The sequence below is a fragment of the Notamacropus eugenii genome, chromosome 1 (genome assembly GCF_028372415.1).
Source record: "Notamacropus eugenii isolate mMacEug1 chromosome 1, mMacEug1.pri_v2, whole genome shotgun sequence".
NCBI lineage: Eukaryota > Metazoa > Chordata > Mammalia > Diprotodontia > Macropodidae > Notamacropus > Notamacropus eugenii.
In genome coordinates, this window is record NC_092872.1 from 518,041,403 (window position 1) to 518,185,581 (window position 144,179).

Consider the following 144,179-nt stretch of genomic DNA (forward strand, 5'->3'; position numbering starts at 1 on the left):
GGTTACTGCTGGGTTGACTATTCATTTATAACCTGGCTTCTGTGGAGCTATCTACTTCCTACACAAAGTAATTTTGCCTAATATTGTGTTTTTAAGGAATAAACTAAAGGCAATGGAAGTATGTGGCTAATATGACGAAAAATTCATATGGTTCACATTTGATGAAACAATGGCACACTAAAAACACACACAAAGGTGTCTCCATGCAAAAGGGGCAGCCATTATGAGGACCAGAATGCACATGGGTAGAGATGCTTGGTTTTTCCAGCTATACTAAGCATAAACAAATACCAACAGAAACTACTGACATATATATATAACAATCTACAGCACCAGGGAATGAGTCTTTGTATTGAGTTGGGTGTTGCTAGATAAAGAAGCAATGACTTCAAACAGAAATAAGTTAGAGGCTACATTTAAAAAATATTTGAATCATGATAAAATATACCTATTTATTCCTTTCTACTGAATTCAACTTTCTTATATGCATTTAGTAACTTAAAGGCCCCAAATTCCTATTATTTCTTTGGTAATAAAATTAAACTCTCTTAGGGGATAGGGAGAAAAAACTCGATATAGAATTCTGCTGGCCAAAACCTGCTAGTCAAAGGTGTGAGAAAAAAAAAAAAAGCATTAGTGAGAACTTTTATTAACAAAAGCACCAGGAATCTTACTCAAAAAAGAAGCCTAAATCCATTGGATCTACAAACTGGTTTCCCAAGATATCAATCACTAAGGCCCCAGAAATTTATATTAATTAAAACTCAACTAAAAGGATTAGAGGGCACAATTAGAAACAAATGTTTTAATAATTGTGAATAATACTTTTTATAATCCTTAGTGCTGCTAGATGCAGCTCATGAAAGGGCTCAGATTGCACAAAGTAAGGATTTTATTTTCCTTGCCTATAACACATTAAGCTTGAGACCTTCCCATGATGCAGTATACAGATTATGGGCTTTTGACCATATTTTTGCAAACAGAAGACAGCTTTCATACCATTGTATCTAGAGCTCAGGTATACTGTAGTTAGGTTATTGCACTGTCAGCAGTGTGATGAGAATGCTAGAGCCTATTTCAAAGTGTGCCGCCAGAAGTGATTAACTACTGTGCTTGACCCTGTCTGTTTTCTGGCTGTCCTAACATTTTGACATGTGCTCACTTCAGTTTAAGCACACTGACTGGACAATAGAAATCATAGTGTGATGCCTGAGGCCTCTCTCCCCCAAATTCACTACTAACAGGTCCTGCAAAGCTGTGACATTAACAATGGGGCACACTCTCAGTTCTGTAATAAAAATAAAAATGCCCTGATATTTATTGTTCAAATATAAATTAACTCTGGCTAAATAGACATCTTCACTATTACTTAATATACTATATTTAAGAGGGAATAGATTGGACAACAAATTTTGGAAATGTTTTTTAACTTTCCATATACATTCTTACTTCAGTTTGAGCAATTTCCCTCAGATGTTTGCCTTCTTTGATGGCTTAGCTCTAAGGTATTTAATACTTAGGGAGGTAGGAGGTATTCACTACAGTCACTGTTACTGCCCAATCTTAACTGTAGCACATTTAAACTTTTGATAAAAGCTGTCTATAAAATACTTTAAAAAACTCTCAGACAGCAAGAGGTAAACCTCCTTTCCCCCTACTTTCTACAGACTGAATTAACAATAGCTGATCTGAAATTAACACATACCCAACCTGATCTAGCTTAATGTACACTCAAAGAACAACAAAAAAAATCCAGCCTAGCTTTTAGGTGGCAGTGAGCCATTACAGTATATTTTATTAACATACTCTCTAAACAGCACAAACCTATACAACTCTATTCAGTATTTTCAAAGATAGAAATTCTCTCGGTAAATCATTTACAACCAATTATGTGAATCAGACAGAAAACGACAGCATCTTTCAATGACAGATTTGACAGACCTGAATCAGCAAACAGGAACAGAATGACAGAGGTGAAACAGACTTCAATTTGACTATTAGCTCAGTATGCAACAATTTAAATCAAATATTACCAACCCTTAGTTAAGCTACTTTTATGAGATGCTCTTTGTTGGCCAGAGGAGGATGGACACTTTTCCAAACCACAGTTTGAAATGCAAAATGCTGCTTCCTTGGTTTTCGCAGTAAAGCACCAATGAGCATTTCTCCCTTTGTGAACGGAGGGTCAACAATGACCCATCTTGCTTGGAACTACCAGCCTGGCAGCTGTGTCCCTGTTAGCTGTAATGGCTCTTTTGGAATCCATATTTTGTACACGGCACCTATACGGAGGAAAAACTTCCGCAGAACAGCTCGAAGCTCAGGGATCAGGTCAAACTGCATAATTTCACACAGATAGGGGTAATACATGGAAGCATGTGCTTTAAACTGGAAAGAGAATAAAACACTTGTGAATCATATAAAATTAGATGAGAAGCTTATCATTTACAGAATTATAGATGCAGATTTGTCTTTTTCTAGAGTTCATTGATAATTTTCTGTAAATATTCAATAACATAATCGTTCACTAGAACCTGCATTCAGCTTTAGAACCAACTGCTCATAAATATGTCAGAAATCTTTATCTTCACTGGGAAATTGCATTATTGGTATTTTTTTACCTGCCATGTTAATTGGTAATAAAAAAACGTAAAGGTATTCAAACATTTCCTGGACTATAATACTCAGGACCTCAATATCTTGAGTCTTGGACTCTGGTGTCCTTTCATGGCAGAGTGTAATAAATTTTTTAAATTCCAAACCAATTTCATAGCTTATATTCTTTCTAAGCCAAGATGTGTTATTCAAGTTGTAATTAAAACTCAACTCTTAACTTAAAATATTCAGAGATGCAGTGAGTAAAGTAAAACATAATGCTTACACTTAACAACAAAATACAATAAATTACAATATTTACCTTTTCATCACTTATTTTGAGCGTTTTGGTTAGAAGTAATAGTAATAGGTTTGTCCAGGCCTCTCGATGGCTTTCTGAATTTACAGTAATAAAATAACCGAGAGCTTCACTACAAACACTAGTGGAGGAAAATCAGAGAGGAAGATACTTACATAGATTCATTCATTCAATATTCACTAACCAAATATTTACCATGAGAAAACTACTATTTTCCCAAATACACCCCCTACTTTCCTACCTGGCTTGTACATTATTCCCTATGCTTAGAATACCTTCTTCCTCTGTTCCCACCTGCTGACCTATTTCTTTCAAGACCCAATTCAAATATCCCTTTTTCTATAAAGCCTTTCCAGATATTCCTAGAAAAGAGCATTCTATATTGCACCTGTCTCTTAGAACTTTATACCCCTCTTACACACCTGTCAGATGTGATTTGGATTATAGATACTGATATACAGGTATTATTTTCTCCTATTGGAAAGAGAAATTCCTTGAGTGTAGGAACTATATACTATTTTTCTCTAATCTTTAAAAGACCCACGATAGTATGTAATACTGATATTCTGTAGGTGATTAATAAAAATCTACTGAAGGAATGATAGAATCTTTGGAAATATAATGATAAATACAATGCATAGGGTTAATTACTAAATTGCAGAGTTGACACTGATTTCAGACCCAACTTTTTTTTTTCAGCACATGATGCTGTGTTTCTACTTGACAATCATTACTATCTCTAGTTTACTGATAAGTAAATAGACTGAAATAAAAGTTTAGGGACCTAGGCAAGGTCAAATAGCAAGCTAGTAATAGACCCATATTGATTCTAGAAAGATTAGGGCAATTCCCATTGTATTAGATTCCCTTCCAACTTTAATTCCATTTTGTATTATACAATTAACATTTTATGTTTTATACACACACACACACACACACACACACACATAAATATCCTTTTCAGTAAACACTCTTTCTTCTTCCTATCCTCATTAAATAAGGGATTTCTACCCCATCTCCACCCCTCCCCTTTTTTCGAAAAACAAAAAACAAGGTACCATACGTTAAAAGTCGATGCTGTATCTCCTCCCAGGAATCTTTGCGGTTTTCATCAATATACATTCGGAAGAGGATTCTTAAACAACATGCCAGACTGCTGGTCTCTTGTTTTAAAAGATTGGGTTTAGATTTGCCTTTAAATCCTAAAAGTCATTAATGCAAATTAAATACTTTTGGAATAATTCTTAAAAAGGCCTATACATTTTTATACATTCATGTTCATGGCACATGAGATAATTCTACCTGGTAACAAAATAAATCAGAATGTCTCATGGCATCAGAGTAATCACATTTATTTTCTCCTTAAATACAACAGCTCTTTATGATACAACTACAGATTTCTATTTCAAGGGGTTTTCTGGTTTCTATCTGTGATTTCACTGGTGTTGGGAACTTTCTCTACTAATGCAGATTCAGTAATTCTCAGTCTTGCAGAGCTGTCCACAGGATCCTCAGAGAAGTGACTTGCCCAGGGTCATACAGCCAGTATGTGTCAGAAGTAGGGCTTGAGTCCAGGTCATCCTGACACTCTGGCTACTCTACTGTAATGCCCTTCACTCAGTCTTATGTTATAAAGTTAATTTAATAAAGCAATCAAAATGTGCAAGAGTATGGGAAATTTCACAACAAACCAAACAGATTAACCAAGTCTAATGTGTATATATATATATATATATATATATATATATATATATATATATATATATATATATATATATATATATATATATTTCACCTTCATTGATGTTTTACTATATATGATGAGAAGATAAAATTTCGGGGAATTTTTAAAAAATGGGGTAGGGCGTTTTGGGACAAAGTGGAAATATGGGAGAAAAATAAAATGTATGATACTTTTTAAAGGCATATTTTACAGAAATGAAGTCACTCTATTAGTCTGACAAAGAGGATTGAGAAAAAGCAGAAAATTCAGGTATTTACACAAACATACTCACACACACATTCACACTCACTCTCTTTCTCTCTCTCTCTCTCTCTCTCTCATAATTTGGGAGGAGAAAACTCAAAAACTTTCCACTTTTCCTTGGCCCTTTGTATATCACAGCACAATTTTAAAGTGAGATTAATTATTTGAATTTGACTTTCATCCTCTAAAGCATTTCCCCCTTAAACAACTCAAGGAAAATATTATTTTCTGGTTATGGAACAAAATGTACAACACTTTCTCTTTAATGCCTTAGGTTAGTGCTCAGATTAGTAAAATTCAATTTTTACTTACCTGCTCTCCACAGGACTGTTCGTTGTTCATAATTTGAGTTAAAGGCCTTTGAGAATGAATGAGACTCTTGCAAACAGTCTAGTAATTTAAAAAGATGCTGTGAAGACATGTATTTATACATTCCTTGATCCTCTGTGTCTATGTGAATATCAGCATCCAGAGTGTCTCTCTAGGAAGTGACAGTAGGCACATTTAAGGGATATCATAGGATTTACAATAGGAAGCTAATTTAGATGAAGTAGTTTTTACATATTAGCAAGTGAAAAGGCTAAGATTTCAAATTAGATGGAATACATCTGGCAGTAAGGACAGCGATGTCTTTTGGTGGGGAGGAGACCGGATCCCTCCTGACATATTTGTAACCAACTGCTTCTAGTTTAAGCACAGTAAATAATAATGCAGTCACCCCTTTCACATCACGGGGGAAAGAAGTGTAGGAAAATCACGAGAGAATCCATGTCAAATTTCTGGCCCTCCCTTTGTACTAGAGGAGAAGCCTGAATTGATTCTTTTTCTTTGATGGGATGTTACTGTATTGTGAGTATTGTAAAATATGGGCAAAGTATTTGGTCACAGGCTCTGTGCCATCTCCTGGGCTCTGGGTGTCATCTACAGCTTCCACAAAACCCCCCAAAGTTCCCATGTACACTGACTCATGATATACCAACAGAACTGTAACGGAGAAAGCTGTGATATGGAAAGGGTAACTAACTATAGTTGGTACTGCACTTAATGGTTTACAGAGTGCTTCAAAAGACACCATTTTGATTTTTCACAGGTACGGGAGTTATCTATTGCATGAATTACCCCTATTTTCTATGTGAAAAAATTTTTATTCAAAAAAGCAAAGTATTTTACTCAATAAAACACACAGAGTCAGAACCTGAATCCAGGTTTTCTGACAATGTTCTGCCATTATACTGGCTGGTCTCTCTTTCCCACTTGCTGAACATTTCCCCTATTTCAAGGCTTCCAGATGGGGGTGTTGCTTTGTGATTTCCTCATAGAGGTCATTCTTCCTTTCCATCCTTATTTTGTATTAATCTTCTCCAAGTGTACTGCAATCTCATGCCTTTCTCTGGTATTCTTCAGAATCTCTGAGTCTCCCTTTATTTGCATGCACAATACCTATCTATCTCCTTCCCAAGTCCAATTCAGATGCCACCTCCTCTAGGAAGAATTTCTATTTACCTCAAAGTGGTAATGACTTTCCCTTTCAGACCTTATGTAGTCTTCTGTACTGCTTTAATAAACTGAGGTAACATAATAGGGTGTAAACTAACAACTTGTGTTGGACTCTTATTCTCTTATTTGAATGAGTTCCCTGAAAGAAGGGTTAATTTCTTATATAAACCTTGTTATCATCTGCAATGATGAGTGACTGACATCTGCACCTGATAGGTACCCACCAAATGTTATACCACCAACAAAAATAAAAGGGAGTTTGGATGGACAAGATGTAATGCCCCAAACATAAGACCTTACCTGAGCTGCCACCATGTGTTCTGCATCCTCCTTTTTGCTGGTTGCTGGATAGAACACTATGTTGTCAATGGTCTGTATCAATTCCAGTTGAACCACACACTTGATCAGAAGGCCAGCAAACAGCTTCTGGTCTATCGGGACAAGGCAAATTAAAAGCCCAAAATAAACTCTGGCGGTTACAGAAGTAATTAGGACCATGAAAGTTTAACTGAATTTGGATATATCGTGTAACTAGAAATACACAATGAAACTACAGGTTCAGTTTGGGCTGAAGATGTGTCAATTTCAAAAGTTGACTTAAAAATGATTCCTCTCCAGATGGTAGCTAGTCAGCAAGGAATCAAGTAGTTTACTTGTGAAAAATTAGAAGCCAAGAAAATTGGTAGAAAGCAGATACCAATCACGGTTTCAATCATCTAATTGCACTACATTCAAGGACTACAAGATTGTCATGAAGTACTCCAACTACAAGCTAACTGCCTGTCACCCTGCTTACATTCATTCTAAAAGCTCTGTGAAGAGCCACCTACTCAGGAGCCATCTCATCTACTAAAGACTTCTGATCTCTTCCCCAGTGATAAGTGATTTCTCTATCCTTAGTCTCTTATCCCTCTCTATTTAATTTATTCTCTGTACCTGTCACAGTTTAATGTGTAGTAAACTACCTGTGTAGATCTCATTCCTGAAATGGACTATAAGCTACTTAAAAGGTAGGGGCTGGGTCCTGTGTAACTTCTGATTTTCTATCATTTATCACAGGGATCTGCACATGTGTGATTTCAAAAGCTAGTGAGAAATTCCTAAAGAGAAAATTCTGAATTTACTTTAAAAATAAAGATTCTGTCTTGTGCTTTCAGAGATATTAAAAGCATCTATCAAACAGGAAAAAACCCTATCTCCCTAACAAATCCTACATCATAGCTTTACTTAAAACAGAAATACTCTCCTTCCAGGTCTCTCCCATTGTCCCACTCCTCAAGTTCAAAGGTGAAGTTGTCTGCTGTGAAGTCTTTCCGGAAACTGATTCTGTCTTCATCTGATCTCCTAATATCTGTCTTCCTCCTATGCAACTGTCACATTCTTGTTTATCTTATATTTGTCTCATTTCTCTGCTCCCAGAATCTTATCACTGTATCTTCTTTCCCAGTATTTAGCAAAGTGCTATGCATGCAGTATGCACTTACGTATTTTAAAATTAATGAATAATAGGGACATCAACCCTAAAAGATTTGAGAATAATTTTTTGATGATGATGATAACAATGATAATTTAAAAAAAAAATCTATTCTTACTTGTATATGGTCTACCTTTCCAGCTGTCATCGGTTGGGTTGGAAATCTGGCTCTGACCTCTCTCAGAGGGATTTTTATCTATGCTGCTTAAAGACTGGCGGTCCAGATCCAGATCCTACAAGTTTATCAGAAAAGAGTATTTACTAAGCATTTTCTTTTTTTTAAATTAAATTATTTTATTTGTTTTCAGTATTCAACTCACTTCCATATATCTTAGATTTTTTTCCCCTCCCTTCTCCATCCTCCTCTCCCTCCCCAAAACACATTACAATTTTATATAGGTTCTATGCATACTTTCCTATTAAATACTAAGCATTTTATTTTTCAAGCAAGATTCCATTTCTATAATATATTAAGGTTATTTTATACCATTAACTTCTTTAGCACTGCTTGCATTTTATTTAACTTTCCCAATTGTCTCAAAATAAAATCAACCCTGACTGCTCACTGTAGTGCCCTTAAAAGGTATTATGTTTAAGAGATGAAGAGTTTGAATTATTTTTCCTTCTATGAAGATATCAAAACAACGGATATTTTATTTTAATCTTAAATACTAAACACCCATTCTTTGGGAATAAAAAACATATATTCAGTTGATGCCTTAAAAAATTTTTTTTACACTAGTCATTTTGTAACATACTCCCCATCCCCAACGCTAAATCCCTTGTAACAAATAAGAACAGTTAAAGCTAATCTACAGAGGTCTGCCAATACATGCAATACATCACAACTCACCCCTGAGAGGAAAGAGAGAGATACTTTTTATTATGTATTCCATAGGACCAAAACTGGTTACTAAGAGCTCAGCTTTCTTTTAACACTCTTTTCATTTATGTTACTGTGATCCTTGTCTACATTATGTTCGTTGAGCTTACTTCAACATTCGTTAGCTCCCACAAGTCTTTCCATGTTTCTATCCAGACCTCTGATTTGCCATTTCTTACTGCATGACTTTACTCAATAAAATCCATATGCCACAATCTATTTAGCCATTCTGTCAATCTGTGAGCAGGCACTGCCTGAGGGGATCTCCTGCTGATTCATTCATCTATGAAGATGGAATCTGAAACTAAGTCGTCTGTACCTAAATCCTGTCATTTATTCACCACATCATTCTTCCCTTCTCTTACAATTTTTTGAACTAGCAGTTCTGCAGCTTATGACCTACTTGTGTCTCACAGATTACAGAACTATGAACCCTTTGGGCAGATTTTTTAAAAAGATGTAGGACCAAAAGAAAAAAAAAAGAAAGCAAAAACTAAACAACTCTACCAAATGTTTTTCGGATGCATCGTCCTCCATTCCAGCAGGCCTCCATGTCAGCAAACTAAAGCAAGGGAAGTGGAAATGAGAAAGAAAAATTTTGATGAAAAAAGTAGGACTGAATGCAGGGTAAACTGTACATCAACCACTGCATTAAAACTTACATGTGTGGAATGGTTGTTTTGAAAATGTCCAGCATACAATTACAAGTTTCATCCCAAACATCAGGGCTGAATTTCTCACCATTTGATATTACCAAGTTTTCTAAACAATTCGTTCCAGATCGGGCCAGCTGTTCATTATCTATAAAATAAGATAACATCTATCAACAAACTTTTGCTTCCTTTTCTCTGCCAGCTGTGTCGTCCTCATGCCACAAAGTGGGAGTGAGAACATGGCAATTGGTGGTTGTGCTTTTCGAAAACCTTCAGTAAAAGCAGTGGGGCCACACAGGTACTCTAAGTGAAGAGATAAGAGTGAGTTACCTGCATCACTGCAACTTTGCCAACTCTATACTCTCTACATCCTCCATGGTCCAAATCCCCTCCATGAAGCTTTCCCTGATCTAGTTAGATGAAAATAATGTTTTCTCATAGGATTTCAAACTCTTTTTCTGCACTTACTGTTCTAATTTATATAATACTAACAGTAGGACAAACCCAACACTTTATCCTTATTCACCACTGCGGATAGTTACTTTGATATCCAAGGAATATTAAAATGGACATGGAAGACAGATATTGGGGGAAATTCAGGCAATGTTTTACTATTACACGAAATTATTACAATTACATTTAAGTCATTTAAAATACTTGAGATACAAAGGGTGGAATTTGTATTATTATCCAAGTCCAAATATAATAATTAAATTAAATATTTCCTGCTTCCTATATTTTTATCATGATAGCTCTCTGAAAAAGTTTTGGTTATCAATGAGTACTCAATGCAATTATCAAGACACATGTGATATTACAGTGTAATAGGGAGCCGAGTACAAGGAACATATCAACACTTTTCAGATAACATTCTGGGACTGGGATGAAAAGGGTAAGTACCAGTGCTTTCCAACAATGGTGTCAAAGGTTCTAATACGGAAATTTGTTTCGTGTGACTGCACATGTATAACCTTTATCAAGTTGCTTGCCTTCTCAATGAGAGGGTAGAGAAGGGAGGTTAAAATTTGGAACTCAAATTTGTTAAAAAACAAAACAAAACAACAAAACAAAAACTGGTTAAAATTGTTTGTACATGGGAAAAACCAATTATTAAAATAAAAACACCTTAATATATATTTTCTAGGAACTCAGAGCTGCCTAGTGAGAAGCTGATAGTAGATATCAGAGAGAAGTCAAGGTCATACATAAGATATAGCTCACATAGACATAAATTTAGGATGATTTTCCACAGTGACCCCACACTGTTCAAGCAAAGGGTCATTTACGTGGACCTGAAAAGGCTAGAAGCATAAAGGCACAGCACCTATGAACAGGATTGGAAGGGACTTCATGTATCACCTACGACCTCTACCATCTGGACTGTGAATCCTCTCTTTATAATGCCTCCAAGGAGTGGTCAGCCAGTCCTGACTGAAATACTTTCAATGACTAAGAAATATCCTTCTAAGGGGATCTGTTTCACTGTTAGTGAGCCCTAATTGCAAGAAAGCATCCCCCTTTTAGGACCCAGAAGAATAAGCTTAACCCCTCTTCTACATGACTTTCCTTCAGCAGTGACTGTCTTGATACAGTTATAAATCCTTGTAACAAAAGAAAAATAAATACATTTTTTGGGAGAAGGATTCTATTTTTCAGGTCCATACAATTAAATTACATACTGTGCTGGTCATTAGAGTCTTAAAAAAAAATTATACTGAGGTATTCTTAGCATCTACTTAACCAATGAACATACACAGAAAAACAGTGCATATAAATTTGAAGAGTACCTTGTTTTACACACCAGTGTAACTGTGCAAATACATCAGAAAGCAGAACTTCATTTAAAGCTTCATAGAACTGTGTGAACACATCACAAATAGCATAAAGTGCATGATTACAAGTTGTGGTCATCCATTCTGATTTCTGGAAGAAACAAAGAAATATTAAAAGGCTTCCTAATCACTTCCATTTAAAAAATCTTCAGCAACAAAGCAATCAAGGCCCACTAAACATACAACAGACATACAACAAATTCCCTTTTAAAACACTGCTTAAAATGTAATAGATAAAGCTATTTAATCTTGGGGATAGTATACAAAAACATTTTTAGATGCCAGCTCAGTAACAAACACAGAAACTAGCAGAGTACATCAACAAATATTGCAAAAGAGGCAATATGGTGTAGTAGAAAGCATAAGATTTAATATCAGGAAACCTAAGTTCAAGTCCTGAAACTACCTCTTACTACACACTCATATGAACATGGGCATAATAGTATCTTCTTCTCTATAAGAGTAGAATACCTGTACTGTACTTTTAACAGAGATGACACCAAGATCAAAAAAGATAATTTAAGCAGAATGGTTTGTAAACCATGAAGCGCTATTAGATTATATGTTCCATATAGTGGATGTGGAATGGGATTATGGTCTAACTAAATCCTCTCTCTTCCTAAGAACAGTAGTGTTGAACTGAATGTCAGCTATCATCTAGTTATCTCTCTTGTAAACATACTAGAACACAATGGTCATAATGACCAGCACCTTTTCCGAAATTAACTGTATTTTTGATGAGAATGCAATGAGCAAGGTGATTTTAATTTTCCCTCCAATATGAAAAAATAGGGAGATCCTCTAGGACCTGCCTAGCTTATGCTAGGTAGAAGATTGACAGAAACATTTTAAACCTTAAAGTGCTACACAAATATGAATTATTAAAGAGCACTTCCTATCATCTCGAGGAATTATTACAATAGCTCTCAAGTCTATTCTACCTAAATTAAATTACTTATTCAGCACCATACCAACCAAATTACCAAAAAATTACTTTACAGAGCTAGAAAAAACAATAACAAAACATCCAGAATATCAAGAGAATTAATGAAAAGAAAGGCAAGGGAAGGTGACCTTGTTGTACCAGATCTTAAATTGTATTATAAAGCAGCAATCATCAAAACTAAGAAACAGAGTGGTGGATCAGTGGAATATGTTAGGTACACAAGACACAACAGTCAATGACTGTAGCAATCTACTATAAGATAAATCCAAAGATTTCAGCTTCTAGGATAAGAACTCACTCTTTAACAAAAACTACTGGAAAATAATACGGCAGAAACTAGGTATAGATCAACATCTTATACCCTATATACCAAGGTAAAGTCAAAATGGGTACATGATTTAGATATAAAGACTGATACTATAAGCAAACTAGGAGAGCAAGGAATAGTTTACCAGTCAGATCTACAGAGAAGGGAAGAATTTATGACCAAACAAGAATTTAAGACTGAAAAACATTATGAAATGCAAAATGGATGATTTTGATTACATTAAATTGAAAAGTTTTTGCACAAAGTCAATGCAACCAAAATTTGAAGGGAAACAGAAACGTGGAAACAAATTTTTTCTCTGACAAAGCCCTCATTTCTAAACTATACAAAGAACTGAGTCGAATTTATAAGAATACAAATCATTCCTCAATTGATAAATGGCTAAAGGATATGAACAGGCAGTTTTCAGAGGAAAATTAAAGCAATCTACAGTCATATGAAAAAGTGCTCTAAATCACTATTGATTAGAGAAATGCAAATCAAAGCAACTCTGAGGTAGCACACTACACCTCTAAGACTGGCTAATATGACAAAACAGGAAAATCATAAATATTGGAGAAGATGTGGGAAAATTAAAACATTAATGCATTACTGGGAGAGTCATGAACTGACCCAACCATTCTGGAGAGCAATCTAGAACTATGCTCCAAAGGCTATAAAAGTACATATCCTCTGACCCAGTAATACCACTTCTATGTCTGTATCCCAAAGAGATCATAAAAATGGGAAAAAGACCCACATGTACAAAAATATTTATAGCAGCTCTTTTTGTGGTGGCAAAGAATTAGTAATTGAGAGAATGCCCATCAGCTGGGGAATGGCTGAACAAGTTGTGGTATATGAATGTAATGGAATACTACTGTGCTATAAGAAATGATGAGCAGGATGGTTTCAGAAAAATCTGGAAAGACTTATATGAACTTGTAAGATGCTGATGACAGACTTCTATGATGTTGAGTGAAATGAGCAGAACCAGGAGACCATTGTACACAATTAACAGTCACTTTGTGTGATGACCAACTTTGGTAGACTTAGCTCTTCTCATCAAAGCAAGGATCTAAGACAACTCCAAAAGACTCAAGACGGAAAATGCTATCCCCATCCAGAGAAAAAGCTTTGGAGTCTGAATACAGATGGTCTATTTGCTCTCCTTTTATTTTGTTATTTTGTTTCTTCTTTCTCGTGGTTCCTCCCATTAGCTCTAATTCTTCTTAATGTCATCAGTAATGTGAAAATATGTTTAATATGAATGTAAAAGTAGAGTCTATATCAGAGTGCATGCCATCTTGGGGAGGGAGGAGGAGAGAGAAAATTTAAAACTCAAAATCTTATGGAAGAGAATGTAAAAAACTAAAAATAAATACATTATTTAAAAAAATAGCTCAAGTCTTAATATAGGAGATGAATATCAAGATAAAATTCAAAGAAAAAGTTTTTTTTAAGTATTTAACTTACCTCTGACTGCTGCTCAGGGAGTTTCATATTGTCAAAAATTCTAAACACAATTCTGAATAGATCCTGCCACCAATGCTTTTCAAAAGTGTGACCATAGCTCTTCATTATCTCAAACATCACTGTAAGTCCTCTACAGAGAGAAATGGTAAAAAGTAGAATGCAGTATGAAAAAGGGAAAATCTGTCAGCTTCAGCAACCGACAAACAATATCATTTCAATTAACAGAATGCAGCAATGGAATGCACCTTTCATATAATTACCTTGTCCGAACATCTAACTTGCACCTATTAATAATGCAAGAGAGTTCAAACAGGATAGGGAACCAGCCTCGAACCCAGACTCTGTCTCCAGGAGCTACATTCATATCATCACTTGTGTATTCTTGAAGCACCTATAATAAAAATCAAACCTAAGACATTAAGACCTACTATATAACAAAATGCAGGTTGAAAAAGAGGTAGTACCTCTCTTTTGTATTTCTCTCTTTAAACACCTAGTAATTCAGTCTATCTTCTTCTGGCACAGGGTCCTCTTTCCACATCTAACAAATATATGGACCACAATGCCCACCCACCATTTGGAGCTGTGAATGTCAAACCAGTCAATTTCTATGGACTGATTTTTAAAATGCTGTGGGAAACTTGGGAACGGAACAGATTGTGAAAGCCCTTGAGGGGTCAAAGTTGGAAAATCAGAAATTCTCATATATTTACAAACACTGTTGGAGGTCAAAGCATCATGAAATACTTGACTGGACTGTTCAAATGCTCATGCTTTTCAAGAATGCAGCTCATCAAACTTGAAATAACAAGAGCCGTCTTTCTCCTGTCTGTCTCTTTAGTTACAGGCAGCTATGGCCATCCTCACAACTTACTATTGTACTACTTCTAAGAACCTTGACTGATAAATCCTAATCTCCCACCTTAACTTATCCACTCATCCTCTGCTCTCACTCAATTAACCCTATTCTTTGCTCTCATCTTGATCACTGATCCCTCAACCCCTTCTCCAGTTCATCTCCCTCACTCAGGTATCATTTTACCTCTTCTCTATCTGTGCCTCACAACAAACCTCCTAGTCTTGTCTAGAAGTCAATCTCTCTCCTCTCTGTAGTAGGAAATCCAATTTCTCCACCACTACCATCTTTTTCCTGTCTGATTAAAATAAGACCAAGTTTCCTTAACACTAAACAACTCTTCACTAATCTACTGCTTCTACTACTTTGTTACTTCCATCTCTCTTTCTTCCCCTTTAAGGACTAACTTAAAAAAAGTAAAGTCTGACGGCTATTTCCTCCTCACCCAGTCTTTCCCCAAGCCCTTGCAATCTAATTTTCATTCTCATCACCTTACTGAAATTCTCTTAAAACTCCTTGCTGACCCCCTAATAAATTCATTAGTCTTTCTTCATCCTTTACCTCTTCTTGATACTCTGCAGTATTTGACAGTATTGGGTATTCTCTGCTTGTGACTATTCATTCTCTCTCCCCTTGGCATGAGATACACCAGTCTAATCCAACAAGTAATTTATTAAGTGCCAATTAAGTGAGAGGAGTGGTGCTAGGGACGAGGACATAACAACAAAATGAAAAATAGCATAAACTCTAGCAGCTTACATTAAACTGGGGAGGGAGAAGGGGAATGCAACATATAAATGCCTGAGCATATACAAAATAATTTGAGGCAGAAGGAGAAAACCTTAATAACCAAGAAAATCAGGAAAGGCTTCCTGAAGGAAAGGGCTCTATGAGCTTAACTTTAACAAAAATGCGTGATTCTTTTCTTTTACTTTTAACCAATCTTTTTCTTCACTGGCTCATCTTACGTCTAAAGGTGAGTGTTCTTCAATGTTTCATCATCAGCCCTCTTTTCCTTCTACCCCTTGGATATTGCATTCATTGCCATGAGGAAGTATGGCGTAATGGAGAGGGCACTGTACTTAAAGTCAGAAAGATCTGAGTTCTAATTCTGCCTCAAACATTTATTAGTTGTGTGACTACAAGTATATTAATCTTTCTTGGCTTTATTTCCTTATCGCTAAAATGAGGAAGTTGGATCTAATAATCTCTAAGGTGCTTTCCAGCTCTAAATCTATGTACGATTCTTTGACTAAATCTATCACACTACAAAAATAACCTCTAAATTAAAAAAAAAAATTGGTAATAATGGCATCACTGATTTGTTCCTATTTAAGATTATAGATTCCTCACTCTTTTGCAGAAGTATGTGGGAGGGTGTTTCATGGGTATATAATATCATTTTTTTTGATGTATTGATTATTTTAACTGAATTTTTTCCTCTTAAAATTCTTTTTTATAAGAGAAGCTCTTTGGAGGATGCAGGGAGCAAAAAGGAAGTATACATGGGGAAATTTAAGTGATGTAAAAACAAATGATATTATTTTTTAATTTTTTAATTTTTTTTTAAAATCTTGTTTTTAAAAAAAGATAAACTAAAATGCTATCAGATTCATATATTGTTAGAGCTTGGAAGGATCTACAAAAATAATCTACAAAAAAAAATGCTTCTTTTTATAGATGAGGAAACTGAAACCCACAGAAATTAAGTGACTTGCTCCCAAATCAACCTCTGCTCCATGCTCCATGCTCCATGCTCCATATCTCCAAATGCCCTACCTACTGACATCCTTCCCTATCTTCAAGGCTCAATTCAGGTGGCCCTTGTCTCCATGAAGTAGACTATGTTTCCCTAGTTCTGAAAGTAATCTCTTCCTTAAAATTTTTTTAGCACTTCATTTGGATTGTTCCCTTGTACCTTATCACATTTAGTCTTTTATTAAAGTTATTGGCTTACATGTCTTAATACCCATTATTAGCATTATTAGCAGCATTACAGCAAGGATACTGAAATTTTCCTTTTTTTTATCCCCAGTGTCTATGCTAGTAGAGCTTACTACATATTTTTAACTGAATCTGCACATTATTGTATAAAATGAGTAAGGTTTTCTCCCTCTCTGACGTAAGATGATCATGTGCCCCTGTACAAGTCACACTTCCCTCTGCCTTAGGCAACTCTCAAGACTCTAAGCTTCAGGAGGAGACATTGATCTGTGGAGGGAGCATTTACAATTTATAATTTGCAACCTAATTAATTAGAGAAGAAATTTTTAATATTAATAAAAAGTAGGCATTTTTAGAGTTATTAATGCTATGATTTAACCCAGTCTTCTATCACATTTAGTGCTATGTTACTTTCTAAAAGGATGGCTTATTTCTAAATGCAGTGAAATAGTCTAATACCTACTTGCAGTATTTATTTCAAAACAAACACCTAGTTCAAAGTAAAAGGAGATTCAAAATATAACATGGACAGCAACTGACAATAATCATTTTTCCTTTCCAATTTCTAGTTAACTAAGGGGAAAGTGAACCTACCCTTGGCCTTTCAGAAACATATTTCCCACAGTAGCGGATCAGTCGAATTGCTTCCATGCTGGTGTCAGGAAAAGAAGCATTACAAGCAAACTCAGACAAGCATTTCACAGCATCTTGAAAGGAATCTATTGCAGCAGGGAAATGGTGCTGAAAGATAGTTGCTGGGGAAACATAAATTGTGTCATTTAAAAATGTTTGTCAGGTAGATAACACAGTAAAAGTATGACTTAAATCTAAGAGAAATGGGTCAATAATTTTCTCTACGACAAAAGTTTTCATTAAAAAGTTATTCCTGAATAATATAATAAATATACCTCAGTCTAAATTGGTTTAAATAAATTCAGAGAATACCATAAAGGCACAAATAGTTGAGGATAACAATACCAATTTGAACATTAAGTTAAGCCAGTTTAGAATATAGGAAGTTGATGAACTATATAACTAGAGAACTGAGTATCTAAATGATATTATTTCACAGTGTAATTAAGTGGAAAGTAATCATGACCTTCTATTTAGAACTGAGTTGAGAGTCCTTGGTCTGTTACTAATGCCATTTAGAATCTAATCCTCTTCACCTTACAGAAATAGAAACTGGGGCCTAGGGAAAGGAACTGGTATTAAGTGACAGAGTTGGGATTCACACCCAGGTCTTTTGATTCCAAATCCAGTGCCCTTGCCACTATACCACAGCATACTACTAGCACATCTATACATCTATATATGAGCATGGGGTAAGACTGTCAACTTTGCACAGTTAGCTTGTTGAAAGCTCATTTGTAAAATGGGGATAATACCTATAAAACCTACCTCACAGTCTTGTTATGAGGTTCAAATGAGGCACCGTATTTAAGTGTTTTGCAAACTTTAAAATTTTATATAAATATCAGTTACTACAATTCTGAATCATTTGCTTTCTCTTGAGTCTCAGTTTTCTTATCTGTAAGAATAGACATAACATGCCTAACTACCTACCTTCACTTTGGAGGACTGTAAAATGACAAATAGGTAGGAGATTGCTTCATGAACTGTAAAACCTTCCCTAGACTGATCAATCAACTAAAGCTTTAAGCACCCACTACAGAGTAATAAGCACTTTGCTAGGCAGCTGGGATACAAATACAAAAGTGAGACAATCCTTGCCCTCAAAAAGCTTACATTCTTACTAGGGAGATACAACATGTTCAACGATAACTAAATCCAGGACATACACAAAATAAATACAAGGTGATTTGCCAAGGCACCAAAAAGTGGGCAGATCATGGGACTTTTGCAAGGCTGTGACACCAACTGAACTCTGAAGACAGCTGGTGAGAAGGAAGAGCATTCTGGGCTTTGGAACAGCTTGTGCAAGGGCAGAGAGTTGGAAGATGAAACAGACTGGAGCCATGAATGGGGAACAACAACAAGTAGGAGACTTGCGGAATTAGCTGGAAAGACAGGCGGTGGCCAGACTGTAAAGAACTTTTAAATGAAAGAGTTTGTATTTTTTCTACAGAAAATGAGGCAAAATATGAGCTCTCATAAATCTAGTCCTACTGTTTTACCTGGTTTCAACTCCACAGAACAAGTTACTCCCTGGTGTCCCTGTTCCTTCCCCCTACCCCCGCTTTCCTGCCTCCTTTTGTGTATTGTCTCCCCTGTCAGACTGTAAGCTCCTGGGGGCAAGGACTAGCTTTCTTTTTATTCATTGTACTCCCAGCATTCAGCACCTGACACACCATAGGTATGTAATAAATGTTCATTATATTGGACTGAAAGTAAACGATGTCTTTTTGGTAAGTAAATGATGTAAAAATGCCTGTTTTTCCCATCTATAGAGTAGAGACAAGAGTCCCAAATTTGCTATATCAAAGGAGGATAAGGAAGTGCCTTGTTTTTCAAATCTTCCAAATAGCACATTATAAGAGAAATCTTTTAAAGTTAAGATGGTTGACACTTTCACAAGATCAGACACCATTTTGGGCCATCTAGTGACTCAGGCAAGAAGTTTAAATGCAATAAGAGTTGTAAATGATAGAATAAAAATCTCCTTACTAATGACAAGAAACTAAAAGAATTCAATTTCTAGTTAAATAGGATACAAAACACCAGTCCCCTCTGCCTCCACAATCATCACTTTAACAAGCTGTGCCAGATTTTAAAAGCATTCCTCCTCTTCTTCATTCTACTCCCCCCACTCCCTTACCCCCAACACCCGTAAAACTCTCGAACATCTGATTCTCCCTCAAGTCCTATTTGAAATACTTTGGGTAGAGAACAACTCAAATAGCCTCTCCACCCCCTTAAAGAACCAGCTCAGTATGTGTGTCTTGGAGCCACCAGTCAATATGGTAGGCTCTGGGTGGGGCTGCTGAAGAATGGAAGGGAGACAAAGGAGCAAGAGAGAAAGTGAAAAGAGAAGAGGGGGAAGGGCATGGACATGATTGTGCTCTCAGTGGCACCAGAGCACAGCAAACTGGCCTGTGTCCAAACTGGCCCTCAGAGTCCTAATTTCTTGCTGGCACAAACGATGGCTCTTAACATTTTATTGTGTGGGAAAAGTGCCTGAATAGGAGTCAGGTAATTGACTATGTGACTTTGAGTAGATCACCTGCTCTTTGGCCTCATTTTTTCATACATAAAACTTAGCCCAAGGTAATATACCAAATAAATACTCTTTAAAATCCAGCAATAGAAGTCTGGAATGTTGAGTAGAAGGCCAACTTCTACTTTTACATATCTCAAAAAATTACGTTTTTATAGAGCTTTTGGGTTTACAAAATATTTTCCTCACAACTATTCCATAAGGTATCATTAAGGTGGACTAAGTATTATTTACCCCCCTTTACAGATGAAGAAATTGAGAAACAAAGAGGTTAAACAACAATGTCACACAAGATAATAAATGTGAGAGTCAGGATTTGAAAACAGGTCTTCTCATTTCTCCTATGTTGTTTTTTTACTTTTCCTTGAAACAAATACAAAAAAACCAGTCACAACTTTTGAGTTAAAATCATCATTCTAAAGGAATAAGCAGACCTTAAGAACTGAAGAGAAATCATCCTCTGTAATTTTACGCTAACTTCCTCAGACTGAGTTCTATAGGCAGAAATATATAGCGAGTGAGTTTGGCAAAAATGTTACATAAAATGTAAGATATCTCTGTGAAGTTTAATTACTACTTACTGACTATATGGCCTGTTGTTTGGAACGCCAGTTCCACAATATTCCCATCATGATCAGAAGCTGCCTGGTGGAATACGGCAAAGATATTCTTCCAACCTGAGCGAATGTTAGCAGCTTGGGAGTTTACCATCTGAGTTATGCAGCGGATAACCATGTCTCGAATGGTGGGTGATCTTTAGAAAAAGGGATAGCCATATCATCTGTTCTTCAGTATACAGGAAAGAGAGTTTAATATGCCTACTAACTTAGAATTAGTTACCTTAAAATCATTAAGGTACAATAAACATATCCTACCTTTATTTCTCTCCATGTACTTCTCTATGAAACCCCATCAGACTGTTCTTTATTTCTATCACTCCCTCAAATATGAACTGTCCCCCTTTTCTGTTTCCTATGCCTAGAATGTTTTTCTATCTTCAACTGTTGAATTTGCTTTCTGTCTTTTAAACCCCAATTCTAATGTTATCTACTCAGTTTATGTCTATAACCTTTCTAGACTATAACTTTCCTGAAAGCAAGGGCCATTTCTTAGCTAAATTTAGATAAAAAATCTCTTCTAGTACCTACAAGTGGCATTTTTAAAATTTACATTTAAATTTTAAATATCTACAAAGAAGGCATTTAGAAAATTTCTGGAAACTAATTACTCCAAATCTCCAAAAAAATCACCCCAGGTCTACCCCAAATTAGGTGACCTTAAGCCCCACAGCATTTGTGCTGATATCCAATTATAGTCAACTGGACTAATGACACTATGGTGTTTATGTGACTTTTAAAGAACCTTCTTTGATATGCTGGCCTCTGATTCTGATCACATCATAGTATTCATCAGGAGTCAATCTTTCTGTTTTCGTTATGGTTTATCCTTATAGCAACTGAGAAGGGGTACAAGGGTTGTCTGGAAGGATGGGAGGTTACTGAATGCTATCCTTGATTCACAATGACCTAGGTATTTATACTGATAATCAACGATTAACAGAAATTGCGTATTTGTCCACAGTATTTCCTTGCCACTAGAATAGAATCAATTTGTGGGTAGGAACTTGATCTAAACTTGATTTACTTAGGGTCACAATCTATTCCATGGCAGGAGAGGGGTTAGCTTAGGAGCAGGGTGGCATAGTGGATTCAGCAGACCTGGCAGTCCCAGCTCTGCCACTATCATATGAAATAATCTTCAGTAAGTCATGTCCCATATCTGGGCCTCAGTGTTCTTCTCTGTGAAATGAGGGGAATGGACAAGATAATTTTTTTTATTTCATCCCAATCTAATAATCAAAATATTGTGATGTAGATGTAGTGGTTTGTGGTGGGAAGGAATCACACACCTGTTTTTCTTCATAATATGCTCAAATGGCCTCAGGAAATCCTTCTGGAATCGGAAATTCGCTAACTCTCCCTTCTCAAGAAATTTCATGGACAGCTGCCTCAGTGAATCAACAGCGAAAATGGCCACATCTTCATTGGGGTTACACCCAACCTAATAATGAAGAGAAAATGTGGGAAAATATATAAAACTTACAGGAGTAAAAATATCACCTAACATTTATATGAAACTTCCCTAATGTTCTTTCTAGCTCTGGAAGTTTAAGAATCTTTAGGTCTAAATTTAAGAATCAAGCAATCCTTTGGGCTCTAAGAGGGTCCTGATGTAAAGATTTCTTAAAAATTTGCCCACGACAGGCACAATACGTAACTGAGCACCAGAAACACAAAGAAACACAATACACACAACATATCTTGTTTTTTATACTATTAAGACAATTATTTTGACCATAGCTCAATTTATTTGGGGGCTTGAGCTCACAGGCCAGTTACATTTTTCCAAATCATATTACAGCATAAAAAAGTATGCTATAGAAATTTAAACTGTAGTGAAACACATAACAACGTACACAATAATAATGATAATAACTAGAATTTATATAATAATTTAAATTCATAAACACCTCATCTGATCTTCTCAACAACATTATGGTAGGTACTATTATTACCCCTACTTTACAGATGATGAAACTGAGAGAAATTAAGTGACATGGTCACACAGCTAGTAAGTGTCTGAGGTGGGATTTAACCTCAGGTCTTCCTGAGCCTAAGTCCAACATTCTATCTATTGTACCACCTAGCTACATCTAATAATGTGAATTTGGTGCTAAAATATCTAGAAAAATGCGAATTATTACTGCAAATGGGATTTAAAAAGGTAGAAACAGGTAAAATATCTAACGTAATTAATTAGTTCCTCAAAAATGAAATATTGAGTATAACAATGCTACATTACAATGTTATACTTAATCTTATTAAAAAAAATTGTATAAATATCACAGATGGTCAATAATATGGTATGTGAAGTTACCACAGAACTTATGTAGCATTAGGCAAAGTCTGGCCTACTCTAGTTTACAAAGTGCAGAAAATGGTTTCCACAAATTTACAGGAGAAATGAAGGAAGCAATCAAGCTTTCCATAGCATTTTGCTTAACAGCACTGATTAGGTATAACTGGGAGTTCAAAATTAAGAAGATAGGTATAAAGAGCCTAATCACTATATTCTGGTCTATCTTTCAAGCTTGTTGTTAAGGGCCATGGGCTGAATATAGACTAGACTATCTACATGTAAAGCAGCTGAAGAAACTCATTAAACTGAAAGAAAATGCTACAGAGACAAGGAAGCCCTGGAGACCTAAACTAGACAAATATAAGAAAATACTTTGTGAAAAAAATCTCTGAGGCCAAGAAGGGAAAAAATGAATGATTTATGGTTTCATAGTTGCCAGCTACAAGTAATTATAGATAAAATCTTTCAAAAATACACTTTTATGGCTAGTGCTTGTCCTTATATCATCCTCCCAAAGAGTTATTCTTTATGATAAAGAATAAAACAGACAAGTTTAGCAAAATTCCCCAACATGCATAGGAGCCTGACACATGTAGTGCACGAGAGACACAGGGCCCCTCTTGGCAAACAAGGGAGTTATCTTCTGATGGCTCCCTCTGGAGCCAAGGCTGACTATAATTTCACAACATTCAGGGTTTTTTTTGGTTGCTCTTTCCATACACGTGCAGAGCCACTGTGGCTGATCAGACCAATATAAGCTTGGAATACTCTACTACAGATTGTACACAGATAGTCCTTGTTAACATTTGGGGTGGTTACTCCAAATCTGCACATCTTACATTTACTTTGTGCTGTCTCAATTCTGTTTCTTTGCTTATAGAGCACAGAGTCCTTTCTGATGTGAGCACACTCCATACTGAGTGGTCCTGTGCCAATGTCTCCCATGTTGCACAGTCAAATTCAAAGTTCTTGAGAATGTCCTTGTGTTGCTTCTTCTGACCAACATGTGATCACCTGCCCCATCTGAGTTCCCCATAAAGTAGTATTTTTGGCCAGCATATATTTTGCATTTGAACAACATGGCCAGCCCATTGGTGCTGTGCTCTCTGAAGCATAGTTTGAATGCTTGGCAGCTTAGCTCAAGCAAGGACTTCAGTATCTGGTACCTTATCCTGCCAGGTGATCCTCAGAATCTTCCTAAGACAGTTCAAATGGAAGTGACTTAGTTGTCTGACACTGTGCTGGCAGTCAGTCCATTTTCACAAGCATACAATAATGAGGTCAGCACAACGGCTCTGTAGACTTTTAGTTTGGTAGTTAGTCTAATACCTCTTCTCTCCCAAACTTTTCTTCAGAGCCTCCCAAACACTGAGCTAGTTCTGGCAATGCATGTGTCAATTTCATTATCAATGTGCACATCCCTGGAAAGTACACTACACCAAAGTAAGTGAATTTATCCACAGCATTCAAAATTAGCACAGGCAGCAGAGGATTGATCCACACGTTGGTGCATCTCAGCTTCAGAGGCTGCACTGAGTGTACAATGCAAAAAGAAAATCATGCACCAACAGTCCCTCCACTTCAGTCTTGGCTTGTGGTCTTTTCAAATTGAAGAACTTACCATAGGTACAGTAGTTGACCTTGATGCCATGTTCATCCTCATTTGAAAGCATTTGACAACATGGCTGAAAACATCATGTTAAAAGCATGGGAACAAGCACACAGCCCTGTTTCACTCCACTGGTGACTGGAAAGGCAAGAGGGCACTGTCCACTATCCAGAACCCTGGCCAAACATGCCATCATGAAATTGGTGTACAATACTGATGAACTTCTCTGGGCAACCAAATTTTGACATAATTTTCCATAAGCCCTAACCACTAACAGTATCAAAGGCCTTGGTCAGATCTATATACATTGTATACAGACTTCTGTTCTGCTCTTGGCATTTCTCCTGGAGTTCTTGGGCAGCAAATACCATATCGACTATTCCTCAACCCTTTCTGAAGTCACACTGGCTCTCAGGTAGATGACCATCTTCCAGGTGAAGGATCAGTATATTAAGGAGGACTCTAGCAAGAATTCTGCCAGCAATGACGAAGAGAGAGACCCCTTTGAGATTGCTGCAGGACAATCTATTCCCTTTACCATTACAGAGATGGACAATGGAGCTATCCTTGAATTCCTGGGGGATAACTTGCCATATAACCTGGGAAATTTCAGTCAGCTTTTGTATGAGCAATGGTCCCCCTACCTTGTAAATCTCAGCTGAAATAGAATCAGCACCAGGTGCTTTGCCACATGAAAGGAGCCTAATGGCCCTCAAAATCTCTTCTTTAGTTGGAAGTTCAGCTAAGTAGGGACTGACTTCAATCTGAGGTAAAGGGTCAATGGCCTCAGCACTGATTGATGATGGTCTGTTAAGAACACTATGGAAGTGTTCAGTCCATCTCTCTAGGATCATGTCCTTATCACTAATCAATGTGGTTACATCAGTACTGAGTAGTAGTGATGCAACCATAGGTTTTTGGTCCATAAATAGCTTTCAGGGAATCATAAAAGCGCTTTGGGTTGTTACTATCAGCATAAAACTGAATTTCATCTGCCTTCTTACTGAGCCAGGAATCCTGCATCTTTCTAAGCTTTGCTTGTACTTTGCTTTTGATGGAATTTAATGCTGCCTTCTTAGAGGTGGATGAACTATCCTGCTGGTAAATCCTGGGGAGTTCTCGTTTTTCATTTAGCAGCTTCTGAATTTCTCCATCATTTTCATCAAACCAGTCTTGGTGTTTGTAAACGTTCTGCCCCAGATGAGCAAATGCAGTGCTGCACACCAAATCCGTGCAAGCTGCCCACTCCTTTTCTGCTCCACTGTTGCCAACTGTGTGTTGGCTAAACTTTCCTCCAAGTTAGCAACAAACTGTCCATGCTCCAAGAAGAGCTCTAATTTGTTGACATTAATTCTTCTGGTAGTCATTTTGCCTTGGGGTGGCATTTTTGATAAATGTGATTATTAAGTGTGGAAAGGATACGTCCATGATCAATCTAGCACTCTGCACCACACATTACCTTTGTTACTCTCACATCTTGTCTGTCTCTTTTCCTTACAATCACAGTCTATTAGATGTCAATGTTTGCTGTGAGGGTGCATCCATGAAGTTTTATGCGTTTTATTGCATTTAGGTAAATGGAAAACAGTGTTGGTGATGAGGTCATGTGATGCAAAAGTCTTCAGTAGTAAATAACCACTGCTGTTGCTGTTTCCAACTCCATTCCTCCCTAGGACTCCCTGCCAAGTCTGGTAGTCTAAGCTTACTCTAGCATAAAGTCATCCTGAATTGTAAGCTTGTCCTTTTTTGGCACAATGATGGTAGGGGCCTCTAGGTCTTCATAAAATTTTTCTTGGACCTCATCACCATTTGTCATGGTGGGAGCATAGGCACTGATGATAGTGGCATGGCGTTTTCCTATGAGTGGCAATCATACTGTCATGAGCCTGCTATTCACTACTTTTGGCAGGCATACCAGCTTGCTAACTAGATTAGTTTTGATTGCAAAACTCATGCCAGCTTCATGGCGCTCCCCTTCACTGCAGCTACTCCAGAAAAATGTGTATCCATCTCCAACTTCAGTAAGCAGGCCTTCATTTGGTAACCTTGTTTCACTCAGGGCTGGTATTTAGATGTGATATCTGTTGAGTTCTCTTGCAACAAAAGCAACTAGTCTTTCAGGTCTACTGGATTTTGTGTTGTCTGTAAGTGAGTGCACATTCCATGTGCTGATGGTGAGTGGAATCACTTTTGCAGATGTTTTTGTATATTTTGTACATTTTTTTTGTGTTTTGACCACAGAGGGGGATTTTCTGCCTGTTGCGGTAATCAGGCCAGGGTTGGGTAAGCAGGCAATGTTTAGGACACCTTTTCTAGGCCCCTTCCTGACACCAGGAGGTGAGCAATGTGATCCTTAAAAGGTTGCTCAGACACCTGGGGGCTGCTGAGTTCCACTGTTGCTTCCAGTGAGAAATGACTCTACAGCCTAGGCCACGTGTGCAGGGTCATGACTACAGCTCCCAGCATATCTGCACCTGCTGCTTTATCATTTGCCTATCGCCATAGGACTTTGAGGCATAACAGTAATACTAATAGCAAAATGGTATGGGTGAGGTCTTTTGGTTCGTGCGTAAGTTGGATTTAAGGGAGGTAGAGTTGCACAAAGTCATCAGCCTCACTCTCTCCTTCAAAGTCATCACAGTCCAGTGGCAGGACAGAGTCAAGACGGCTGGTGATGGCTCAGTCTGCAGTGGATGACCTTGGCGTCTTTGGTGTTTAACCAAGCTCTAAGCACTCCACATCACCTGTTTCAGCTGCCATCATGGCTATCTGAATGAATTGTTCTCATCCACCCATTCCACCAGAGGAAGTCTTCACATGCCTGGGGTAGGTACCTCCCCAACTCACCAATGGGTTTGAGACCCCATGGTTACCCTCAACATGGTTTGGCCTGTCTGCTGAAACGGTTTACCAGGGTATGACCACTGGGCATGCTGCAGCTTCTTGGAGCCACAGGTGAAAGTTGGGTAGAAGTGGTGAACACCAAAGGTGGAAAGAACCCTGAAAAGGACTCAGCAGCCATCACACCAAAGGTACTGGTCGTAGTGACTAAATGAAAACACCAAAGGATATCAAGGGGGAACAAAGATGTCTGTGGTTTCAAAATCAGGGTGACTAGTGAAAACTGGTAGCATCATAGACTCAGTCAATACTATAAACATAAATATATAATATAAACTAAAAGAGAAGTAGCATACAACTGTAAATAGAATGCCAGTCTTGGAGGGAGGAAGATCTGAGTTCCAATCTTATTCTAAATACAAACTGGCTATATAACCATGGGCAGTTAATCTAACCTCTCAGGGTCTTAGGTAACTTTCTAGGCTAAGTAATGGATGAACTGCTAATCTGCTCAGAGTAGGCAGTTTCCATGAAAGAATTCCCTACATATAAAATGGTAGCTCTGAATCTGTTGTCCTTCCCCCAAAATTAATATATCACACATATACATACAAAGGCATATTCATACCAAAACTGGTTATGAGAACAACCCTCATTATTAGAGTTTCTCACAATATTTTTGATAGTTAGAGTTTCAATTCACTTGAGACAAAGTTATTTAATCAAATGAGGTGTTAGCACTAGAAACCTGTTACACAATAACTAAACAAAAGTATAGAATCAATGTACCTAAAAGATAAGCCTGATGCTAAATAATTTTTAAATGGTATTCAAAGCATAAGAGTTATTTTTAGGTTTGAATACTTACCTTATTAAAATGATCTCCAATCACCTGCCATATCCGTGACCACTGCAATCTAATTCTATTCATATTATAGTATGAAATTTCCACAATTTTCTGCAAGCTAAACATGCGTGGATGATGAGGTGAAGCCAGTTCATCCATGGAAACAGCACATAACCAGCGGACAAAGTCAACTATAAGGCAAAGATTATACAGAAGCAAATAACCACGTTAGCACTTTTCAGTTGCTTTCTAATTACAAGCACTTCTAAATTTCCTGGGATGTTCAATGTACATACCTATTGCATTTCCATCAAGTCTAGTAGATCCAGTAAATATTCTGTGGAGCCAATTAAACACAAAATAAAAATTTTTTTTTATAACTTAAGCAGTTTTTAAAATTAAGAATCTGGGAGGAATGGACTTAGAACAGCTCAATTTTGTAACTACCATAACAATAAATCATAATGCACCACAGATATAAAACAGAAAGTTGATTAAAATCAGTTGGATGGATGAAGGTATGCTTATAGGCAAAAAAAAAAAAAAAAAAAGGCTAACTACTTATGAAAAGAGAAGAGAGACAGCCAAACTGTGAAAGAAGACCTTTCCAGTATCCCTTGCCTGTAATTGAAAGGGGAAAAAAGAAAAAGAAACTGTAGAAGATGGAAGAATAAATAATAACACTGAGCATGATGAGGTGTTGAAAACAAACAGAATAAAGTAAAATAGAAGGGAAGAAGAGTTTCAAAAGGTTCCTTTTAATTAATATTAATTAGCCTTTAGCAGTCAATATAGAATAGTGGATAAGTGCCATGAACAAGGTAATTAAAGAAAAAGTCAATGAAAGTCAATATGGAATCTATATGTATACACTGGAAGATTTACCAAATGATGATATGGTATTTCAGATTTATCTGTCTGCTCCATCCCAACTCTTGAGGATAGTAGAAAGAAGGCTGGACTTGGGAGTCAAAGGGCCTGGGTTCAAATCCTAGTTCTGTCATTTATTACATATAAGAACTTGAGCAGTCACTTACCCATTACAAGCCTGTTTCCCTATCTATAAAATAATGAGGTTAGACTAAAGAACCTCTAAAGATCTTTCTAACTCTAAATTCTATGATCCTGTAAGTCAAATTATCAGAATTATCAGGTCATAGACTTAGCTATGAGAGGGGACCTTAGAGTTCATTTAGTCCAGAAATTCTTAACCCCTTTTTTGTCACCTTTTGGCAATATGGACTGCTTCTCAGAATAGTATTTTAAAAGCATAACATATCTATATATCTATATATAGATATATAGGATTCCAAAAGAAAGCAAAGGTTAATCAAAATAAAGATGTAGTTTTTTTCTCATCAAAGTTCATGGATTCACTGAAATCTATTCCCAGGTTAAAAACTTTTTGACCCTTATTTTATAGATGAGGCAACTAAGGGTGTATAACCTACACCCTGGGCAGTGCCACAGAGATAGTAACAGGGCCATTTATTGTTTAGTTGTATACCTTAAAATAATGGCAGGTCATATAAACTTGCAAAGGGATACAATCAATTCTAATTTGTCAAGGATTTCAGTGTGAAATTTTCTAAACTCGTAGAGGTGACCAAAATAAAGCAGTGAGCAGAGGGATAGCTATGATTTGCAATATAAACATTTATAATTTGGGAGCAAGAATAAGAAACTATTATTTTTGACACTGTCACCTCTTGAATATCCAGTTAAGCCTTGGGTGCCTCTCTTTATCAAGTCTAAGGAGAGTGCCTGGGTGCTCTGTGAGGCAGGATTCTAATGAGACTGAACTAGATGACTTCAAAATGGCTCTTTTGGTGATGACGCTGTAAACTCAGAACACCACAACAGAAAGAATACTGGTCTTGGGAGTCAGAATATTGGGGCACAAGTCTGAGTTGTGACCCTAGCTAGCTCTTGGATAAGGCAAATCATTTCACCTGCCCAAGCTTCAGTTTTCTCATATGCAAAATGGAAGTACTGGGAGGGTATGCTCTGTAAACTGAAAAAGGCCACAGGAATGAGTTGTTAGTATGTGTTTATGCTAAGGGAATATGAATAGCCTATGTAATATAGTTTACCAGAGGCAATATGGGATAGTGGAAAGAGTGTTGGACTTGAAGACTGGACAGAATTGAGTTTGAGTGACACTTATTTTGTGATGATGGACAAGTCACTGAATCTCTGTGAAGATCAGAATCCTCATCTGTAAGATGAGGGCAATATACCCATAGCATCTAGTTTACAAAGTTATCATGAAGGTCAAACAAAATAGTGTATGGGAGATATTTTACAACCCTAAAGCACTCTCTAAATGGCAGACAGTATTACTATCAAATCAACTTTTAAAAAGTCAATATATTTAAAGGACAAATAAATAATTTGGGGATCACTCATTGGCATATATAATTATAACTAACCTCCTGATCAGCAGGAACATCTTTTCAAAAAGAGACTTTGGAATATCCTCTCATTGGGGATATACATAGAGATTATCCTAAACTCTCTTTTAAGCCTCATCAGAAGACAAAACCATTACCTGTCCACAGCCACGACCACACTCTGAGAGCTTGTCTCACCAACTGATTCCTGAATGCTGGCCATCTGCCTTTTATCCACTCCACCACCAACTAAGTTACCTGAAACATAACACACACATTTACATACATACATATGCACAAACACACACACACACACGTATGTAAATTTTATGTGAGATAAGTTACTATCTTCATGATTCTGTACTAAGGGAATATAAATTTATCTGAATAACAACCAGAGAAAAATATCATTTAGTTGGTTAACAAAAATGTAAAAAAAGTCAATCTCCTTCCTCCCTACTCTAATTTCAGTAGTACTAAAATACCAATCATTAAAAAGATAATTGGACTTAAACCAACACACACTTATAAATTACTAAAGCAGAAAGACAAATGACAGTTAAGAATTCCTCAAACAAAATATCAATAAACATGAACCAAAATACCAATACCCATGAAACATGTATAGTCTTCCTGAGGTAAAAATTAAAAGTGTTTCTAAAACCCAATGCCACCCATTTTGGGCATGAAGAAAATATAGCTTTTCCCAATTTAGCAAATAGAATGAAAAACTCAGCCTGCTTATTTATAAAAGATGAACATTTGCTCAACAGTCAATCATAATCAAGGAAGTTGAAGCAGCACTTTTTTTTTTCTATTAATAAACAAAGAGGCAGGTACCACATGAGGAACAAATCACAACAGCATTGTGAAAATCATAACTGTTTTGATTTGGTTGCAAATGTACACCCACAAACTGTCAGGCTCATTCTGTTACCTAATCCCAGGCCCATGAACTCTTCTCCAGCTGACGTGTAGCCCTTCAGGCTACTTTCTCTTTCACGCCCAGATCCAGACAAATACCGAGTCTTCACCCCAGTTCCTATCAGTTGAGCAAGCTCCAGTTGGCTAATACATTTCAAGATCTGCCCAAAAACAAGGATACATAGAAAACTAAGAATCATAATATCAAAAGTTTAAAATAAAGTCCTTCTATTCTCCATTAAAATCTTTAAAACATTTTATAACTACACTTTTAGGACAGAAATAAATCTAGATCTTAGGATCATTTACCTAAAGAACAGAACGACTTTGAAGATGGTTATCAAAACAATGGTATAAGAAAGGTAAGGTCATAATAGGTGGGCAGATGGGGGAGGCGCACAAAAGGGTTGCGCCAGGAGTTGAAGAACTGAATTTGAATTCTATCTCCAACACTGAACTGACTGTGTAGCTATGGGCAAATCACAAGTTCTCTGTGGCTCAGTTTCTTGTTTTAAAAATATGAATAACAGTTAGACTAACCATAAAGCGCTGTGTAACAAATGTTGACTTTGTGCCTGTTATGTGCCAAGCCCTGTGCTGGACACGGAGGATACAAAGATAAAAGACACAGTCCCTTAACTCTGGAGAACAGTGTGGAGCTATTATTAACAACAGCAACAATAAAAGCTCACATTTACAAAGCATCATTTAGTTACAAGGCAATGAAATGCATCATATATCAGGTGAACTTTAAAACAATCTTGAGAGAGGTAACAAAGATTTTTATTATTCCTATTTTACAAATGAAGGAACTAAAGCCCAGAAAGGTTCAGACTTATATGAAATTTCTTAGAGTTAGTGACTGGCCCTCAAGCTAGGGTTCTTTCAACTCTCTCACTCAAATGCTATCTTAGGTATCATGTAATTACAATTAGCACGGAAAAGAACATCTCCCTTTAACTCAATTCCTATGCCAGTGGGGCTTTGGAAGAGGCTTTGCCATTTCAAGATAATACAAAGCCATCAGGGAGTTCACGTAGAGGACAACTTTAAAAGTACTTAGATCATGCTAGGTGGTGCAGTGGATAGAGTGATAGGCCTGGAATCAGAAAGATTCATCTTCCTGAGTTCACATCTGGCCTCAGACCCTTCCAAGCTACATGGCCCTGGTCATCACTCAACCCTGTTTGCCTCAGTTTCATCATCTGTAAAATGAACTGAAGAAAGAAATGGCAAATCACTCCAGCATCTGCCAAGAAAACTTCAAATAGGGTTCCAAACAGTCAAACTGAACTGATTAAATAAGTCATGCAATAAGTTAGTGATTTGCAACCACTTTCCATATGATAAGTATCAGACATACTTCACACCAATACCCACAAGTCACATGCCTGTGACTCTGAAAGATCAGCATGTAGGTTTCCAGTTCATTCCCTAAAGGAAGAGTTCTGAGGCTACTCACACTCAAGTCACCCAGAACCTCACAAGAGACTTCTACCTTTGGTAGCCTTTGGCCATTGCAAATGGAAAAAAAAAAAAAACTTTAAAAAGAACTTTTAAAGTAGCATTCCCCAAGTGCTCTGCCTGATGTGAATATGGGTTCCATGAGAAAATTTACTCTAGTATCATCTATACCCCTTGTTGGGGGTGTAAGCTCAGTTTTCATGTGGACAGTCTCGGGCAGGTAAAGGTGAGGACTTCTAAACCTCAGAGTTCTCATGAGGCCCCCCAGGGAACAGCTGGGAATTGAGGCATGAAACACGGGCTATCTCGTGGATTTCCGCCTCTTCTCAGTGGGAAACTTGCTGGGGAGAGCATCTCACCCTTGAGATTGGCCCATGGTCTGAGCACACCTGTTGTTGACTAGCTAAGGGCTGAGAGTACGCATGGTATTCACGTGCAAACTATGCGGCGGGAGAGCTTAAGTAGGGTCAGGAAAGCCTGAAGGTGCTCTTTGCGCTGAGGGGCCCTTAGAGGGCAGAGGGTTCCCCCCTCTCCCGCTCCCATCCTCTTGCTGTACGATCCTTGCCCCTTGGGAGGAGGAGGATTCCTCTCTCTTGAGGAAGAATTCACCCTGCACATGTAACCAAGACCCTGAATAAAGCCTAACCCTTGTTCAACTCTGGAAAGTCTCTTCTCTCAACACGTTTATCCAGCTGATCTCTGAAGACCTGCGACAGGTAAGAAAGGCTCGGGTAGCCCATCGGCCTCTAGGCTGAACAACCTCTAAAACATTAAATACTAAATTAAATTAAAATGCTTACTTGTTGATTTTTCAAATAAGAAAACAGCCTCAATTTCCTTTCTTTTGGGCCAAAATTTCTCCAATACTCCTTCCCATATTCCCGGGTGACATGCACTAGCATTTTCTTGTTTCTGCTAATATATTTTAAACTTGTGAGTACCCTATGACCACATTAGTTTGGGAAATGCTACTTTTTAAAAGTATAGGCAAGAAGGCAGATAGACAGTATTCTTAAGAAAACAGAATAGACCAAAAATGGTTTTAGGCTACTTAAAAACAGGGAAATGTCAGGAGATGTCCTATAATGCCAAAAGGATTTGGAGAGACCTACCTCATGCCAGGAGTTTCCAAGGTAGTTGCCATCAGTATGAGCCACTGTAATAAGTGTCTTTATAGTATCAATGTTTTTCTGTTTCATCTCTGTGATACTGGAACTAGCAGTCAACAGGGAGAAACGAGCAAGAGCTTGTACATAGGCATCTCGTTCCAGCTAAAATGGAAGGGAGAAGACAGTTAATCAGCCCTCAGTCATTCAGTAAATCAATCAGTATTTAAGCAATGATATATGCCAAGTACTAAACTCTAGGGATCCAAGAATAACAGAGAAGACAATTATTACTGCTTAGTCACTTTCAGTCACGTATGACCCTTAGTGACCCCATTTGGAGTTTTCTTGACAAAGATCCTGGAGCAATTTGCCATTTCCTTCTCCAGCTCATTTTACAGATAAGGAAACTAAGGCAAACAGAGTTTTGTTCTCCTGGGACTCTGCATTCTAATATGGGTTTTCTGGAGTCATGATGTTTTAAATCCCTAAGGTACAAACCTACAACAGTCATATTTTGTGGCAGGCTGTGCAAAGGAAATATTTTGGGGTAGGGAACATTTTTCAAATTGAATCTATGTTGGTATCAAACTAAATTCTTCTATGTTCTAGTCAATCACAAACATAAACACATAAACACAGCTGGTCTATGATTATCTGGGTACTGCTGAGATTGCCAAGGTAATGAAACTATTACAAATATTATTTTACAAAATTTCTCTAATTGTTAAGTCCCCAGACACAAAGCCCAGAGCCTCCTTAGACCTCAGAGACAGACTTACACACCTGCATTCCAAAGATACAAGCTATCCGGATTGCACATCTTATCCCTTCTAAGCACAAAGAGGCCACTTCAGTCTCATCACAGTTTTGAAGCCCAATGCTGTATGCAGCCAACAGAGGGGTCCACACCAGCTGGCACAAAGAAAAAAGTTGTCTTTTAAAGTCATGTAACAATAGCTTTTCCAGAATGAGAAACTAGAAATAACTCTTCCATTATTATGAAGGAAAACAAGTAAAAACATCTGACACCAAGACTGTTCTGACAATGAATAAAATATCCTGCCTTAATAGACCCCTGTCCCTCTGTTGTGAGGAGGGAGATTATATTTCATTATGTGTTCTCCAGGTCCAATAATGGTTTTTCGATTACTCAGAGTTTTGCTTCCTTTCAGTGTTTTTCCCCCCACTTAGGATGTTTATGGTCATTGTGCATACGATTATTTTGGTTCTGGGAACCTCTTCTTTCTCTCTCTATACTATTCCATTTAGTGATCTCATTAACTCCCATGGATTAGATTATCAATTATTTTTAATTCAATTTTAATGATGATTCTCAGATCTATTTGTCTACCCCTGATCTCTTCTGGTCAGGAGAGAGATCTTGTCTAGTCTAGTCTTGCATCTCAAGTCATCTCAAAGTTGGCTGTCTCACAGACTCAGTATGTCCAAAACTTAAATGAATATCTCTGTCCCCTCTTCCACCGTCTACCACCCCAAATCCTTATCTCTTTCTAATTTACTTATTACTATAAAGGAAACAAACCATCTTCCCAATCACTCAGTCTGGAAGCCTAGGAATCATGTAAAAATATATATAAATATAATTATTTTCTCTCCTCTGACAATAGTACCACCCTGCTCTCATCACCTCCCTCCGGGACTACTGCAACAGCCTTCTGATTGGGATCAGTGTCTCAGTTCTTTCTTCACTCCAATCAGCTGCCAAATTGATCTTCCTCAAGCACAGGTCTGATTATATCATGTTCCTATTTAATAAACTACAGTGGCTTCCTATTACTTTTATTTTTAAAAAATTGTTTTGCATTTTCACTTCCAAATTCTTTTGGCTCCCTCCTCCCCCTCCCCAATCCACTGGGAACACAAAGAAAATAAAACCCATTACAAATATACATCATCATGCAAAATGAATTCCTGCATTAGCCATGTTTTTTTTTTTTTTAAAGCAAGATAAAGACAAAAATGTTTCAATCTGTACCCTGAATTCTTTGGGATTGTGGTAGATTATTATATTGATCAGAGTTATTAAATAATCAAAGTTGATCCATTTCCTTCTATCTTTTTTGAGTATATACCTAGCAGAGGAACTGCAGGATCAAAGGGTAGGCACAGCTTTTTAGGTATCATTCCAATAGTGTATTAACGTACCTATTTTCTCACATAATTTTAGTTTTCTGTCATCTTAGCCATTTGGAGGGATATAAAGAAGTGTCAAAGTAGTTTTACTTAACATTTCTCTAATTATTAATGATTTTAGAGAATTTTTATTCTTATTATTGATGGCCTGGACTTCCTTTTGTTTCTCTGAAATCTCCTGTTCATATCCCCTGACCATTTATCAGTTAGGAAATAGCTCTTATTTTTATAAATTTGGGTCAGTTCACTATAAACTTAGATATGAGATCTTTATAAGAAAAACCTGCAAAGATTCCCTCCCCCCCACTTCATGCTATTCTTCTAATTTTGACTGCACTGGTTTTGTTCATACAAAACACTTTTTAATTTTAAGTAATCAAAATTATTCCTCAACTCCCATGAACCTCTCATTCTCTCATTTGGTCATGAACTCTTCCCCTATCCATAATCCTGAGAAGCAATTCCTTCCGTGCTCCATCAACTTCCTCATGAATATCCTCCTTGAGGTCTAAATCACGTACCCCATCTTGGGTTTATCTTTGAACAGAGTGTGAGATGTTGCTCTGTATCTAGTGTCTGATACATGCCTAAGTTTATTCTTTCCATTTCTTTTTTTTTTTACCTTATTATTATAATTAGTATTTCTAGTACAATTTCAAATAATAATGGTGATAATGGACACCTTGCTTGACTCCTGATCTTACTGGAAAGTCTTCTAACTTGTCCTTATTACAGATAATGCTTCCTCTTGTGTGTAGATGCTGCTTATCATTTTAAGAAAATATTCTTTTATTCCTATGTTTTCTAGTGTTTTTTTTAAACATGAATGGATATTACATTTTGTCAAAAGTTTTTTCTTCATCTACGAAACAATCACGTGATTTTTGTTTTGGTCATTAATATGATTAATTTTGCTTACAGTTTTCCTAATATTGAATCTGCTCTACATGCCTGGTATAAATCCAGCCTGGTTGTACAGTATAATTTTTGTGATATATTGTAATTTCCTTGCTGTATTTTATTTAAAATTTTTGCATCAATAATTGATGCACAATGGTTTAGATATCAAGATCTTATTTGTCTCATTAAAGGAATGGCTTCTTTGCATCTTTTTTCAAACATTTTGTATATTACTGGGATAAACTGTTCTTTAAATGTTGGTAGAATTCACATGTAAATCCATCTGGTCCTGGTTTTTTTATTTTTGGAAGTTCATGTATGTCTTGTTTAATTTTTTCAAAAACAGGATTATTTAAGTATTCTATTTCCTGTTATATTACTCTGAGCAATTTATATATTTGTAAATTTTCAATTGTTTCATTTAGATCAGTGGTATCAAATTCAATCAGATACTATGTATTTACTCAGAAAACCACAAGTGAACATTACCTATGCTGTATTCTATTTTTAAAAAAATTTTGTTAAATATCTCCCAATTACATTATAATCTGGTTCAGACTGTGGGTTTGATACTTTTGATTTAGGTCATATGTTTTTAATGGAATACAGCTGGGCAAAATTAATACCTAATAACTACTTTTACTTCTTCATTTAATGTATATTCCTCTTTTCTATTTTTGATACTGGCAATTTGGTGGGTTTTTTTAAGGACAAATTAGCCAATGGCTTATCTATTTTACTGATTTTTTTAAAAAACCAACTACTAGTTTTTAAGTTCAATGGCTGACTTCCAGTTTTGCTAATCTCTCCTTGATTATCAGTATTTATATTTTAATGTTTAATTGAGGTTTTTTAAATTTGTTATTTTTCTAGGGTTTTTTAGTCATGATCAATTCATAGATCGGCTCCCTCTTGTATTGATATAAATGTTTAAAAATAAAATTTTCCCCTAACTACTACTTTGGTTACATCTCACAAATTTTGTTGGGTTGCCTCACTGTTGTCATTATCTTTAATAAAATTACTGTTTTTATAATTTGTTCTTTGACCTACCAATTCTTTAGGATTAAGTCATTTCATTTCCAATTAATTTTTCACCTATGCTTCAAAGGCTTTTTGCTGAATCTGCTTAGCAGAGCACCTTGCACATATTAGGGACTTAATAAGAATCTATTGAGCGAATATAATTTTTATTGCATGATGGTTAGAAGAAGAGGCACTTAATATTTGTTTTCCTGCATTTGTTTATGAGGTTTTTATGACCTAATGTACAATCAATGTTTGTGAAGATGCCATAACACAATTAAAAAACCCTTCTGTTAAATATACCCTTCTGCTCCCATTAAATATTCTCCAGAGGTCTATCAGATCTACTTATGTAAAATTCTAACCCCAGACGTACATTTCCAGAAATTGTTTGTGTGCTAAAAAACTTAGCTAGACCCTCTGTTTGTTCATAATCACTTCTATCTGCTATGGAACTATAACCTGAAACTGGGTAACAGGCAACACAGCTCTCAGATGGCACCCAATCCTGCTTCCAGCACTTGTTCAGGGATCCTGTCCTGAGGTTGTCTCAGTGCCTATTTTGTCACTGGATACTGTAATGTTCCCTGTCTCACCACCACACTAAGCTACTGGCCATTTTCCACCCCAATGTCTACAAACTTCTTCATCTATATTCCCAAGATACCCCAAGCTGAAAAAATTACTCACTGTGACTTTTTTTTGGCTTTCCTGATCAGAATTTGGTGTAGTGCCCTTTTAGGTTTTCATGAAGGAGGTGTACTAGGTGAGCGAGGCAAAAATACTTCCTCTCACCATGCCATCTTGACTCTACCCCTCCTTTCCTATTACTTTTAGGATCAAATATAAAATCTTCTCTTTAACTTTTAAAGTCTTTTATAATCTGGTTCCTTTCTATTTTTTTGTTCTTACTACTTTACTCCCCTCCATATATTCTACAATCCAGACATGTCTCCTTGCTATTTCTGGTTTGTTTTTTTTTAAATTCATTAATTTTCAATTTTCTTTTGTTCTTTGACATATCTTTGGAACTTCAATGAGACCACATACGTTTTTTGTCTTAGTGAAAACATCAAATACTCAAATACATTTTGGGTTCCACAGCTTACTAAGGGGCAGTGGGTTCCCCTACAGTTACATACTATACCCAACTTTCTATAGAAAGATCAAAACTTTCCTAATCCTAATTTAGAACATTTCCTAAAAAAATGTCTTAAAGTTGACCCACCAATATCGCTTCTAGGACTGTATCCCTAAGAGATCATAAAAATGGGAAAGGGTCCCACATGTACAAAAATAGTTATAGCAGCACATTTCGTAGCTGCCAAAAACTGGAAATCAAGGGGATGCCCATCAATTGGGGAATGGCTGAATAAATTATGGTATATGAACGTAATGGAGTACTATTGTACCATAAGAAATGATGAACAAGAAGACTTCAGAGGCCTGGAAAGACTTATATGATCTGATGCTGAACGAAAGAAGCAGAAACAGGCGAACTTTGTACACAGCAACGACCACAGTGTGCAAGAGTTTTTTCTGGTAGACTTGAATCTTTATAGCAACGCAAGGACATAAAAAAAAAAAAATTCCCAATGGTCTTCTAAGGCAAAATGCCTTCCATATTCAGAAAAAGAACTATGAATGCAGTTTCTTCTACACAGCATGACTATAGTGAAAATGTATTCACAAACGTATGTGTAGATCCTATATAGAATTGTATGTCATCTTGGGGAGGGGAAAAAGGTAGGTAGGGAGAACAAAAATCTAAGTTTTCTGGTAGTGATTGTAGAACATTAAAAATAAATAAAATGAATATATTAAAAAAATGTCTTAAAGGTTTCCCGTAAAACAAAATAAGGCTTTTAAAATTTCTTTCTTTTTTGGTACTACATATTGCTATTCTCTGAGGAATAGGAAGGCAAATTCTTTGCATCACTATGTGTATGATCTCTTATACTGTGCTCTAATCCTCTCCAGTATCTTTTAAGACCCCTGACTTATATAGGAAGGTGAGACAGGTATCCGCTGGACAACAACTCAATGCTTTTCTTGAAGATGGTGTATAGCTAGCCCCAATGAATGATAAAAAGGAATAGGAGTGAACAGTGTACTCAAGTCTCCTACCTGACACTGCAGTATCCCAAGTTCACTGTGCAGGCCTTTGTTTTCAGTTTTCTGCAATCCCTTCCATATATCTTAGATTTTTTTCCCCTTTCCTCCCCACCATCCCGTTCCTTCTCTCTCCTTGCTATTTCTTGAATTAAGACACTCCTCTCAATTCTCAGGATTTTCACTGGCTGGCTTCCATGCCTAGAACTCTCTCCCTTCTTATTTCTGGGTTCTGAATTAACTGGTTTCCTTCAAATTTCAGTTAAAGTGCCACTTTCTGAAAGAAGCCTTTCCCAATGCTCCATAATCACTGTGCCTTTCCCTCTGAGATTATTTCCAATTTATCCTATAAATAACTTGTTTGCATGTTGCCTCCCTAATTAGACTGTGAGCTCCTCGAGAACAGGGAATGTTTAAAAAAAAAAAAATTATCCCCAGAGCCTAGCACTGTGCCTAGCACGCAACTTACTAAATATTTGACTAATAAATGTTGACTGACTTGACTGTTTATTGGATTCTCTAAGAGTTCAATGCTTGAGGAGCGAGAGGAGAGGAAGTAGAAGCAATGAGTACATATAGCTTTTTTTTTCTGTTCTGAGAAAAAAGAGATATAAGATTAGGAACTGAGTTGTTAGCAGATTCTAGTGAATACTTTTAAGGGTGGGGGAGTGAATATGTCTATACCAACAGGAAAAGAAGCAGTCAAAAAGGAAAGGCTGAAGATTAGAGAACTGAAATTAAATCAAATTATTCCAGGTCTTACACAGAAAAAAAAATTACAGAGCCTTAGTCTTCCTCTTTAAGGAATTACAATTTTTTTCATAATATTTTCCTGCCTTATCCTATCCTTGTTTCCCAATTCCTAACTGATGCTCACTCCTTGCTTGCTTAACTTCTCAAGTGACTTACCTTGAACATGGGCCTGACATGGTCCAGGTGTGTGGCACTTGTGAAAGGTGCTTTGGCGTGACTCACAGCTTCCATCAGAGCTTTAGCAGTTTTAGCCATTTGTTCCATTTCCAAATTGTATAGTAATCTCCTCTGCTTTTCACTGGCTACATCTATGAAGGTACACAGCAATATGAGATTACTGTGTTTCCCAACTGATAAATTACCAAAAAATATAAATAGACAGTTTTCAAAGGAAGAAATCAAAGCTATCGACAGCTATTTGAAAAAAAAAATGCTCCAAATCACCAGCAACTAGAGCAAAGCAACTCGTGAGGTTGCATCTCACACCCATAAGACAAAAATGGAAAATGATACACTGAAGGGACTTTTGAGAAAACAGGTACATTAATGCATTGTTAGTGGAGCCAGCCACAGATCTGGGAACTATAAAAAGTAATTTGGAAATGTACCCAGGTAGTCTGTATATCCTTTAATCCAGCAAAATCACTACTAGGTATGAAACTCAGAGGGACCAAAGAGAAACAGGACCCATGAATAAAAAGGTATTTGTATTTGAAGTGGTAAAGAAATGGCTGTTCATCAATTAAGGAATGGTGAAACAATTTATGGCATATTAATGTAATGCAATATTGCTGTACTCTAAGAAATGATGAAAGAGATAATTTCAGAGAATCCTGGGTAGCATGAATTAATGTTCAGTGAATGAAAAGAACCAGGAGAACTGAAGACCAACGACTTTGCATTGTTCATCATTCTTAAATCTCTCAAAGACCAAGGACAATTCCACAGGATACATGATGAACCACATTTCCCTCACTTGATTGAGAGGTAATGGACTCAAAATGTAGATATGAGGCATCCATCTTCATTCAAGAACATGGGATATTTGTTTTGTTTGACCCGGAATGTTTATTTTAAAAGATTTTTTTCAATTTGAGAAAAGGAGGTGAGAGGGAGACAAAAGAAATACTTGTTAATTGAGGGGGGAAAAAAAGATGAGATCCATGTGTTGTGTGTAATGGCTGAGTGACTGGATTCTGGACCCAAGAGGTAGAGTCACCTGAAATTTGAGGGAAAGTTTTGATTAAGCAACTAGGATTCTCTCTTTTTCTGTTTGGACTCCATTCAATAATGTAAACTTAGCCCACACACTTAGAACTGCTTTAAATTACTTCTGGTTGCTAAGATCAAATCTATCCCCAAAATACAATTATGAAAGAATTACTATAATAAGAATTATAATTTTAACATAACATTTCTATGGAAATATATGTATATGCAAAACCAAAATCTATAAGCAAGCATTTATTATTACATTTTGGGAAAAATCAAAGTTGCATGTGACAAAAATTTGCTCTAAGGCTTACTCTGCTTATTAGATTTAGTAGCAATTGTGTGCTCTTTTGTCTCTTTCATTGCAATTTTCTTTCCTTCTATCTCTTCATAAATGGTGGAGAGATATTCCTCTGGTAGATCTTTACTGTCATTGATACCTCGATTCATTTTAATATATTGTTCTTTTGTCATTTTATTCTTTACCTGAAAAGAAAAGTTTTTAAAATTACTTTAAAATATGACAATCTGAGAAAAATTATCCTCTACAAGATGAAAAGCATTAGCAAGTACTTTACCTGAGGACTGTGTAAGTCTGTTGTGAGCATAATAATTGAATACGCCAAGACATAAGCAGTGTCAGCACTAGCAAACATGGTTTGTCTGGAAGAAAAGATTAGAACTTTTAAGGACATCACTCATGGCTCTGTGTTTAGGAAGCTATAAACTTCTAATTGGGAAATACTAGAGAGAAATTAGGCTCACTGCTCCATGTAATAACAAATTAGTCAGAAACTTTAATATCTATCATTATTTAATATTTATTAAAAATTATGTACAGTATGTAAGGTGTTGATTAAGCATTAAATATCAAAGTCTGGAATTCTATTTTTGCATAAAGCAGTACTGTCTAGACTTTCTCCCATGCATTCAACAGTTACACCATCTACTGCACTATTCAACAATAAGAATGCAAGGGCAAAATTGAGTTTATTTGAATACAAAATAAGAACACAATTCAAGTTTCTTACTTAGTTTCAGCAAGTTCTTTGGAAATAGTGAGGTGCTAAGTATATTAGGTTGAAGGAAAGCAATAGAGTATGTGACTTGAAAGAGTTATGAAAAGAAAATCTCTGGTGATTAAAATACTGAGTCTTATTAAAGTACCAAATTAATTCGTAAAAGGACGTACTGTATAATTTTAAGCTTGACTGGATCACAGATTTGCTGATTTAAGGCAGAGGCAGGGTCTTAATACCCACATGAGATATGTAGTAAGAATGCAGACACATGAAATCTTTGAAGCAAATCAAGATTTTCACTAGGTTCAAATGACCTGACTGCTGACTTTGCTGACTAGCCATTTTACAAGAATGGTTTTTCCAAATATTCAGCAGGTGATGGTAGCTTAAAATAAAAACTGTGCATTTGGTATCATGATGAAAAGTAGCTATCAAAATGTTTTCATTATGTTTTTCACAGGGTGTTCACCCATTTAGATATTCTTAAGAATTTAGTATATGCCACACACTTATTCCTCCACGTTTTCTGGATTCCTCCAGCAAATCTCTGGAGACAGACAAAGTCTAGTCTATCTTGCCCCATGTATGAATCCCAACTAGAACATCATGACAAATAATAATCTGGTATCTGATTAAATAACTTTGTTGATAAGGAGATCACTACCTTGCAAGGCAGCCCTTCCCATTTCTGGAAGGCACTAGTTGTCACAAAGTTCTTACATTGAGCCAAGATTTGTTTTACATTACTTCCAACGAGTACATAAAAAGAAAGAAAAATGAAAGTCTAAGGAGTATCCCAGATATTAATCAGAGAGCTAAATATTTCCCTATTCTAGATGCAATAAAAATGCCCACTTCTCCCACCCATGGCTCTCAAGCATTGTCATTCAGCACAGATCTATAAATAGTAAGTCTATGTCCCTGCCCAAGAGGAAAATGATACAGACATAAAGTCAAACAAAAAAGTGTTTTAGAAAGTAAGTAAGTGTTGTTACCCTTGGTTGCATTCAAGATATCTTGCTGCAAACTTCTCCATTAACCTATCAATCTTCTGAGCTTCACCAGGTAAGCGGAACCCTTCAAGAAATATTCGTAAAGCTGAGACAAAATCTTTCCCACAGAAATCAAGCTGGTCCACGTAAGCATACATCACCTCCTTGTTGAGTCTGGTGCTTTCTCCCAGGAAGTCTCCAACTTGGGTCTGAAACAAAATCCCACCAATGGACTCAGCAGTGAAATTTCCTTAACCCAGAGAAGAGGCATGAAAGGGATGCAGCACAGTCATCAAGTTAGTGCTGACCCCTTCACTACTACTACTCATACCCAATATTTGGAGGTCTGCTGTGGTATGTGAAGGATTAAGGTCAGAATGGGCATATTTAGCAGACAAAGAGGAAGAGGAGATACAACAAAAAGGAATATAAATCCTAGAAGGTTGAGAATGAGGAACAGCTAAGAGTTGCCCAAACCTTTGCAGTACAGACTAATTGTAGTCTCTCACAACATGCTCTGATTTAAGAACTTCTTTTTGACTCTCTCCCCAGAATGGTGCCCTGAAGAACTGCTCCCATCAGAAAGCTATGCTGCAAAAGTATAATGTTAATGAGATGTAAGATCTGGGCTTCACTTACGAAAAGGACCTTGTGATTCCCTACTCGAGACTCTGAGTGGCCAAATGTTCAGATCCCTGACTGCTCTGAGGTAAAGGCTCTCTCAATCCAGGGATGTATGTAAAATGTATACCAATATTGCTTTCATTCAGGCACTAGGGTCCTGTCTGTTGGTCTTCATTTCTCTGCTTATATTTTCTCTGTATTTTCTCCGTAGTTCAGGGTGCTGACTTTCCCCCTGAACTACTGAATGTAATTAAAAAAGACTGTTGACTCCTTAAACAGCTATCTTTCCCAGGAAAGCAGATCTAAGAACCTGTGCTAGCCATCATGGGTTTGCCCATGTGGTTGCTGTTAAAAAAGGCCATGTATGTATATGGTTGTGTTTTAATCAGATATGTGGACAACAGTCAAGTCACTCTTTGTTGGTCGATGAATACTCTCTGAGCTTTCAGGAATCTCTTCTTTGAGTCTACAAAAAGGAAATGTGCAATCTTACGGAATCGAGGCGCTCTTCTTGGTGCAGAAACTGTGCAATATCTTCCACTGGAGTTCCAAGCATGCCCTGCTCCTGCAGGTACTGGATGCCCCGCTTTGGTTTTTTGTTGAACCTAATCATGGAAGAAGGTAGCATCAGCTCAATTCTCTCTAGGTTTTTCTGAAATCCACCTGCTCATCATTTTTTATAGCACAACAATATTCCATTACATTCTTATACCACAACTTGTTCAGTCATTCCCCTCTTGATAAGCATCCCTTCAATTTTCAATTCTTTGCCACCTCAAGAAGAGCTGCTTTAACTATTTTTGTACACATAGGTCCTCTACTCATTTTGATGATCTTGTTCGGATACAGACCTAGAAGTGGTACTGCTGGATCAAAGGACATACAGCTTGATTGCCCTTTGAGTATAATTCCAAATTGCTTTCCAGAATGGTTGGATCAGTTCACAACTCCACCAGCAATGCGCATTAGTGTCCCAATTTTCCTACATCTTCTTCAAAATTTATCATTTATCTTTTCTGTTACATTAGCCTCACCAGATGAATCCTTAAACAGGCTGCTTATTTCTGAAATGTCTGAGGTACTGAAAAGGTGATGACTACTTAGTAGCAAATTATGAATGAAGACATGAAGGAAAACTCAAGAGATTCCTGAAAGCTCAGAGAACTGTCACAAATTGACAATTTCAGGCCATGGATAAAAGTCACAAACTCCACTATGTTTTTTTCTGGGCTTATGTTCTTGCCTCTCTTCCTATTTCCGTTCTAATTCTGCTAAGAGCAATTTTTCTTCTACGAACCTGACTTTTCAGATTCATTGTGATCTGCCATACCTCCTTTTATTTTGGTGTTTATCAGTCTTCCTGGAGGTATTATAAACAACCCCTCCTTGTCAGATTTTGCAAAATATCCTCCTCATCTGACAATAGCCAAGGGTGTAGTCTTTGTCAGAGAAGGAATCATATTACTCTATTCCAGCAATAATCCCATGTAAGCCGCAAAAGAGAGATCAGATCTTGTTCAGAAGACCAACACTTCACAAAGCAAGCATAAAGTATCGTAACTGGGGCACTCTGAGGCCCTATCTCAACAGACTAGGAGTAAAGCACACGTACCTAAAAGCACTATAATAAGCATGCAAGGCAGAAGAATGTGGGGAAGCGGCGAGTGGTACAATATTGTCTCAGTAATAGTTTATGAATTGACTGCTACATGGTATCTAATATTTAAGAACTACAATAATACCAATTATCTTGGTTTCTTGGATAATTAGGATAAATTGAAAGGCCATAATGAGTAAAGGTCTTACCCCATTCAGTCTAAAGGGAATGAAAAGAATTTAGTCTCAACAACGTACAAGGTAATTTGAGTGTCTTGGTAGCCTTAGGAACACACACATATAGAATGACCAGATACAATTCTTGATCCCATCTATCTAGAATAACTTTCTCCCATTTCCATGTGTGAAGGTCTTGCTCATTCTTCAGGACCCAGCTCAAATATCATTTCCTGAATGAATCCTTCCTTGGACTTCTGTCAGAAGGGAATCTCCTCTTCCCCCAAAAGCCACAGGATTTTGTTCTTCTTTTAGTATTTGTCTCATATCAAGCTACTCTATGCAGAGTTTAGATTTTCCTGTTAGAATATAAGCTCTCTTCAGGTAAAGATTACGTTTATATTTATTTTTGTATCCTCTTCACCACAAAAAATGCTTAGAACAGTGCTGTGCACATAACCAGAACACATACCAAAAAATGCTGAACGGATGAACTGTGTGAATTCAGTTTATAAAAACAGAAATAGAAAAATGTACGTTCCAAAATTAATTCCAAAACATAGCATAAAAAATTATTTAATATGGGGGAGAAAAAAAGAATTTTGCCTTAACTCTGTATTATTTTTTTCTTTCAGTGCACAGCAACACTCAATGACCAATGTTACACTACCAGGCAACAACAGCAACTTGATGACCCTAAAGGAAGCATGTCAGGGGACACACTCACAATTCTATTCCATGTTCAATGATTTCCTTTTGTTGCTTGATAACCTCAAACTGCTCAGGGTCATCTGGGACAGAAGTCTGAGTACCAACGCTTCCAATCCCTGAGGACACGGTGGAGTCCATGGAGCTTACACTGCTTCTCCTCCTGATGTCAAGACCTTTGGGCTCGCCCAGGTCCTGATCTGTTGATCTCTCTTGGCCTGCAATTAAACAAAAGAGCACAATTAATATAAAGAGTTAAAAGGTCACAAAACAACAATGAAGTCAAGGCTGGAGATTCCAATGTTCTTTTCATTCATCTCCTCCATGCCACATACATATGACCAAATTTCACTTATGTTTGAAGCAAAATCTTTTTTTAAAATGGCAGAGAGAAGCTAGAAACTAAGGTTTCTAGTGTAATTCTATAGCCTCCATCACAAAAAAAAAAGCTTCTGGTTCATCTTAAACATTTTTGATGAGCAGTAGAAAGAAGTAAAAACAACACTCTCACCAAGACTTGTTTGATGGTTGGGGTTCACATACAGGTCTTTACTCCACTCCACCATGCATTTGAGTATAGATACTAAACATTCAAGACCTTTCTTCCTCAGACTTAATTCCTAAGTGAGAAAAGAGATACAGGATTCATATCCAGGATAAAACTGAGTCACAAACTTTAAAGAGATATAAAGGAACATAGAGGTCATGTAGTCCAAATGCAGAGCAAGAATTTACACAGAAATTTACAGAGCAAGAAACAGAGCTCTAGGAAAGATCAATGAAGCCGAGGTAGCCACTCTTTGAAAAAACTGAGATGACACTGGATATGAATACTTCTATATTCCAAAAAAGACAAAAACAAGGGAAATGTTAACTAATAATATAAGTATTGTGGATTATTTTAAAGGAGCAAACTGTTAAAACTCTTGCAAATGACATATTACAAATATCTTAGCATGAGAATCCTAGAAAGAACATTTACCTGAAGTCAAGAACTGTAGAAGCTGAATTAATCATCTTGAGAGTTAAAAAGTTTCTTGTCACATATTCCATATACTGGACTAGGTTATATATCCTTATGTTTTAAATACCCACAAATATAGTTAAATAGAACCTACATCATTGTACATTTTTTAAAAAAGAAACAGGGACATTTCCAACAGAAATGAATACTAACTATAGAGAATTTATAAGGACTAGATAATAAAATATACCTTTCACAACTATAGGAAGTTATTGTTACAAAAATCATAACTGGCACAATCTGAGAATCCTGTTTGGTAAATGAAAAAGAGGGATGACAGATAACAGACTAATAGCCAAAGTGCTATACTGTCATCCACAAAATGTTAAAATACTCAGGAGAACCTTCCTCTCCCCCATTCCCAACAACCAGGCACCAGGTAGATTATTATAGAGGGATCGATCACATAAAGACATATACAAGAACTGCACATGATAAGAAGGCATGGATAGGTTGTGCTCTGTGAGTGGGGGAATTGGCTAAATCCAGGAGATCATGAAAACCTTGAAAACTGAATAAGTATTCTCAAAGTAGTCATACTCAATGATGGTGTGCATTTCTATCACAGTCTACATTCACAAATAAAACATTAAGCTTTCTGCACTACCATCTGGCAAGGTAAACTGTACACGATTAGGTTCTAAATGCATGTTTACTGAGTAAATGATTATACAGGGCATCTTGTTCAAGTGGAAAACACTGGGAGGGCCTAGATCAAGTGCAGAAAAGAAACAGAATGAAGGCACCTTTACTGGAAGTATAAACTTGACTACTTTAAGAAATCCATAACGATTTTAGCATCTGATCATAAATTTATAGCACAAATATTCTGGACTCAAAAGTTAATTAAAAATCAAAAGTTGCTACAGAATGCACAAGAGGGACAGTTACTAGTGAAAAAATAGTAGCAGGGAATTCTTTAATGAAAAGAAAATCTTCAGCATTTTTAAAAAAAAAGTCTAATAGAGGCTGACAGTTTTTCAAAAGTAGAGTAATCAAAGTTCTGATGCCAGTTGTTCGGTCTTGCTGATTAAACTCACTTTCTTACTTTTTTTAACTCCTTGGTAAATTTGTTATATATAATGTGCTAGGGCCCAAACCTGCAAAAGATTTTGCCACATATTCAATTTGTATTCACTGGAAGAAATTAAATACTTAGCAAAACATTAATAAATAATGACATTAAGTTATTTATTAAAATAATAAGACTGGTTTCTTCACTTAAAAATAAATTTTTCCTGATATCTTTTGTTTTTACTTGGCCTAAATTTTCATTTGTATCCTTCTGACACCTCTAGGTGTCAGAAAGACCCCCTCAAAGAGAAGAGACTGACTTCTAATCTAATCTCTCCAACTATCATGTATATAGTACATATTTTAATAATTGCAAAAATCTGTATTTTGTCTATACTGGAAACTAGGTTTTACTGTACTATATACTTGATAAGGTGACTCAAAGTAGAGAGGTTAGACTGAACTCTTTTCCTCTCTGTGCTTTACCTGCAGAGGAGTCATTCCCAATTCATGTCCACTTCTTCCCTGAGCGATTTTCGACAAATCATTTACAAGGCGCTCAAAAATATTAGCAGCATTCAAATCACAGTCATAGTTGACATAAATATCCACCACACACTGGGCATCTTAAAGATAAGACATGAAGATTAGGGATTTTTTCTTATAAAGGATAAAGGTAAAAAAGGCACAATTTTAACAATGAGCTTTACTTTAATTTCTTGGAGTAAATCTGAATCTGAATTAGTTCTTTGTGAACGCTTCTTTAGATGACAAAAAACCCCCCAAAAACAAAACAAAAAAAAAAACAAACAAAGAGACAGTGGTTCACAACAAAGTTAAGTTCAGTTGTTTCTCAGTCACCTACGACTTCTCACAACCCTAGTTAGGGATTTCTTGGGAAAGATACTGGAGTGGTTTGGCATTTCCTTCTCCAACTCATTTTACAGATGAAGAACTGAGGCAAACAGGATGAAATGACTTGCTCAGAGTCACACACTTGGCAAGTGTCTGAGGCCAGACTGGAGCTCAGGAAGATGAATCTTCCTGACACTAGACCCAGCATTCACCAACTGTGCCACCTAGCTAGCCAAAGCCAGTGGAGTAAGTGCTAAACTACTGCTCAAAAGACAGAAATTCTAGTTTTGATGAATCACAATTCTTTTTCTTGTGTTTTTAGCATTTCTTCTTTTTAAAATTTAAGTTTCAAATTCTCTCCCTCTCCCCCCCAACCCCACGAAGACCAGCAACATGATATCAACTATACATGTGAAATCATATAAAACATTTCCATATAGCCACACATTAAAAAATAAGGAAGAAAAATAAAGAAGTGAGCCAATTCTCTTTCAATGCACACTCAGAGGTGCCTTTTTTACTTCAGCTAAAGTGTAAGAGATTCTGCTCCAACCTTTCATTTTAACTCTGTGTGTCTTTCTGTTTCAAGAGTCTCTTGTAAACAACATATTGCTGAATTCTGGCTTCTAACCCATCTGCTTTCAATTTATTGGTGAGCACATCTCATTCACATTCACAGTTAAGATTATTAACTGTGTATCCCATTATCTTCTATTTCTTTCTGTCTCTTTTCATCCTGTCCCTTCTCGAAACCCTATTTTACTTCTAGCCACTGCCTCCCTTAATCCACCCCTCCTTTTGTCATCACTCCTTCACTGTCCCCTCCCCCAGCCTTTTCTCTTATCCCCTTCCCCTTCTATTTCCCTACTGGGTAACTAACATATCCATACACAACTGTGTATGTGTGTGGCTATGTGTATATATGTATCACACATGCACACACACACACACACACACACACACATACACTCTTTTGAGGCCACATATGGCCTTCTCAACCCTTGGGTGCAGCCTTTTGATTAGTTCAAGTTTTACAGAACAAATCCTTTTATTAAGAGCGTACGTTCTGTGAAGTTTGGATTCAGTCAAAGGGCCATACTTGAGAACCTAGAGGGCCACATGTGGCTTTGAGGCTGCAAATCATTTTCGTAGACTGGAAAAATATCTTACCTCAACTTTTTGTTGGGTCTGTCACTCCAAAATTTGATTTGATTTGGCATTATTTTAAAGTTGTTTGAAGGGGAATCCTAGAAGGTGTCAGCTGGCTGGCAGCTTCAATCCTCCATTTTGTCTCTGCTACCCCACTAAGTATTTCTAAGTGCTTTAATACTTGTCAAGTCTTGCCATTTCTAAGTGCCTCCAATATGCCAGGCACTGAACTAGGCACTAGGAATTTAAAGGAAAAAGTAAAACAAAGTCCTAAAAGGAGCTAACATTTTAAAAAGCAAGACAACAAGCACAAGAAGACACAAAACGTATACAAAAACAGTCATGAGGCAATGTTGGAGAAAAAGACATTAACTGTAGTGAGATCTCATATATTTGAGCTAATTCTTGATAGAAATAAGGATGTCAAGAGGTAGAGGGAGGAGGGAATGAATCCCAGGGATAGGGGGCAGTCGGTGTAAAAATACAATATATAAATGTAAAAATATAAGTTAGAAACAGCAAGAAGGCCAGTATGGCTAGAAGGTAGAATTGTATAAAGAGAAGTAATATAAAGGAAGGTTAAGAGGAAAAGCTTGTGATAAGCATCAAATGCCAAACAGAGGCCAAACTGAACCGCTGGAGTACTAGGGAGTTACTCTCATTTACTCAGTAGGGAGGTGACATGATAAAGACTTGTGTTTTAGGTAAAGTACTTTGCTAGCTATGTGGAAAACAGATAATAGTGGGAAGACATTTGAGCCAGGAAGACCAATCAGCAGACTACCACAGCAGTCCAGGGGAAAGGTGATAATGGTTTGAACTAGAATAGTAGTTGTGTGAAGAGAGTAAAGGGGATGTATGAGACATATAGATATTAAAACACAAAAAGATTTGGTAAGTGGTTAGCTATGTGGTGTGAATGAGAGTAAGGAGTGAAGTATGGCTCTGAGATTGTACATCTAAGTGATTAGAGTGATGGTGTTCAATTTGATGGAAATATGGAAGTGATACCATCGACATCACTTACTGAATAACTTTAGGCAACTCTTTACACTCAAGAAAACAAGTTCACTTAGAAGGAAACACTTCCTCCAGCTCTCTCATCACACTCCGTACCTCATTAAAGTCATCCTACTCTTTTGATTCACAGTAGTTATATGCAAAGTTAGAGACATGTCATGTTTTGCAGGCTTACTGATCAGAGTAGTTACCCCAATACCTCGCACAGAGCTCATGGCATTATCCATAGCAAATGTTTGACAAATAATAGCAGAATAAATGAAATACCTGCACAAATCCTAGTCAGAGTCTGAATAACCATCCATTTGTGCTCAAAAGAACTTGTCGATGTCTCTAAAATGTTCAAGAAAATCTCTTTGAAAAATACCTGCATGAATGAAAACCAAAAGAAAAGTTTTAACAGACAGGTTAAATTCAACACTTTGTGTAATCTACCCCCAAAAGAATCTTTCTTCTTCTGGAAATGCAAAGCTCCTTTTCCAAGTAATCTTGGTTTTTAATTGTGACATGAGCAGTTCAAATGCTATCAACTAATTAAACACAAAATTCAATGACTATACCTCAATCTGCATTTTCAAATGTGTCTTAAAGTTTGAAAGAAGTGTGAGAAAAATGGCAAGAGACAGCTCAAAAACATCAGGCACTGAAGACACTCCATTTTTGGATAACGCCACACAGAGGTATTGCTTGATTGCATTGATGAACATTTCATGGGTCCTGAAGACAGGGCCAGCATTTTGCAACACTGACAGAAGTAACTGAAGTGAAACCACCTTTGAACGTAGCTCATGAGATCTGAAGAGAAAAAGCAAAATGTAGTCTTTAAAATATTGGTGCTCCTTAACACCTTCTAACAAGAATATTTATTTGCCCTCTATGTCACTGAGGATTTCTTTTCTGCAACAGTCAGGAAGTCATGAGTTGGGCTTTATATCTGATTTACTGTGCAATGATGAGGTAAAGCAGATCTAGTCTCAAGTCTAGCTGCTTCTCCATCTACCAGCTAGAAAAACCTAAATGTTTTCTTCTTCAAGATGATCCAGCTCTATTCTGCACTAGGGGAATCAAGGAGTTTTCTTTAGTTTAGCCTCAGTGGCTGCAGAAAAGGATAAGCCTAAGGGTTTAAATATGAACCCATAAGGAAATACTACAATAATTATAAAAAGGTTTATCAACTAAAGACTTGGTGCTGAAACTTCCTGCAGTGCAAGAAGCATCAAAACACGGTAACTGCTGCTTGATAACTTTCATTGTAAAAACCATATATTGCTTCTGGAACACGATGGGGAAGATATACTCTGATAAACTTTCTTACTTGGGATCTGGGGGTCCTTCACCTAGTGGCTTCATGGAGAGCTTGCAGAGGGACCTGAACACTAGAAAGGCATCTTTCTGCAGAATGTGAGAAAATTTTGCAGCCACTTGAGGTCCATGTGCATCTGATTCCTAATGTTAAAGTAAAACAAAAAAACAGTCAAGATGATGGCTTTTAAAAAATTGCAAAATTAGCAAATTTACTTCTTCAAAAAAGTTGAATACATCAAAGAAATTAATTATGGCCTTGAACATGGACTTCAAGGGTAGAGGGAGTTACATGACGATTGAAAATAAAAACCATGTTCAGTTCAAAAGTTTGTACCAACTGACTTAACAGCTGTATGACCCTGAGCAAGTCACTTAACCCCAACTGCCTCTCCCTCCCCCCCCAAAAATTTTTGTACCAACAGGACTAAGCTTATTTTATAAACATAAACACAATGAATACACAATTAGTTGAGATACCAGGCTAGGTAAAGCAACACTTAATGTTAAATCCCCTGGTTGTTTTCCTTAGGCCTCATCTTCCCTGCTTTAACTTTTAACACCACTGACACTGCCCCTCCTCCTGGATACTTTGTCCTCCCCGGACTCGGGAGACATTGTTCTTTACTCCCACGTAGCTCCTTTTCTTGGATTATCATTCATCTTTCAGAAACAAGCCACAAGGGTACCCAGGACTCTTTCCTGGGACTTTTTCTGTCTCAACATTTTCTTCTCTGGTGGTCTCATGCATAAATTACCATACCCATGCAGTTAATTTCCAAATCTAAATATCTAGCTCTAGTCTCTTTATTAACATCCAATCTCATATCACCTGACCAGGTGGTCATTCTCACCTGGATAACCCATGAGTATCTCAAATACATGTCCAAAAGAGAATTATATTTCCTTCAAAATTGTTTCTCTTTTAAATTTGTCTGTTTCTATTGAAAGCACCCCAAGTTTACAATCTGAATCACCCTTGAATCTTACTCCTTCCTCACTTTCTACATCCTATCAGTTGTCAAGTCTTGCTGATATATTGCCATAATCTCTCTCAAATTCACCCTCTTTTCTCTACTTCAGCCACTACTCTAGGTTAGGTCCTCATCACTTCTCTCTCATCTGTAATGCTGCAAGAAACTATCTCCTTTTTTCTCCAACATGCCAGTTCATTTTCCCCAGAGGTGCTAAAGTTCACTCCTTTTCTCAAAAATATTCAGTGGCTCCCTATTGGCTCTAGAATAAAGTACAAAAAATATTCATAACAGCTCTTTTTGTGGTGGTAAAGAATTAGAAATTGAGGGGATGCCCATCAACTGGGGAATGGCTGAACAAGTTGTGGTATATGATTGCAATGGAATACTACTGTGCTACAAGAAGTGATGAGCAGGTTGATTTCAGAACAATCTGGAAAGACTAACAAGAACTAATGCAAAGCGAAGTAAACAGAGCCAGAAGAACATTGTACATAATAATAGTAATATTGTAAGATGATCAACTATGAATGACAGCTATTCACAGCAGTACAATAATTTAGGACAATTCCAAAGGACTCATGATGAAAAATGCTATCCATATCCAGAGAAAAAACTGATGGAGTCTGCATGCAGATCAAAGTATGCTCTTTTTCACTTTATTTTTTTGCATGTGTTTTTTTCTTTTGGTCTGTTTCTTCTTTCATAATATGATTTAACATGGGCATGCTTTAATGACTACACATATATAACCTATATAAAATTGATTACCATCTTGGGGGGGAGGTGAAAATTTAAAAAAAAGAATGTTAAAAACTATCTTTACATGTAATTGGGAAAAAACAAAATACTATTTAAAAAACAGAATAAAATACAAACTCCTCAGGAGTTTTGAACTTAAAGGCATTAACAATGTGGTTCCAATCTATCTTTCTAAATTTATTTTTGTATTTTTGCTTTCATACACTTTAGTATTATTAAAAAATTGGTCTTGGTTCAGATGGTCCTTGAACTTGGCATTCTTTACCTGTACACAGGCAGTTCTCCACCTGGAATGAGCTTCCTAATTTTCAACTCAGAAATCCTAAGTACTGTTAGACTATCACCTCCAAGATGAAGCCTTCCCTAAATTTCCCAGCTGTTACTGTTCTCTCCCTCAATTTACGTGGTCTTTACTTACTGCTACACTTGTGGTATATTTCAGTAGCATGTAAGGTCCTTATAAGGGACTGTTTTCTTCTTCTGTATCTTGGACACAGCACAGTACCTTGTACAGAGTGGAGACTTTTTAGGGCTGAAGAAAATGGAATCTAAACTACCAAATCTCATAATTATTATTTGGCTGAAATTCAACTGTAACTTGATGTTTACTAGCTTATTTTGATTTCAATTTTATTTTGTATAAAAAAGCTCACTTCAACTTAAAGGACTTGTGTACCCAATAAAGGTACAGCTTTCACCAATCCAGGGTGTAAGCACTCCCCAGTCTTAAAAGGCTGTTGCTGTGAATGTCCGAGGTGAAAAAAAATTTATCACCTGGTGGTCAAACAGTTCAACTGGTCTTTAGATCAGAGATAAATAGCCCACTGCCAAACTTGTCCTCAGAGTCTTTTCAACATGGTAGAAGCTGTTAAAGTTAATGTTTGCATCAATAAGACCTTCAAGACCCCAGGATCATCTCTGGTCTTACAATGTCATGGCATACGAGAACTACTTCAGAGAAGTTTCATTAAAAAAGGAACAGAAAAAAATGAAACTTGGTCATACAAAACAGTCATCACGATATCAACAATCTCATACCAGATTATCAGCTGATGATAATGACTGCCTATCATCTGCAATTCCATTGGTTTGGGAGTTTTCATCAATTCCACTAGAAGTAAGGTCCTTGGTCTCCAATTCTCCCAGGACTCTCTCAGCTTCCAATATACCATGTTTTCCCGTGGCTTCTTAAAATGGGAACGCGTAACACCACAAAATTAGTATTTGCAATTTAAAAAAATCTTTATCTAAAAGTGTTGACTACACAGAATCATTTTAAAGTTAAAAGGAATAAAAAAATCATCAAATCTAGCCTTCTCAACTTACTGGTAGGGAAACTGAAGTCTAGAGTGAACGAGTGACTTATTTGAGGGCACACAGTGGGTTTAATAGTCAGACTGGGACTAAAGGACTCCTTGTTACATAGTCTATTGGCTGTATCCCCTACCCACACCTATCATGATCAGTGACTGGCACTAGAAAACAGGAAAAAGTCTGCAAGTGTCAAGAATAGAGGCACTTTACTGTAACAAATGGAAAGTCTTCTAACACCTATTGACATCGTCTGACACTGTTAAAACATGTGATGGCTAGATGCATTATCACATAGGTGCTCCTGGCTCAATGTCAGTGAGATCAAAGTTACTGACAAACAAGTTTATAATTTTTGGGTTCCAAGGAAAAGGTCTTTTAACGTAATTGGAAAAAAAAGAAAAAAGCCCACCCACACTAATATATATGTAAAGACATTCATCTTTTTTTTCTTTTACCTTTAACAGCAGATGTTACTACATCTTCTAAGATGCCCTTCACCACTTCATGAGCTCCTTCAATAGGGGTTTCCTCAGAACCTACGTGCCCAAAGATTTCCAGGAAAGATAGAAGGGGGCAAAAAAGTAAAAGACATTACCAATACTTTTTTAAAAAAAACTCCTTAGAAGATAAAATGGATCAAGTGCTACAGAGAATATCACTTAAAGTTTATACCTGCAAAATTCTACAATACCATATGAATATACTGACTCTGATACCTGCAAGTCACTAAATCATATCTATTCCTATTCTACAGAATTTCCCCTATTCTGTGATGTGTGTGGGGTACATATATTTAAATCTACATCCGTCCATCTGTCCATCCATTCATCCATCCATCCATCCACCTATCTATCTGTGGGGAATCCACACAGACACACTTTAAATTTATAATGATCAGTATTGTGGAAAACAGGAGTAGTATTTCAAGACTATAGACAAGTTCTATTTTTCAAAAAGGAGATGAATACTTCAAATAGCCTGGTGAGTTTGACAAAATATTCTAGAAATGTAATAAATATGTTCCAGAAAGCACTTTCTCATTCACTCAACATGTGACTGAGAATGATTTATGAGTACTTAACAAGACATAAGTGCAATCAATCAAGCAGAAGGCATCTATTAACAACATACTGTAAACCAGATATTATATTAGATATTGGGGGCACAAAAACTAGGGAGAAAAGTTCCTAGCTTCAGAGCTTACCTACATTTTAAAACAGGAGAGACAATATATACATATATAAATATATACAAAACATATACAATGCAGATATAAAGTAAACTTTAAGGAGTTAAAGGCTAAAAACAGTAGCAGGTAGAGAGGTCCAGGAAGGGTCTCATGGAAAAAGAGGACAACCCTGAGTTATCCTGAAGAAAATGTGGTTTAGGAAAATCATTGTTGGATGTGGGGAATCAAGTGAACTAAATTTCAGTCTCAGCTCTGTCACTAATTAGAAGTAAAATCTTGAGCAATTTATTTCATTTCTTGATGAAAAGGAAAACTTCTGGGAGGCCTGGAAGGACTTACATGAAGTGATGCTGAGTGAAATGAGCAGAAACAGAAGAACACTGTACACAGTTATCAGTCACAATGTGCAAGGACTGTTTCTGGTAGAACTATGACTTCACAGCAATGCAAGGACCTAAAACGTTCTCAAACGACTCGAGGCAAAATGCCATCCACATCCAGAGAAAGAACTATGGAATTGGAAAGCAGAATGAAGCAGAATATTTTCTCTTGTGTAATGTTTTGTTTTTTTCTTATGGTTTCTCCCATTTGTAAATTTTGATTCTTCTATGCAACATGACTAATGTGAAAATGTGGTTAATAAGAATGTATATGTAGAACCCATATAAGATTGCATGCTGTCTCGGGGAAGGAAAAGGGATGGAGGGGAGGAAATCTAAGACTTATAGAAGTGATTAAAAAAAATTGAAAACAATTCCCCAATTGATAAATGGTCAAAGGATAGGAACAGGTAGTTTTCAGAGAAGAAATTAAAGCTATCTATACTCATATGAAAAAATGCTCTAAATCACTTTTGATTAGAGAGATACAAATCAAAACAACTCTGAGACACCACATCACACCTATCAGACTGGCTAACATGACAAAACAGGAAGATGGCAAATACTGGAGAAGATGCAGGAGAGTTGGAACACTAATTCATTGTTCGTGGAGCTGTGAGCTGATCTAACCATTCTGGAGAGTAATTTGGAACTATGCCCTAAGGGTTACAAAAATGTGCACACCCTTTGACCCAGAAATACTGCTTCTAGGACTGTATGCCCAAGAGATCATAAAAATGAGAAAGGGTCCCACATACACAAAAATATTTATAACAGCTCTCTTTGTGGTGGCCAAAAACTGGAAATCAAGGGGATGCCCATCTATTGGGGAATGGCTGAATAAATTGTGATATATGAATGTTAGGGAATACTACTGTGCTAAAAGAAATGATGAATAGGAAGACTTCAGAGAGGCCTGGAAAGACTTATATGAACTGATGTTGAGTGAAAGGAGCAGAACCAGGAGAACTTTGTATACAGCGACAATCAGACTGTGCAAGGAATTTTTCCGGTACACTGAGTACTTCATTGCAATGCAAGGACTTAAAAAATTCCCAATGGACTCTTGAGGCAAAATACCTTCCATATCCAGAGAAAGAACTATGGAATTAAATCACGGAATGAAGCAGACCATTTTCTTTTGTATATTGTCTTGTTTTATGATTTCTCCCACTCATTTTAATTCTTCTATGCAACATGACTAAGGTGAAAATGTATTTAATAGGAATGTATGTGTAGAACCTATATAAAACTGTATGCCATCTCAGGGAGGGAGTGGGGAAGAAGGGGGGAAGGAGAAGAAAAAAATTAAGATATATGGAAGTGATTGTAGAACACTGAAAACAAATAATTTAATTTAAAAAAAATCTGAAAATAAATAATTTTTAAAAATTACTTCATTTCTCCAAACCTCAGTTGCCTTACTACTAAAATATGGAGACTGAGTTAACTCCTAACATTCTATTATTTAGGGACTATAAAACACTAATTGGGCAGGAAAGGAAAACAGTCACTCCTCAACATTCTTGAGTTCGATTTTCAAAACTTCAAGCATTTGCAGAATTTTATTAGCAACCTCACTCTCACTTTCGCACTGGCAACTACACACATTCACAGCTATGCACAGTAGGAAAAAAATGAGAAGTGCGCTGCAGGCAAGGTTGCGGAGCAGGTGGTAATTCTAGGCACTTCACTTGTCTTATTTACCCTCCAGGTGCAAAGAGCTCCCCATGCATTCATTACTTATTTTCATTGTTTATCTTTAAAACTGGAGTTTGGGGTCACCATTAAGCCCCCAAAGTGTAGTTTAAGTCCCCTAATCTCTAAGGCCAAGTGTGTAAAGTTAGTAACGCAGTTTAGTGAAAAAAAATAAAGATATCAGATAAACTTTGTGCCAGAATGTCTGCATCCACTGTCAACCTCAAATCTGGTGTGAACTAATTAGGCAAATTGTTACATCTGCAAAAAGGAGGCAAGTATTTGTAAAAGTGTTCATTAATCCACTCCAGAAAGGGCATATTATCAGAATTCATTGTTCTGTTACAAAGAAGTGTGTGTAGAAAAGTGTATTTTCAGCAATCTCTAGCAAAAGATTATAATTTTTTGCAGTTTGCAGGAACCTAACGCCCTATTTTCCATAATTTCAATGTATCAACATTCACATTTTTGACCTTCACATCATTTTCTAGGTGCCTTATCTGGTACAAAAGTTGAGGATTGACTGTAGTTTCACAGAGACAAAAAGAAGACTCTTTAAAGGTCTTAATTTTTAGGTCCAGATTTCACACAAGTGAGTCACCATGAAAAACAAGATTTCAAAATACCTAATTTTATGTTAAATTAATCTAAAACTATGTATAGTTACCTCTAATCCACTTCAACATATTTATTATCTGGTATGGAATGTTCTTTATATTGGGCAAAAAGAAATTAAGAAGTTGTCCCATTCAAAATTCACAGTAGTAGTTAACAAGAATGGTGACCTTATTAGCTCCCATTAATTTAATTATCATCTTCATGAACGTGGCTCTCAGATATATGTATATATTTTGAGCCCTCATTTCTCACCTTAGCTCTAGTCCCACATCAATAACTGCCTATTGAACATTTTGAACTAAATGTCCCATAGGCACCTGAAACTCAAAATGTCCAAAAAACCCCCACAGGTTTTCCCTCCAAAAATTCACTCCTGTATTTTGAGAACTTCTCTATTAATGTCAAGGGCAGTTAGCACATTGCCTGGCACATTGTAGGCACCTTATAAATGTTTACTGATTAACTGACTGTCAGGTACCACTATCCTTCCATTAACCCAAGTTTGTACCCTTAGGTGTCACACTACACTCTGTACCTTCCCTCAACCCACATATCCATTCAGCTGCCAAATCTTGTCATCTTTACCTCTGTGATATCTCTCACATACATCTTCTCTTCATGCACCCTGCTATGTATACTGAATCTTATTTGGTCTTTCAGCCTTATGTCTCTCTCCACTCCAATCCACTGTCACTGTCATTCTAAAGCATAGGTCTGATGGTATCACTCCCCACCTCCATACAAAAAACTTCAGTGGCCCTCTATTACCTTTTACATCAAATATAAACTCCTGTTTGCCATTTAATGGAAACCTGAACCCATCCCACCTTTCCAGTCTATTATAGATCATTCACCTGTCACACCTTCTACAATATAGACAAATCAGTCTTCTTGCTGTTACACATTATGCCCTATCTCCTATCTTCATGCCTTTGCATTGGTTGTCCTTCACTCTTGGAATGCATTCCCCTCTTCACCTCTGCCTCTTGGAATTCCTGGCTTTCTTCAGGATCATCATATACATGGAGCCTTTCCTCCCTTAGAGATTAGTGTCTTCCTCCAAAAAATAACCAAATTTGCATGTGTGCGCACATATATATACACATACATATACCCCCCATATATGTTCATGTTATCTCCCACCAACAGATTGTAGACTTCACGAGGTCAGGCATAGTTTTGTTTTTGTAATCACAACATTTAACACAATGCTAGTATGTATTAATAAATTCTTGGTGATGAAATAAAAAGAGAAAGGAGCCAAGAAGCATTCTAAACACAGTTTAGACACCAAAAAGAGCTGGTGACAATAGCATACAAACTATATTAATAGCAGTAATAATTAAGGTGTATAAATTAAAAGGTGATCTAGATATATTATCTCCTTTGAGTCTCACAAAACACTGGCAGGTAGATAGTACAAGTATAGTTATCCCTTCCATATCACAACTTTCCCCATTAAGGTTAAGATATATCAGGTTGGCATAGGAAATTAAATGTGAAATTTTTGAGTTTTGCGGAAGCTACAGGCAACACAGAATTTATGACCAAATACTTAACCCAAATTTTATAATAAGGTATTGTAAAATAGCTCATAAAAGAAAAAAAAATTCAGACATCTTCCCTGATACAAAGGGAAAGCAAAAAAGTTTTATATGTATTTTCCAGATCATGGGGAATGCTGTGCCCCTAACTCCTGAGATGTGGAGAAGATAACTCTATCATAACTGCCACTTTATAGATGAGGAAACAAACCATAGTTCAGAGGAGAAAATGACTCTAAGATCACACAGTTTGTTGGCAGGAGACTTCAGATAATAATAGGATCTTTGATGCCAAGTACAATATTCTATATACTATAATGTCCTTCTGGGTTTTGTTCTCTGCAAAAGACAGGTAATACGATCAAATGAAAAGAGCCCTGGACTCGGAGTCAGATCAGAGTTCAAAGTTCCAGTTCTGCTACTTGTTACCAATATGACAACATACAAATCACTCCCCCTGTTTGGGTCTAAGTTTTCTCCTTTGTAAAATGAGAGCTTCTATTTAAAGGTCTATACTGCTTACCAAATGAAGTCTGCATCCTGACATTCCCAGTCTTTTATAATCTGACTTCAACATGCTCTGCTAGCATTATGGACATGGCATTATTTTAAGAACTGAGCCAGGAGAGAAGGGGAAGAGCAGAAGATAAAAACAAAACTGTCTCTGCCCTTGGAGGGTTTATATCCTGCTTCTGGGGCAGAATATGTACATAGAGAAATGTCACTCAAGGTACAGAGAAAATGGGATATGGAAGCAAACAAATACCTTAGGATAGAAAGTTGGGAATGAAAGAGCACTCACAACTAAAGGATATGAGGGAAAGAGTCATGGAAGAGGTGGCACTAGATCTAAACTTTGAGGGAAAATTGAGAGACACAGGAAAAGGAGAGTTAGCCTGCAAGGCAAGAAACATGAAGTTTGATTTCTACCACTAACTCTTATTACCATAACAAGGCATAGGACATCATCTCTGTAAGGATCACTTCCCTTTCTGAATAATGTCTGTAGTACTGATTTTACCAGGTTGTCTGGAATGAGACTCAAATGAGATAAAAGACACAAAGTGCTTCACAAACTTTAAAATACTATATTACTGTTATTAAGCCCATGGGAACAGTATGGTATAGTGAAATGAATGCCAGATCTGAAGGCAGAGTCCCTGGGTTTGAAACTTAGCTCTGCCACTGACCCAAAATCCTAAAGGCAACCAGTCACAACCTTTTTGAGTCACATAAGCCCATGAAGGTTATGATTCTAGACAAGTAGTGATAAAGAGGGAGTGCATTACAGGGATAAGGGATGGCTTCCGCAAATAAATGGAGGCAGGAAATGGAATGCTGATTTCATCGAACAGCTAATCGTCTAAATTGGCTAGAGTACAAGGAGAACGATTTGAAATGATGCTGGAAAGGTAGGTAAGAATCATTTTTTAAGAAGGAGATAAATATAACTATGGCTGGGAGAAAATGCTTTAAAATTAAATAAAGTGATCAAAAAAGATAAACACTTTTCACTACATAAAATTTTAAAACTTTTGCATGAGTACAATCAATGCAGCTAGAATAAAAAGGGAAGATCCTAAGCAAAAACATCTTGTCAATAAATCTATCTGAGAAAAGTCTGATATCCATCATCTATGCCCATTATACATGCATGGATGTATCTATTCCTTACATATGAACAAGAGTCATTCAAATATGAATAGGGAGTTTTTTAAAAAAGAAATGCAAATTAACCACAACCAATCAATCAACAAAATTTTATTAAGTACTTACTATGTTTCTGGCACTGAGATAAGTGCTGAGGATATTTAAAAAAAAAAAAAAAGCAAAACTAAGTCTCTGCTCTCATAGCAAATAAAGTCTAACCATAGGAAAAAATACTCCAAATCAATAATAAGAGAAATGCAAATTAAAACAACTTTGGGATTTCACACCATATCACATTAACAAAGATGATAAAAATGGTAAATATTAGAGGGGCTGATGAAAAACAAGCACACTAATGCTCTGTTGGTAGAAGTAAGAATTGATTCAATCAAACAATTTGGAATTATATTAGAAAAGTCATATGTAACTCTTTAAGCCAATGATAACACTACTAGCAGGCCTGCACAACCTGTGGTAGGCACACCAAAGGATTTCAGGTGGCCTGTGAAAAATGTAGAGGAAAACATCCTTTGTGGGTAGAGAAAATCCTTCGGTGTGCCACAAACAACTTGTGGGCCATGGGTTGTGCAGGCCTGCTTTTAGACATAGGAAAAGAAGGTTTAAGACAGAGGAAAAGGTCTCATATACAGGTAGTTCTCACTTTATATAAATTTGCATTACACAAATTTGAATTTACATTAAAAAATTCTTAAAGAAATCTGCATTCCAAAACAATACCAATGATTTCTGTATAGTACAGTGCGCTTTCTCACTGTTGCCCTCTCTCCACTCCTGCCCTTTAGCTTGGTGCTCCAAGACTCCCACTCCCCACCCCAACCCCAAAAAAACCCCAACAAAAAAGAAACATACCTAACAACTTAAAAAACCCTCCAAGTGGAAGTAGAAGAATAGACGCAGAGAGGGACTACCATTGGATTGGGGATGAATTTGAGACTTCCAGAACAGAGAGAGGAAATTTTTGCCCCACTCCACACACCCTCCCATGTGTTCAGCCCCAGCATGTTTGTCTTCTGTCCAGTCGAGTTCAGGTACCATGTGTCTGTCTCTATCCTCCATGTGTCTGCCCCACTGTGTGTTCTTCCTCTCACTTCCTGGCAGTTCTATGGGTCCTTAAACTGTGTGCTGGCCCCCTCCCTTCTTGGGTTGCTGCCTCCTTCCCCCTCTCCCTTCTCCATGTGGGCATATTCTCATTACATAATAATCACTTAACACAGAGGTCTGTGGAATGATCCACATATATAAAGCAAGAACTATCTGTATATAAATATACTGTATCACTTTTTGTGGTAGCAAACAACTTGAAAGAAAATAGGTTCCAATAAATTAGGCAGTGGCTAAACAAAATGTGGTATGAATGTATTATTGCAACATAATACTACACTGATACAACTAATATGACTATTATTACGATATTAAGAAATGTAAATATAAGGAACTCAGGAAAACTCTGTAAGACTTGCATGATGCAGGAGTGAAGCAAGGCAAACTCAGGAAAATAGTTTACACAAGGACAACACAAAGGTTGAGGAAAACAACATTAAAGTACTACGACAAAACTCTGGGCAGGGCAATGACCAATCATGACTTCAAAGCCCTGATAAGTAAAGTATGCCTCTGGCATCTAGGAAGACAGGTAGGCTAAAGGTGCAAAATGATGCATACACTGTCAGATAGGATCAACGTGCTGATCTGTTTTGCTTAACTATACTTCTTTGTTAGAAGAGGCCTCTATAGAGGCTGCTGGGAGCACAGTGGATAGAGCCCTGGATCTGGAGTCAGGAAGACTTGAGTTTAAACCCGGTCTCACACATGAGCCATATGACCTTGGGAAAATCACTTAACCTCCGTTTGCCTAGGTTTCCTCAACTGTAAAACAGGGATAATATCACCTATTTCCTAGGGGTTGTTGCAAATGAGACAATATTTGTGAAGAGCTTAGCTTAGTACCTGGAACACAGAAGGCACTATATAAATGCTAGCTATTATTATTTTAGAAAATGGACCATCATTGAGAAATGAAAGCAATGTGAAAAAGTAGGGTTTTTTTTTTAAATAAACTTAAATTTTTAAAAATAAGAAAGAAATATAAGCGAGTCAGATTATAGAGGGCCTTAAAAAGTCTGGCTGAGACACTAAGAGACAACAGAGGATCACTGACGGTTTTTGAGCAAAGGAATGACGCAGTCAGATGTAGACATCAGGAAAATCATTTTGGCATCTCTGTTAAAGATGGACTGGAGAGGTCATACTGGGACTAGTAGTTTGGGTGGCTGGGATAATAAGAACTTGAAAGAGGAGGTGCTTCTTCTGTGAAATGAGAGAATGGAATGATTATGAGAACTATCATGGAAGCAAAATCAATAGGATATGGATTGGATACAGAAGAGAAGGGAGACTCTAGGAGGATTCATGCTTTGGGTAACATAGTAGAAGGATGATGTTTCCCACAACATAAATAAGGAAACTTAGAGGAGGGTAGATTTAAGTAGAAAGATGAGGAACTACTTTAGACATGTTGGATTTGACATGCCAGTAGGAAATATAAATAAAAATGCTGTCTTAGAGCCTATTTCAGCCACCACCCTTACCTACAGTTGCCTGCTTTCCTATCTCATAGATGCAAGATACTCCAGTTACAAAGCACTGAACAAAAACTCCTGAATGATCTGTTTACTGTACTCATATCATGCTATATGGTCTAGAGACTGGCTCAGGAGAGTTAACAGTTAAATCAGAAATTCAGGTTATGAACTTTAATTCTGACACCTTTGTTCTCTGAGCTCATGATCACTTACAGTAGTGAGCCCATGGAATATGGGAATGTGTCTCAAGTTCAGTCAAAGTGCTGAAGAACTAGCTGTATCTTTGAGAACAGGCACAAAGTCAACCACAAGATAAGTCAAACTCATTTTCCCTTCCTTCCTTCTTCACACTTCATCTAAAATGCTCAAAGAATCCAAAGCATAGATTAGGGTGTAGAATTGAAGGATATTCTTTGTAGGCAAACGAAGACTGAAAAGGGCTAGAGACAGCTAGGGATTGGTATGGTGGGAAGTAGACTATGTATGTGTGATTTAGTAAAAGAGAGTAAGAAGGAATAGCTAGATAGGTAGGAAAATTAGGAGAGAATGTCTTGAAAACAAAGGGAATGAAAAACATCAAGGAGGAAGAGGAAGTGGTCAACAGTATCAAGAGCTGCAAAGGAAAGAAGGTGAGAGAGAATCTGACTCTTAGGGATAGAGGCTTATTTTTCATGTTGTTAGTTTTCCCGTGATGCCCTAAATCCCCCTCAGAAACTAGGAAAACCAACATACTTTAAATATGGGGATCTGTCCTGTACACAAAAAGGGTAAACTAGGAAGCCATTTAAGTGAGCTGCTACCCACTCCATCCTCCTAACCCAATCTACTAAGGGCTCCGTTGGCTGTAAGGAATATAACCTTCAATAAATTTCATTTGGATGCTTAAGTTTTGTGTATGGGTTCTCTTTTTCCTTCCCTAGCATGGATGCTGATTTATCACAGAATTATCCCTCTGAAGAAATGTCTGCCATCGAAAGTAGAAATTAAATGGGTATAACTTTGTTCTGCTCACTTTAAGGAAAAAATCCTATGAACCTAAGAAATGGCATTGCTTCATACTGGTGTAAAGAGGTATAACTGAGATACCCAGTAGACCACCAGAGATTTGGGACTGAAGTTCAGGAAAAAAAATAGAGCTATATACACAAATTTCAAATTCAGCAATGCAGAGATAATTGAAGCCACAGGAGCTAATGATATGATCCAAAGGAAGGAGCATGGAGAAAAAGAACATAGAACACCCAAGACTGAGCCATGGGGGGATACATACATTTAGATGGCAGGAGACTGATGATTATCTAGCAAAGAAAACTAAGAAAGAAGAAGGAGATTGCTAAAAGAACTAGAAGCGAAAAGTGAAAACCAAGGGAGCAAAAAGCATTCAAGAGAAGGAGGTATTCAATAGCATCAAGAAAGGCAGAGAGATCAAGGAGGAAAGCTTAGATTTAAGAACTTAATTTTCCCCAATTGATAAATGGTCAAAGGATATGAACAGGCAATTTTCAGAGGAAGAAATTAAAGATACCTATAATCATATGAAAAAATGCTCTAAATCACTATTGATTAGAGAGATGCAAATCAAAACAACTCTGAGGTACCACATCACACCTATAAGATTGGCAAACATGACAGAACAAGAAAATGATAAATGCTGGAGAGGATATGGAAGAGTTGGAACACTAATTCATTGTTGGTGGAGCTGCGAGCGCATCCAGCCATTCTGGAGAGCAATTTGGAACTATGCCCAAAGGGCTACAAAAATGTGCATACCCTTTGACCCAGCAATATCGCTACTAGGACTATATCCCCAAGAGATCATAAAAATGGGAAAGGGTCCCACATGTACAAAAATATTTATAGCAGCACTCTATGTAGTTGCCAAAAACTGGAAGTCAAGGGGATGTCCATCAATTGGGGAATGGCTGAATAAATTATGTTATATGAATGTAATGGAGTACTATTGTGCCATAAGAAATGATGAACAAGAAGACTTCAGAGAGGCCTGGAAGGACTTATATGACCTGATGCTGAGTGAAAGGAGCAGAACCAGGAGAACTTTGTGCACAGCAACGACCACAATGTGCAAGAGTTTTTTCTGGTAGACTTGGAATTTTGTAATAATGCAAAAACTTCTTATAAAAAAAAAAAAATCCCAAAGGTGGTTCTCAAGGCAAAATGCCTTCCACACTCAGAGAAAGAAATATGGAAGTCACTCACAAAATGCAACAGATCATGTTTGTGTATGTGTATGTGTTTGTGTATCATGTTCTGATTTGTTATACGATTTCTTTCATTTATTTTAGTCTGACTACATAGCATGACTATAGTGAAAATATACTCAATAGGAAAGTATATGCAGAATCTATACAGAATTGTATGCAGTCGTGGGGAGGGAGGGGGGTAGTGGGGGGTAGGTGTGGGGGGGATAAAATCTCAATTGTATGGCAGTGATTGTTAAACATTAAAAAATAAATTAAAAAAAAAAGAACTTAATTTGAGTAGAGAAATTATAAAGGGTGGAGAAATAAATAAAGGTCCGATTCAACCACCTTCTCTATGAAATCACTAATTCTCTCAGCCAAAAGCATTACATTTATTTCTGTATATGCTTTATATCCTCCTCACTTATCAGATTATAAGATTCTTGACAACAAAGATTGTATCATTTCTCTGTGCATGGCATACTGCATTATACATTTATAAATATTTCCCAAACTCACTGTGTAGGATTCCTCTAATGTTAGGTTCCATGTTCTAAGTTCCCATATGCTTCTAACTATGAAAAAGAGAAAAGTGTTGAGAACAAGGTCCAACAAAGGAAGATCTATGGTGACATTTACCTGAATTCCAACGGTTCCACTCATTACTGTGATATCCATTTTACCTTCAAATACAAGGTTTCTTTTCAACACAATCAGAAAGCAGATAACCTGGGACATACCTGACAAAGGAGGGCCTCCCTCTAGTTGAGCTTCTCCATTTTCTATCCTATCTTCATGAGAGCCCCTCTGCTGGTGTTCACCATTTGTTAAGTCAGTTTTTTCAGGAGTTGATGTTTTGCTTGGTAGCTGGTTGTGCTTTAGCTGGTTAAACTTTGGGGATCCTGCCACAGACTGAAGCACAGGAGACTGGGGTTTGGGATGAGTTGCTTTTTCTAATTCTCTGGCCTCCTGTAACTTAAAGCCAAATAAGAATAAGATGATTCAATCCAGATAATCCCCTCCTTTGGAGGGGATTGGATATTATGTTTGGATATTATGTCATCTTCTATGAAGCCTCTACCGACTGATGCACACGTGTAGCTTGATTAACTTTTTCCCTTAATTATATTTTCTTCCTCCTCTGAATTCAGAATTCTCTGCTCTTCTGCACTCATTCTAATTTGCATTCTATTGGCAGCATAGTTCAACCAAAGACACTAAGTGCTTAATGTATTCAAAGAGAATTAAAGAATACGTCCATGAAACAGTGAGGAAAAAAAGGAAAAGCAGATACTTAAGTTATCAACAGAAATAACAAAATGTAAGAGAAAATAAAACTTCCTCAACAATTCACAGACTTGCATTCCTCCATGTTAAATAAGTTTGCATGCAACATCCAGAGTAAAATGATTATGTGGTTCTAAGGAAAAGTAGGAAAAGAGTTCTGGACCCAAGGGGAGCCAGAAGACCCTAAAGCTTGATTCTACCACCTACTAGAGATACAATCTTCAGCTTCTCACTTTATTATCTTGACCTTAGTAAAATGGGGATAACAACCGAGACCCCACCTTCCTCACCAGAGAACTGCAAAGAAAGCACTTGGTAAGAATTATTACTATTAAGACATTAAGGAAACATAACACAGTGTATCTTAAAGTTTCTTCTGACTTATTTCAACAAAACCAAAAAAGTTTTTAAGACACTACCAATAAAGAAGATCCTTTCTCCACTTATATCAAGGTAACTTTCCACTTTCCTCATAAATCCCTTCCATTGACACTAGAGATAATAAAAACAACTCAACATATTAGCCATGTCTAGAAATATGTGGCTAATTTTCCACTTGTGTTGGAGCAGCAGAAGCATCTCTATAAGCGAGAAATGAGAGTGATGCAACATACAAGAAATATTTTGGGGTCTACACCCCCCCACACACACACAAACCCCCATACACACACTCCTTATTAAACCCCAATTATTTAAGTGACAACCTACCGCTTGGTTCTCCATTCGGGTAAAAATGACATTCAACATCTGAGTGAGAGTAGCCTTGGCAGTTGTCTGATTAATGAGATTTTTACTGGCCAGATAGATGTTGTAACATGTCCTAACTGTCTGAAGTATTGTGCCTTCATGAATTTCAATGTGTGGGGAAGTCACTGCAGTAAGAAGTGCCTAAAACAGAAAACATACAAATTTTCCACTGATTTATATTTTAGAGTTTCCCAAGGTTAATCTCATTACCTTACCACTTTAATGTTTTTTCGAGATAAGTTTAAGAAAAAGATGGTTAAGCAAACTTTAAAGTACAATACACCAAGAATGAACGGTTTGCAGTGATAGCATTTAGTCTGTACTCATTAAATCCATTACGACAAATTCATTTAGAATTATAAATTAAAATTTAACTGAACGTAAAGACAGCTGAATTTCTGATTGTTCACTTTTATTAACTACACATATTAAGTGTTAAACAAACTCTCCACCTAGAAGCTAAAATTCTACACAACTGAGCTAACTTATATCAACCATAAAATAGGCACATCCCAGAATAAATTAGTTCCCCACTTTTCCACAACTGTTTCTTTAGTTTCTTGTTTAGGTTTACAGCAGTGGTTTTTAAACTTTTTGTGTGGTACAGTCTCTTTTGATAATCTGGTGAAATTTATGGACTTCCTGGAACAATCTTTAAATGTATAAAATATATAGGATTACTAAGGAAACTAATTATACAAAAATACATTACCAAAATATTTTTTAAAAACACCTTCATGTCCTGTAAGTTGAAAACTCCTGCTTTAGAAGAAGCACAACAGTTATCCTAGTGCTGGACCTTTCCTTATAAAGCAAAAAAATTTAAGACTTAAGATACAGAACCTTAGCATACCAATCTCTGAATCTTTTTGCAATCAACCACAGGTAGTAATGTTGCATAACAAACCATTCTGGCAGTAAAAGTGGAGGGCAGGAAAATGGGAAATTACTAATAAGTGTCCCTTGAGAAATGGTAGATTGGAAAGCAAGTCTCTCAAGGGAAAAAAGACAAGAGAAGTTGACACATAATCCTTAATTCATAGGTCAATTTTAACTTGTACTAGTGGGGCTATAAAGTTTTAAAACAAAAATCCTGGTTCCACCTTTCTCATTTAAATAAATTACCTTCCCCTTTGGATCTTACATAGTACTGTTTTATACCTACATTTATAATTTAATACAGTATACTATAATTATTCACATGCATGTCTTAATATAAATTCCATGCAGGCTACTATGTCTTCTGTAACTTTATACCTACCAGCCTAGTTTATTATTCTGTGCACATGCTATAAAATGCTGGTAGATAACTGAATTGAATTAAATGGCACACTAATAAACTGTAATGCTTAACAATTTAAAGGGGGCAGTGGTTTAAGTAATTCTGAATTCATCTGTTTCAGTTCAGCATCTAATTTACTTCTTTCTAACTAAGTCAGCTGCATGGTGAATTAAAACTCCAAACGCTTAAGAACCAGTCACACCAAGCAGAAATAAACAAATAAATAGGTAATACCTTAATTATTTGTAATTGCACTCCTTCATCAGTCTGAGGGCCCTGGAAGCAATTGCAAACAGTTTCAACTATCCGGTCAATCAGGCGCTTTCCAGGGGCTCCACTGTCTGGAGCATTTCCAGTAATGTGCCCATACGCGATGAGTTTCTAAATGCAGAGAGAAGATACATACATATGTACAAATATCTATATCTATATATTTTAAAGAAGTTTCTGCCTTTTCTAGATAGACACAGCGAAACATAGGACAATCAGTATTCAAGGCCTTTAACTTCCATTTCTCAAGAATCTCACTGAAATAAGACTCCCAAGGAATAAGACTAGAATCATTATCTTATAAAATGTGGCAGCTCTGAGAAGATCAAGTCTGCCCTGGATGACTAGAGTCTATTACCTTGATTGCCAGAGTAATATTGTAACACATAAATTCATTATGAAAAATGCTGAAATTTGAATCAGGAAATTATTTGTAAAGAAGATGGCCTTTGAGAAACTGTCTAATTCTATCTGTAATACTTGGTCCTATAATGGCCTGGATTTCTCAATGAAGGACTACAAAAAGGGTATTCTGCTACTAAGTGCACATTCACACCTGTGACACTTTGCCACAGCCAACCCAATGAAGATAAATTTCTAAGTCTATACAGTACAATATTGGACTGATGCACCATTTTCAGGTAAATGATAAACTACAAGGTACTGAAATTTCTTTTTAACTCTCCCCCTTTTTAAAGTCATGAAAATACCAGTATTTGAGAAGGAGAAAGGATAATAGAGTACTAAAGGAAAAACAGTAGAAAGTAATACTGCTGGCAGGAGCAATACCTTACCTGAGTAAGGTATTGGTAAGAGAGGAGGGCTCAAACAATGTGCTACCACCACTGTGATCTCCACTCTCTTGGGGGGAGAGGGGGGGAGAGGGGGAGAGGGGGGGAGAGGGAGAGAGGGGGGGGGAGAGGGAGAGAGAGGGAGGAAGGGAAAGAGAGAGGGAGAGAGGGAAAAGAGAGAGAGAGAGAGAGAGAGAGAGTGTGTGTGTGCGTGTGTGTGTGTATATGTGTTAAAGGAATGACTTTTCCACTCCACCTGGACGCTGGACTTCAATTATTATAGCTTTCAAAAGCTAACTTTGGGCTTCATTAATAATGGTACAGTGTCCAAAATAAGGGTCCACATCCATCATATACAGTACTGTCTGGTTCTGTGCCCTATACTTTAGAAAGGGCCTTTATAACCTGTAGTTCATTTAAAAGAAGGCAACAAAGATCTGTCAGAGCCTAGAAACAATCCTATCCAAGAATGAGTTAAAGGATTTGGAGATGATTAACTTGAAGAAGAGAAAACATAGGGAAGAATATGATAACTGTCATGTACAAGAGGATTCATTAAATTTGCTCTGTTGGTTCTAGAAAGCAAAGAAGGACCAATGAGCAGAAATTATAGAGCCATGATAAAGAAAAATTTCTTTTCTAATGAAAAAAATTAAAACCCCAAAATGAACTGCTAATGGACTGACTCCAAAACATCTCTCAATATATCCCCTTCTTTCCACTTGCCCTGGCAGTGAGTTGTCCACTGCTGACGGTTTTCAGGCAGAGGCTTCATTCACTATATGGTGGATGGGATTCCTGTTTTACGTTTTATGACCATTCCCTCATTGGTTCATCATCTATATCACACTTCTTAACTGTGGGTGGTCTCCAAGGATGCCTGAGAACTTTTCCACTTCTCTATCTTCACTCTCTCAATTTCCTGTCTCCATACCTTTGCATGAGTGGCATGCATTCCCTCACCTTCACCTTCTACAACTGAAATGCCACCTCCTATATGAGGTCTCTCTGACTCCTGGTAGCCAATGCCGTCTGCTCAAAGTTAACATATCAAAATTTTGTATATTTTTATAAATGTTTATTTTGTCTCCTCCGGCTGGACTGCAAGCTCTTTAAAGACAGGGACAGTCTGCATCTATCTATCACTGTACAGTCCCTGGTCTATAGCTGGCACCTAAATCAATGTTTTGTTTGTTGGGTATCTCAGTCTAGGTGTCATCCATTGTCCCTGGTCAGCTTTAGGAGTCTTGCATTCTCTTCAGGGATACAAAGGTTGCATGCTTTGTAAAAAGGCAATATTTGCTACACAGCCTAATGGAGGTCGTTTGTTACATACACAACAGTGAGATTTGATCTTATATCAGCTATTATTATTATATTAAAATTTATCTCCCTATAACTTTTACCCACTGACCCCCAAGTTATGGTAAAGCATCAATTCCTGCACTTAATCTTCTGGTCCTTCTCTGCTGACACCAGAGAGTAAATGGATAAAGGGCTGGTCTCTCAGTAGGCTTGGACATAAGATGATTACAGCAATAAGGAGAAGAATTCAAGTAAATCACCCTAGAAGTGGTCTTTCATAAAACAAGCTACGCTAAGGCAAAAGCTTCAAGTCAGCTTTCCAAGGCAAAAGAAGTTTGAGTGGGCTGCATCCTAAGTTACCCCACCCACTGAGGAAAAATAATCAGTTTCACCATTCTGTTTCTCAGTCAACTTCTTTTGAATTAAAAAATTTAAAAAAAAAGAAAGAAAGAAAAGGCAAAGAAGACTGCTTCTACCATGAAGTCCACAGCACAGATCCAACCTAACCCTAAGGATGATGCTGCAGCAAGGATTCCTACTCAAGTGTGGATTGGGCCAGATGACCTCCTAAGGTCCAACTAATTTATATGATTCTATAAATAAGGTCATTACTCAACTTTATGAAAGTATCTGGTAAAATGATGATAAAATAAAGGGTTTCTGGGGAAAAACAAAATCATTCCTTTCCATTCCCAACACCACCAACCTAGTTCAGACTCTCATTATATGTTACCTGGACAACAGCTACAACGCCTCAATTAGATCTCCTAACCTCTGAATGCTCCTATAATTTTTCCTCCATATGTTGTCAGATTCATCTTCCTAATCTTTGAGTATAAGCACATCATCCCAGAACCAAAAACCTTCAGGGTTCAAATTCTAAAGTTCAAATTCTCAAACTCTCTTAAGCTGCTGGCAATCCAGAAATTGGTAGTGCCGCCTTTTCCCAGATTATCACCCATTATTCCTTTCCATGTATATTATACTTCAAGTTAAACAGTTTCTCCAGCCTCCTAACCCTGAAACTTTGCTCCCACTATCTATGTGGTAGAGTGGAAAGAAGGAGTTTGGAGACCTAGGTCTAAATCTGGTTCCAACAAGAATATGGACCATGGGTAAGTCAGTTAACTTCTTCAACTTCTGTTTCCTCATCCGTAAAATGAGGATAATACTTGTATCACCTTTCTCACAGAGATGAATGAGGCAAAATGTTTTATAAACCCTCAGACATCAGAGAAATTTGAGTTATTTTTGACTATACCTGAAATGACCTTTACATCCCTGAGCTCTACCTATTAATATTCTAATCCCCTTTTAAACACCCAAATAAATTTTTACCTTCATTCTTAATTCCTAGAAGTACCCAGTGTTTCTAGCACAATCAATCATAAAAATGTTATTCCCACAGAAAAAAGTATTTTGGATAGTAAACAAAAAATTCATATGATAACTCACAGAAGCTAAAAATCTATTCCTTCACAAATACCATACCCCAATAACAAAAGGGCACTAGGGACTACTGACAAAAGCCAGAAGATCAAGAGGGTTGTCTGATCAACAAGACTATGTTTTCAAATTTGTACCTCCAAATTAAAATTTTGTGGGGGTCACCCTTCTGCACAAATATCTTAAAATATTTCTAAAAAGATAAGCTATTTCATACTGGACAAATGATGAGCTAAAGCATGACACTGAAGAATTCTTCCCTTATTATAAGCTCATAAAGGGAATCATACAGGAAAAGAATCGGAATTTATGAATAACAGGAACTCCGGCTTTTGGAGTTACTTTTTTGAAAACTTGCCACCAATTCTTAACTGTTCCATATCTTAGAGACTCTCTACAGTCACTCAGTTAATTTCTTTAAATATTCTATAAATATTTCTTTAAATATATATAGTATTAAAATACTATAAAGACTGGTGAGTTCGATCAGTATGGATAGCCCCTCTACTCATCCAGATAGAAATTATTCTATGAACAGGCAGACAATCTTCATAAGTTATGCTTCTCTGAATTTCATTAGCTAGGCTGGTCTTCAGACAACAGACATCACTGGGACCATACTTGAAGCGTATCCAATTCGGTAGGACCTACTAGAGTTCGTATTCTACAGGCATAGTCTTCAGGAATTGACAGTCATCACTGTATCTTAAAAAGGCATTAAACTAGTACTTTTATGGAGGCTCTTTAATATAATGTATAATACATATACAATAGTATATAACATAATAATATAATAGAAATATGTGAGGGCTTTTGAATCTTCAAAATTTTTTCCTTTATCAAACCTCTTTCTTTTGGCTTTTTTTTTTTAAATGGATTGTCTAATAAAAGATTTGTGGTCCTCTGAAGCTGACATAGTTCTTAGGAGATGTGGGTTCTAATTCTGGCTCTACCACTTACTATCTGTGACCCTGAGCAAATCACTTATTGTTTCTGAGTCTTAATTCTCTGATATGCAAAAAAGTTCCTTCTAGCACTAAGATTCTGTAGATCTTTAATGATCCTTAACGTGATCAAGAAAGGAAATAAGTAATAAAAGTTTGGTGCAAGTACATCAAATTTCCCCAAAACTTCTTTTTTGGCCTAAGCCAAAATTTCTTCAAATTAATTTTTCTTTCAATTATCAAAAATTTATTTTCCATTCCCCACACTAGGGGCAGAGGGAAGGACACATACACTCTCTTGTAAGAAAACTCTTATAACAAATATGTGTAGTCAAGAAAGTCAAATTCTTGAACTAGTTTTGTCCTCTGGAATCAGTCGCTGTTTTTGATAAAGAGTTTTTAATTTCTTCAAAGTTGTTTGTGTCTACAATACTATTTTTATTGTTCTAGTTTTGCTCACTTTACTCTTCATTTAAGTCTTCCCTGTCTTCTCTGAAAGTGTCCCCTTCATCATTTCTTAAAGCATAACAGCAATCCATTACATTAATATATCATAATTTACATGAATATAATCACCATTCCCTAGCTGATGGGCACCCCCTTAGTTTTCTAAAAGAGCTGCTTTACATATTAGTGTACATGTGAATCCTTTTCCATTCTCTTACTTCTCTTTGTGGTACAAAACAAGCAGTAGTATAGATGAGCCACACAGTATGCATAGTTGGATAACTTTCTAGGAATAACACCAAATTGCTTTCTGGAATGACTAGATCAATTCACAGTTCCACCAACACTGCATTAGAGCAGAGATGTCAAACATATGACCCACAACACCCCTGACTGTGACCTGAATCAGATTAAAATGTAACTGAGAAGTATCTGACAAAATAAATAAAATACAGATATTAATATGTGGTTTTCTAAGTTAATATGCAGCGCACAGGGATCCTTATATATAGTCCAGTGGCCCCAACTTCTATTTGAGTTGGACACCTCTGCCCCAGAATAAGCTGTTTTCCCATGGCTCCCTCAACATTTGTCATTTTCCTCTTTTGTCAGCTCTGCCAATCAGAGGGGTACAATATGGAACCAAAGAGTTGTTTTGATTTTCATTTCACTAATTATTAGTGATCTGGAACATTTTTTCATTTCAATTGGATTTATTTCCCTTGAGAACTATCTCTTCATATCTTTAGATTATTTACCAACTGGAGCTCTCACTCTTAAAAATTTGAATCAGTTGATCATCTATCTTGGAAATGAGATCTTTTTCAGAAAAACTGCAACAAAGATTTTTTCCTAGGTAACTGTTTCCTTTTTAATCTTAGTTCTATTGGATTCATTTATGCAAAACCTTTTAAATGTTACGTAGCCAAAATTGTCCATTTTATCTTCTGTGGATCCTCTTTATTTCTTGTTTCATTATGAACTTTCCTTCTACCCACAGATAAAAGATAATTTCTGTGTTCCTTTGATTTGTTTATGATATGGCACTTCATATTTAATTCACATATCCATTTGGAGCTTATCTTGGAATATGGTGTTAGACTTGTCTATGTCTATTTTCAGTGAGACTACTTCCCAGTTTTCCCAGTAGTTTTCATCAGACAGTTCTTGCCCCAGTAGCTGAGATGTTTGGGTTTATCAACATTAGATCACAGTGCCCATTTGCTTCTGTATGTTGTACACCTAATTTGTTCCACTGATCTACCTCTTTATTTCTTAAGCAGTCACCAAATTGTTTAGATGATTATTTACTTTGTAGGACAGTGTGAAACTTGGTACTTCTATGTCACTTTTCTTCCAACTTTTCTGATCATTTTCCTTGCATGGTTATTTTTTCTAGCTCTAGAAGGTAATCCTTTGGAAGTAAGATTGGTAAGACACTAAATAGGTATATTAATTTAGTGTTATCACTTTTGTTACACTGGCCCAGCCTACTCATGTTCAATTAATATTTCTCCAATTATTTAGATCTACCTTCATTCTGTTAAGTGCTTTGTAGCTGTATTCATAAAGTTCTTGTGCATCTCTATGTAGGTAGACTCCCAAGTATTTTATGCTGTAATTATTTGAAATGAAATATCTTTCCATCTCTCCCTGCTAGGTTTTACTGGTATTATAAAGAAATGCAGATGATTTATTAGGTTATATTTTGTATCGTTCAACATGCTGAGGTTGCTTTAAATAATTTCTTAGTATAAGCTCTAAGCATTTCTAAGTAAACCATGATAGCATTGGCAAAAAGTAATAATTTTTTTTTCTTTGCCTAGGCTTATTCCCTCAATTTCCTTCTGTCTTGTGATATAGCTAGTATTTCCAGAACTATGTCAAATAGTAATAGTGATAATAGACATGCTGCTTTACCCTCAATCTTAATGGAAAGGCTTCTAGTTAATCCCCTGTACAGACAATGCTGGCTCTTCATTTTAGACAATGAGATATTTTTTAAGTGCTTAGCACAGTGCCTGGCAGATAGTAGATGCTATGCAAATGCTTATTAACTTCCCTTCCCCCCTACTTATCATATTAAGGAAAGATTTATTTATTCCTGTAAGTTCTACCATTACCAGGAATGTGTGTTATATCTTGTCAAAAGTTTTGTCTGCATCTATTGATCATGATTTTTAATGTTCTTGTTATTAATATGGCCTATTATATAGTTTTCCAAATACTGAACCAACCGTGAATTCCTGACATAAATCCAACCCGCTCATAGTGTACACACTTTATGATATGCTGCTATAACCCACCTACTAATATTTTACTTGAAATTTTCATATCAATGTTCATTAAGGACACTGGTTTACGGTTTTCTTGTTTTGAGTCCCAGTTCAGCTATCAAGAACATTTTTGTATCATAAAAGAAATTTTGCTAAGGACTTCTGTATTTTCAAACAGCTGACGTAGTATCAGAATAACTGTTCTGCATTTGTTTGTGTGGTTTTTATACATGGTCACTTTGTGTCAGGATAACATAAACAGCTGAAAAATATGTACACTCCTTCCCATTCCTATTTGATAATCACCAGAAGTCTGTTATATTTAAATCTTCTAAAATTCTATTCATGTCCTTATTTCTTGGTTTCTTTTAGTATTATTATTATATTATTATTATTAAACTTGTACAGGTCTGAACAAAGTCCCCTCACTATTATACTTTTACTATTTCTCCCTGTAATTCATTTAACTCTTCCTTTAAGTACTTAGAAGCTGTATCATTTGATGCATAGATTTGGCACTGATATTAATTTATTGTTTATGGTACTCCAGCATAATGTAGTTTCTTTCTTTCATTTTAAAGTCCTTTTTTTCTATAGCCTTGTCTAAGATCGTTATGGTCACTCCTGCCTTTTTCACTTCACCACATGTAGAAAAGATTTTGCTCCAGTCTTTCACTTAAATTCCCTATGAACTTTTATGTTTCACATGTGCTTCTTATAAACATGTTTTTTATTGTGATTTCTAGTCCATTTTGCTATCCTCTTTTTCTTCTATGAATCCATGCATATTCATTTATTATCATTAATTGTAGATTTTGCCCATTTTGTATTCTTATGGCTTTCCCTCTCTTTGCTTCACATTTTCTCTAGGAAGACAAAGATAGTAATAAGTACAAGTGTGTTTAGCACCAGAGCTCTACTGATATTCCCCTGACCATCTTCTCCTTCATTCATCCAGGGTCAAGAGAAAGATTCTTATCATTTCATTCCTTTTAGAAATCTCCTTGAGGTTCATCCTCCGTGGTTAGAATTTGTTTTGCTCATGACCAAGCCTTCTATTACTCTCTCCTCCCCAAAAATACCTATCCCTCTTGTTTCCGTTAAGTGAAATGTATTTCTGTATCCAACTATATGTGTGCATTCATCCCTCTTTTAACCAGTTTAGATGACGGTGAGGTTCATGTTATCACCCAGTCCTCTCAAACTGTTACCCTTGTTTGCATAGTTTTCCACTTACAGAAATTATGATTATGAGATAATTTCCATCCCTCTTTCCTCTCCCCCTTGTATATTCCTTCCCTTTCTTCTTTTAAGATTATCAAAGCCTAGCAAAACCTCTCCCAGTGCTGCTGTTTTGACTTTCTCTATGGATCCTGATGATAAGGTTCTGACGTTACTGGTATACTATAACCTCTATTAGAATGTAAATACTTCATCCTTTTTTAGCTCTTTAGTAATTTATTTTTTTATGTTTATTTTGACTCCTTTTTTATTTTTATTTCAAAGTTTCTGCTTAGCTCTGATCTTTTCATCAGGAATGCTTACAAGTTCTCTTTATTTCATTAAAGATCCATTTTTCTCCTACAGCCTTATACTGTTTTGCTACATAAACTATTTCTGGGTTCTACAATCTTTTGTAGTAGTGGTTGCTAAATCTTGTATCACCCTCACTGTAAGATACTCAATACTTTAATTCTTTCTGACTGCAGTATTTTTTCTTTGACCTGAAAATTCTGGATTTGAGCTATAATGGTCCTGGAGGTTTTCATTTTGCGGGTTAAGAGGTGACAGTGGATGTTTTCTATTTTCGCTTTGCCTCTGATTCTAAGAGATCTAGACAGTTTTCTTGAAATATTGATGTGAAGTCTCTTTCACTGGTCATGGCTTTCAAGTATTCTAACAATTCTTAAATTATCTTTACTTGATATATTTTCCTTTTTAGTTGTTTTTGATGTAATATCTTACATTTTCTTCTATTATCCAGTCTTTCGACTTTATTTTAATATTTCTTGATAACTCATGGAGTCATTCATTTCTTTTTTAGTTCATTCTAATGTTCAAGGAGCCTGCTGCTAGGGTAGGGATTATAACTATTATCCTAAGCTGTTAATTCTCTTTTCCAAGTCTTTCCTCCATAGACTTCATGACTTTTCCAATTCTTTCCTCCAGTACTCTCATTTCATTTACTAAATAATTTTAAAATTCTTTCTTTACTCTTGTTTCATTTCTTCTAGGAATTCTAGTTAAACTCGTACCCAAACTGTGTTTTCCTTTGAGGCTTTGCCTAAAGATATTTTGGAGTCATCCCTTTCTTCTGGATTTATGCTATAGGTGTTCCTATCACCATAAGAGTCTTTACTGTGGGACTCTGCTGTTGTTGTCACTCATTCCTCTAGTCGTTTTGCATTAGGGGCAGACTCTGCATAACTCTGGAGAAAATATCTAGGCCTTGCTTTTCTTGCAGATTGAATAATGCTTTCTCTGGGTACTGAGTAGTATGTTCTTCACAGACTTCAGGACCAACTCAGGCTGGGGACCTGCATGCTTTCAGTGCCCCTAAAGTTGTCTGATCCAGTGTGAAATCTGATCACAGCCCTCCTGGTCTCAACTATGTGAGGAGTTCCTGACCTAGGTATGGGTGTAAACAACACAACCACGGGTTTGTCCCTACTTGGAGCTCCAGTAAACTCCTCCTACACCCCAATCACAGTCAACTAGATTCTAGGGTCACAGGTTCAGCACAACAAAAACCTAGGCTTCCCCTTGGTCTGAACTCCCTGCCCTGGCTTTTCTGCTGGAGGCTTCAAAATGGGATAGAATCTAGAAATGAGATTCTGCTCTGTTCACAGGGTTAGAGCACCACAGCTTCTGATCTCTTCTGTTTTTGCTCTTTGCTCAGTATCCAGCCGTAGACCTGCAATTGCTCCTTGTCCTATTCTGCTACATCAGGTGCAAGTCCCCTTCTTAGTCTACACTTGATTTGAGATCCCATTCCATGGTATATGTGACAGCTTCCAGATGGCATCTGTCTTAGTTCTGGCAATAGTATTAGGTCCTTCCTGTTGCCAAAGTGTACAACCCCAGACCTCTACTCAGTTCCTACCCTGGAAAGATCTGTGCAGTACCCTCCTACCTAGGTCCACTATTCACAAACATCTTTGTCTGTCTCTATATGCCAAACTCATCTAGAACAAAATGACTGATTTCTCTATCAAGATTTGGTCTGTTTAATTCCCTAGAGTTCTATGGAGTATTTGAGAAGGAAAGCTGGGCTGTACTCCTTCCTCCTACTTCACCATTCTGGTTGATCTCATAAAAACTACATCCATACCACTCTCAGCAGAGAAGAAAAATATTAACTTCTCCTTTAATTTCAAAATTATCCTGGGTACCCCCAATATTCTTATGTAACAGCTAATCTCTGTCTCTACAACTTAAAATTTCTCTCCTTAAAAGTTCATGTTAGAGTAAAGTTTAAATACAATACCTGCAAGCAGTCTAGTGATGTACTGACCACCCGTGGAGATTTTGATTGACAGGCTAGTTCAAATGGAAGGAAATACTTGTCAGCCTCGATGAAGTTTGCTTTTGGTGGTGCGGCAACCCCAGGTCTGGTTTAACAAAAGGCAGGGTAAAGAGGGAAAATAATAAAGTTGTAAACATATTTAGAACTACCCTTTCTAAATGTAGTTTTCAAATTAAATGACTACCAACTAGCATCTGTGACCCAGTTAATTAAAAGCCCCTACATTAGCGGCTTAAAGCACAAGCAGCAGGCAAGATCCCTTTTTCTAGCCAACATATTATCATTTTGTATTGAATCTTAGCATTACTCATGCTTATACTGCTAGACAGAAACTGACTAGCACCATTATTAAGAAAGGATTTCCACATGTGCAAGTTTTCTATATGCCTAAGGCAACATAACTCTAAAACAAAGTCAGAAAACGCTAAAACATTAGCATTAAGGTTATCTTGATTTCCCCCAAGTTCAGTAACCTAATATACCATTATTTGTATAGTAGTTAACTACCCACCAAGTATTATGAAAAAAGTGTACAGACTATTGTGAGTTCTTCACTCTATTTTCCATATATGTGAGAGGTAGGCTAATATAATGGGGAGAAGACTAATATGGGAGGCAGGGAGACAGTGTTTACTTCCCCATGACTAGGACTAACTTGCTATGTAACCTTGGAAAAGTCACTTCCCCCATATGTTTAACAATGGATAACAGCAGCTAAGCCACATAGCTTACCTTTGCTTTTCTAGTTCTGCTTTAATTTCATCTAGAAAGGAAGAAGGGGGAAAAAAGGTAGTTACATTAGATACATGTAGCAGAATATATGTGACTTTCTTCTTAGACTTAACAACTTTAGATTTTTACAATATGGGTTACAAGGAAGACAAAGTAGTGACTATAGAAAGTGAAGCAAGTTGCTATGTAAAAACATAGGTTAAACAGATTGATGACTGGTACTGTTTCAAGAAAGAACGCAGCTTAAGCAAACACCAAAAGAGCAGGATTTTTTTTAATCTACTACCAAGACATACGGGATATTTTTTTTCCTGTTAGAAAAATTTAATCTTAGATTTTAGGTTCTTCACACCTACTAAAACAGTAAACTGCAGCATATTATAACTCTGTCCATACATAGAGATAATGCCTGGCATCTATTCTAAAACAAACAAACAAACAAAACCACTTTTAAGCCATTAGTGTTTTAGATTCATGTATCAATACTTCATCACACAGTATCCTGATATTTGGGTTTTTGTAATATTTAGTTATCGTGGAATTCCAAGACAAACATCAATGAATGTTCAGAATTCTTTTTTGTTAGGAAACTGTGTACATGGATTTAACCTCAGAACTCTGTAGAAAAACTACACTTACCAGGAAAATGTAGGTTATGCTCTTTTTGGTTTGTTCACATCCAAGTCAACTCTCTACAATTCTACACCACTGATAAAATAGCTGAAGAAATATCTGTACATACAATCAACATCAAACACTCTGCTGCTACACATAACTCACTGGTTCTACTGCAAATGGAGATGGATAATATCTTGAAGTCCTAGACAAAAGCCTTTATAGGAATAAAGTGCATATGTTCTTTATGAGACAAGACTCAGCTTTGCCTCCCTTCTATTTTATCTTGGCAAGTATGAGAAGGTACGAGATTGTAGGAATGGTCAATGAGATCTGATACCATGAGGACAGCCAAGCTTTCAGAAATCTATGCTCACAATGCCAAGACCCATTTGGATGAAGAGATAGTGTCACAGAGCAACGTTAGTTCCCAATCTGGCGAAACTCAAATACATTGAGATTTGCCTTTAGCTTTTGCATTTATTGGTATTAGATAAGGTGAGAATTCCTTGACAAAGAAGATGGCAAAGCTGTTGCTTTCTGCAAACTTCTTCAATTTCAAACCTCAAAGTAAAGGTACTTTATGATATGCTCATTGTTATTATTTATTCTTTGACCATAAGATACAGAGAAATAAAGGTTTTGTTTTTAACTTAGGGGAGTTTTAGTTGAAGTCTCATTTTAAGTTATTTTCTTAACATATCACATATTTCCCATCATTGGAACTCCTTCATGAAGACAGAACTGAGTTGAGTTCAGAATGTACAAAAACAGAAAATCAGTACAAGGTAAAAGCTTCATGAAATAACACAAAAGAATTCTAATACACAGAGCTTCCATTAACTGTTTCTACACTCAATTCATATACCTAGCACAGGTTTATGAGCACAGATAAATTCGCAGACCTTCTCAGGGTTAGATATAAGGATCCTGGATTCTGCTCCACCCCACTAAGCGGCAGACATCCATTGCCCAGCCACATAAAAGAAAAGGACAATGTGGGGAGGAGGGGAAAGGGAGGGAGAGAGGAATAGAAGACTCAAACAGATCAAAATATCAGTGCTGAGCACCACAGGCTAGAGGGGAATAAGTATCAAGGTTGTGGGAAAGATGACTGAAACCTGGCTAAGGCTAGGCTTTCTCCACCCCAGGTTATTGACAGGCAGAGAACTCAGCCTAGTCCACCAGGATATACTCCAATGAAATGAAGCTTAATACAGCCAGTAACTCAGCTTTACAGATCTGTGCAGCAGCTGAAGGGGGAAGGATCAAAGAGTGAAGGATTCCCAGATGCAAGTGATGGGAAATACCAGCTAAAATACCAAAAGATCAAGAGAGAATACATAAAATAAAAGCTTAGCCCAAGCAGATAAACCAAGAAGGAGGAAAATAAAACATAAGGAAGAATAAGTAAAAGCTCAAGAGAAACCATAGCACTTTGAGTTAGTATTATAATATGAAAAAAATGGTTCAACACTATCTAATGGAAGGGAATCCTGCCAGCTTCTCACACAATAGCAAGAAATTCCAGAATGGTTCAAGAGAAACAAAACTCTTAAAATAGGGGTCATAACCTTTTTGGTGAGCCAGGGATCTAATTTGATAGTCTAGTGAAGCCCATGGACCTCCATCTCAGATGCTTCTAAGTGGATAAAATGCTTTTAAATGGCTAAAATAAAATACACAGTAAATTACTGGTTTACAAAGTAAATCAATAAAATAATTGTGATGGCAATAATAATCAGCATTCATGTAGCACTTTAAGGTTTGCAAAGGACTTTACATATTATCTCATTTGATCCTTAAAATATCTCAAAGTGTTACTATCCCCATTTTACAGATGAGGTAACACGTTACATTGAAATAGCTATAAAAATTTTTTTCCTAAAAAGTTCCTGCACCCAGGTTAAGAATTTGTCTTAAAAGAGGAAACCAATAATGAATTTGGGTTGGAAATCAGAGTGAAGAATTTAAAAACATCAAAGCAGGAAAAACTGAATACATGATGGAGAATCTCTCCAAAAAGTAATCAGCTTTGAGAGAGAGGGAATAACAGATTTGAGGTACAAAAATACTAAAGTGTCAAAAACATCAAACAAGCATGTAACTTCTAGACAAGCCAAAGCAATGGTCCTTAAATACTGGATACAAAGAGATAACTTAAAGAGTACAGGTCTCCCAAAAGAAGATGACAAAAAAGTCCAAATATCACAATTCAGGAAATAACACAAAGCTGTCCATAACAAGCTCTGAATACAAAGCAATGATCAAGAGAATTCATATTGCTGCCAGGAAAAAAAAACAAATAAAACTACTTTTCCAAACTTCAAAGTACAGAGGGGTTAAAATTTCTCAATTTTCAAAGCAAACAACAAACCTAAGTAGTCAAGATAATGGCATTCAAATAAGAAAAGGAAATGTGAATAACACAGGATTATTCCATATTCATAAGAAATCAGAGGAGACAACAGAAGAGGATTTCTCTTAGTCCACTGGGGATGGGAAGAAAATGGACTAAGCCAATAACTGAGTTATTTGGGCAAAGATGGAAACACAGCCCATGGGATCCTCAGTTCTGATGTTCAATGGACATATCCAAATCACAATGAACAATGAGAGATTTGGATACTAAGACTAAATAAATTCCATCTTCCTGCTATTTCCTATGCTTAATTGGTTTTATGACCTCTAAGGCTATTTGTATTCCTTAAAGTTACTGATGATTAAGCAATTAATTAGAAGTACTTCTCACACATTTAAATTTGTTTATATAATATTCTTTCCCCAGTCCCACAATAAGGATGAGGGTGGGGGTAGAGGATAATGGGACAGAATAAGCATTTATACAGTACCTATTATGTGTCAGACACTGTGCTAAGCAGTTTAGAAATATCTTCTCTTTTGATCTTCACAATAATCCTGCCCAAGGTAGGTGCTGTTATTATCCCCATATTATAGGGGAGAAAACTGAGGCAAACAGAGGTTAAGTGACTTGACTGAGATCATATAGCTAAGTCAGGATCAGAACCTTGATTTAAAATTGGGCCTTCCTGACCACAACCCCAATAATACCATACACATATAGCACCTACTAGTGCTACACAGGTGCCAGGCACTGCCCTAAGCACTTCATAATAGGCATTTCATCAGATCCTCAAAACAACTCTGGGAGGCAGGTGCTATTTTTATCCCCATCTTGCAGATGAGGAAAGTGAAATAAACAGAGGCTAAGTGATATGCCTGGGGTCACACAGCTTGTTAAGTACCTGAGGCTCAATTTGAACTCAGATTTTCCTGATTTGGAGCCCAATGCTCTAACCACTGTACCACTTACCTGTAAGTAAAATATATGTAACAAAATAGGGGTCAAATGTTTATATTTGCTCTATAACATTGCCAGTGAAAAATTTAAGCAATTTAGGAATTTAACTAGTAAACTTGAGTAGCTTGTAAAAAATAGTAGCGGCTTTGGAAACTAAGGAATTTTTTAAAGTTTTATTGGTACTTGTGGTTTTTACATCACAGTCATTTCCTGATATACCCCTGCCACTAAGCTATCCTTCATAACACAGAAAATGAGTGAAGTAAAACAGACACAAAGACCATAACGGTTTATGATTCCACACTCCATAATCCACTATCTCTTTACCAAGAGGAAGGTCTGTTTCATCATTAAAAAGTATGTATTTTTATGGTGAGTGAAGTAATCGGAATTAAAAGAACAATAACATAAATGAGAAACCTGAAAAGAAGCCAAGTTGAATAATTATAATAACCAGTCTTAGCTGCAGGGAACAGAAAACAGAAAGCACACCTACCTAATTCTGGCGGAGACAAAGGATGATAGGGGCAGGACACCACAGAAACGTCAATGTACACCTACTGCTTTTCCTTAACTGATTTTCTTTGTCATAAGAAAAGTTCAATCAGGGTGATGGAGGGAAGTGACGTATCTTTATTGTCATGTCAATATTTGTCATGGAAAAGCAAAACGCATCAATAAATCTTACTATAGTTTTTTTTTTTAAATAAGGGATATTGGGGAGAAAAGCATAAGGCTGTTTTAAATTAAATTAAAATGAGGCTTCCTGGAGATGGGAGAGGGTACACAATAGCCAAAATTACTGGATATGTTAGAGCATAATCCCCACACAAATACATTCATTTAGTTCAATGAAAGGATGGTGTGAATCAAAGTCAATGAAAATATAAACTAACCCTGCAATGAGAGAAAATGTAATACTTAACTCAATGTACAATGGATATGAAATTTGTGTTCGTTGAACTAAAATTCAAGATGGTGTGAAATGGGTTGCCTGGCCTCCTGACACAGACAAGTTATATGATTTACATGTAAACGTGAAGTTAAACAATCTGTGCTTAGAAGTTAAAAATATCATAAGGTGGTATATTTCTCAATATCATTCTTTTTTACAAATATGTAATAAACTAGTTTCCCCCAAAAGTGCAAACTTTTAAAAATTGTGATAATTTGGGAGCAATTATACTCATCTGAAAATTTCATCTATTTTGATTTGTTTAAAATTTTTATTAATTTTAATTCTGAAAGTGAAATTATCCCTTCATGATGGATAAACACATAAGCAATGTTAAGAAAAAAATCCACAGAAGCAGGTGGGACTCATACAAGCAAAGAAAAAAGAGACAGTTCAAAAGGGCAGAGATAAGAAAAAACAAAAAACAAAAGTAAAAATGCCCAAATCCAAAAAAAGAGAGCCACTATGTTTTTATTTGGATTAATAAGTACTGTTATTGATAGAGAAAAAAGGTTTCTGTTTGTTTTGTACAAATACGTTAGTTTTAGATAGCATGAAACCTAGTAAATTGAAACACCTTGAAAGTGTACATGTAGAAGAAGTTGGCAAGACCAAAAAATTGTTCTAAAGAAAATTAGATGCTTTTAATAAATAAAAACTAACTTTTTCGAAAGTCATGTCTGTGACATCAAAAGGATTGTTTATATAATATGAAGTTGCCTCCCAATAATCAAGCAAATAAGCATCTATTAATCCCTTTTATGGATCAAGTACTGTGCCAAGTGCTGATGATACAAAAAAAAAAAAAAAAAAGTCTGCCCTAAAGGAGCTTACATTTTTCTCAGCCACTTCCAAACCACGAGGAGAGCCCACTCCCCATCTCCCCATGCCTTCCTCCCTTGTAACTCCCCTTTATGTTGTTCCCTCCATTAGAATGTAAGCTTCTTGAGGCAAGGTGCTGTAGTATTCCCAGAGCTTACTTAGTACAGTGCCCAGCACATAACATGCATTTAAACTGATGAATGAATTCATTCACCTTTTTTTTAAAAAAATGGAACCTGTGCAGAGAGCTCTCAGTAAAGAATTTCCCCTACCAGTGCAGAATGGCACCTTTTTGCAATTTATAGTTTTTGAAAATTGACTGGGGACTTGTCCAGGGTCACAAAGACCATATAAATCCATCAATCAAGTACCAATAATAATGATGAAGCCAAATCATTTTATAACAAAAATTTCTCCTGAAACGTGTAGTTGGTAGATATTATTTTAAAAAGTGAGTACCCCAAATAAATCAATCTAAAGTCCACAAATTCATATTCTGACCAGAAAATCAAGCAAACTGCATTTGTGAAAAATATAGAGCTATGAAAAACAGACTTTAAAAATATATTTTATCTGTTTCTCAATTTTAAAAAACCAGACATGCAAACGAAATAGTAGTAAAGATGTACTGATCTCTTGACAAAGAAACAGAAGCAATCTTTGCTTTTACTTTAGAGATCTAGAATGTATAAAGAATATATTTGACATGGATAAATGCTACATTTGGTCTTACTCATCTGGACAAGAATAGTTAACAGATTGGTCAGTAAGAAAGTCAACCAGCACTTGGTAAGTGATTACTATGTGTCAGTTTGTGAAGACACATGGAAGACACATTTGAACCTGAAAATTTTACATTTTGGATAAATACAGAGTTCTTGGGTTTATTTTTAAAAAGCAATATAAATTTCACTACTCTTTCAAACATCACTTGCATAAAATGAGGTTTTTCACTATAACTGTTATAAAGATAAGATATAGATTTGGATATGGGTTGAAAAAAGAATTGTTATTTCAACACATTTTTAATTCACAGATTTTCTGTTTACACCCTCTAGATATTGTTTCTCTCTCCTTCCCAGAGCTATCCCTTATAATAATTTTTTACAAAGGAAAAGAAAAAATTTCAGCAAAACTAATCAACACATAAGAAAACTTGACATTACATTCAACTGACCCTGAATCATGCTTCCCAAGAGAGCACACACCCCCTCCACATACACACCCTTTCCACAAACAGAGAGAGGTATCTTCTTATTTCTTTGCTGTGGGGCCAAACTTGTTCTTTACAATTTTCCAATTTTTTGTTGTTATGGTCCCTGTATGTATCATTTTCCTTGCTTTGTTTGCTTCACTTTGCTCCAGTTCATGTTAAGTTTTTCCACAATTCTCTGCAGTTATCATTTCTAACAATAAAAATGATAGTCCATTACAAATTCACATGCCACAATTTGTTTAGTAATTCCTCAATCCATAGCTATCTACTTTATTTCCAATTCTTTGAGATCATAAAAACTGCTGCCATAAATATTCTGGTGAAGATGGAGCCTTTCTTTTTATAAATAACCTCCTTGGGATATACACCTACTGGTGAAATCTTTGGGTCAAAGGGTATGGACAATTCAGTTGCTTTATCTGCATAATTAAAAACTGCTTTCCAGAATGACTGAATCTATTCAGAGCTCTATCAGCAACGCACTGCTGTGCCTGCCTCTCCAAAACTCATCCAACACTGACTATTCCCATCTTTTATCACTTTTGACAATTTGATGGATGTTACATAATCTGAGTTGTTCTGATTTGCATTTTTCTTATTATTTAATGATTTGGAACATTCCTTCATATGGTTGTTAACAATTTGCCTTTTTTGAGAATTGTTTTTCTCTATCCTTTGATCACTTTTTTATGGCTTTTAATCTCATATTTCTGTTAGTTCTCTAACAAGATATATTCTGAGATATCAAATTCCTATCAGAGATATGTGATAAAAAATTTGTTTCTCAGGCCACTGCTTCTCTTAAATGCATTAATTATGATTGTGCAGAAGCTTTTCCATTTCAAAAAATTGGGTGAACTACTATTACCAAGCTTCGTTCCTAAGAGATACTACATATAATCATCAGATTCTGCTGATGTGTTGGTTAGTTTTACACAACTGTTTTTTTCTTTGTCTTTTTCTTTTTAATTCTTTGTTAAAGAATGGCCTGTTCGGTGAGGGAGAAAGAAGAGAAATATCTGGAAATAAAGGCGAATTAAAAATAAATGATATCAATTTTTTTAATTTAAAAAAGAAAATCAGCCACTGATAGAGGAAAAATATTCACTCGATTTGAAGTCAGAAGGCCTGGATTTAAATCTTGGCTTACTACTTAATCCGTATATGAACTCAGAAGTCTTTAAACCCTCTGGGTCTCAATTTTCTTATTTATAAAATGAGAGGAAGAATCTGAGAATCTGAGGCTGTGCCTCTTTATTATATCTGTTACACATTTAATATCATTCTTTAGCTCTGATACACTTAGAAAAACTCAGGAGAAAGGGGAAGTCAGAAGGAGAACAGCCACTGATAGACTGAAATCTATTTGCTTCTTTCATAATGTGGGAAGGAGAAATTGGACACCAACATGCAAAGTTGCCAAGAGGCAACCACAAAGATCTTAGAAAGTACAATTAAAAAATCCTGACATTTGGATATATCAGTGATTTCATCAATGTGGACACTTTCTCTACCAGCACACAGCCAGGCCATACAATACAATGCAATCGTCATTAAACCTACGTGAAAAGAGCTTTGAGAAAGGCACTGTGCTAGAACTCAGGCAATCAAAGTTAAAAATAACAATCCTGGACCTCAAGGAATTATGATTCTACTAGCTAGAGTGGCACCAGGTAACAGGGAGACAGACAAAAAAGGTTAGTCTCTGCCCTCAGAGAAATCAATAGGGATACCATAAATATAGCAGATAAGGAAATAATAGTAATTTGCTATTATAAAACAGATTACTAACAACTGGGGGATTCAATCTACAACTCTAGTCTATGAAATTCCATTCAATGAGCAGCTATTAAGTGCTAGGCAACCTGCTAAGCTATGCAGATTCAAAACGGAAAAAAGAACAAGTCTCTGCCCTTAGGGAGTTTATAACCTACTGAAGTAAATAACATGTACACAAATGCAGAAAATATAAACAAAACAAATAAAAAATAATTTCAGGAAATGAAGGAGCAAGAGTACTATCAACTGGGAGACTCAGGAAAAACTTCTTGCAGGAAGATGAGCTAAATTGCAAAGGAAGCTAAGAATTTCAAGAGGCAGAAGTCAGAAGTGAGAACATTATAGACGTGTAAAGGCAAAGATGTAGGATGCAAGAGGTGAAATGTATATGGAGAACAGTAAGTAATCCCTTTGGCTGGAACACAGAATATGTAAAGGGGAACAATGTGTAATCAGTACAGAGAAATAAGTTGGAATAGCATTGTGAAGGGCTTTAAATGCAAAACTAAGTTTATATTTTATCTTAAGAGTCAACAGGGAGACAACCAAAGCTTCTTGGGGTCGAAGTGACACCATCAAATCTGTGCAATATCAATTTGTAGCTGTGTGGAAGGACTTGAGAAGGGAGAAACTGGCTTCTAGGAGACCAAGGAGAAAGCCTTGGCAATATACCAAAGGACACCAATTAGGGTAGTGTCTAGATGAGTAAAAAAAATGGCAATGGATTTAATAATGTGGAGCAGAATTTTTACAACTTGGTAACTGACTGGATATGGGAGGTGAGTGAGAGTGAAGAGGCAAGAATGACTCCTAAATTGCAAATGAAAGTCTGAAGAATGGTGGTACAACAGAAATAGGGAAGTTAGGGTTAGGACTAGGTTGAAGGGAAAAGATAATGAATTTTGTCTTGGACATACATACTGTGAATCTGAAATACCTACAGGGGAACCAGCTGGGGAGTCCAGTAAGCAGACTGAAAACTGGGATTAAAGTTCAGGAGAAAGACCTAAGCATGTATATATTGGCAGCAAATAAGAAATCAGTAGAAAAAGAGCGTGAAGAAAAATATGAGAAAGCTTACTGGGACAATGAGTGGGACAGACTTAGTGAAGACTCCTCAGATTGTAATTTTTCTCCCAGGGGTGAGGTAAGGCCTAAAGGCTCAAGGTTACAATATTTTTAGAATAGAATAGTTCCATATAAGGATATAAAACTGTGTAGTGTATTAGGGTCTCAATGATTGGACAAAACTTACATAATTCCTCGATGTCTTCATTTCAAAAGGGATTGGTTAGATTTCGTGTCTAGGATGTAAGACCATATTCTCAGCTAATGAGGATAATGGTCAGTGGGGGGAGGAGGGACTTGCGTTAGGGTCTATATAAATCACTGTCCTTTTCTTTGTCTTCGGCTTTCCTACTCCTACAGGTAAGCCCCGCTTCTCGAGAATCGAATAAATCACTTTTCTGCCATCACTTTGAGAGGCCTCTGAGTAATTGATTTATGTAGGGACCTGAGCCATCCCACACAGACAATCTCCCAGGACAGATGGGATGAATGGTACATGCTTGGCAAGAAGCTGAGCCACATCTTGCTCAAAGACTGGACCAAAGGGAAAAAGGATAGTTGGAGATCTATTAGACTGCTTGTGGAATGAGGGAAGTAAGAAACTTTATGACAGAAGGCCTCAGTAAAGCAGGAATGAAAACTCACAACAGACAACCTCCATAAAGGAGGCAGTCATCTGATGAGACAGAGTGCTTAAGAGGACAGGTTTGGGATAGCCATTTTGGGAAGCATAATAGGGAGAAAAAAATTAAACAGTAAGGGAATTTAAAGATCTTCCCTGCCCCTTAATAAGCCTATATGACCTGCTCTGAGTTTTGGCCCAGCCCACAACCTGAGTCACATGGAGCCGATGGTGGGAGGAGTTTGCTGAATGGATAGACCAAGAAGGGTGCAGCAGGAAAAGAGAATGAGGTGGAAATGAGAGAGAGAGAGAGGAAGCAGAGCAGAGCAGCTAGCATGAGTAAGAAAGGGAGTGATTTTGCCTAAGGGGGCTTGTTTGTGGAAAGGTCTGAGGGAAGGCTTAGAAGTGGTAGTGCTCCCTTTATTGGTAACGTGTACAAACTCTTTGTTGTTACCATGGTGGAACTGGCTTTCTGGTATTTGAATAAATAGCCTGGTTTTGTCTTTGAGGAAGAGAGTTTATATTTTGTGAATTCACCCTGGAAATATGACTGCATATCCATAGTGGCTGCTGTGGGTATCACATTACATAGGCACAAAACAGAATTGAAGATCAGCAAATCATGAACTGTGGTAAAACTAGAAGGGAAGTGACTAAAAGGTAGGAGTAGTGTGGAGTGGAATTAGTTCACTCTAAGGTTAAGACTATGAGGAAAGAGGCCAAAAAAAATGACAGATTGGAATAAAAGAGAGGAATAGAAATATAGGAGCTCAAAGTGTGAGATTATGTACAGGAACAATACAGAAGATACGAAAATATGGATTATGACCAGAAAAGGTCATTTCAGAGTTCAAGCTGATGAAGTTCACCTTCATCCAGAATGCCATTCAGTAGCATGAAGCCATTTCTATCCAAAGTACCATTTCTTATTTTCATGACCAACTGAGTAGGTTTATTTCTTCACTAACAGGGACCATTTATAAATTTTCATTCTTGCTATATAAATGATCTGCCTCCATTTCTGGTCTCCTTTTCTGGTCTCTTATGTCCTTGATGATGCCTTTTACATATTAATTCCATACATCATGGTAATATGCTGCAAACTATGTAAACCTATCATGCAACTTTCCATTTCCTGTGTAGAAGACTGGATTTGGAATAAAGAGAACCTGAATTCAAAACCTGCCTCAGACAATAGCTGTGTAACTTTAAGTAAGTCATATAACCTTAGCTGTCTTATCTGTAAAATGGAGAAAAAATAGCACCTAGCTCACAGAATTGCTAGAAGGATCAAATGGGATAATACACGTAAAGCATCTGGCAAAACTTAGAGCACCATATAAATGTTAGTTTATTCTTATTCCTTTTGTGTCACCTGCAACTGTTTCCTCTTATACAGTGATTTCCATGATATATAGTCACATAGCATCACTAGAATACTCTTAGGAAAAGAAAGGGCTTTTACCCTAAGGAGCAATTAGGGATAATTGTAACACTGCAATTTTCCAAATTCAACAAAATCCAATTTCTCTCTTCTATTCATTATTTTCATACTCTCCAGACCCAGGATTGTCATACAGAAAGTAACTATTACTACTACCTCTCAAGGAAAAAGCAGAAGAGTTTACAACAGCAGGAAAATAGGAAGAGAAAAAAGAAAAGAGTGAAAAAAAAATGGGGTGAGAAATTCAGAGAAATATGAAGATTATGTGAACTGTTGCAGAGCCCAAACCAGACACTAAAGATTACAAAACAAATGAAAAGAACACTAAGAGACTGAACTCTGAACTAAGAAACAAAAGATAATTTTCCAGAACAGATAACGAATTATACTTCCCTGCTCTTCACAGAGGCAGGTAATCTATGAGAACAGAACATTGCATACACTGTCACTCCATTTATTGCTTCTGCAGGGACAAAGAATGGGAAATACAGAAATCACAGACGTAAAAGGCATCAATAAAAACATTTTTTAAAAAGAAAAAATGCATTATGGTAGCATATAATAGAAGCTAGTTTTTAAAAAACATTGGTTTCCTTTCTATCAAAAGGGCAGATCAAAATGGAAGCAATAAATGAACAGAATGAGAAAGAGTGAGATGGGCTGGATACAAATGAAAAGCTCTAGTTAGGCTGGTTGGTAAAAATTTTTTAAAAGTCCTTCCACAAAATACTGGCTGGGGCTGCGTTTCTAATTTTAACCAAAGGAAGAAAAGACTATATCCAGTTTGGTAATGTTACACAGGTTCAATTCAACTTTCTGTTTCTCAGTGCTAAGGAAGCTACTTTCTCTGTCAATTCTAAGAAAAGCCTCAGGAGAATGTCTGAGCTAAGTCACTTTCTTTAGGAAAGTTAAGTCAAACATCTTGTGTAACCAGGAATGAAATATCAAAAGTAGAACTATTTTCCAAAACTATGCAGTTCAAAATTGAAAGCAGAGGAGTTGTATCATTGAAAGGACACTACACAAGGACTCTGGTGACCTGGGTTCTAGTTTTACTTCTACCAGCAATTTACATAGAAACCTTGCAAAAATCTTCCCAACTTAGTTTTGCCATCTGTAGAATGAGAAGATGTAAACAGATGATCTCTAAGGTCCCATCTTTCAGCACTGAATTCTATGACCCAGATCTAAGGAACTACAAACACACTTTATCAGAATCCCTCACTTGCGTCATTAAATTCTACTTTGTATTCTGTATCCCCTAATGAATCATAAGTTCCTTGAGGTTTAGAACTGTCATTTTTCATCTTTATATCCCTGACTTTTAATGAGTGCCTTGTATATTGTAGACTACCTCAATAAATGTTTGTTCAATTGATAATGGGATCAAAGAACACAAATGCAAGGAACTTCATACATAATCTAGTTTATAATCTAGTTCAACCCCCTCATTTTATGGATAAGAAAAATAAGAGCCAGAAACATTATTTGACTTTCAGACGGTCACTCAGGCAGAACATGGATCTATATTATATCATCTTTATGTCAGTTGTGAACAGTCAGAATTAATACAATAATGAGCTATTTATTTAGAAGGCCATGTACTTGCCAATTAATCAAAAATGTTTAAAAACTACTCTTTCACAAAGAATGTTTCTACTGTTTTTACTGACTCTCCTGTGGTTTAGGCACACAGGACACTAGGTCTAAATATACCCAACCATTCATTTCACTAGTGAAGACATCTACTGTATGTTACAAATTTATAAAAAAGCCACACACACACACAAAAAACACAACTACACAAGATGCAAAAAATGGCAGTCCTTCATTTGCCTCCCCTACAACTCATACTAGTAATTTTGTTTCTCAGCATTTTAGCAGGGATATTTAAATCAATTCTAATAATAATCCAAGAAACAATTATAAATAGTAATACACTAATCAGATCAGTGGTCTAATTACTAGTCTGGAGTTTTGGCTCCTAGTCTGACTTTCTTTAACTGCCTATTTGCTAGGGACAACCACAGCCCCTTCTGAGTCAGTTTCCTCACCTGTGACTCCCTGAAGTCCCTTCCAGTTCTGACATTCTGTGACTCTATGGTGTACATGTGGTTTTTATTAAATTGTTAAAACCTTTTAACAAAAAGTAATCTGATTCCCATCAACTGGGGAATTACTGAACAAGTTGTGGTATATGAATGTAATGGAATACTAATGTTCCATAAGAAATGATGAGCAGCTAATCACTATTGATTAGAGATGCAAATCAAAACAACTACATCACACCTGTCAGATTGGCTAACATGACAAACAGGAAGATGATTAATGCTGAAGAAGATGTGAGAGAGCTGGAACACTAATTCATTGTTGGTGGAGCTGTGAGCTCATCCAACCATTTTGGATAGCAATTTGGAACTATGCCCAAAGGGCTACAAAAATATGCATACCCTTTGACCCAGTAATATTGCTTTTGGGACTCTATCCCAAAGAGATCATAGAAATGGGAAAAGGTCCCACATGTACAAAAATATTCATAGCAGCTCTCTTTATGGTGGTCAAAAATAGGAAATCAAGGGGATGCTCATCAATTGGGGAATGACTGAAAAAGTTGTGGTATATGAATGTAATGGAATACTATTATGCTATGAAAAATGATGAACAGGAAGACTTCTGAGAGGCCTGGAAAGACTTATATGAACTGATACTGAGTGAAAGGAGCAGAACCAGGAGAACTCTGTACACAGTAACAACCACAATGTGCAAGGAATTTTTCTGGTAGACTTAGTACTTCATTGCAATGCAAGGACTTAAAAAATTTCCAATGGACTCTTGAGGTAAAATCCCTTCCACGTCCAAAGAAAGAACTATGGAATTGGATCGCAGATAGAAGCAAACCATTTTCTTATGTATTATGTTTTATTTTGTTTTATGGTTTCTTCCATTCATTTTAATTCTTCTATGCAACATGTATTTAATAGGAGATTGTATACCGTCTCAGGGGGGGGAGGGGGGAATAAGGGGGAGGGAAGGGGAAAAAATCTAAGATATGTGGAAGTGATTGTTGAACACTAAAAACAAATAAAATAATTTAATTTTTTTGAAAAATGACAAGCGGGCAGATTTCAGAAAAACCTAGAATGATTTGTATCAACTGATGCTGAGTGAAGTGAGCAGAACCAGGAGAACACTGTGTATAGTAACAGCTACACTGTGCAATGACCAACGTTGATAGACTAAGCTCTTCTCAATAATGCAATGACCTAAGACAACTCCAAAAGACTCGGGATGGAAAATGCTGTCCACATCCAGAGAAGGAACTAAGGAGTCTGAGAATGCAAATGGAAGCAGACTATATTCTCTTTTTTTTCTTCTTTCTTGTGATTTTTTCCCTTGTGTTCTGATTCTTCTTTTACAACATGACAAATGTAGAAATATGTTTAATGTGATCGTGCATGCATAGCCTATATCAGATTGTATGTTGTCTTGGAGGGGAGTGGGAAAATTTAGAACTCAAAATCTTATGAAAGTGTATGCTGCAATTGAAATATAAAGTTCTTAAAAAGTAATCTGATTACTTCAATGCATGTCTTTAATTCTCAAATTTTTTAAAAAAGGATAGTTATTATTAATAAAAAAACAACAAAAACATTGGTATCTGCTTAATGATTGTGTACTAATGCAACCCCTTACATTTTTTAATAGTATCAAGGAATAGTAGCAGTATTTATCAGACTTCACAAATTGGATCACTAACAGTGACTTTTTTTGAATCACATCAACATGCAAAAAGAATGTTGAAAAGAAATACAATTTACCTGACATTACATAGACATAACCCAATGCATAACCTGGGATAAGTCACTGCACCTTTCTGGGCTTCAGGATTCTCATATGTAAAATGAAGTGTTGGACCCTACTACCTCAAAAATTTCTTCCAGTTCTTAGTCTATCAATTAGAAGCTTTCATGCACAAACACTGCTGCCCATCCTCAATCCTTTAAGAAAAGTTTTTGCTTATTAGTAGTGCTTTGTTAAGTTTGTAAAAAAAAAATAACTAATTAATTTTTTGCTTCTTAGACTGAAAGTCCCAAAACAATTTTATTTCACAAGTCCACAAAGTGAAGACATATTCATTTGACTGAAGGACAATATTTCCCTAAATTAGAAACATTTACCTAAAATGAAGTCTTTCTAGTTCAACAAATATTTATTAAGCACTTACTATGTATGCCTAGCACTGGGCTCTTTGGGGGGATAACAGACAAATGAAGAAATAGTTCATGCACTCAAGGAGTTTATTACATTCTACTAAAAATGTATATACGTGGAGCTCCCTACTTTAATTATTTCTTCCTCCCCTCAAACTTTAAAGTCAAGACTGATAAAATATTTAAAGTAAAAGACAGAGAAACTATTCAATAGCACGTATAGTCCAACCTGCTTACAGAGAACATCCTCTATTTTACATGTGATCTTTTTAACAGAGGGCTTTCAAGTGACACTGTTCTCTTCTGGTTCTCCTACCTGTCTGACCACTCCTCCTCAGGCTCCCCTTGGTAACATACATTTATCCACACACTCACACATGAGGTAGCTGCTATTATTATCCCCATTTTACAGATAAGAAAACTGAAGGTTCCAGGACTTACCCAGACTCACACAAGTAGTAAGTGTTGGCCAGGATTTGAACTCAGGTCTTCTTGACTCCAAATCCAGTGTGCTCAGTATCTACTATGTCTGTCCCCATCTCAACTTCAACATATACAAACTGAACATGTTATCTGTCTCCCAAAACTCTCCCCTCTTCTGAACTTTCCTATTTCTATCAAAGGTGCGCCACTGCTTCCAGTCCCTCAGATCTATAATCTCAACATTATCCTGAACTTCTCACTCTGTCACCCCCAGTTGCTATTTCTTGCCAATTCTAGCTTTACCCCATCTCTCTGATCCCTTCTTTCTACTTACACAACTATCTCTCATCTAGACTATTACAAACAGCATTTTAATTGGTCACTTTACCTCAAGTCTCATTACTCCAGTGTATCTTACAACTGCTGCCAAAGTGGTTTTCCTTAAGTGGAGATCCGACAATGTGACTCCCCTACTCAATCAACTTTGGTGGCTTCCTACTGCCTCTAAAATAAAATAAAACTTCTCTGTTAAAGATATTTTAAAGTCCTACATAATCTGACCCCAAAATATTTTTCCAGTTTCACAAGACTCCCCCTCCCATCATCTGATATCTAGCCAAAATACCCTTCTTTGTCACACCAGGCACTCTATCATCTCCTGGCTCTGCTCTTACTTACCTCTGCTTCAGTCCCACCCTTCCTCTATTAACATCTTCTACGTAAAGCCTTTTCTGATGCAGATGTCTTTCCTCCTAAGTTACTTTTTATTTATACTTATTCACTTTATATTTATGATGTATATAGATCTATATGTATGTTTTCTTGCCATTCAAATGTAATAAACTCCTTGGGATTAGGGAATGTTTCATCTCTGTACTTCTATCCCAGAACGTAGCACAGAGCTTGGCACATGGCAGGCACAATAAACACTAATTATTTATTGGCTGTTTGAATATTTGTTTGAGTACCTACATTACCTAAAATCCAAAAACCCTATAAAAGTTAATTCAACAAATATTTTTTTGATGCTTATGAGTACATAAACCAGAAATCTCTTAAGAGGTTTCCTTGAAATATATTATCTCATTTCAAAAACCTTTTACAGTATTTCACATTACCGTACATGATGATGTCATTCAATTTCACATGAAACAAACCCTTTCTTCCCCCCACTCTGCCTTTTATACTATTTTACTGCACATATGTATTTTGGACGAGAACTATGAGAACACTTCAGAAAAATCCTATTTCAGGTTCTCATCTCTTCTTAATTGAATTTCAATCCCACAACACTTATTACGTGCATAGGTATGGTTGGGCCTGGAGTCAAAATGACTCATCTTCCTGAGTTCAAATCCAGCCTCAGACACTTGCTAGCTGTGTGAGCCTCGGCAAGTCACTTAACTGTTTGCCTCAGTTTCCTCCTCAGTAAAATGAGCTGGAGAAGGAAATGGCAAACTATATCAGTATCTTTGCCAAGAAAGTCCCAAATGAGGTTTATGAAGAGTCAGGCTTAACTGAAATGACTTAACAACAATTCTTTGTGCTAGGTGACTGGAATACAAAGCTTGTAAAAGTTGGTCATTGTCATCAAAGAGTTTACTGCCTAATTACTGTCTAATACCTGTTGGTGAAGGGCTGGGGTGGGGAAGGAAAGCATGACATTACATAAGCCCAAAAAAGCAGAATAAAGAAAAACTGTCATGGGAGGCAAAGGAGAACCAGAAGTACTGAGAAATGTAAGGAAGTAAACATAACTTTCAAATGGGGGAGTGTTCAATCAAGGAAGACTGTGGAGGATGCGGCATCTGAGAGAGACTTTGAAAGAGAGAGATGGGAGAGAGGAGAAATCTATTCTAAGCAGAAGTTCTTAATATTTTTTGCACCATTTTTACTACCTTTAGTAGCTTGGTAAAGCCTATAGACTTCTTCTAAGAAAAATGTTTAGGTTTTTTTTGCACGGGTTTTAAACTTGTAATTGAAAGAAATGCTAAATATCAGCTGAAATATAGTAATGCTAAAGATTTATTTTTTTCCTATTCAAGTTCACAGACCCCCAAAATCTATCTGTGGACTCCAGCTTAGGAACCCCTGATTGCAAGCATGGGAAATGGGGTGAACATAAGCATAGAGACAAGAGAGAATGTGAGAACAGAAGAATGGAAAGCATCCAGACAATAAGAATTCTAGGTACACTAAAATCAATGGATTGCTGGGTCTTACTGCCAAAATTACAGTGTGACCCTGTCCATGGAAGCCATTTTAGGGCTCCGAAACCAGTGTTACCATGGGGTTCCAGAAACTGGGAATTTTTCCATGTTATTCTCCACATTTTCTGAATATCTGATAGAGCCAATTCCTTTGTATGGCAATGTTGTCAACAAAAGTGTGTAATTAGTTAAACCATAATAGCTGCCTAACTGGTCTTCCTGTCTTCACAATCGCCTCTCTAATCCATTCTTCATAAGGCTACCCAAAAAGTCTTCCTAACTCACTTCACTGTACTAATGAAAAACCCTTCAGAGCCTGAACAAAGTAAAAATAATCTTCTGATCCTGGAAGCCAGCACCCATCAGGCCCTGGCCCCAATGAACCTTTTCAGTCTCATCTCTTATCTCTTACAACTCTTCTTCACATACTCTACATTCTAACTAAACTGAACTACTAGGAATTTCCTAATTTTATCCCATCCTTTATGTCTGGGCTTTACTTACAATCCTTCACAGAGAATTCCCCCATACCTCTAGCTTTAAGTCATTCCTTAAAAGCTCGAGTCAGTTGCTAGCTCCTTCATGAAGCTTTGCTGATCATTCTCCTACCCCCTCCCATCTTCTGGAATCATGCTTTCTCTTCAAAGTACCATAGCTTCTCAAGTGAGCCAGCCCAGCATACAGTAGGCATTAAAAAAAAAAAAGTTCACTGAATTGATATTTCTTTACAGAAAAGACAAGCAGTTCCATAATCGATTTTTAAAATCAATCAACTAACATTTATTAAATGCTTACTATGTGTCAGGCATTGTGCTAAGTCCTGGAGATTCAAAGGAAGGCAAAAAAAATAGCCCCTGATCTCAAGAAGCTTACAGTCTAAAACACATATATTAATCTACACAAAAAAGAGAAGTGTAAATTTAAAGAGAGGTCATGATTCCACTACTAAGAATATGATTCAGAAGATAAGAAGAAAGCCTTCATATTATCTCAAAATATCAAGGTAGTATTTTCTGCAGTGGCAAAGAATTGTAAACGATGCAGATACTCAGAAATGAGGAATATGATGAATACAAAGAAGTACAGACTTACATAAGCTCATACAGAATCAAGTAAGCAGACACAGGAAAACAATATACACCATAACTACAACCACAAAACAACCAAAAGTGAATGTTGGGAAGTTACAAAGAACAAGGATGGTCCTAGAAAAAAGATGTGAACAGAGATAGGAAGGTGGTTTTCTATAAGTATGGAATACTGTATACATTTTTACGTTTTTTCAATTTGTTGATCTGTTCTGTTAATTTTTTTCCTTTTTTCCCCTTTTCTTCTAAAAGCATAATTTGTTACATAGTAAGAGAATAAGCATTTATTAAGTGTATATATACTCTGTGCTAGGCAGTGAAGTGCTTTCCGATATTATCTCATTTGATTCTCATAACAGTCCTGGGAGGTTAATGCTATCATTGTCCCCATTTTTCAGGTGAGGAAAGTGAAGCAAACAGAGGTTAAGTTGCTCAGGGTCATGGAATAGTAAGTGTATGACACCCAATTTAAACTCCAGTTTTCCTGACTCCAGGCCCAGTCCTCTACCTAGTTGGCTCTCTTGGTTGGAAGGGGGAAAGAAGAGAAACACTGGAAAAATTTAAATGATATCAATAACAGAAAGAATTTTTTTTACAAGGCAGCATGGTGAAAATGACTCTTGAATAAGACGTTAGAGAAATAAGGTCTCAATATTATAATTATGTTCTTCAACAGCATTGCAAGACTGTAAGCATACATCAAAGCCCAATTAACAGACAAAGGACAAGGAATACTGCAGGAGTGATAAATACCAGATCTCCAGCTAACAGAAACTGAGGCAGGGACTCTCCTAAGTAGGCAGTCCCAAACCAGCCTGAGCAGTTAGTATTCAAGCAAGACAAATAATCAAGGATGCTCTAAACCTGGGTGATCCTGTTTATCACTCTTTTTACAAGATAAAAACCGGAACTCCCCGTGGTTAAGTAGGTTAATGCTCCAATAAACTGAAACTTCAAGTAATATAATTACATTCTGTTTTATGGCATCTATAAACCAAAGAGGACAGGAGGACAAAGCAAAATATAAACGAACGTTAAAAATACTTCATTTCTACAGCCTATCTCCTTTGCTGAAATAATTTCAATCAGGTTAACACCAGTGAGTTGTTTCCTATAAGTGTGCTCTGTTACCAAGAATTCCAACTCTGAACAGTAGTGCTGTGAGTTAATATACACATTAAAAGTCTCTCATTCTCCAGATCTGGACATTCACCCAGAAGCAGGTAGTAGCTTAAAAACAAAACTGTGTTTTTCCCCCCTTGTTATCTAATTTTATTCATTTTTCTCTATTATATCAGGGTGAGGGAATAGCAGCTAGGTGAGTCCAGTAACTTGGAATAACCTTAGGGGGAAACAGCCGCAAAATCAAGATTTCCAAACTGAGGTATCTGCCATATTGCAACACCTGTCACACACAACTTCAACCATTTGCCCTTTATTTTTCATTTCCTCTACTTGGACACTGCTCCCTGCATCCACTTTAAAGCTGGAACTGTGGACCTAAAGACCAACATTCCAGCTGTTTCAAAGTTTTTTGGGGGGGGGTTTTGTTTTTGTTTTTAGTAGCAACATCTCAAGAGTTCGTAGTACTAGAAAAAACCGGCCAGAATGGAATCCTAAAAAGAAATGCTTATTCAGTGTAAGACAACAGGCACCTTGAGAAGTCTAGGCAGATTTAACTCACATGTCAGCATTCTTCCCTATTGCTAACTGGAAAAAATTGGATATTTCTTCTGCTCAGTAAGCACCCAGGATTCTGTAAAAAATGTTATTTATAACAATGTATAGAGATTCACACACTGTTAGGGCAGCTCCCAGAACTAAGTACCATCATAGCAGATACCATGTTATTTGATTAAGTTAAGGTTTCCCATACTCATATGGCTTATATAAATAGATCAATAAAATTTATCTATACAGTGCCCACAACTGCTAGTGTCAGGAGGACTACAGTATAGGATAGCCCTAGGATAAGGGAGAAGGGGAGAAATCAGAACATTTTGGAGCAATATAAGGGATATTAAGCCAATTCTCCTACCCCTAAATTTATATACGAACATATTTGTGTGTATATACATACACAAGCACTATACACAAGGCTTATGCACATGTACTTACACATATAGCGTCCAGACATGAAATTGCATGTGTATTTCCTGTCTGTTCCATATATACATATATGTATAAGTGTGGTACAGTGGAAAGACTTATACATTTGCAATCAAGAGGATCTAGGTTCCAATGGTAGTTCTACTCAATATCTGTGTGACCTTGGTGACCTCTAGAGTCCCTTCCAGCTCTAAACTGAAGAACCTATTCTATACTACCTATTCCTGCTTTAAACTGATGAACTTCTTCTAAACTATCTATCATTACAGAAAAGATAACATTGCTAGCATCACAGATTTCCTATTTACATCCACAAACACCAGTTTCACAGGAAAAACTTTTCAACAAACAGTTAAGCTATGGTGAACTTATTATGTGTCTAGATCATGCCTTACAACTCACTCCCAGACCATTATGAAGTGTAATACCATGTAAGCAACCAATATACACCAAATTCCCAAAATCCAGATAACTTATTATCAGAAGAATACCAGAAAGTACAAAGTTGGAATCCAAATTAATACCACAAGGACATAAATAATGCTTAATGACCATTCTATACAAACATTTGTACTAAATATCCTCTACTAAGTAACCATTTTCTAAAACTGCTCTCAAAACGTTATCCATATAATGGAACATTACCTAATATATGTTTGAAATATAACTTCAAAGAACCAATTACTCCTTTGAACTGAAGCACCTCTGTTACTTAACACTGCTGATACTGGTCTACACAAAGTGACGCATTACTCGCTTGGCTATCAGAACTATAAAGTTTTAAAGACCCTTAAAAACTACAAAAGAACCTTAACAAAGTCCCTTTCACTAAGCCTGCACTTTTTACTCAGGCAGGTAGCTAGCTTCAGACTATAATCCTCCCCTACTCAGGCAACATGAGTCTCTATATCCTGGAAGAAAAAGTGGTGGATGACAGCTTCCAATTGTAGCAAAACCCGAAATGTTTTCCAACCTGCCTATACGTTAACAGAAAACTGGGCACTTCATGGGTGTTCTACAACCTTTTAACGAAATGCAGCCACGAGTGGCAGAGGCCGGAAGGTCACCTGAGCGGCTGGAGATTCCTCTCCCATCGCCATTCCGAACATGGAGCAAGCTCGCCCGTGACAGCTGTGCGGGGACTGTCTACACGCTCCCCGGACGAACGCCGCGGAGACAGGTAGGGGGAAAGCCCTCCCCGCGGAGCCCCAGGCCCACTCCGAGGACCCCGCCGACAACTTCTGCACCCAGGGAGACCCACGGGGCAGGGGGGATCCGGGGAGATTCCGAGCGAGCGCAGCCAGGGAAGATAAAGAAGGAGGGGATCTCTAAGGTCATTTCCTGCTCTCAGATGCCACGGTCCCGAGTCACTTCCAGCCCCAGGCCTCGGCTGCCACCTTTCCCTGCAGGGTGCCCTCGAAGGTCTCCGGGCGCCTCCGTGAATACTACAAGGCCAGAGGGCACCTGGCCGGGAGGAGCGCGGGGGGAGGGGGCGGGGCGGGCCGGCTGGCATGGAGACGAAAGGGGAAAAGTGCCGAGCGGAGCAGAAGCGCTGCGTCGGGCGAGGTCGCGATGCCAGCTGTCTCCGGACTTTATTACAGGGCAATGACTCCGGACGGGCACGGACATCAAGGAGCGGGTCCCCATGGGCCGCAGGGCAGGGAAGGCTATCGGCCTGGGGGCGGCGGCGCGAGGGCCCGGGGCAGGGCAGGGGACGAGACCGAGAAGGAAGGAACAGACCCGGAGGGAAGGAGCTGGGGGGCGGCTGAGGTCAGGAAACGAGAGGGTGGGGGAGGGGAGAACGGGCCGGGGTGCACTCGGGGGCGGGCGGGGAGCTGAGCCCAAGGAGGGGGCCCAGGGCCGGGGGGGGGGTGGGGTGAGGACGCGGGTCCCGGGAGGGGGAGGAGGGGGCTCTGCCCCGAAGCCCCGCGGGGGAGCAGGAGAGGCGGTGGGGGGGGGGGGGCGGGCAGCGGCTCACCGAGCGCCACCTGGCAGGCTCTGCGCAGCTGGGAGTGCTGGGGCCGCTTCACCTCCTTGTCGGCCAGGATCTTCTCCAGAGCCCGGGACACGAACATGCTCTTGGTCTGGCTCTCCTGCATGGCCGGGGTCGGGGAGGGGCTCCACCAGCAGAGAAGCGGAGCAGGAAGGGGGATCCCGGGGCTCCGGGGCGGGCGCAGGCTGCCAACGCCGCCGCCGCCGCCCCCCGTCAGGAAGCGACACCGCGGCCCCACGGCGCCGCCATGTTGGATCCAATCACGTGACGGCGACGCCTGCTCCGCCCCCTCCCTCTCCCGGCTCCCTCCGCCTCGTGGCCACCCCCAGCCCCGCCTCCCGCCGTGAGGGGAGGAGGGACAAGGGCCACGGCTTTTTAAATCGCCGGGGACGCTGGAATATCTTTTAGTTCAGCACTTCCGGGGTCTGGCTGCGATCTTCTACAGGTTCTGCGGCCCACGTCCGATCCTCCTTTTACCGACGAGAGATTAAGCGACGCGTCCCAGGGCGTAGAGGTCATCGGTTCATAGAGTTAGACCCGGAAGAACCTTAGGAGCCCGTATGGTGAAGTCAAGTCCACAGACCTTTATGAAGAGCTTACTGTGCGCCAGCGGGCATGGAAGCACGAATGGGAGCCAAGAGGAAGACCGCCCCTGCCTTCCGGGGGCTCACCTCCTAGCCGCGTAAAGGAAGTCCAAGAGGGAGGGCGCCTGAATTGGGACGTTTTGTAGGTACGAACTGGCTTGTCCAGGGTCACGCAGCTGTTGTCTAAGGAAGGTAGGACGACGGAGCCAGGGTTCAAGCCGGCCCTCTGACTCGGGTCAACCAGCCCTGTGTTCCCCGTGACCCCCTTTGGGGTTTTCTTGGCAGAGACTCTGGGGTGGTTTGCCATTTCCTTTTCCAGCTCATTTTACAGATGAGGAAACTGAGGCAAGCAGGGTGGAATGACTTGGCCAGAGTCACACAGTCAGTAAGTGTCTGAGGGTCCTGACTCCAGAGCTAGTGCCCTATGCACTGTGGCACCTAGCTGCCCCCAGCTCTACAATGATCAGTAGTCATAGAGTATTGATTAAGTGCCTCTGTACCAGGAACTATGTGCCCTTCAAAGATACAGAGAAAAATTATGGAACGTCATGTGTGAAGGACAGTAAATAAGCCGTCTTGGCTAGATCCCAGAGTGCCTGAAGGATAACGATATTTACCCACCCTGGGAATAGTGCCTCTCACAACAACTACCTTTCCTCATTTTCCCCACAGCCCTGTGAGGTGGGTGAGACAGGTATTATTAACCCTTTTGTCCAGATGAGACATTGAGGCTAAGAGAGCAAAACAGACTTTGCCACAAATTGAGTGAGGGATAGGGGTCTCCAGATTTTCAAGTCACTGCTGTGTCCTGGGTACTCTGCTATCTGACAAAAGAAAAAAATTTCTTTTCTCCTTTTCTTCCGCTTCTGCCCTATACACACAATGGTGTGCTAGAGCCAGCTCATACTTTCTCCTAAGAGCCAATTGTTACATTTTCGGTATGAGCATTTATATACTTCAGAGAGCCACAAACCCTTTGAATCAGGGCTTGGTTTATTATTTTGCTGATTGTTTAGACAATAAAATAATGGGGAAGATGTTAATAATGCAGATTATATTTAAAAATGTGTTGTGCTTACATTTTGGGAGAAAAGCTGGTTGTTAAACATTTGCCATCACACCCTAACATACACATGTATACATTCATATAAGCACTGTGATGTCCAGTCCACAAATGAGATATCACAAGTGTGATATTATACAAGGGTTGATGATTCTCCCTCATCTTCCTGACCCTCTCGGATAAGCATATCCTCTGCTAAATTAAGTCATTTTAGGAAACAATGACATATAAGAATGGTCAGAAGATAACATTATGGCCCTGATATTCTGGGCAAACTTACCAGTTAACTAATGGCAGGTGTTATTAACATATCAGTATGACAAGAGAAATTTAGAGTTTGTACGTGAATCATCTCATTTGATTCTCGTTAGAACCATGTGAGGCAGACAGGGCAAGGATCATTTGGCATGTTTCATATAGACATCTATTTAGCTGTCTCACATGATAGAATAAAAGCCCTTGAGGATGAGAGACTGTTTTATTTTTGTTTTGTATCCTCTACCCTGAGCGCTGTGCTTACTGATGAGCTATTGATAAGTCCTCTTGTGTGGGATGGCTCAGGTCCCTACATAAATCAATTACTCTGAGGCCTCTCAAGTGATGACAGAAAAGTGATTTATTCGATTCTCGAGAAGCGGGGCTTACCTGTAGGAGTAGGAAAGCCGAAGACAAAGAACAGGACAGTGATTTATATAGACCCTAACGCAAGTCCCTCCTCCCCCCACTGACCATTATCCTCATTAGCTGAGAATATGGTCTTACATTCTAGACACGAAATCTAACCAATCCCTTTTGAAATGAAGACATCGAGGAATTATGTAAGTTTTGTCCAATCATTGAGACCCTAATACACTACACAGTTTTATATCCTTATATGGAACTATTCTATTCTAAAAATATTGTAACCTTGAGCCTTTAGGCCTTACCTCACCCCTGGGAGAAAAATTACAATCTGAGGAGTCTTCGCTAAGTCTATCCCACTCACTCTTGTGACAGAGGAGACAAGGTTGGGGGAGGGGAGGGAGTTGGGAATGATTTGTTTAAGGTCACAGGTGTGGTTAACCGAAGAATCAGGATTAAAAACCAGATTTTCTGACACCGAGTCCTGTACTCTTTCCCATGTGCTATAACTGCTTCCTTTTTTAAGAGGACTAATGACATCACAGGGTGGTGTCTTGAATTGCCTGTGAATTGAATTGAAGTAAGGCAAAGCTACTCGGAGTCCTCAGCCTCACTTTCTCTTGCAGAGTCGTACAAGTCCAGTGGCAGGACAAAAGTCAGAACCACTGTTGGTGGCTAAGGATGCAGTGGATGACTTTGGTGTCTCCAGCGTCTGATCAAGCTCTAAGCACTCCACAGAACTTGCTTCAGTCACCTTCTTAGCCGCTGGAACACACTGTTCTCATTCACCCATTCTAATGGTGGGAATGTTCACATCCTTGGGGTAGACACCCCCTAACTCATGATAGACACCCCCCTAAATGACCGATAGGTTTGAATCCTGTCAGTTGCCTCAACCTGATTGAGCCCATCTGCCTAGACAATCTACCAATGTATGGCTGCTGCACATGCTATACCTTGGAGCCACAGACAACAGTTTCGTGAAGTGTGGACATCACAGATGGATGAACAGCTCTGAAAAGGGTTTAGCAAGTCCTCACAGCAGAAGTACTAGTCCTCCTGAATATCCCACATTCTGTCATAAAAATGTAGGTAAGGAAAGAACATCCCTGATGAAACCCTGCAGGAGTGAATCTTCCCTTAGCATATTGGTATGACGCTCCAGGTACTTTCAGGAGCTGTGAGCAGCAAGTTCACTTTCACTCTACCTGACTGACTTAGCTGCATCTTTCTATGTCGTGCATTTTACCAGTTCATGGATCATCAGCCATAGTAACTCTTTGGAAATTATGGTGTTCCAACTCTGAGGTGCTACTCCATACAAGTCAGATTGGTTAAAGTGACTGAAAAGGAAATGATAAATGCTGGAGGGGATGTGGAAAAAAAAGACACTAATACACCCTTGGAGAAGTTGTAAACTGATCCCACTATTCTAAAGAACAATTTGGAACTATGCCCAAAGGAATATAAAACTGTGCATACTTTTTGACCCAGTAATATCACTACTAGGTCTGTACTCCAGAGAGATCAAAGAGAAATGGAGAAGATCTATATTTACAAAATTGTTTATAGCACCTCTTTGTGTAGTGGCAAAGAATTGGAAATCAAGGGGATGCCCATCATTTGAGGAATAGCTGAACAAGTAGTGGATTTTTTTTTTATTTTGATGAAATACAATTGTAGCGTAAAAAATGCCAAGTAGAATAGTTCCAGAGAAATCTGGGGAAAATTATATGCACTGATCAGAACTAGGAGACCATTGTCCACAACAATAAGAGCAATATGTAAGATTTAAAGACTTAGCCACTCTAATCAATACAATAATCCAAGACAATTCTAAAGGAAAAAAATGCCATGTACTTTCAAATATGAGAACTGATGAACGCTGAGTGAAGATTGAAGCATACTTCTTTCACTTTATTCTTCTTGCTTTAATTTCTTTTTGCAACATGGCTAATGTGGAAATATGTTTTGCATGACATCAGTATAATTGATATCGTACTGCTTGCCTTCTCAATGGGGAGAGGAGGGGTGGAGGGAGGGAAAGAATTTGAACTTCAAAGGTAAAAAAAGTTAAAAATAAATATTTCTGAAAAGAAAGTATGGTGTCCCATGATTCAGCTCTCTAGTCTATAGCATTGTTGGGATTTAGCATTGTGTTGATGTCAAAGGAATGAGCTTTTGTGGTAGCCAAATGCTTGGAATCATTGAAAGCACTTGACTAAATCAAATCCAACTTAATTTTCTCTATTTATTCTATTCTGGACTCAGTTCATTGTCTAACTCTAGTGCCTATACAAGGTATATAGGATGTCTCAGAACTCTTAGTGCAGTTTTAGGCTACTAAAGCTTATAGTCCTTAAAATAGCTTTAAGCTATTTAGAGCTATTAAAGCTTAAAACTGCCCTAAGACTTTTGGGAAAAGTTATATATGCTGATAAAATACTTTAACAGGCTTCCCTCCATCTGAATGTTAATTACAACAATGATAACTGTGTTTTTTTGTCTACTTTGTTTTTTTCTGTATGAACAGTTAATCCTGTCTATTGAGTGACTATGGATTTAATTAAGAAGGGTCAGTGCAGTCAATGTGTTAGTAGGACCCTGGAGAGAGTCTCACCATGAACGGGAATTCACCCCTCTGCTTGAAAACCCTAATTTATTTGGACCTCAATTCCTTCATTTTTAAAATGATGGGGTTCCATTCGATTCTAAATCATAGGGCTATGATCCTATGAGTGTATGTGTCCCTTTTTCATTCCTCACTTAATGTTTATACTCAGTAGATTAGTGAATAGTTATCTCTCTGGTCATTTTTGTTACAGAATCTTTCGTGACTTTTTCGTTCTACCAAGTCAAATGGTTTTGAAATCTTAAAGAAAATAAAACAAGAGATGTTATACTCTCACCAGCTTTCAATTACTTGTGTGATGGAAGAAGTTGCCTTCTGCGAAAAAGGATCCGAGAAAGACTCTGCCTGCTCTCATGTTTTCATTAAAGACAACTTCAGGGTGTACATAGACTATTCTCATAAAGATTTTATAGAGATGACAGTGAAAGTCTATGTATCTCTCATTGCTAACATCCTTTAAGTACTTTTTTAGCAGCAAAAAAGTATCACCATCCTGGATTAGTCACTTAATTTCTGTCTGTCTTGGTTTCCTCATCTGCAAAATGGGGATAATAATAGCACCTACCTCTTAGAATTCCTGTGAGGATAAAATGAGATAATATCTGTAAAGTGCTTTGTAAAGCTTAAAGTGATATGTAAATGCTATTATTTGTGATTATTTTTTCTTTCAGAATTTTTCTCTCTGAAGTCTTCCCACTTCCACCCCAATCTGTCTGCACTGCCACAGTAAGTTTTCTCGTCCATAGGTTATATCACACCAATGTTCCTAAATCTTCAGTAGCTCCCTGTTGTCTTATCTGTTATCTGCCACATGCCTTTGCCTTCCATTCAAGACCCTCCACAATCTAGCACTAGCTTATTTTTTCATTGTGAACTTACAAACATCAGCAAACATGAACATTTCATACAGAACAGAAAAGAGGATTATATGTGAAACTGTGAACTTCTGGTATATAGAAGGTTTTTTTTTTTTAAATTGTGCATTACATTTAAAACTATAGTAACAAATCTTCCTTGCTTGTCTGTGTTCCCTTCTGAGATTCATCTCCTTTCCTTGTAGTTTTAAAAGTTTTGTTGTTGTTTTTCCTTTCTCGTTTTCTTATTTTTGCCTCACTAATTCCACCTACCACCAAATAGAAACACAAAGCCTTGACTTTAGTTGAGTCAAAAAAAAGAAAAAGAAAATGACCCTTTTAACTCTGTCTGAAAATACAGCAACTCTTTCTACATCTTTAATCCATCACCATTATAGATAGATTGTTACTGGGATTGTATGTTTCTTTTCCTCCTTATCTCTCCTCACAAGTCTCAGGGTGAGAGAGGGAGAGATGAGGGAAAATAGAATCTTCCTTCCAGGGAAGCAAATGTGCAAAGTGGAACTCTGGACTGAGTCTTGCTCCTTTCATCAACCATGGAAGCTGGTTTGGCCCAGTCTTTTCTTCAGCTCCCTTTGACCAGCCCCAGTCCACTTTTGTACGAACTGATTTTCACTTTCACTCTCTTCTCTTTTATCCGTGCTCTACCACGAAGTCTCAGCCTCACTTGTTTTCCCTACTTGTGATTGTATCATGGCAGGGCATCTTCCACCCCACCCCCCCAAGTTCCTTGATGAGCTGGAACTGTATGTGGCCACATTTCGTCCTCCTTCTTCTCTTTCTCTGTGTCTTCTCAGTGGAAGCTTTTCCTCTGTCAGAAGCCCCACAAGCCTAAGTACAGCATCTCCTGTAGGACTACAACCTCCAACACATACTGCATCTCTCAGGTTGAGTCCTTAGAGGGCCATGATACCTATTGTCTCAAGATTCTAGAGGTAACCCTCAGGGGCTCGGATTCTAGAGTGGTACTCCATTCTAGAGAGAGCTAAGAAAAAGAGAAAATAAATGTTTATTAACTGAAAAAAATGGTTTTTAGTATTATTTACCATGAAAAATGCTTACTCCTGACTCTCCCAGACTTTCTCTAAAATTTCACAGAAACCTCTTCACCCTGGAAGCTCATTCTACTCCTGCACTTTAGGTATACTTTCTCTACCAAGCCTTCCCTCCCAGCCTGTTTTTTTACCTGTATAATGAAGGGATTACACTTGTTGATCTCTAAGCTTACATTCAGTTCTATGTCTATGATCCTAGTAGGATGGGGTAAGTACAAACAGAAAGCTCAGACAAAGGGCTATGAGAAATTTATGGAGAAAGAAATCACTTTCAACTTTGGAAATCAGGGAAGTCTTCATAGAAGTACAGCTTGAGTTAAGCTTTGAAGGAAAAGGATTTCAACCTGTACAGCTCTATTAGTCAATCAACCAATGAGTATTTAATGGGTGCCTTCTATGTTCTGGGTTCTGGGAATACCAAGACAAAAATCAGACAGCCCTTGTCTTCAAGGAGCTTCCATTCAATTGATGGGGACAACATGTACATGGATAGGAATATATAAAATTAAGACAAGGTAATTTTTTTTTTGAAAGGGAGGACTCTTGGAATTGTGAAAGATCTACAGGAGGGAGTGCTTGAGTTGAGCGTTGCGTAAGATTGAGGAAGTACTTTAAGGCATGGGAAATCAACTACACAAATGCGTAGATGTGGGGAAAAAAAGTCCGGAACAGTTGAAGGAACAGTAAATAGTATAGTCTGTCTGGGACAGAGCAATGTGAATAAAGTCTTAATGGGAAGGCTGGGACCTAATTCTGCAGGATCTTGAATACTAAATTGAGTCTATATGATATGATATAGACAAAGGGGAATCATAAAAATTTCTGAGTAGGGTGACAACCACAAGGAAAACTAATCAATCAAGAAACCATCAGACCAGAGCTTTGGGAAGATCACTTTAGCAGCTGTTTGGAGGAGGTATAGGAGAGGGGAGAGACACGAGGCCGAAGACTATGACAATAATCCAGGTGAAAGGTCCTAAGGACCTGAAGGGGCCAGGTAGGAGAGATGTTGGGAGGAGATTTGAGAGGCCTTGACAACAGGCTTTTCCGTGTGAGTGCTAAGAATACGGAAGAGGCCAAGACAATTCTCAGGTTTCAAGCCTGGGTGGCTGGAAGGATATAGGTACTAGCAATAGAAACTGGGAAATTGGTAAGAGGAGCAAGTTTGTTGCTGTTTGCCTGTTCCCCTGAAGTCTTTGTTTATTTAGTGTTTTAGCAAACTCTGGAGACAGTGTGCTTAAAAAAAATAAGCATAATTCTAAAAAGATGCCACTTACTCCTTTAAAAATATTTTATTATTTATTGTCATTTTTATTGATATCTTTGGTTTTTATATTACCTGCATTTCTGAATTCATCCCTCCTCATCCCCTCTCCAATAAGTCACCCTTTATAGTAAAAAGGAAAAAAGGGGGAAAAAAACCAATTCAACAAAACTAATCAAAGTTTAGCTTTTGCAATATTTTGCAGTATTCTACCTACATAATCCCCAACTTCTTCGATGCAGGGAGGGAGTTGCATTATCTCATCTTTTTTCTGGGGCCAACTTTCGTTCCTCCTTTGAAAGAAGGAAAACAAGATGGAGATAACATTGGATTAAAAGTCAGAAGACCTGGGTTCAATTTGCGGCTCTTCTGTTTATGAGCAAGTCACTTCTCTCTCAGCCTCAGTTTCCCCATTTGTAAAATGAAGGGGTTGGGCTAGATGCTCTCCAAGTCCCCTTCCAGCTCTAACATCCTATCATATATTGAATTCAAGAAATTCAGTTCCTTTATGTTCTGTGTTCTTTATGTTCCAGTCATACTGACCTAGTTGTTGTTGCGTAAACTCATTAATCTATTCCCCACAGCCTGTGCCTTCAAATATGTGATAATGGCCTTGGACAAGTCATTTCCTCTCTCTGAGCTATTTCTTCATCTGTAAAATGGCAGTGCTCTTCCAGATCTAAAATCCTCATCTTCCCTGCTGAAAACAATACCCCCCTCCTTTCCATACACTCCCTCCAAGATCCATTTAATTTGCTTCACAGTGAGCTGAGGCTTGGATGCCACCTCCTACATCAGGAGTTCTCTGAATTATTTGAAGAGCGGCATCCTCTAGCAGTTAGAGGGGGTCTCCATGCCTCTTAGTTATTAGTGTTCTCACCCTCCTTAAATGATCTTTATACTTATCTTTTTGCATATTACATCTCCTATAGAATATAAGCGTGCTTTTCTTGTTTTTGGTCTTTGTATGCCAGGCTTCTAGCATAGGGCCTTACACAGAGTCGATAATGAATGAATGAATGTCCTAAAGATTCTTCCAGCTCTGACATTCTAGTTTTAATAGTTTAAGGCTAATGTGTGCTTGTGGCCTTCTTAACATTGCTGCAGCATGTACCACTAGAGGACGCCAGTGCTCAAATAATTCAGGGAAATCCACCATATGACCCTGGTTTTCTGTCTCGCTTGGCTCAGAGTATCTCAGCTTGGAATAATTCTTATTAACTACACTGGAACCAAAATAAAATCTGATCTCTACAGCATGTGGGAGGAAGGGCTTGGAACTGATTTATTTTACCCCTGCAACACTAATCAGACTTCCCTCCTGAATAATACTGTTTTCCACATATGCCTTCTTAATACATCCCACAGAGTCCTGGAAAGAATGATGGTGGCCAGGGATAGGCCTGGCAAAAATAGTTTATTTTTGGTGTCTTCTCATCCCTTTTTCTAATTCTTTAGACTGACTCCCTAGAGCTAAAAGATGAAGAAACACCTGGGTTTAGAGTAAGAGGACCAGGATTCAAACTCTGGCTCTGCTACGTGATATATATGTGATAATGCTCTTGGACAAGTCATCCCCTGTCTCTGAGCCTGTCTCTACATCTGTAAAATGGTAGTGCTCTTCCAGATCAGAAGCACCCCTCCAAGGGTAATTTTGCATGTCCTACAGTACATTTGCATTTTACCTCCATTACTTGGGTGGGGTGGGGCGTGATCCTGGGTTAGAAAAACTTTGAGCAAGGTTATGGCAGTTGCACCGTGTATCTCACTCCAAGGCTAGCTTGGATAAGTTCAGAGAGACACATTATAAAAAGAACACTGGGGGTGATTTTGTGTCATTTTGGTGATTTTGTGTCATTTTGGTGATTTTGGCCACAGCAGCCTGTTAAGACCATTTACCAAGCCATAGAAAGGCTGACCACATCAGTGAAATCGCATATCTTCTGAATTATTGAAATAATGGGAGCTTGGAAGACTAAAACTGTTTAAGACCCATGGAAATTAATCTTTAATGCCTCTGCTGGGCATTTAAAGCTTGTTATAACCGGGTTCCTTCTTGTCTTTCCCACTTTTAGTCTACTGCCCTCCACAAATGCTATGCCCCAGTCATACTGATGTACTCACTGCGCCTCCCACATCCATGCCTTTGTGCTAACTCCTCTCTAGAAAGCTCTTCCCCCAAACCTTCTACTCTTAGAATCACTAGTTTCCCTAAAAACAGCTCAATGGCCATCACCTTTGGGAGGCCTTTCCTGGCTCCCTGTCTTCTACTGACATTCCCTCTGAGACAGGGATTTGTAGTTTTTTTGTGTCATGGATCTCTCTGGCAGTCTGGTGAAGCCTATGTACTCCTCAGAATGATGTTTTTAAATGCATTAAATAACATACGTAGGATTACCAAAGAAACCAATGCTATTGAAATAAAGACATAATTTTTTTTTTCCCATACAAATTCATTGGCCACTGAAATCTATCAGGATCCTTAGACACCAGGATAAGAGCCTCAGTTCTAAAGTTACTTTTCATCTACTTGTATTTATCTTGTATATTCTGATATATCTAATATATAGATGTAGATATACTCATATATTTTTTAAAAATTTAGTTTTAGTTTTCAACATTCGCTTTTATAAGATTTTGAGTTCCAAATTTTTTCCCTTCCTCCTTCCCCCTCTCCAAGATGGCATGCAATCTAATATAGGCTATACGTGTACAATCGTCATATATTTATTTTGTCTCCCTCAGTACAATGAAAGCTCCTTAAGGAAAAGATTGTTGTTTTTTTCTTTGTTTCCCCAGCACTTAGTGAAATAATTGACACACTGTAAGCATCTAATGATTGTTTGTTGATAGAGAATTATGAAATTTCAGGCACCGTTACATAACTAGTCCATGGGGAAAATTTTTTGTGGGGAGGGGCATTTACAAAGCCCTTCAAATCACATTCCCTTGAGTTCTTCCCTGCCTTCTTGGAAAAACTGGCTCTCATAAAAGCCTTCTTGTCCTTTCCATCTGCATGACTTAGTGAACCTGGGAGCTTTCTGACTTTATGAGAGCTGCTGATTTCCTTACAAACTTGCTTTGATCTCTGGGAATTTAGCATCTTGTTCAAAAGTCTGGATTGCATACTAAGTGATAGTTCCCAAAGGCCCCTGGGGCCAGGAAAGGGGGAAAAAAGGCTGAGCCACACAATGAGCACACTGAGCTCCAAATGGAATAAATTATTTGGTAATAGAATCCCTGGAGGTATAGGGACTCCAGGAGATGTCAATGCTGCCTGGTTAAAAAAAAAAAACAAACAAAAAACACAACTCTGGGATTTAGGAATGAGTAGCCCATTACAAAGACAATTTCTGTGTGAAAACACAACTTCCATCAACACCTAGCCTCTGTTTCTTCATCTCAGCAAAATGATAAAGCCTGGCTCCATGTACCGACAGTACTTAATTATAAAGTGCCTCTCTCTTGTCCATCCTGAATGTGGAGTCAGGAGACTTGGGTCCTAATTCTTGTTCTGACAGTCATTAGGTGACCATAGGTGGACTGTTGTCAGGAGCCTTGTGCTCTCTGCTCTCTCTCCCCCTTTAAAAACCAGCTTTCAAGAAGGTTATCTGACAAACTCATAAACACTAATGTAAAACTGACTGCTTCCAGCTTATGCTGTTTTCCCTCTCAAGATGACTTATATTTTGATTGTAGGAAGTGATATATAAACTATTATAAAAAGAACATTAGACTTGAAACATCATGGGTTCAAATTCTGGCTCTAAAACACTGGCCACCAGTGCGACTTTGGGCAAGGTCTTGGCCCTCCTTGGCTTGCTGTTTCCTAGTCTGTAAAAGGAGGGTGTTGGACTAGAAAGTGTTCAAAGTCTCTTTCAGCTTTGACAGGCTGATTCTGAATCCATCTGCATAGCTGTAATTATCAATTCAATTCAAGAAGCATTTACTAAGCATTTATGACTTGCAAGGCACTATGCTGGTTGGCTAGGAGTTGTTAACTAGTTTTCAGTGATGTCTGATTCTTCATGACTCCATTTGGGGTTTTCTTGGCAAAGATTATGGAGTAGTTTGCCATTTCTTTCTCTAGCTCATCTTACAGATGAGGAAACTGAGGCAGAGTTAAGTGACTTGCCCAGAATCATATAGCTAGTGTCTGAGGCCAGATTTGAACTCAGGATGATGAGTCTTCCTGACTCCAGACCTGATACTCTATCCACTGCACCACCAAGCTGCCCCATGGCTAAGTATACAAAGACGTAAATGCAATAATTCTGCCCAGCTTCAAGGAGCTAATATTTTACTGGAGGACTGCAACATATTACAAATCTAGAGATCTTTCTATTGTATCATACGTGTGTACACTCCATGTTGTGTTCCATCATATATCAGTATAGAGGGGGTCTGGTGGTTGTGCTCAGACTCTGTCAGGTAGTTCTGCTGAGATAACCTCTCCACTGGGGGAGCTAGCTTCTTGGAAAATCATAGTAATATATAAGGGAAGTACCATGGAGAGATGGTCAAGCATTCTTAGAATGGTTCTAGTCAAGTAGTCACATGATGAAGAGGAAGCTCTTGGATTAGCTATGGAGCCATTCAAAAAATACCCTCAGCTTCAGCCACTTTCCTTTTTGTTTCATTTGCTCATTTAGTTTTATTTAGCTCGTTTGACCCCTTTGCTCATGCTCTCTGGTAAGAGACCATGTGATAAGAGGAAGAGCCTTAGGAACTTCTCGTTCTTTGAGGCTATATAGCCCCAGGAATCTTTGTCCCAGTCCTTGGTCTTTTAGTTCATTCTTGTCTGTTCTAGGTTTAGAGAGTAGAGTCTCCAACTTTGGTGGAGAGAGCCAGCCACAGGAATCTGGGAGTCTAAATCTAGTCTGGGTCTTGCAGCCAGTGCAGGATCAATGACCTGAGGAACAAGAATCAATCTTTGGGAGTGACCTTTTAGAACTCAGTGCTCACTCAGCAGTGAGGTTCCGTCAGGACATGAACTTGCTATGAACCAGTGCTACAAGGGAATTGAGCTAAGTTTTGAGTCTGAACCCCTAGAGAACCTCCCTCCCACTCCACCTCCCAGAGACCAAATTCTTATAAGGGAAAGTTTGCCCAAGAGAAATTGGGGAAATGTTTGCATGCTTATTTTGCTACATCTTTGAAGTAAACATCCCTTTACAAAAGCCAATTAATGTTAAGTGGCTAAATGAAACTGGGTACTAATCACAAGCCCCTAACAAAAAGAGGGAACAAGCTAGTGGGACTTGAGTTAATAGCAGGAATTAGAGATACCCCAAACCGTCACGGTTACCCCCTGGAATCCTGAAGGGCACATTTACAGACTTTCTGGCCCTGAGAGAGTGGAGTCAGAGGGAACAAGCTATGTTCTACTGTGTGACCTTGGACAAATCACTTAATTCTTTGAATTTCCATTTCCCCATCTACAAAATGAAGATCGAAATTTCACTACCTACCTTGCAAGGTTCTTGTGAGGCCTATTAACATGTTGAATGAAAGAGTCTGGATCTGAAAAGATCTTGACAGACTAGAAAACTGGGCTGAATCTAATAAGAGGCAGTGTAATGGGGATAAATAAAGCCTTACATTTGGCTTCCCCAAAAAATCAGCTTCACAAGTATAAGATAGGTCATGGCTAAATAGCAGTTCCTTGGATAAAGATGTTGAGTTTTCAGTGGACAGTAAATTTAGTATAACAACAGTGCTTAGACTACATTAAGAGAGGCATAGTGAGTCCCCAAACAAGAGAAGTGATGGTCCTACTGTACTTTATCCTGATCAGGATAAATCTAGATTACAGTATTCAGTTCTTGGAATCACATTTTAGGAAAGAAACTGACAAGCTGAAGAGCATTTAAACCAGGCTGACTGAGGCTTTTAAGACTATGCCACATGAAGAACTGTTAATGGAACTACAGATATTTAACCTAGAGAAAACTATCTTAAGTTGGACATAGTATAACTTGAAGTGTCCTTGTATGGAAGAGGGACTAGACATCTGCCTGGCTCTGGAGGGCAAAGGCAGGAACTATGAATGGGAAAGAGTTAAGACTGATTTCCTAACAGGACTATGCAGAAAGAGAAAGAGGCTTTCCCAGGAGGTATTGTGATCTCCTTCTAGACATCTGGATGGGATGGATGACCACTTGTGGTTGTAGAGGGTATCCATATTCAAACATGAGTGACATTTCTTCCAACTCTGAGATCATGTGAACCTCCATACCCAGAAAAGTAAATGCAGGATAATGTGTAGAAGGAGAGAGTCATGAATGTAGAAGAGAGGAGGAGTGAGCCATAGAGGATATCAGTACCTTAAAGAAACATTACACGAAACTGAAGGGCCCTCAAAGAGATAGAAGGAGAACTAGGAAAGAATAGTATCACAAACCAAGGAAGGAGACAACATCCAGGAGAAGAGGCTATTCAGCAGATTCAAATGTTGCAGAAAGGCTAAGGAGGCTAAGCACTGAAAATAAGGCTATTTACCGTCTCTGTGCATGCCATACTCCCTTGCCTGGAATGCACTCTCTTCACCTATGCTAATTGAAAGTCTTCTCTTCCTTCAAGGCAAAGCTCAGATGCTGCCTCCTTCTGAAAGAAAACAATCCCTCCCCAGATTTTCTTGGACTATTTTGTGTGAACCTGTCTTTTGTTCCCATGACCTTGTTCCTTATGATATATTTATTTGTCTACATGTATCTCAGTGTAAGCTTCTAGAGTGTAGGGACCAGGTCATTTTTCATCTTTATAGCCCTAGAGCCAAACATAGTACCTTAGACTGTAGATATTTATTAAATGTTTGAGTTAGATTGAATCTAGAATGAAGTTTTGAACCTTGAGTTTTGTGCAAAGGAATAATGCCCTAATGAAATAACAGACCCAATCCTTATGCCCCTAACTCCCTGTCCCTAATTATTTGAATAGGAGAGATATTATTGGGGTACAACTCTTTCTGGTGGTACTTCTAAAGTCATGCCACATGGGCAGTCTCCTATTTTGCTTTTGTTTGGCAAAAAAATTACCTAATGCTTCATCCTACATTGACTTCATACAGAGATAGTCACACCTTTGATCTTGCCATCACCCACAATTTTCCACTTCCACGTTCAAGAACTCTTAAATTCCCTTATAATGTGATGACATACTATCTCTCCCTCTACTTTACAACCCCTAACCCTTTATGCCACCCTCAGTTCCTCACAGCATCCCTCCATCCTTCAGTTCTTTCTCAGGTTATCATTGTTGCACAAGCTATACACTCTTCCCTCTCCCATCTTGACCCCTTGGTGAACCAGCTCAGCTCTATGCTGTCCTCATCTCTACTGCCCCTTATCCTGCCACCAATCTTTGCCTGCCAAACATTGCCCTTATATTACTCTTACCATCCACTGCCTTCATTCTTTTTTTTTTTTAATTGACTTTTAACATTTATTTTCACAAAATTTTGGGTTGCAAATTTTCTCCCCTTTTATCCCCTCCCCCCCCAAACCCAAGCATTCTAATTGCCCCTGACCAATCTGCTCTCTCTTCTATCCTCCCTCTCTGCCCTTGTCTCCATCTTCTCTTTTGTCCTGTAGGGCCAGATAGCTTTCTTTACCCCTTAACCTGTATTTCTTATTTCCTAGTGGTAAGAACATTACAGTTGATCCTAACACTTTGAGTTCCAACTTCTTTAGCTCCCTCCCTCTCCACCCCTTCCCTTTGGAAGACAAGCAATTCAATATAGGCCAAATCTGTGTAGTTTTGCAAATGATTTCCATACTAGTTGTGTTGTATAGGACTAACTATATTTCCCTCCATCCTATCCTGTCCCCCATTACTTCTATTCTCTTATGATCCTTTCCCTCCCCATGAGTGTCGACCTCGGATTGCATTCTCCTCCCCATGCCCTCCCCTCTATCCTCCCCCCCACCCTGCTTGTGCCCTTGTCCCCCACTCTCCTGTATTGTGAGATAGGTTTTCCTATCAAAATGAGTGTGCATTTTATTCTTTCCTTTAGTGGGATGTGATGAGAGTAGACCTCATGTTTTTCTCTCACCTCCCCTCTTTATCCCTCCACTAATAAGTCTTTTGCTTGCCTCTTTTATGAGAGATAATTTGCCCCATTCAATTTCTCCCTTTCTCCTCCCAATATTTCTCTCTCACTGCTTGATTTCATTTTTTTTTTTTAAGATATGATCCCATCCTCTTCAATTCATTCTGTGCACTCTGTCTCTATGTATGTGTGCGTGTGTGCATGTGTGTGTGTGTACTCCCACCCAGTACCCAGATACTGGAATGTTTCAAGAATTACAAATATTGTCTTTCCATGTAGGAATGTAAACAGTTCAACTTTAGTAAGTCCCTTATGACTTCTCTTTGCTGTTCACCTTTTCATGGTTCTCTTCATTCTTGTGTTTGAAAGTCAAATTTTCTTTTCAGCTCTGGTCTTTTCATCAAGAAAATTTGAAAATCCTCTATTTCATTGAAAGACCATTTTTTCTCCTGAAGTATTATACTCAGTTTTGCTGGGTAGGTGATTCTTGGTTTTAGTCCTAGTTCCTTTGACTTCTGGAATATCCTATTCCATTCCCTTCGATCCCTTAATGTAGAGGGTGCTAGATCTTGTGTTATCCTGATTGTATTTCCACAATACTTGAATTGTTTCTTTCTAGCTGCTTGCAATATTTTCTCTTTCACCTGGGAATTCTGGAATTTGGCCACAATGTTCCTAGGAGTTTCTCTTTTTGGATCTCTTTCATGCGGTGTTCTGTGGATTCCCTGAATATTTATTTTGCCCTCTGGTTCTAGAATCTCAGGGCAGTTTTCCTTGATAATTTCATGGAAGATGATGTCTAGGCTCTTCTTTTGATCATGGTTTTCAGGTAGTCCCAGAATTTTTACATTGTCTCTCCTGATTCTATTTTCCAGGTCAGTTGTTTTTCCAATAAGATATTTCACATTATCTTCCATTTTTCCAATCTTCTCGCTATGTTCTGTGATATCTGTCTTTCTCACAAAGTCCTTAGCGTCCATCTGTGCCATTCTAGTTTTGAAAGAACTATTTTCTTCAGTGAGCTTTTGAATCTCCTTTTCCATTTGGCAAATTCTGCTTTTGAAAGCATTCTTCTCCTCATTGGCTTTTTGAACCTCTTTTGCCAATTGAGTTAGGCTAGTTTTCAAGGTGTTAATTTCTTCAACATTTTTTTGGTTCTCCTTTAGCAGGGAGCTGATCTGATTTTCATGCTTCTCTTTCATCCCTCTCATTTCTCTTCCCAGTTTTTCCTCCACCTCTCTAACTTGATTTTCAAAATTCTTTTTGAGCTCTTCCATGGCCTGAGCCCATTGGGTGGGCTGGGACACAGAATCCTTGATTTCTGTGTCTTTGCCTGATGGTAAGCATTGTTCTTCCTCATCAGAAAGGAAGGGAGGAAATGTCTGTTCTCCAAGAAAGTAGCCTTCAATAGTTTTATTTCTTTTCCCTTTTCTGGGCATTCTCCCCAGCCAGTGACTTGACCTCTGAATATTCTCCTCACACCCACCTCGCCTCCTGGTCCTCCCAGCCAGCGTTTGGGGACTGAGATTCAAATGCTGCTTCCCGCCTTAGGGCTTTTGGGTGGGGCAGGGCTGCTATTCAGTGTGAGAATTAAGTTCAGGTGGTCAGGTCGGGGCAGGGCCGCCTCTCAGGCTCAGTTCCCTCAGGGGGTTTATGTACAGACCTTCCACAATGGATCCAGGCCCCCGTCTGCAGCCGCCTCTCAGCTTCTATCTCCCGGGGGGGCCCGAGCCATGGGGGCACCCCACTCCCCTCTCGACCGGCCAAAGAGACTCTCTCACCGACCCCCGTCATCTGTGGGTGGAGGGGCTTATGCCGCCGCTGGAGATCCCGTCCCTGAAGCCTGCTCGGATCTGTACCTCTCGGAGCCGCGGCCGCCGCAGGTCTGGGCTGGACTCCGTGTCTGCAGCGCGACGGACCTTTTGCGAGAGGTTTGCAGGTCCCTCTGTGGGTGGAGGGACCTGCGTGGCCGCTGGAGATCCCGTCCCCGTAGCCCGCTCGGATCTTTTCCTCACGGTGTCGCGGCCGCTGCAGGGCTGCCCTCTGCTCCCAGTCCCGGCGCCCAGTCCGCAGCGCGAAGGACCCCTCGCGAGAGGTTTGCAGGTCTCTCCGGAACAGAAATCTCCCTCGCTCCAATATTCCGTGGCCTCTGGGTACAGAATTCACTGTGAGTTGGTCCCCTCTAGCCGTTCTGTGGGTTGTGGGTTCAGAGCTATGTGTATGTGCGTCTTTCTACTCCGCCATCTTGGCTCCGCCCCACCCACTGCCTTCATTGTTACTTACGTGTTACTGAATGAAGCTAGAGTAAATCATGAAACCATGTTTACTGGATCCACTATGAATTTATGTTGTATAATTTCAACTGGGTCTTTATCATGGCAAGGAAATACTTTTACTCTTTCCCCCCAATCTATTCACTGTTTCACCACAACATCTTTTCCATACTTTTTCATGCCTCCTCAATCTTTCCATTACTTTCCTTCTCTCCACCCTTTTAGCTGAAAACTTTGCCTCATTTTTCACTGAAAAAATTGAGGCCATTCACCAAGAGTTCCTTCTTTTCCCCTCCTCATCTCACATCACCCACATGCCATTTGCTACTATCTCTTTTGTTACTTTTATTTCATGTGAAGAGATGGCTCTTCTTGCCAAGGCTAACCCCTCTTCATGCACAAGTGATCCCTATCTATCTGTCTTCTCCAGCCCTCTTTATCATCCCCACTCTCTCACTAATCTTCAGTCTCTCTGAATCCATCCATCCCTGTTAGCTATCAGACTATATCTCTCCTCTTTTTTTGTGGATAAACTGTTTAAGAAAGTCATCTACATTTGATATCTCTACTTTCTTTTCTCTCACTCTTTTATTAACTCTTTGCAGTCTCACTTCAAACCTCATAATTCAACTGAAATTGCTGTTTCCAAAGTTATGATCTCTTAAATGCCAAATCTAATGGTCTTTTCTCAATCCTCATCTTTCTTCGGCTTTCTGTAGTCTTTGGCTCTTGTCAACCAACCTCTTCTAATTGATATTCTCTCCTTTCTAGGTTTGTGTGACAACTCTTTCTCCTGGTTTTCCTCCTGCCTATCTGACCATTCCTCCTTTACTCCTAACAACAGATTTTCATTGAAATCAGGCCCACTAACCATGGGTATCCCATAGAATGTCCCATGGGTGTCTGCCATGGGCCTTCTCTTCTCCCTCTATACTATTTTACTATGTCTTCTCATTAGCTCTCATGATTTTAATGATCATTTTTATGTTGATGACTCTCGGATCTATTTGTTGAGCCCTAACCACTCTTCTTACCTTCATTCTTGCATCTCTTGTTGCCTATTAGACATTTAAAACTGGATGTCCTGTAGCCATTTTAATTCTAACATGTCCAAAACTAAACTCATATTTCTCCCCAATCCCCTTCTTCTTAACTTCCTGTTATTATTGTTGCGAATACCAAGGTGTTGACTTCTCACTCTCTCACTCCCATATCCAATCAATCTTGTTATTTCTACCTTTATAAAATCTTTTGGACATGCCCCCCTTTCTCTTCTCTGACACTGCCCTGATGCAGGTCCTTATCACCTCATACCTCAACTATTATAATAACCTATTGATTAGTCTTCTTGCCTCACGTTTCTTCCCACTTCAGTCTATTCTTTACTCAGCTTTCAAAATGGTCTTCCAAAATAACCATGTCACTCCCCTATTCAATCAATTCCAGTGACTCCCTATTACTTCCACAATCAAATGTAACTTTTTTTTTGTTTTTTCCAGCCTTTCATGGCCTAAAGAAAGGCCCCTTCCTACTTTTCCAGTCTTCATACCTCACTCCCCTCCACATTCTCTTCAGTCCAAAGCAGTCCAATGACCTACTTGCTGCTCCTCAAACACAGATCTCCGTTTCACAATCCTGGGCATTTTCACTACTTGTCCCCTATGCTTGAAACTATCTCCCTTCTCATCTCTGCATCCTGGTGTCCTTGGCCTCCTTCAAGTCTCGACTAAAGACTCTCTACAAGAAGTTTCCCCAGTCCTCCTTAATCTTAGTTTCTTCTCTCCAAAACTGTCCTCAATTTATTCTGTATATGTCTTGGTAGTACATAGCTGTTTACATGTTGTCTCCCCCACTGTGAACTTCTTGAGAGGTAGGACTGCTTTTTGTTTTGTTTTGCTTTTTGCCTTTCTTTGTATATACACTGCTTAAAGCTTAATAAATCCTTGTTTACTGACTCACCCTGAAAGAAGAATGGCTATTTAGAACTGGGGAAGAAGATTTTGCTAATTCTCTATCATCTTCTATGCCACATATCTCCTTTTGGTTCACAAGTATATCATGACAGTAAGCACAATGTCTTGTTAAAATTCAAATATACTATAGCTATGACATTTACCTGACCTATCAGCCTAGCTATCTTACCAAAAAAGAAAATTAGGAACAAACTGTGGCACATAAATGTAAAGGAATGTTGCTGGGTTGTAAAAAATTACTGATATTATGAATACAGAGAAGCATGGAAAGATTTCCATGAACTGATACTGAGAAAAGTCAGCAAAGCCCAGAAACCAATGTACATAATGACTACAACAATATAAATGAAGAGAACAACTATGCAACAATCAAGAGTGAATATTTCAAAATGATGGAAGACCATGTAAAGTCCCAAGGAAGAGATAGAAAAAGGAGGAGGAAGAGCGGGAGGAAGAGGAGGAAAAAGAAGAAGATACCTTTCACTCATTGTTTTGCAGAGGTGGGAGAGGCATGGAAGTGAAACATTGCTTATATTTTCAGATTTTAAAAATATATTAATTTTTTATTCTCCTTTTAAAAATATCTTCCTCTTTTTCTCCTAAAAATATTCTTTGTTTTATGGGATAGCTCTTTGAGGGAGTAGGAGAAAAAAAGGAGGAAATTTGTCCAATATAAAAAGAAAAGATATCAATAAACATGTTTTTAAACGGGGAAATTAGGCTAATTTGTCACGTCTTATCCTTAGTGAATCCATGCTGGCTCCTATGATCATTACTTACCTTACAAAGTACTCCTAGACCATTTGTATAATAATCTGTTTCAGAACTTTGTTGGAGAATTGATATTACTTCTGAGTAGACTCCTAGTACAGAAGCGGTATGATAAATAGGAAGGGAAGGAAAATAACCAACTCACCACCATGCATAAATAAATGTTACTATAGAGCAAAAGTCAGTCAATTGATCATATTTGGCCGTTGTGATCTTCGGATCTCTCACTTTTATCCTTTTTCCAAGTTAACTGACTTTCCTAAAATTTGATTTCTATATCTAAGGACACAGGATATTGCTTGAGTATTTTTATCTGGTTTTCTGTTTTGTTTTGTTTCTGGGATTTACAAACTGAACCTTTGATTGGTTAACTTACGAGTCTGATCTCGTTATCAGTCTCTGGCTGGTCTTCAGCTATGATGCAGCTGTAACTCCAGGGTTGTATTTCCTGAGCCTCAGCAACTTTCTTCCTACCTTGAACAGTTCCCCTCTCCATCCCCCACTCCCATCCCCCTAGTAACAGGACATCAAGGTCAAATTCACTAATCTGTAGGTTCTATAATTTACCCTTTTGCTTGTTTTCCGTCTTTTGGCACCACCATGTCTTCTTCAGCACAGTTACAATGACATCGTTGCACAGGCCTCTACACTTACTGCACACCATTCATGGAACTCTTTTCCTCCTCATCTGTGGCTCCTAGTTTCTCTGGTTTCCTTCAGGTCTCAGCTAAAGTCCCACCTTCTGCAAGAATCTCAATAATCTTAACCCCTAATCTCAGTGCTTTCCCTCTGAGACTAAGCTCACTGTATCCTGTTTGTAAATACAGACATCCTCTTTGTATACTTTCCCTGTTTGTACACAAATGTTTGCATGTTGTCTCACTCATTAGACTATGTGCTCCTTAAGAGTAAGGCCTGGGTTTATTTTTGTTGTTGTTGTTATTTTCATTTTCATTTCATTCACCAGCATTTAGCCCAGTGCCTGACCCATAGTAGACATTTATAAATGCTAGGTGACTGTCTGACAGTCACTACCATTCACTAGCTTTCTTCAAAGATTGTTGATAGTGGTTTAGCGATCACATCTGCAAGTTCTTTTTTTTTTAAATTTTTTATAATTATTTTATTTGTTTTCAGTGTTCTATAGTCATTTTCCATATATCTTAGATTTTTTTCCCCTCCCTCCTCCTCTTGTCGCCCTCTCTCCTCCTCTTATCCCCCTCCCTCCCTACTCCCTCCGCAGAAGGCTTGCAATCCTATAAAGGTTCTACACATACATTTCTATTAAATACAATTTCACCAGGCATGTTTGCAAGTTCTTTTAGCACCCTGAGATGGAAAGACATGTTGCTAATGGCAAATTTAAAAAAAAATTAGACTTGTAAGAATAGCATCAGGAAGGATTAAGTTCATAACGAGCTGAGTTTTGTAAAGAATATGAAGAACAAAAAAGTGTTTTTTTGGTAGCTGTGTTTATAGTGAGAAACACAACAAGGAGGGCAAAGAAAGGCTTGCTGCTTGGGGCAAATGATGCAATGCTAACAGAGAAACAGAACCTTTTAGCTCCCAGTTTGCTTCTCTCATCTTCTCTATTGTTAAGAATCTTACATGTCTATCATTGGAGTTGGTAGCAAATGACTTACATATATTAATGTATACAGAATAAATACAAAATCATTACAAAGTAGTAAAAACAAGAGAAGGAGGAAGGGAGGGCACCAGCAATTGATGGGGTTCAGGAGAAGCTTCATGTAGAGGTGGTGTTTAAGCTCTGTTTCAAAGGAAGAGAGATATTCTGGGGATTGGAAATGAGGAAGATTATGTTCTAGCCATGAGGGAAATCCAATGCAAAAGTCCTGAAGCAGGATATGGAGCACCAGGTGTAAGGAACAAAGGTGAAGGTAAATCAGACTGGAGTATAGAATGTGGGAAGGAAAGTAATGTATAATAAGACTGTCAAGCTAAATTAAGGCTGGGATGTGAAGGACTTTAAAAGCCCAACAGAGTAGTTTATATTTGCTTCTAAAAGCAATAGGGAGCCATCCTTACTTTAGGAAAACCACTTTGGCAGCAGAATAGAGAGAAGCTTGAGGAGGGGAACAGTTAGTAGGTCATTTTAATAATCTAAGTGAGGAGTAATAAGGACTATATGAGTAGAGTGGAGGGGTAGGATATGTGATGTTATAGATGTAGAAATGGTAAAATTTGGCCACTGATTGGATATGAGTGGTGAAGAAGAAGAAGTTAAAGATAAAGCCAGGGTTATGAACCTAGCAAACTGAAAGAATATCAGTACCTTTGATAGAAATAGAAAAATTGGAAGCAGGATGGGTTTTTGAGAAAAGACAATGAGTTATGTTCTGAACATGTTCAGTTTGAGATATCTGTGGGATATCCAGTTCAAGATGTCTACTAACAGGTAATTGAGGCAACTAAGTGGTACAGAAAATAGAGTGCTGGGCATGGAGTAAAGAAAACCTGATTTCAAATCCATTCCCTGACACTTACTGACTGTGTGACCCTGGGAAAGTCACTTAACTTCTGTTTGCCTTGGTTTCCTCAAATGTAAAATGGGTATAATAATAGTATCTACCTCAGAGAGTTGTTGTGAGGATCAAATGAAATATTTGTAAAGTGATTAGTACAGTGTCTAGTACATCATAGGCACTATATAAATGCTTATCCTTCACCCTAATAGGTGATGCAAAAATGAAGCTCAGGGGAGACTCTAGGGGAAATTATATACCAAGATACTTGCTTCCATCTTTTTGTAAATATCTTTTTTAAAAATACAAATCCATTGAAGAGTTTTCACATTGGTTTCTTGAGATGCTTCCACTTTTGCTTTGGAGAATTTGGAGAATATTTTGGTACAAGCTTTGATCACCATAGTGATATATTTCTCTCTTCTCTGAACTTTTTGAAATCTGCTTTCCTAAAGTTGAGGATTTACATATGACACTGGCCAATAGTTCTTTCCTTGTCTATTAAAAACTCTAAAATTACATAATCACTTTCTCTCAAAGTTTTCTCCATGTTCATTTTGCCAACTACCATCTTCTTGTTGCTCAAAAGTAAGTGGACATTAGCAATTTCCCTCATTGCTTCTTCAAAATCCTGAGAGATGAAATTTTCATCAAAAATGTGAGTCAAAAATTTATCTCATTCTCTTCTTCAAGCCAAATGAGACTTCTAGGAGGTGTGTGGAACGTTGAAGTCCATCATTACTATTATTTTTAGATTTTGTGTCAGTTTTATAATCATATTAGGATAGCACTATTCATAGTTTTACATGGCTGGGTGATTTGTACTACACTTTTAAAACAGTATTATTTTTATTTCTTATCTTTTTCCTCACCCAAATTTTATTCATCATATTTCCACCAGAGGTTTGTCTATTCCTCTACTTTCCTGACATTTGGTACTATGCTCTTTCCTGTAAGAGTCCCCACAACCTTTAATTATCAGGGTCCCATGACCCCTTATATAGTAGTCCTCCAAGAAAAGAGGCAAAGACAAGAAAGCAAGTGTCTCTGAACTTGTGACAAGTTTCATCACCTCCAAATGCTTCAGGATTCTTTGTGCCCAAGATCTTGAATGACTCATAGCATAACTTGGAACACAAAAATTCCCTGGGTGACACACAATGAAAATGAACACAAATACAGACACACAGGTGTATTTAGGTTATCTTATATTTCTAAGCTTGGGTTATTTTGAATGTCTCACATATGTAAAAGGATACATCTACTTGGAGCATCAGTTTCCCATAGTGGGCACTATTGCCTCCTGGAGGGTGCTGGAAGGATTCAGGGAAGCAATAATAACCTCAGGTGCGATTGAGGACCATTGAATAAACATAAGAAGGTAACAGAAGCATAAGGAAGGAAGAGAAAAGAAAAAAATTTTGAGAAACTGTTCACGTTTCATTTGTTGTATAACAGAGTTGAAGTCATAGTGATTACATTATTAAATTTCCAAATAAACACACAAAATGCAAGTTATAACTGATCAGTGATCAAGTCCACTGACAAGTCTTAACAAGCAAGTGTTGGCAGGCAAGCATGTGTCGTGCATTGGCAGGAATACATGTCTGTAATGACTTATTTACAATAAGATGCTCTATGGTTGCATGACACAATGTTACATTATCAACATTTCAGTGCAGGAAAAACTCCCACAAACTTACAATAAATTAATAAATTTAAGATGTCATTTAAAAAAATATGATGTATATATTTTAAATTATTCCAATTTCAAAAAAATTAATAGGTTTAAATAAGGTAAATTTCCATGGGGACACTGAGCAACTTTTTTGAATTTTGAATTTTTCTGAAAAGGGAACAGTAGGCCAAATAAGTTTGGGAACCTCAGGTGTAGATGATGATGCTAATTTGGTGGAGATAATGCTGACATGTCCTGTCTTATGTTGATATTGCCAGCCTATGTGAGGGGCAGACCTGGTTTGAGAGTTTTTTGGGGAGAGACATATGTGATGCCAGACTATAGTCCACTACTTCTCTGTCAGAAAGTGGGGAAGATTCTTCATCAGTGGTCCTCTGGACCATTCATGGTTGGCCATTGCCTTGATTAGAGTTCTCACATCTTTCAAAGTTGTTTACTTTTACAATGTTTTAGTATAAATCATTCTTCTAGTTCTGGTCATTTCGCACTGTACCAGGTCATATGATTCTTCCCACGTTTCTCTGAAACCATCCCTTTTACTGGACCCCTCAAGTTCCAATACTATTCTATTATATTCATATATCAAAATTTGTTCAGCCCTTTCCCACTTGATGAGCATTCCCTTAGTTTGAAACAATTATTCTTAATAACTAGGTGATAAGGTCTGTTATTTTTTCACTCCTGGCAATCAATAAGCCTGTTGCTAATGAGGTGGCAGTAAAGAAAACATATAGTTGCTTTTAGGGAAGGGTCTGAAAGAGGTCTTAAAAAGGCCTCAAAAACCCTCAAAACAATCTTATTGTTAATATTCTCTCATTCATAAAATTACTTTTTGTTACTTTGTACATACATTAGTTTTACATATGTCCCTAACAGAACTTTAATTTCTTGAAGGAGAGTGGAAAGAGTACTAGGCTAAAGGCTCCAACAGCTTGGCTTCAAATGCTAGCCTAGCTGTTATCTACCTGGGTAACCTTGGGCAGGTCACTTACTTTTCTAGGACTCAAATTTTGTCAACTGTAAAATAAGTAGAGTTGGACTAAGTATCTTAAGATCTAAGCATCTAAGATCCCTTCTAGCTCCAAATCTACGGCAACAGAAAAACATTTTACCTTTATTTTTATAGTTACAGAACCTAGCATAGTGCCTTGCATTTAATAGGGACTTGATAAATGTTTACAGAATTAAATTGATTTGAAAATGTCATCACAAGAACGTTTGAGCAGCAAGATACCTTCGGGATCACTTATTTCAGCTGTTTATTTTACAGTGGAGTAAAATGAGACCCAAAACAGGGAATCAGTTTGGCCAAAGTCTCAGAAGAAAGGCTTCTTCCATCCTTCCTGAAATGGAGGCTAATCTGAGATGCAATCAAATGGAACCCAAGTGTCATAGCTTCATAGAATAAGCAATCTGGAAGAGACTTTAGAGACCATATTTTTTAACCCCTCATTTTACAGAGGAGGAAATAGTTAGTGTCAAAACAGGGACTTGACTCCTGAGTCCCAGTCTTTCAGTCAGGTTGTTGAAATTTAGTTTTCTTAGATATAGCCAAGGCCCCTGACTGGTGGGGAAAGAGACAGACATGTTTGGGGACCAAATATTAGGCCATTTTGTCTGGAGGATAGAACACATATGAAGGAGAATAATAATACTAGGTAACTCTGGAAAGGTAGGTTGCTATCAGATTATAGAAAGTCTTAAATATCAGGAAAAAATATTTTTTTTCTTTCTGGTTTCCTTTTCCTTGTTCCAAACTTAACTATTCACAGATCAAAGGAGATTCTCTCATCTTAGTACTAATACAATAGTAGAGTGTAATCTAACAATTAGGCCTTTTTCCCCTTCCAACTTAAGTCAATAAGTATTGCTGGAGAGGTAAGGAAGTGCATAGGGCATGGCATCAGAGGACCTGGGGTCCAGACTTAACTCTACCACTTACAAGCCACAAAGCTGCCATTTAGAATTATACATTTAGAGCTAGAAGGGGCCTCAGTGACATCTAGTGCACCTACCTCATTTTAAGAAATGTGGGATCCAGAGAATTGAAGGAGTTGTCCAAATTCATACTAGTAACAAGCATTAGAGGTAGGATATGAAGTGATATCATCTGATTCTAGTCAGAGGCAGCTGGGTGGTACAATGGATAGATCACTGGGCATGGAGACAGGAAGACCTGAGTTCAGATGCAGCCTTAGACATCCATTAGTTGTGTGATCCTAAGTCACTTAACTTCTGTCTCAATTTCCTCAGCTATAAAATGAGGATAATAGTAGCACCTGCCTCTCAGAGTTCTCTCAAATGAGAGAATATTTTTAAAGAGCTTACCACACTGCCTGGCACATAATAGACATTTAATACAGGTTTATTTACTTCCTTTCAGAGATGGAATTCTTCCCACTGTACCATGGACTTGGGGTGAGTCATTGGCCTCATTTCCCTCATCTGTAAAATTAGAATAAGAATATTTGCTCTTCTTACCTCATAGGATTGCTGTTTGTAAAAGCCTTTGTGACTGTGAGATGCTATTTAAATAGAAGCTATTGCTCAGAACTCTGCTAAATATTATAGAAGATACTGGAAGAGAAAAAAGATACATAATCTCTGCCCTTAGGGATCTTGAAATATAATGGAGAATATTTAAATTTTTAAAAACCTATGAACCTATGCAGTGGTGTCTTTCATGAAGAGTTGGAAATGGGGGTATCATGCCTCATAATGACTATTACATTAAAAATTATAATAAAATTATTTTTTTTAAGTATATGAGCACACAATCCTGGAATATAGTGAAAAGGCTTTGTTTCTGTAGTAAAGAGGCCTAGGTTCAAATCCCTATGAGATTCCTATTAGCTGTGTGACTATGGGAAAATTGACGTAACGTTTGTGAGTTTCCTTATCTGTAAAATTGACATAATAATACTTGTATTCCCTATCTTATAGGACTGTTTGAAGGACAGTGCTTTGTAAACCTTAAAACACTATAGAAATTTTTGTTACCACCACTACTACCATTACTATTGCTATTACTACTGCATAATGTGACAGGCTATTTGCTGAGAATTGATAGGTGGGGGCGTATGGAAAGCAGAGCAGTGGGGAAGTGTCAGAAGTTGCAGAGAGCTTTCATCGTAGTAGGATCTTGCTGAATTCATAGTCACACTGGGAAGAACTTCTTCAGGGTAAAAGTGGAGTTGAGTGTAAGGTTTTTCCAACTTTATAAGGGAGAACTCCAAAGACTTATCTGAGGAACTGGAACAAAGCAATCGTCCATGGAGCCATCCAACTAAGTGTGCGTGTGTTTGTCCTTTGTTGCCAAAGAAGACTATGCCATCAGAGAAATGATGGCATGACTTGCACTTGACTTTGTTTTGAGTGAGTGAGGGCTGTGCAGGTCACTAGCCTCACTTCTCCTCCAGAGCCATCTGTATCCAGTGACCAGATATTCATCAGGATGACTGGAGATGACCCAGGATGAGGCAATTGGGGTTAAGTGGCTTGCCCAGGGTCATACAGCTAGTAAGTGTCAAGTGTCTAAGGTGATATTTGAAGTCGGATCCTCCTGACTCCCGCACTGGTGCTCTAGCCACTGCACCACCCAGCTGCCCCCAACCATCCAAATATCCAAGAACCAAGTATATGGAACAGTGAAAGCTGGGAGGCAGGCAGTATTGGTGAAGCCAGTCACATGAGCTGTTTTCATGCCTGGCATGATCAAGCCCAACTCTGCTAATCTCCTGCAGCTCTGCTGGCCAAAAGGCCAGACGTTAAGATGTTCCAGAGTTACTCAGTGAAGGGCAAATCACTGTGAACTCAAGTAACCAGATTTTCAGAAGAAGAAGAAGAAGAAGAAGAAGAAGAAGAAGAAGAAGAAGGAGAAGGAGAAGGAGAAGGAGAAGGAGGAGGAGGAGGAGGAGGAGGAGGAGGAGGAGGAGGAGGAGGAGGAGGAGGAGGAAGAAGAAAAAGGACATGAGTTGTTCAGACTTGAAATTATATTGGATTAGAGTCAGAAGTGCTTAGTTTGAATTCTGGTTCAGCTGCTTATCAACCATGTAACCTTGAAAATCTCCTCAGTTTCTTCATCTATAAAATGAGAGCAGTAGACTGGATGATCACTAAGATTCTTTCCTGCTCTAATAGATTCCTCCTACTTCTGACATTCTACATTCATAACTCCTAGGTCTGACATTCTATGTTCTGAGGTCCCTCCCACTGTTGACATTCCATATTCTGATGTCTCAACCATAGATGATATTCCTTTTTCTGAGGCTGAGGTATCAATTCCCTAGCCCCACTCAAAGTAGATTAAATTGTAACTGGGAAATATTTAAGAAAAATAAAAAATATAATACAACATAGATAATGTTAGTATGTGGTTTTCTAAGCCAATATGCAGCCTCATGTTTAAGGTCTCTTGCAGTTCAAACATTTTATGATTCTTAAATGATTAAGATTACAGGACATGGAGCAAAATATGAGAAAGATTAAGGTTCAGATGGTAAGGAAAACTCTGTAGTTTAGAAACTTGTCTTTTAACTTGTTTGCAAGGCTGAATGAAGAACAAGATTAAGAATGCTGGGATCTAGTCCCAAATCAGCACTAGACTTCACATGTAATCTCGGGCAAAACTCTTTTTTCACTTTTGGCTCGCTCCCCATCTGTTCCATGAGGGCATTATCTCTGCTATCAACTTGGGAGGAATGGGAGAATGGATGCTGTCTGGGCAATGCCTTTGAGCTCTTCCTGGAAAGAAAAGGGCTAGATAAAAGCCATAGATGATAATGGTGCCTACAGTACACAGAGGGTAGTGTTTAGTAAGCACTTCTGAGGGATTACATTCACTCTTGGCCCAAACTCAATGGAGCTTTTGCTCGGTTAGAGTAGCACCCCTGGGGTTTCACAACACTGCCTGGTGCAGGGGAATTTTAAAGTCTGTTATTACTAGCCCAGGGGTTATGCAAGATTCTAGGCAAGAGCCAAAAGCAGAAGAAATCAAGGAGCACAGTCGCCATCACGCATTGTTAGACCCAGGGCATCCATGCAGGAACGCAGGTCAGTTAGCAGGGTTTTTCCTTCCATTCTCTCACACAACTCTTAAAATATCTCCATGAGGGGCTAGGACAGAGATTTTTATTTCCATTTTACCCATAAGGAAACTGAGGTCCATAGGGGACAAATGACTTTGCCTAAGGTCAAACACTATGAGTGACAGAATTTGAATTTAAGCCCAGGACTTCTAATTTCAAGTTCAGTATTCTTTCTACTGATGATAGGAATGAATTGTCCTTTTACATGGGCTCCCAGACCAGTATCCCAAGTTCAAGTTACCTTGCGAGCAAGCATCCACTCAAAAACAAAGTTCATTTTAATAGAAAGATCCAAGACAATTACAAAAGACCCATGATGAAAAATGTTATCCACCACCAGATAAAGAACTGATGAAGTCTGAATATAGATTGAAGCACACTATTTTTCACTTTTTCAGTTTTTTTCCTGGTTTTTCCTTTGGTCTGTTTCTTCTTTCATAACATGATGAATGTGGAAATATGTTTTACATTATTGCACATATACAACCATATATGCACAACATATAACCAATTGAATTGTTTTACTGTCTTAGGAAGGTGAAGGAAGGAGGAAGAAAATTCAGAACTCAAAATTTAAAAAATGAATGTTAAAAATTATCTTTACATGTAATTAAGAAAAAATACTATAAAAATAAATATTATTAGACTCCCTCAAAAAAAGAAGTTCATGAGTCCCTACTGATTATTACTTTTACTAGGTAAACCAGAAAACATTACATCAAGACAAAAAGACTTAAAAAAAATTAAAGCACAGCAAATGACAAGAATGATATCCCTATCTCCTCCTATTCCCATATACACAGAAGTAAACTCACAGTAATAGAGAGAAGGAAACACACATGACCAAAAATAGACATGGAGGTACACATGTGTATGTACTGTGTATGGCCAGGGAATACTCACAAAGTACCTCACATGAGGCCCATGTATGGTTGGTGCAAATAATTAATGCCTCTGAACCTGCTGATGTTTTCTAATGATGCTACTGTATCAGTTGTTTACTAAGGGGCTATTCTGTGCCCTCTAGGAGACATCTCCACTCTCTGGTGAGCATCTCTACTGTTGCTGTTGGGCTGCTCTCTGCTGTGCTGTATTTGCTGGTCTTTGGCTGCTCATGGATGCCATCTGCTGGATTATAGTGTGTGTGTGTGTGTGTGTGTGTGTGTGTGTGTGTGTGTGTGTGTGTGTGTGTGTGTGTGTGTGTGTGTGTGTGTGTAGTGTGTGTGTGTGTGTGTGTGTGTGTGTGTGTGTGTGTGTTCTACTAGGGAGAGTCTTTTTAGTGGGTCAAATCTGAAACTACAGTGTTATCTTTACCTCTTTTGTGATGCAGACCCCAGCCAGCTATCTTGAGAATTCCTTAGGCATTTTGGTCTTTCCCACTATGCTCAGATTCTCTGATCTGAATCTCTTTTCTGACCTGGGATTAGAAAATTCCTTTCAACTTTTGTCATATACCTGGTCATTGCACTTTAAGCTTTCAAAATTTCCAGGGGTCTCCACTTGGCAAAATGCAATGAAATGTATGGAGCTGAGATGACAATGTTCTTTTGAATTCCCATGGGGCCCCTGGTTCCACGCAGATCAATTTGGAACAAAACCTAAAGGACCAGGTGGGACCATTGGAGCTAGCTACCACTTACTACCCTAGGACCTTTGTTCTACATTCTGCTTTTGCTCCACATTCCTCCTAGTTACAGAAATGCTGTTCTTATCAACAACAATAGCAGTGATATTTGGGAGGCACCATGGTATGAGACAAAGAGCAGTTTCTCTGGAATAAAAAAATCTGGGTTTTTCTAACACATTTAATGCTGCTTCTGCCCCTTAATAATTGTATAATCATAGGCAAGTTACTAAACTTCCATGCATTTCAGTTTTCCCTTCTGTAAATGCTAAATCCCATCTAAAGTCTCTGCTCTAAAAGACCTATGATTTCAATTGACCTTTAGAGTTGAAAAAACACTTCCCTAATATCAGTTCTGAGAAGAAGGTAGTGCAAATATTCATTTTAGGTGCTTAATATATGGTTGTTCTGTTGTACTGTATAAATAAAGAAACTGAGGCCAAGATAAAGGTCATGGTCAATAAGAGTTAGAGCCAAGATTCCACTTTGGATCATGTGACTAACTCCAGTGTCCTTTCCACTATACCACGATACTTCTCTGAAAAAATGATGGGGTTGGGGAGGGGAAAGGAATGGCATACATTCCATTTCTTTTAATACATGGTTGAGATTGCTGTTACATAAGGTGATGGTGTTGTCATCTACTGCCCTCCTTCACATCACCTTGGTATGGTTATATTATATTTGGTGACCTTTTTTTAGGCCTGATCTCATGGCCCATGTTGTTCCATGAGAAGGGGAGGGGAGAGAATAGATCTTTACTGACCACTTGAGACTTGAATCTTTGGCCCTGTTTCAATTTGCTGATTTTGACTCTCAGGGTGATCTGGAGGCTTGGACTGGTGCCATCTGGGAAAAGGGCTCTGTGACCTGGGATGAAAGGATACAATTACACATACTGCCATCTGCTTCTTTCGCCTCTCCAAATGTACAGGCTCCTAGATTGTTAGAATCAAAAGGGAACTTGGAGATCATCTAATCAGTCTAACCCCATTAGTTTTTCGAAGAAGAAACTGAGGCACTGAGCAAGTTAGTGACAGACCTAGAATCTGAGCCTAGGTTTCCTGACTTATGAGCCAGGGCTATTTTTTTTTTCTCTTTGCACACTCAATATCTTCCTTACTCCAAAAAGCCACAGGTGGTTCTGGGGGCTTGGGGAGGGAGAGAGTTTTAAGTGGATTCATATTCCTGTGGCCTCTTGAGGTACATGGAGCTCAGGGAGATGACTCAAACCAATTATTACAAGCCATCTGTTCTTGCTAGGCCTCCAACTCAAACTATTAGTGTATTGAAAAGATCTCTGGATTTGGAGTTGCAACATCTGGGCTGAAATCCCAGGTCTGCCAACATTCTACCTTATGACCCTGGACAACTTATTTTACTTCAGCATCCACATCTGTGAAATTGGGACAATAATCTTACCACATAGGGTTGTTATAACAAGGATGCTATAAAAATGTGAGTTCATTAACTACTTGGAGGGTCGCCAGTTGACTAATAAGTTGGAATATTCCTTATCCCATTATTTCCCTTTCCTTCTGTCTTCCTCCTCATCCCTGGAACTCCTTCCTCTCCTCTCCAAAGCCTACCCATACCTCACAAGTTAGCCTAAGACATAAAAGAAGACTCCATGGAAGACATAGGACAGGAGGAGTTTAGCACTCTAGATAGGAGGCACATCTAAGGTCCCTGTACTGGAGTCAGGACAGCATACCAGCTTAAATTTAGACTACTAAAATGGCAAGGTCTCTTTTCTAGCCCTTTACCAGGCCTTCTTATACATACTGTGGAACTGTGCTTCTGCTAAACATTTCCTCCTCTGGTTACAAATGTTCTGAGACTTCTAACCATCATCAGAAAAAAAATCCATATTCCTTTTTCTAAAAATTTTTCCCCACTTGATGGTACTTTATTTTTTCCAGTTACATGTAAAGATAACAGTTTCCAACCTTCACTTTTATAAGACTTTAACTTCCAATTTTTTTTAAAAGTCTAAATTCCTTAGAGTTATATTCAAGGCCTTCCCTTCCTTTCCAGAGTGATCTCCTGCTTTTCTCTCAGTATACTCTATGTTCCAGCCATACTAATTTCTTTTCTGATTCCCAAACATGCATTATGCTTGCCCTTTACTGAGCTTTTGTTCACATAATTCCCTCTCCTGTAATACCCCACCTTTTCCCGAAATGCTCTGCCCTCACTTCCTCTTCCTGACATTCAGTTTCACCTTCTATAAAGATTCACTTTACTCAGCGGTCCTTAAACTTGATGGTTTCAGAACCCCTTTACACTCTTAAAAAATTATTGAAGATCTCCCAAAGAGATTTTGTTTATATGGTTATACCCAGCCATACTTCATATTAAAAATTAAAGCTTTTTGTATTTTTATGAAAATAGTTTTGACTTCATGGGGCCCCTGAAAGGGTGTCAAAGACCCCCAGGGATCCTGGACCACACTTTGAGAACTGCTCCTCTTATTAAATCCTTCTTGTCCTTCAAGACACAGTACCACCTCTAGCAGCAGTGAATTCCTCTGCACTTATTGAATCTGATTCATGATGACTCTTGGTCTCAATTTTATTTCCTTTTTTTAAAATTTATTTTTAGTTTTCAACATTCACTTTTATAAGATTTTGAGTTCCAAATTTTTCCCCTTTCCTTCCCTCCCCTCTCCCCAAGATGGTATGTAATCTGATATAGGTTATATATGTACAATCATATTAAACATATTTCCACGTCATGTTTGTTCAAGAAGAATCAGAACAAAAGGGAAAAACCAAGAAACGGAAAAAAAAAAAGAGAAAAATGATAGCATTTTCCATCATGAGACTTTTGGAATTCTCTTGAATCATTATATTCCTAAGAAGATCTAAGTCAGTCATTGTTGATTGTTGTACAATGTTGCTGTTACTGTATACAGTGTTCTCCTGGTTCTGCTCACTTCACTCAGCATCAGTTCATGTAAGTTTTTCCAGGTTTTTCTCAAACCCAAGGCCTCAGTTTTCCTGTCTATATAATAATACTTGGATTAACTACTTCACAGAGTTGTTATAAAGAAGAATTTTTATAAATTAAAAAGCTTTAGAGAAATGAGATTATTATTATTGCTATTATTATTACTGTCATTCATTTGATAATTTAATATAGATATGTAGGATATTAGAAAGCTATAGAAACTTTAAAGAAGATTTAATCTAATGCTGTCATTTTATTGATAACAACAATTCCTATTTCTCTAGTACTTTTAAGGTTTTAAAAAGGACTTTTCTTCTCACGACAGCCCCTATGGGTCAGGTAATGAAGGTATTATCACAAGTTTACAGAGGAAACTGACTTTAAGAGGTTGAATTACTTACCTAAAGTTACCCCTATTACTAAGTATTAGAGCTGGGATTTGAACCTGCCTTCTGACTTCCCTGTCCAAAGGCTCTTTCTACTATGTTAGACTTCATGCCCATCATGACCTACATGGGGATACATCTTCCATTGTTCCTGAGAACTGTTATTTTAAAAATCTTACATTATTTAATTTTTCTTGTGTCTATATCTTATCTCTGCACATAGAATGAAAATCCTTTGAACAGCGTGCTTGTCTTCTTCTTTTTAGCCCTCATAGCACTTTTCAGGTGGTCTTGTACATAGTAGGGATGGTAGGTTATTAATGAAGACCAAGGATTGTGGATCTAGACCTGGAAGGGGCCTCAGAGAGCATCTAATTCCAACCCTCTCATTTTAGAGATGAGGAAACTAAGAGCGCTGGCCCAGGTGGCCACTCGATTACCCATACTTTTAGGAATCTTTGGCTCACAGGTCCTTGCCAGAGGATGAGCATCTAGAAGCTTTCTTCCAAAGGTGGCAAAGACTGGTTGGACAGCCCTGGACAGCCCCCAGACCAACTCTCTTGAGTGTTTCCATCAGGAAGGAGCATAGGCTGTTATCAGCTCTCTGTCTTAGAGAAGGTCACCAAATGTCTTCAGGGAACTTCTGAGTGCTCATCTCCAAGGTGAGGAATTCCTGAAAGCTGCAGGAAGGAGCATTAGAGTGCCGTGGTCTGAAAAGACTCCAAACCCAAGAACTGAAGAGGTCAGAAAGTCTGGGTTGGAAATCCAGTTCAGCCACTGTTGTCACTGTGTGACCTTGGTCCAGTCACTGAATTTCTCAAGACTCAGAGTCTTCATCTATAAAATGAGGGAGTAGAACTCAATGACTTTGGGGGTCCCCTCCTGCTAAAGAGCTATGATCTAAGTTTCTTCTCACTTCCAACATTCTGTGTACTAAGATATCATTCAGCTCTTTCTTACAAGTGGCACAGTGGATAGAGCCCTGGACCTGAAGTCAAGATCTGAGTTCAAATACTACCTCAAACACATATTAGCTCTGTGCCTCAGTTTCCCCAGCTGTTAAATGGAGCTAGCAATAGCACCTAACCCCCAGGATTGTTGTAAGGATCAAATAAGACAATAATTCTAAAATGTTTAGCAAAGTTCCTGGCAAATAGTAAGCGCTATGTAAATGTTACCATTACATCCTATGTTCTAATATTCTCTGCTCTAAGTCAGGGGTGCTTAA

General features: G+C 37.8%; 1 protein-coding gene and 1 long non-coding RNA gene across 4 annotated transcripts; one reads left to right on the plus strand and one right to left on the minus strand.

Annotated features, from left to right (window-relative positions):
* Window positions 1-1,762: 1,762 nt before the first annotated feature.
* On the minus strand, window positions 1,763-107,837 carry ARFGEF2 (ARF guanine nucleotide exchange factor 2). 3 transcript variants are annotated; one of them, XM_072633623.1, is made up of 39 exons: window positions 107,542-107,837; window positions 83,680-83,710; window positions 82,909-83,032; window positions 72,177-72,323; window positions 70,622-70,801; window positions 69,367-69,601; window positions 57,199-57,279; window positions 56,468-56,616; window positions 53,707-53,837; window positions 52,952-53,186; window positions 52,659-52,758; window positions 49,854-49,993; window positions 47,841-47,949; window positions 47,349-47,547; window positions 45,342-45,453; window positions 44,228-44,433; window positions 42,789-42,873; window positions 42,525-42,696; window positions 41,155-41,306; window positions 34,837-34,965; window positions 34,057-34,215; window positions 31,494-31,641; window positions 30,715-30,814; window positions 28,460-28,500; window positions 28,185-28,354; window positions 21,857-22,008; window positions 20,529-20,701; window positions 17,364-17,524; window positions 14,230-14,360; window positions 13,970-14,099; window positions 11,196-11,331; window positions 9,418-9,556; window positions 9,263-9,317; window positions 7,991-8,105; window positions 6,699-6,829; window positions 5,214-5,382; window positions 3,978-4,116; window positions 2,918-3,035; window positions 1,763-2,388 (listed from the first exon to the last, which is right to left on the minus strand). In XM_072633623.1, the coding sequence occupies exons 1-39, from the start codon at window positions 107,660-107,662 to the stop codon at window positions 2,212-2,214; spliced, it is 5,382 nt and encodes a 1,793-aa protein (XP_072489724.1). In that variant the 5' UTR covers window positions 107,663-107,837; the 3' UTR covers window positions 1,763-2,211. The 3 variants fall into 3 exon arrangements, with proteins under 3 accessions (XP_072489724.1, XP_072489723.1, XP_072489725.1); XM_072633622.1 differs by having other exon boundaries at window positions 69,367-69,595; window positions 107,542-107,819; XM_072633624.1 differs by lacking the exon at window positions 107,542-107,837 and adding an exon at window positions 106,631-106,650.
* Window positions 107,838-107,962: 125 nt separating this feature from the next.
* LOC140520019 (uncharacterized) lies at window positions 107,963-111,924 on the plus strand. The gene is made up of 2 exons (XR_011972357.1): window positions 107,963-108,286; window positions 110,451-111,924. It is a non-coding gene; the product is annotated as an uncharacterized lncRNA (long non-coding RNA).
* Window positions 111,925-144,179: the final 32,255 nt, after the last annotated feature.

Coding starts and splice junctions, on each gene's coding strand:
- ARFGEF2 (XM_072633623.1), bottom strand. CDS start 107,662: ATGCAGGAGAGCCAGACCAAGAGCATGTTCGTGTCCCGGGCTCTGGAG. Junction 28,501..30,714: donor GTGGTCGTGGCTGTGGACAG/GTAATGGTTTTG, acceptor TTGGCTCCACAG/AATATTTACTGGATCTACTA. Junction 2,389..2,917: donor TCAAAATAAGTGATGAAAAG/GTAAATATTGTA, acceptor TTCTCTTTCCAG/TTTAAAGCACATGCTTCCAT.